The 126,456-nt window shown below is 42.4% G+C and overlaps 10 protein-coding genes and 7 long non-coding RNA genes across 21 annotated transcripts; 11 read left to right on the top strand and 6 right to left on the bottom strand.

Moving 5' to 3' along the window:
- Positions 1 to 17,201: 17,201 nt before the first annotated feature.
- Positions 17,202 to 18,561, bottom strand: LOC129589970 (uncharacterized). Its single transcript, XM_055484912.1, has 4 exons — positions 18,200 to 18,561; positions 17,808 to 18,014; positions 17,687 to 17,733; positions 17,202 to 17,456 (listed from the first exon to the last, which is right to left on the bottom strand). Exons 1-4 carry the CDS (start codon positions 18,321 to 18,323, stop codon positions 17,424 to 17,426), a joined length of 411 nt encoding a protein of 136 aa, XP_055340887.1. The 5' UTR covers positions 18,324 to 18,561; the 3' UTR covers positions 17,202 to 17,423.
- Positions 18,562 to 18,637: 76 nt separating this feature from the next.
- Positions 18,638 to 21,052, top strand: LOC129589969 (uncharacterized). The gene is made up of 4 exons (XM_055484911.1): positions 18,638 to 18,857; positions 18,945 to 18,973; positions 20,336 to 20,499; positions 20,600 to 21,052. Exons 2-4 carry the CDS (start codon positions 18,957 to 18,959, stop codon positions 20,833 to 20,835), a joined length of 417 nt encoding a protein of 138 aa, XP_055340886.1. The 5' UTR covers positions 18,638 to 18,857; positions 18,945 to 18,956; the 3' UTR covers positions 20,836 to 21,052.
- Positions 21,053 to 21,530: 478 nt separating this feature from the next.
- On the top strand, positions 21,531 to 25,036 carry LOC129589981 (serotriflin-like). The gene is made up of 4 exons (XM_055484925.1): positions 21,531 to 21,882; positions 22,578 to 22,826; positions 23,253 to 23,487; positions 24,429 to 25,036. Exons 1-4 carry the CDS (start codon positions 21,813 to 21,815, stop codon positions 24,802 to 24,804), a joined length of 930 nt encoding a protein of 309 aa, XP_055340900.1. The 5' UTR covers positions 21,531 to 21,812; the 3' UTR covers positions 24,805 to 25,036.
- A 1,463-nt stretch (positions 25,037 to 26,499) lies between these two features.
- On the top strand, positions 26,500 to 28,066 carry LOC129589983 (uncharacterized). Its single transcript, XR_008690677.1, has 2 exons — positions 26,500 to 26,686; positions 27,313 to 28,066. It is a non-coding gene; the product is annotated as an uncharacterized LOC129589983 (long non-coding RNA).
- Positions 28,067 to 35,726: 7,660 nt separating this feature from the next.
- On the top strand, positions 35,727 to 38,086 carry LOC129590001 (uncharacterized). 2 transcript variants are annotated; one of them, XR_008690679.1, is made up of 3 exons: positions 35,727 to 36,076; positions 36,155 to 37,351; positions 37,415 to 38,086. It is a non-coding gene; the product is annotated as an uncharacterized LOC129590001 (long non-coding RNA). The 2 variants fall into 2 exon arrangements; XR_008690680.1 differs by having other exon boundaries at positions 35,727 to 36,294; positions 36,392 to 37,351.
- Positions 38,087 to 40,674: 2,588 nt separating this feature from the next.
- Positions 40,675 to 44,972, bottom strand: LOC129589971 (uncharacterized). Its single transcript, XM_055484913.1, has 8 exons — positions 44,289 to 44,972; positions 43,940 to 44,027; positions 43,762 to 43,828; positions 43,584 to 43,699; positions 42,530 to 42,784; positions 42,280 to 42,340; positions 41,773 to 42,029; positions 40,675 to 41,143 (listed from the first exon to the last, which is right to left on the bottom strand). Exons 1-8 carry the CDS (start codon positions 44,576 to 44,578, stop codon positions 41,003 to 41,005), a joined length of 1,275 nt encoding a protein of 424 aa, XP_055340888.1. The 5' UTR covers positions 44,579 to 44,972; the 3' UTR covers positions 40,675 to 41,002.
- Positions 44,973 to 78,839: 33,867 nt separating this feature from the next.
- On the top strand, positions 78,840 to 81,340 carry LOC129589975 (uncharacterized). 3 transcript variants are annotated; one of them, XM_055484918.1, is made up of 3 exons: positions 78,842 to 79,094; positions 79,212 to 80,039; positions 80,123 to 81,340. In XM_055484918.1, the coding sequence occupies exons 1-3, from the start codon at positions 79,040 to 79,042 to the stop codon at positions 81,034 to 81,036; spliced, it is 1,797 nt and encodes a 598-aa protein (XP_055340893.1). In that variant the 5' UTR covers positions 78,842 to 79,039; the 3' UTR covers positions 81,037 to 81,340. The 3 variants fall into 3 exon arrangements, with proteins under 3 accessions (XP_055340896.1, XP_055340893.1, XP_055340895.1); XM_055484920.1 differs by having other exon boundaries at positions 78,844 to 79,094; positions 79,174 to 80,039; XM_055484921.1 differs by lacking the exon at positions 79,212 to 80,039 and having other exon boundaries at positions 78,840 to 79,094.
- Positions 81,336 to 82,402, bottom strand: LOC129589977 (uncharacterized). Its single transcript, XR_008690676.1, has 3 exons — positions 82,149 to 82,402; positions 81,854 to 81,940; positions 81,336 to 81,790 (listed from the first exon to the last, which is right to left on the bottom strand). It is a non-coding gene; the product is annotated as an uncharacterized LOC129589977 (long non-coding RNA).
- Positions 82,403 to 83,876: 1,474 nt separating this feature from the next.
- LOC129590048 (uncharacterized) lies at positions 83,877 to 84,897 on the top strand. The gene is made up of 3 exons (XR_008690685.1): positions 83,877 to 84,130; positions 84,339 to 84,425; positions 84,489 to 84,897. It is a non-coding gene; the product is annotated as an uncharacterized LOC129590048 (long non-coding RNA).
- Positions 84,898 to 86,854: 1,957 nt separating this feature from the next.
- On the bottom strand, positions 86,855 to 92,342 carry LOC129589966 (uncharacterized). Its single transcript, XM_055484909.1, has 6 exons — positions 91,625 to 92,342; positions 90,321 to 90,639; positions 89,915 to 89,968; positions 89,331 to 89,470; positions 88,315 to 88,607; positions 86,855 to 87,491 (listed from the first exon to the last, which is right to left on the bottom strand). Exons 1-6 carry the CDS (start codon positions 91,805 to 91,807, stop codon positions 87,329 to 87,331), a joined length of 1,152 nt encoding a protein of 383 aa, XP_055340884.1. The 5' UTR covers positions 91,808 to 92,342; the 3' UTR covers positions 86,855 to 87,328.
- A 372-nt stretch (positions 92,343 to 92,714) lies between these two features.
- LOC129590043 (uncharacterized) lies at positions 92,715 to 95,269 on the top strand. Its single transcript, XR_008690684.1, has 3 exons — positions 92,715 to 92,878; positions 93,966 to 94,531; positions 94,745 to 95,269. It is a non-coding gene; the product is annotated as an uncharacterized LOC129590043 (long non-coding RNA).
- Positions 95,270 to 95,371: 102 nt separating this feature from the next.
- On the top strand, positions 95,372 to 97,801 carry LOC129590005 (uncharacterized). Of its 2 annotated transcripts, none has more exons than XR_008690681.1 (4): positions 95,372 to 95,498; positions 95,637 to 96,342; positions 96,551 to 97,245; positions 97,322 to 97,801. It is a non-coding gene; the product is annotated as an uncharacterized LOC129590005 (long non-coding RNA). The 2 variants fall into 2 exon arrangements; XR_008690682.1 differs by having other exon boundaries at positions 95,637 to 96,350.
- Positions 97,802 to 103,647: 5,846 nt separating this feature from the next.
- On the bottom strand, positions 103,648 to 107,196 carry LOC129589978 (protein mab-21-like 2). Its single transcript, XM_055484922.1, has 3 exons — positions 106,755 to 107,196; positions 105,235 to 105,688; positions 103,648 to 104,497 (listed from the first exon to the last, which is right to left on the bottom strand). Exons 1-3 carry the CDS (start codon positions 106,890 to 106,892, stop codon positions 104,010 to 104,012), a joined length of 1,080 nt encoding a protein of 359 aa, XP_055340897.1. The 5' UTR covers positions 106,893 to 107,196; the 3' UTR covers positions 103,648 to 104,009.
- A 5,836-nt stretch (positions 107,197 to 113,032) lies between these two features.
- On the top strand, positions 113,033 to 113,976 carry LOC129589959 (uncharacterized). Its single transcript, XM_055484902.1, has 3 exons — positions 113,033 to 113,192; positions 113,268 to 113,841; positions 113,934 to 113,976. The coding sequence occupies exons 1-3, from the start codon at positions 113,033 to 113,035 to the stop codon at positions 113,974 to 113,976; spliced, it is 777 nt and encodes a 258-aa protein (XP_055340877.1).
- Positions 113,977 to 114,889: 913 nt separating this feature from the next.
- LOC129590055 (uncharacterized) lies at positions 114,890 to 116,295 on the top strand. Its single transcript, XR_008690687.1, has 3 exons — positions 114,890 to 115,141; positions 115,581 to 116,112; positions 116,236 to 116,295. It is a non-coding gene; the product is annotated as an uncharacterized LOC129590055 (long non-coding RNA).
- A 2,556-nt stretch (positions 116,296 to 118,851) lies between these two features.
- LOC129589958 (fibroblast growth factor receptor homolog 1-like) lies at positions 118,852 to 120,365 on the top strand. Its single transcript, XM_055484901.1, has 5 exons — positions 118,852 to 118,867; positions 118,998 to 119,218; positions 119,297 to 119,580; positions 119,818 to 120,047; positions 120,112 to 120,365. The coding sequence occupies exons 2-5, from the start codon at positions 119,152 to 119,154 to the stop codon at positions 120,236 to 120,238; spliced, it is 708 nt and encodes a 235-aa protein (XP_055340876.1). The 5' UTR covers positions 118,852 to 118,867; positions 118,998 to 119,151; the 3' UTR covers positions 120,239 to 120,365.
- A 1,853-nt stretch (positions 120,366 to 122,218) lies between these two features.
- Positions 122,219 to 123,064, bottom strand: LOC129589957 (uncharacterized). Its single transcript, XM_055484900.1, has one exon. It carries the CDS (start codon positions 123,062 to 123,064, stop codon positions 122,219 to 122,221), a length of 846 nt encoding a protein of 281 aa, XP_055340875.1.
- Positions 123,065 to 126,456: the final 3,392 nt, after the last annotated feature.

The raw sequence follows: 126,456 nt of genomic DNA, 5'->3' as shown, positions 1-126,456 counted from the left end.
TAATGCGCATTAGTACCAAAATGCCGCGTAACAGCTGATTCAAATGATAAGTACATTAATTTTCGGGATGAACAGGTCCGAACAGTCTGGCCTTACCGGAAATCATTGGTCTCTCCACGCAGACCTACGACACCGTGGCGGAGGAACTGGACGACGGTGCCGTAATGGTGGAGCGGCGACGGTGGGCGGTGTACGTCTGTACGAGAACATCTTGTACAACTACCGCTCCCATAAAACCCTGTCGTCCACGTTCATTGCCGCCGTGTGCGAACTGCCGGTACATTACGACTACGAGACGTATGCGGCGTTGTTGGGGGAATTCGGGACGCACATAATCGTCGGTGTCCAGGCCGGGGAGATCGCCGTGGAACGGACCATCGTCCGCCGGCAGAACATCTTTGAGTAAGGTATAATTTTTATTACTGTCGAACAAACCAATGCTGCGCTGCAGTTGTTTTTACTGTTGCAAAAAGTCAAGCATTTATTATTTTTTATCGAGGATAAATTTCACATTAAATACATTACAGTAATAATAATCATAACTAATAATTGACATTAATTTATTAATTAATTAATATATGGTTATCGACATTGTTTACTGATATTAATAATTAATTATTAGTATTTGGTGTAACTGTATAAATTATTATTGTCAATAATATTTTGACATCTTTTAATAGAAACGATAAGTTACGAAGTGGAACTAGTTTGCAACAGGTATTGCCACTTTCATTATTGCAGCGTAACAGAATATTATTAATAACGTAACTACATGTCCACTGAATTATCTGAAGCTGATTTTTTAAGTTTAATTAATACATTTTTTACGGTTTGGAAACGGAAGCTTGTTTTTGCTTACAATATTTTTGTGTGCCTGCATATGCTGTACGTGCGCTTATGACGTGGAATTGTAGATTACTGTAATAATATTTTGCCGTTAGTCGTATTAGTGAGTGCGAAGAGTAGAAGTATCGAATCATAGAACGATGTAAGTATTTTAAAAAATTGTGCTTTTACGTTTAACAGCAGACAAACCAAAATGTTATCGGCGAAACTTCTAAAGCGCTAAAATTTTTTTAGCAGAGTTGTGGAGTCATTTGATGATAAAATCGTACGAACTTGGAAAACGATCATCCACAAATGACATGTAGTCACAAGTGCGATGACAAGTAATGAAAATGTAGTGTATCGGCTAAAAATTAATACCCCAGACCATTCTAGGTAAAAGTAAATCAGGGGAAAGGTGGACCAATAATATCACGAAGTATTGGAAAGGTTTTTCGTACAATAAGTAATCTGAATTTTCTGTACAAAGCTTTTGGTTTTCTGAAAAAATATGTATTATGAAAACATTTCTTTATTTTTACTTATTACTACAGTGTATATGTCAGTTTATTTACACTGCAATTATATATTAAGAACTACTGCAATGGCGAAAGTTCATGAAACTTCCATTTCTTACCTAACACCGGTCTTGAGCACCCACTACACTACGAAATTTTGCCTAATACGCAATGGTACCAAATACCGTGTAAAAGATGATTAAAGTGATACTGCAACTATATAACTGCAATTTAAATGCCACGAAACAATTTTTCATAGATAAATCTTACTTGTTAATACAAAACTTTTCATCAGAGTTATTAGTAAGAAGATATTAGAAACCTTCTGAATTATATTGTCAAGTGCTTCCTGGTTGCGGTGGATGATGGATTCTATAATAACAAAAGCAGAGTAAGCAGAGTAAGTGTGGATTCTGTAATAACAAAAGCAGAGTAAGCAGAGTATTACGTAGCCGCTAGGCGCTAGCCTAATGGTACGGTTAACAGTGTTTATCCGCTTTATTGTTGGAAATTTGTTTTTTTTAATGATTTATAGCTTATATATAAAAAATTAATAGGTGTATAAATACGTAAATTAATTTTTAAAAATTCATGAATAACAGGTATATTAATAAGTATAACAATTTTTGGAATGAACAGGTCCGATCGATCGAACAGTCTGGCCCTACCGGACATCGGTCGCTCCCTCGGTTTCTCCACGCAGACCTACGACACCGTGGCCGAGGAGTTGGAAGACGGTGCCGTAATGGTGGAGCGGCGACGGTGGGCGGTGTACGAGAACATCTTGTACAACTACGTAACCGCTCCCATAAAACCCTGTCGTCGACGCTCATTGCCGCCTTGTGCGAGCTGCCGGTGCATTATGACTACGTATACGAGACATACGCGGCGCTGTTGGGCAAATTCGGGACGCACATCATCTTTGGTGTCTGCAGGCCGGGGAGATCGCCGTGTAACGGACCATCGTCCAGCGGCAGAACATCTTTGAGTAACTCATAATTTTTATTATTTGCGAATTTTTAATATTCATGTTGCGCTTCGGCTGCGGTTGTATCTACTGTTGCCAAAAAAATCAGACATTTGTTATTTTTATCGAGGATGAATTTAACAATAAATACATTAGTATAGTAATAATAAATAATTGACATTAATTAATTAACTAATTTATATTTAATTGTTGGCATTATTTACTAACATTAATAAATAATTATTAACATTAATTTTGGTGCAGTTAATATTGACGTATGGGAAGGAAGGATAAGCAAGGATAAGGAAGGGAAGGAATAAGGATAAGGGAAGGATGGGAAGGAAGGACAAGATATGAAGGGGAGCTAACTTGCAACAGATATTGCGGCTAAATTATTGCGATGTGCGTGGGTACTGCTGGAGCGTAACAAAATTTATAACGAAACTTCATACCAGATTCAATCGAATTATTTGGAGATTTTTTACTGTTAATTGATACAGCTTTATTTTTACGGTTTGCAAGCGCAAGCCTATTTTTGCCTACAATATTTTTTGTGCATTCGTATACTGTACGCGCTCTTATTACGTGGAACTGTAGATTAGTAAATTGTTTTTGTTTGTCGTATTAATAAGATGGCACAGCAGGAATTTTAAAAAATTGTATTTAAAAAAAATACCAGTATACTCGTACTGCTTTCATGTTTAACAGCAGACAGACTAAGATGTATTGGTGAAACTTTCTAAAGCGCAATCAAATTTACGATGAGGAGAAGTGAAAACGTAGTCTATCGGCTTAACATACCAGGAAACCATACCATTCTAAATCATACCAAAACTAAACCTATTACCCACGAAACTTTCCGAAAATTTTTTTCATATACTGTACTAAATAATCTAAATTTCCTGTATAAAGTTCTTGGTTTTTGAAAAAATATGTATTATAAAAACATTTCTTTATTTTTACTTATGCTGCAGTGTATATGTCAGTTTATTGTCAGTGCTAATTTGTCGTCAATTTATTGACATGCGGTGCCAACACCACAAACGTGTACGCCTTACAAACACAAAATAAGTTTTGTATACCCATGATTGCTTTCAGGGAATATGAAGGCGTCCGGAACAGAGACTGCCCCGCCTTCCCGACGGACCAATCCACCGTCTCGCCCTCTTTAATCGCCACCGTCCTCCTCCGTCTTCCGCCCAACGCCACTACCCACGTCAGCTGGCCGGCTCGATCGGTGACCTTTCCCCACCGGCCGAGCTTCGTCCTGCGGGAGCTCTCGGAAGTCTTCAGTCTAGACCACTTCAACGACTCGGAATTATGCATGATGCGACCATCTGCAGTCCCCGGAAATGGTTGTCAAACTGCGGCACAACGTCGAGATCACGTTGGTGGAGATGGCGGTGAAGATCAACACCACTAAGACGGCGGTGACGCGACCACGCTACCCCTCCCGGTTCCGGTGACCTATGGGATTAATTCGTACCGGGACGCGGGGAGACGGTAACGGTGCCGCTGCCGCGGAATGTGGAGGTCATGCCGGCGCATTTACATAATCAGCGGGGTGTGTAGTACTGTGTACCAATGAGACGTGCGGCTGGGCCGGATGGGCACTACGGGCTGCTGCGGGTGCGCGATCAGACGGGAGAGTGTCCGGCGGGGAATGCCATGGCCACCTGGCTTGCCGGTAACAAAAGTGCAGTAGAGCAATTTTCCGCTACTATTTTCTGTGGAATGCCTTGCAAGTGGCTTGATTTTTCATCTTGCAAACTCCTCGGAAAACTGGATTGTTTATAAAGCAAGGGGAATGTAGTGCATGGGCTTAAGAAAAATTGCTCTAAGCACTTCAACGTGCTTAAGGCTCAAACCTTAATGCGTACCCTAGAGGAATTAATTCGAAAACAACTCGACTTGTTCCGGATTTAGGTATTGTACCACAATGATGCCACAATGTTTCGCATTCACGTAGTCTCAATCTTTCCGCAAAACCTTATAATCAATAAAATACCGGTATATTGTGTGATCTTCCTCGGAAATATTCTTTACACTTGCGGAGACTATGATTTCGTACTTCATAAGTGTAAGCATTCACCACGGATCCCAGAGGGATTTCTCTGACCCTTAATATCGTACAAATCAGTACGTTTTGGTTTTCGCGTGCGTTTCACCAGCTTCTTGATAACGTTCGACATACTATACCGGTATTTGCTCTGCTTTAAGTCTTTATCTAACATGTAAATCATCGATCTAATCAGAACCGGTGAGCAAGCGATAATATTTAACGAATTTATAACAAAACAATAAACAGTTGTGCAAATTACTGCAGACGAAGGGCTGCCCGCGGTCGATACAGCGCTCTAAGTTCGACCAGCATTCAGCAACCGTGCGAGACCTCGGATTCAGCACTACTTCGTTAGGATGACAATGAAGGCTTTTGCTGGACAGTGCTTCGTTCTGATATTGTGCGCCTTACGTTTAGGCAACGCAAATGAATATGAGGAAGTGTGCAGTGGCATTAAACGCCGATGTGACGATTTGGAAGGTGCGTTAAATATCACCCATCACTGGCCTTACACTCCAAGCTTGCTGGATGAAATTCAGGACAATGACGTGCTATGCAGGTACAACATATGTCATATGATGCCTACGCAGGCTACGCTAAACCAAATTTTCTGGTGCACTGCAATCTGGTGCACTGTATCTACATCACGAGGAAAAGAGTTGTTTTCAGACTGAATCTGAAGATCGTACAGCAAAAGCGCTTGGTCATAATTCTTTCGATGTCTTTCCCGAAAGAATGGCTTCGCAGTTGGTGTAGTCAGGACGCTGTACTGGTCGACACGCGTGAGCATGACCAGTGTGGTGCTACTTTCAGTCACGCCAACACAACCTGGAACTGTATACGGCAACTGCGCTCCCGGTGCCCGCTGTATGCCAGTAAACACTTGGATGTGTACCCTGCTGTCCCTGCATACTACAGACAAGCTTGGAGAGAGTCCATGATCAAGCTCTGTGCCGTCACCAGTGCCGCACGAATCCGGAACGCCGAAACATATTGTAATAGGCAAATGCAGACCAACAGTTTCATCGTGCAACAAATACTAGGACCTTTGCTCTTTGACAGCATTGTCCGTACTGCCACAACGGAGTCGAAGGGCGTTGCCGCTGTTTGCCGGTAGGCGCAAAAGAACGGTGCTGGTTGGTGATAGCATAGCTGAAATTACTTCTGGATAGTATGTAGCAAAATCTCAAGGAGGTCAAAATTTATAGTACTTAATAACCTGAGCTTTAATCCACGACAACTAGTTTGGTCAGGTTTTGTAAGTTCCAAAATTTCATAATTTTCTTAGCTTTCTTAGGTTTTTTAGCCGTCAACCTCGTGACGGTCGACGCAGTATTAATCGACGAAATGTCGGTGAGCCCATATATATTCTTTCGCGCCTACCGGTAGAACGAGTGGCAACGCCTTGTGGCTCCGTTGTGGCAGTGGGGACGATGCTGTCAAAGCAACGGTCTTTGTACCTATTGCACTATGAAACTGCTGGTCTGAAATTTGATTGTTACAAGTTACAACACGTTTCGGCATTCTCGATTCGTCTGGCACTTGTGAAGGCGCAGAGCTCCATCATGGATCTTCCCAAGCCTGCCAGTAGTACGTATGGACAGCGGGTTATATCGTATAAGGATATACATACCCGTGTTTACTGGCAGACAAGTACAGGTACATCGGACATCGGGAGCGCTGTTGCCGTCTGTAGTGCAAGCGCTTTGATTATCCTGTCTGAATCATGTGGTTTTGGGAAGATTGTGCCGTACTGATTGCCCTTTTGGGGGCCGCTTAAGTTTTCACAAGTTTACCCCTTGAATCGGCTTCATTAATGGGAAAGATTATGGCAATAATCTGCATGTTAGTGGAGCTGGTGGCGGTGGGCGGAACGCAATGGTCTTTTCTGTCTGTTATTGTCTGGGCAATAGTATGCAATATGTAGCAATAGCATGCAATATGTATGGTAGCCGTTCGTAGTGTAAGCTTTCACACTTGCCACTGCGTCCGGCGATGATCGGGATTTAAAATGGTTTTTTAAAGATTTTGTTTAATAGTACTTTAACTTGACATTTTTACAGTAATACTACTTCCGCTCGGTGAGTTTGTATCACTACTGTCAGGCTCGACCGCTCACTGATCTTATCAGTTCTTTCTTCATTTTTTCTCTCTACCGGGAAGAGCACACGTTACACGGGACATAAGGAAACAAAAGCGCTGTTTTTCGTTCAGTGAAATTTACGCGGTTGAAATTGAAACTTGAAACTTCCTGTCAGTGCATAAGTCGAAATGGCAACCGCTTTTGAACCGACCCCATACCATTAGACCGTCACGGCATCACAAAGACCAACACCACGCTTTTCTAATTAGCAACACTCTTTAGCTCATGGATCAGCCGGGCACGGCGTGATTTGCAGTACCTTCTTCACACCGTCTTTCACCACATCCAGTGCATCCTTTCCACAGTGCGACATCACGTCCGCAGCCGCATCACCGCTCGTGCTCATTGTCGCCAGATACGCACGATTCACTCTAAAGTACGACCAAGGGTTAGACCTACCGTAAAACCCGATATTAACGCCCTGGGCCTTTATTTTTTCGAGAGCTTCGGGAGGGGGCGCTTAAAACCACAGGGGCGTTTATTACGGGGGGGCGTCTAATATTTTAAATGATATCTAAGTAATAACGCGCTCATGATATCTAAGTTTTAACGAGATTTATATTTGTTTATATCAAAGGAATAATTTAGAAACCAAGACATTTGCTAGAGAATCATGGTTTAACGGGTGTTTTTAAATGGATTTTACCTAACTTAAGAAGATGTACCATTAAGACTGTAACGACAACGCTCTAAAAAAGCGCGCCGCCGCAATTTATTAGGCGCCCCGGGGCGATAATTTCGGGGGGGCTTTTATTATTTCGAGAGCTTCGGGAGGGGGCGTTTAAAACCGCACGGGGCGTTAATTTCGGGGGGGCGTTAATATCGGGTTTTACGGTATGTAAGTATACCCGCACAAACATCTTACTGTGAAGACGACTCACAGACTTACTTCAGATGAATATAGATACTCATAATACAAATAATTGCTTTTACTTACCGGAAAACACATTTTATTCTACTTACTAATATAAGTTGATAGAGGAATATGCGACCAGATGAACCAGACTGGCAAACACTGGTACATATAACTATATAAGCCCATCTTCCTCCATTTCCCGTACCGGGGATAGCATACGTTACGTCTGACGTAAAGAAAATTGATGTACACCAGCCGGAAGTGTAACATCTGAGTGATTAAAACGATAATTTACTAACGTTCATAACTGGACATAAGTCAGGTTCAATCAGTTCAAATTTGAACAAATCTGTGCAAAAAAGACTCGAGTACTCTGTAGTTGGGACGCGTGCTATCGTAGTAAAATGGCTAAGACCGGCCATAATTAATTGTCATCGTTTACGTGTATTAATACTTATTGTTAACAATAACATGAGTAAGTCGTATCATTTAGTATGCAAGATTACCCGGTTCAGTGTAGATTCTTTTTTTTAAGCTAACAATAAGCAGAGTTCATATACTTACTGCAGATCCAAGAAACGAGATTCTGAGGCGTCAAACTGAGTTGAATACAGACACTCCAAAAATTTTTTTGGCTCCAACCTGTACATGCGTTAAGATAACTAAAGAGCAAGCTTGTCCTTTCATTCTACAGCGCATATATCTTCGAAATTACTACTTGGAGAGAAAATCGTAGTATTCTGGCTCATAGAATCCATTAGCTTTGTCTAAATGTAAGCCAGCATTTCTTTATAGATTTCTAAATTTAAGCCAAAGCAGTTGTATATTTTTACGGTTGCTAATAGTGCGGCTTACTATTTGTAAATAGTTTGCTAAAAATTTGTAAATAGCATTAGTTTATAAATTATGTTTGACAGCGGACGAGATCCAATACCTATCTTAACCATGTAACAACCGAAACATAGCTCACTGCAAATACGAGTAATTTCTCTGGTAAAAATTATGAGAATCGAAATGCGATATCTGACATGCGCTTCGTCATGCGTGGATACGGACGGAGCGACAGCGTAGTGGCGGGGATTATTTTGACTTTTTTAGCTCAGGGCAATCGCCAGATTAAACTACGGCAATCAGCTATAACGTAGTGTATGGGCTGTGACTGAAATGCGCCTCCACCTTAGATTAATAAAACGGAGTATCTAATCAGAATGCGATAATTGGAACAATAAATCTTTTTTGCAAATAAAAACGCAAAATTACACGTACAAACCAAACCAATACTGGGCTGTTGATGTTTTTTAATCGCCAGATATCTGGCTACTGCAGTTCGCGCTCTGATACGCGCTGTTTATTAATTAATTTTGCTGTTAAAATTAAGATTACTGTAGCAGTTTACATACAGTACGTTTGTATGATGCGTACATTTTGCTAGCTTGAGCAGAACAATGCAATATTCGTGAAATTTATCGCACTAGTATGATGACTAACTTAAAATCGAAATATGATCATGATGGGACTTACATTCTCCGTGACCGTGTGTGCCGGGTGAAGTAGCGGATCACGGTCTGCGAAAGCGGCGCGCACTCAGGTTACTTGACAAAATTTATTACAGCAACGAAAATATTACAGAACATATGGAGACTATCACGCATTTATGGAGACCGGCGTAATAACCTGCACAATTAATTTAATTAAAAGTAATTTTCAATATCCTGGACATCATCCTTCGATGGCACAGCGGCTTTTCTACATCCACAACCAGCCGCCAATCGTGAAAACCAGCTTAATTTTTGCCTGTGTATATTTTAGTGGAATGTCTTGTCAAGGGAGCTATGAACTCTTCTCGGAGATTGCAGTCAGCCGGTATTCCCTACCACGAAAATCGGCATCGCTCGTCAAGAGCAGCCCCGCCTTTGAGGTACATCCGGTTCCCGCATTTAGTGGGTATGTGCACATCCTGATTGCAGCGTGGAATGCATCGTTATCCAGATTTTCGCAAGTTTCAACATGACATAATTTATTTGTTTGGTATTGTTTCTTTTTTGCTTTTTCTGTTTTTTTTTATTTATTTTTAGTAGTGCATTGAAATCAGATTACGTACAATGATTTGTGTGTAATACTTAATAATAATTAACAATACGATTAATGTATTAACAGCAACACTTTCGTTAAAAACACTAATGCCATAATGTAAATCTGTCAAAATTTGCTTTTTTGCTATTGAGTTATGAGTTTTAAATTGTTTAATCAATGCTGACGCGCCACATATTTGTGCTTTTGCATATGCACTGTAATAAGACTGCCTGTAAAACAGTAATTTCACGTAAATATTCGTTAAGGCTGATTTTGTAGTGAAATGGCTGTTCGAACATACTTCATCTCCTGTTGTCGAACTAAATTTTAAATAACCATTGTATCAGTAAAACGGTTACACAATTCACTAATTTTTTTTCAACCATTTCCGCTGCGTTTTTTGATAAAGTGCGAACACGTTCCAGAATAAATTTCGGAAAGCAAACCCCTGGTTATACTCGTATTTACCAGCTGAAGCCTGAAAATAAATAAAACAAATTCGTTTGTTGGGTTAATGAAAACATTTACATTATGTTGCAGTGAAATTCCCTCAAATCTGGACAGCTGGAAGCGTTTATTGCCGTTCTACCAGGTGTCCTTATTGATCGGCGTCGGCTATAACATTTTCGACGCGCAACCCGGCACGGCGGCCCTGGATACCGGCGTCAACGCTGTCAGCGCTCGCATCCTGCACAAGACGCATTTAGCGCTGCATACCGGCAACAGCGGTTGTCCGGAAGAAGCGACATGCACACAGTTCCAGCCGTCGCAGCCACAGCCGACCAGTACCTTGGCGCCGGCCACCGTCCTCCTGTACAGCGCCGCCGATTACCGGCAACAGCTGGCGCGCAGTATCCGCATTGTCGGTAAGCAAGACGCCAGTGATCGCAATAATAAATTACGTACCGTGTGAGTCGTAACTGCGGGATATCGTAGTGCAGTGGGAAACTAGACTTTCCTCATTGTGTTTATTATGTACACCTATACGATTACCTTTAATTTCTGGAAACTATTCAAGTAAAAACTCGGCAAAACTTTTTTAAGAATGTTATTTTCCTTTTTCGGGAGAAAATTACAGTAATTTAAATAGGGCAATCCACACTTGAATAAACTAGAAAAAATATTGTAAGATCAGTTTGTTGGATGTGGCCTGCAAGGCAAGTTTTAGACCACCCAGAAATCCAAAATTAACCAATAAAGAAGTGAGGATAGTTTTTGGCAATGACATTTTTCGAATGAAATAACGATCTAACCGGTGTTATCCAGAAAATCCTAACACAGCACGAATAATCACTAAATTCTCGACAGGCACTAACTGTAAAGCTGTTGTACTCGTCTACATACATTAGCAATGTTTTCGTAAAAAATTTGTGTACAAGCGTATATATGTGATGCACGTAAAGCGATACTCATAGAACTAATTTACGTATATTGAACTTCACTGTCACAAACCGCATCTGCAAAAAAAAATTTCATAGTGATAATAAAAATATTATGGTAGCGTAAGTGTATGGATCGTATGGATCTCAACGAGCTCACTGCACTACGAAATTTTGCCCATTAAACATAGGATAACCGACTTAATCGCTCATGCGTTGATGCAATTTTATCATAATCGACATTAATCGTATGGAATACTTTTTTATTCAAACCGCAGTTATTTCTGCCAAGTTAACCTGTAGTCCTAATTACCCCTGCCCTACCCTAGTTCTTGCTGCGGTGCATTCTGTGGTCTTCTTAACCCGGTCGACACCATGCATGCCAATTGGCACAGTGGCGACCTTCACTTTCTGTAGCCGAAGAACATGCAATACTAGACGTCTGCACGATTTTATTGTAAACCAGAGATGTTGAGAAACATTTTAAAAAGTTAGACACCAAACAATCCAGTACTGGTAGAGACCATTGGGCACCTGAAGTTCACCAAAACCGAGCTGAAAGGGTTCGCTGAGGTCTCAGCTCCCGGCCTAGAGACACTTGCATCAGAAAATTATGCAAAAAAACACACGGCAAGTTTGCGTAGGACCTCGTCAGGAAATGAGCAAGTCATACATACATGGGTGGACACCGTCCGTCTACGGTCCTTAAAAAAATCTGTGCCAGATTTGACACGCATGGGTTTGATGCTATTGTATGCCGAAATTTTAAAATTCTGCATAAAATTTCTGCAGTAAGGTAAAGATTGGCACCAACAATCAAAAAATCACACTAAATCAGCTCGTTTTAACGATGATGACTTAGTGGTCATCGAAGTGACCACTGGTCACCCAAGGTAAAAAAATCGGAAAAATTACTTACTATTAAGTAGTATTGGTGTATCAATACTGATAATGATACTGTATTCGACAGAAAAATTGCTTATAAAAGCTGTTTTCTAGATTTTTCAGCGCACAGCGTACTTGTGTGTGCTTTGATATACAAAAATGTGCAGTAAAGATATAAAATCAAAATTTTCTTAGATGGTTTCTAATGTCGTATCGGATATGACGCGAGCATGACCGGCAGGCAGGCCTTTTAAACCGCTTATATGATGTCTGTTGCTCGCAGATATTGAATTATGACGCGTTTTATCTGTACTGCATAGTGAGCATACTTTGCAGAGTTTGAACAGGAAGTGTACAAAACAGGTAAACGCTAGCAGAAAACTCAAAAGCGTTCAACACCGCATATACGAAGACTACCGGTCAGTTCACGATTATTGTCAATTTCTGCAACCGGTTTTGCTGTCACAGTACAGATATTAGTGGATTGTGTGCAGATTGTTGTTCCGGGTTAATAATAATAATAATAAAACCTAATTGTAAATCTAGTCTGCCAAAACTGCTACTTGCAGTGGACACGTCCCTATACAGTACTGAGTGCTGCCCAGTTTGTAGCCTGGTTGCCAGTCGCAGGGTACGTTAATCAGTTCTTGCACGTTCGCGATAGCTTCCGACCGAGTTTATGGCAGTCGTAGTCGAAAATAGCGCATTGTACTGCAAGCATTTCTGTAACATTCAGACCGGCTGAAGCACCACAAAGTTTGTTGTAGTACGTGCTCCCTTCGACTTAACTTGTTCTACCGCTTGCATAATGTGCCAGATGCTGTTTTCCTAGATCCCTGGGTGTCAAATTGGTTTTTGGCAGTATGCTCGGCATTTTATGTCGTGTTCACGGTATCCCAGCTCAGATAGGTGGTTTAGGTCATTTTTTATTTGTGCTGACCACTGGTCATCTTGCTGACCATTCGTATCATTCAGTTGCATAACGCTTTTTGAGGTCTTTTATTTAAGTTACACCAAGTTTTGATGCGATTTTTCTGTAAATTGCTATTAACACTAAACTGTACTGTGCCTTTTGGCTCAGTTCCCATGCGTGCCATTTTGGCATCGTGGTGCTCTGCTTGACCTATGGTCACAAAAATGCCACAAAAAATTATTTTTCTTAATTGAATTATTTGATCGTGGAATACCAATTTTCCAATCAGTATTCCCACTCCTTCTTGTACCCGGCGTTGGTGGGTTAACCGACATAACATTATACTTTTATAGTAGCTGTGTGTCTACTGGGTAGTTTGATTAATTGTGTAACGTCGGTTCCGTGTAAACAAATTGTCGGGATGAACAGGTCCGAACAGTCTGGCCCTACCGGAAATCATCGGTCTCTCCACGCAGACCTACGACACCGTGGCGGAGGAGTTGGACGACGGTGCCGTCATGGTAGAGCGCCGACGGTGGGCGGTGTACGAGAACATCTTGTACAACTACCGCTCTCACAAAACTCTGTCGTCGACGTTCATTGCCGCCGTGTGCGAGCTGCCAGTGCATTATGATTACGAAACGTATGCGGCGCTGTTGGGCGAATTCGGGACGCACATCATCGTCGGTGTCCAGGCCGGGGAGATCGCCACGGAACGGACCATCGTCCGCCGGCAGAACATCTTTGAGTAACGCATAATTTTTATTATTCTCGAACAAACCATGCTGCGCGTACAGTGGTATTTACTGTTGCAAAAAATCAGGTATTTGTTATTTTTTCTCGAAGATAAACTTCACATTAAATACTTGCATTAATAATAATAACTGACAATTACATTAATTAATTAATTGACATTAATTAATTATTAATTAACTATTGACACTATTTACTGACATTAATTTATTAATTGTTGACGCTATAATTGACATTAATTAATTAGTGACATCAGTATGCTGATATCTTTTAATAGAAATCATAAGTTAACTTGCAATAGGTAGTGCCACTTAAATTATTGCACTGTACGTGAGTACTGCTGGAGTGTAACAGCATTAATAACGAAACTACATATCCATTGAATTACTTGAAGATTTTTTTACGGTGAATTAATGCATTTTTATTCTTTACGGTGTGCAAGCGCAAGCCTATTTCTGCCCACACTATTTTTGTGTGCTGCATATACTCTACAGTTCGTGCGCATTAATAAGTAAGTGTGAACAGCATGAATCTTAAATTACTGTTTTTAAAAAAACAGCAGTATTCTTCTAATTCGTTTAACAGCAGCACACTAAGACGTTGTTGGTGAAATTTTCTAAAGCGCAGTTAAATTCACTGAAAAAATGTTTTAGGAGAGCTGTAGAAGTACTTAATGATAAAATCGTTTCGAACGTTAACGGGGCAAACGATCACCACATTTACAGATATGTACAACTAATAACACGCATTACAAGTGCTACCGGGTATGAGATGAAGTGAAAACGTAGTGTATCGGCTAAATTTGAAAGTTAATCCATATTGTAAATCAGGCCAGAACTAAACCTAGAAGAGCCACGCAGTTTCCGAAATTTTTTTCGTATACTAAATAATCTAAATTTCTTGTACAGAGTTTCTGGTTTTTCGAAAAAAAACGTATTATAAAACCATTTTTGATTTTTGCTTATTACTACAGCGTATTTGTCAGTTTATTGTCATGCAATGCCAACACCACAAACTTGTACGCCTTACAAGACGCATATTAATTTTTTATGTTCGTGGTTGCTTTCAGGGAATACCAAGGCGTCCGGAACAGAGACTGCCCCGCCTTCCCGACGGACCAATCGGCCGTCTCGCCCTCTCTCATCGCCGCCGCCCTCCTCCGTCTCCCGCCCAACGCCACTACCCACGCCCTGGCCGGCTCGGTGACCTTTCCCCACCCGTTGAGTTTCGTCCTGCGGGAACTCTCGGAGGTGTTCAGTCTGGACCACTTCAACGACTCGGAGCTATTATGCGATCATCTGCAGTCGCCGGAAATGGTCATCAAACTACGGCGCAATGTCAAGATTGCGCTGGTGGAGATGGCGGTGAAGATCAACACCAGTAAGACGGCGGAGAAGCGACCGCGCGGCCCCCTCCCGGTGCCGGTGACCTGTGGGAGTAACTCCCCGGCACGAGGGGAGACGGTGACGGTGCCGTTGCCGCGGAACGTGGAGGTCATGCCGGCGCATCTGCATAATCAGCGGGTGTGCGCCAATGAGACGTGCGGTTGGCCGGAAGGGCACTACGGGCTGCTGCGGGTGCGGGATCAGACGGGCGGGTGTCCGGCGGGAAACGCCATGGCCACCTGGATTACCGGTAATAATAGTGAAATTATTTTCAATTCACAAACACATTTACAAATGTATTTACATTTACTTTACATTTACACAATTGAATACATACACTTACATACCGTAGATACATTTACATTTTACGCACATTTACATTTTACATACATTTACATTTACAAAATTATACATTTATATTTTACATACATTTACATTTACAAAATTATACATTTACATTTATTGTGTACGTTACAATTCACGTTACTCTAGGCAAGGAAAAGCTTTTCCGTTGATCATCCAAAATATTGATACTTATACAAATTCAATTGTTTGTTGTGAAGGAGCAAGAACGTAGTGCACGGGCTTCAAATCTTTTCCGTACAGAAACTCGCTAAATGGAAAGCCAAATAAAAATCATGGAAAACTAAATATCATAACGAGTTTGATCAAAAGCAATTTTTTCGAGCTAATAATTAGCGCCAGGAACAGTTGTTGACATCTGCTAATATTTTTAAATTATTATTTTACTGAATTAGATTAAATTGTAGAGAATTTTTTGGCTGTTGGTATGTATAAATAAATAAAATGTGTATAATAAAATTCTTTAGATTTTCTTAAAAACAATTTTCTCCCATAATAATGCTCTCAGCATTCGGTGACTCGGTCACTCCAGTGTTTAAATGTCGCAGGTAAACGCTACCATAAAGTGCAGACCGGCTTTATCGGCAGCGCCGAGACCTTCGTGGACGTGGGCTTCCTGAGCGCCTATAACGAGCTGTACCTGAATTTCTGCATGAAGAAGACCAACCAGTTTCCCACGGTCACGCCCGCCCCCAACGGGGCGCTGCAGTCGCCGCCGACGGTGCACTTTGAGCCCGGCGCCTACTGCCTCTTCCGGTCACGGCGCGGTCCCTGTCCGGACGGTTTCCACAGCGGTACTTATTTCCTCAACGACGTCAAGGTGCCGATTAATGCGGAAAACGGGGAACTACCGGAAGGCGAGAGTTACCAGTGTCATGATGAGCGGGAAGAGCCGCATTTCTGCGGGACGATCTATAAGTTCTGCTGCCGGAATGACGGTGATGCCGAGGTCAGCGATTTCTGGCTTTTACTGTGTCTTCCTTGAGGAAACTGTTGCCGGCCTAACAAAATTGTTTTTTAGTGTTATTCTTTGTTTTTTTTCTTCTTAGTTTCAATTATTTTGAGAAAACTGATGCCTGTCTAACAGAACTGTAATAAGTATTATTCTTTATTTTAGTTCTTTAATTTTAATCATTCCTGAGAAAACTGTTGCCCGTATGACAAAATGCACTTAACTATTATTTTTCTTTTTTTTTCTTTTTTTGAGAAAACTGTATCCCGTATAAAAAAACCGTGGGTAATCATCTTTTTTTATTTTCTTTCTTTGTTTTCCTAATTAATTTTCTTTATGTATTATGTTCGCTAATTTGTGTAATTTTACTTTTAATTTTTTATCGGCTGCTAATTTACGTGAGCACCTTTTCAGTTATTCAGTTATTTTTTGACAAAAAAAATGGACCGCTTGCAACAAGTAATTTTAAAATATGCAGTCATGGTTTTTTGGTATAACTTTTTCTTTGCCTAACTAATTACTGTCGATTTAATTTTAATTTTGCAAGATGTTTTTCACTTTCAGAAATTTATAACAGTTTTCGTATTAACCGTGCAGGCTACTTCCGGTTCTGTTACAGCGCAAATTCCCGTTCCACGTAATCATGACACGTGGAAATATATGACACGTGAGTTAATTAATGTAATGATATCATCGATCGAATCAGTGCGACATGTCTCGATCGAATGCTTACTGAGCGCTTTTATAATCTTTGTAATTCACCGGAATTAAAACTAAATAATTTTTAATTTTATAAAATAGATTTTCATGCCTGAAAAATAAAAAAAACATTTTTTGTGTTGTTTAGATTCCTATCCGCCTTCCAACGACAAGGCCATTTGTCCTGCTGGCCAAAACGATGGTCTGCCAGGAAGTGATCGGTATGCGGAGCCGGCATTTATGGCTGCCAGTATTTTCCGAAACCAACACGGTGCAGCAAGCCTACGGTGATCATCTGCCCTTTTTTACGCCGCACAACAGTATTCCGAATCTACTGTACTGGCATATTTGCCATTATGTGCGAAATTAAAATCAAATAAATAGTCTGCTGCCACTTTCCAAACCGGTATTTTCAATCAGACGCTGAACAAAATGCATAAAATTTAATTCCATTTATTTTGACGAATAAAAAAAGACACAATTTCACAACAACAGTTATCTTTGGTATGCGTTCGATATTAGGTACACAATGCTACACAAAAACAAGAAAAAAGACAAAACTAGTTTACACAAATACAGGTCAAGGAAACAAGAAAGTGATCCCAGGCTGAACAAACGAAGAAAAACTAACAAGACAACAAAATTACGGCTCACAATTCGAAGCGAATGTATCCTTCCAACATCTACAAATCCAAACACATTATCAATTTTCAATATCTTTTTTATTATGACATATTTTTATATCAATATTTTCTTTATAGATTATTTTATAGATTTATACATTATATTTTATTTCTAAATATTTACAGAGTATTTATAGATTTTATTTATAGATTTTTATTTCTTTTTTTCATTATTTTTATATTTTTTTAATTTTTTATTTGCTATCAAAGGTCACCATTACAGTACTTACCAAGAAACCAGTGAAGAATCCGCCGTACAGGGTCGTCAAACTTGGCACTATAACACCAAGCAAAAAATTTTTAAACTCCTGGAAATGGTGAGATTCGAAAAAATCAACCGGGATGACGTACCTTGCACGGACACGGCCAGGCTCTTCGAAGCGTTGGTGGTGGCGCCGGCAGCGGCGACGGTAGTGGCCCCCGCGTCAAAGGCAATTGGCAGATCACCGGCGTTTTGGGCGCTCTTCACATTATCCTTGGTCTTCTCGCTGTGTGTCTTGCCGGTCACCGGCTTGGCGGGCGGTGGGATGGCGGGTGCCGGGGGTTTGGCCGGGGCGCCTGTGAGATTTATCAGCGTTCTAGTTTAAGCTTAATTAAATTTTTTATTTTATAAAGAAATTCATAATAATAATATTTTAAATATTAATTTTAAATTACAATAGCATTTTTAATAATTTCCGGTTAAATTTTATAATTGGTTTTCGACAATTTATTGGCGCAGGTATTTCACGGAAAGCGCTTACCGTTGTCTGGGGTTTGAAAGGCATACACGGCGTCCATACGCGCGCCGAAAGGAGGGACGTACCAGCTGAGCGCCGGCACCGCGGCCACGCTGATGAACAGAAGAACGTACACGGTTGTATCCATCGTCAACGGAGAATAATAGATAATAATTTATAACTTAAGCAACAAATATTAAAAACTGTTTTTTATATGTTTCTCATCAAAGACCGGTAAAATACTGCTTCGAAAAACACTGCCTATACTGCGTAATTACACCTATTTTAAGGAGTTTTGAAGACCGCGAAAAATTTAACAGTGAGCTATGAATGTGATTAATTCCCACGCTTAAATTCCAAGAGAAACAGACTCCGCCGTGATGTGCCGCGTTGGCCAAGAATGGTTGCGATGCAACCATATGGGATGGGATGAACTTCCGAATATGTACCGTGCAATCGAAACGTCGTACATACAGTACACATCAGATTCTTGTCTTTAAACTATACTGTACATAACAGCACTTTAAACTCGTACAGTATTTTCTGTAGCTATACGCCGGTGGAAATACGCGCTGAGTACTGTACCTACTTCCAAGTTAGTACGTTGCACATACGATGCTGTACGCGACCCACGTACTCATCGCGCTGACAGCGGCTGCGCCGGTGATATGCCGGGATCTCGGTAAATGACGTCATGATCATCCACATTCAACACTGGAACTCTACGCAGTAACGAGAGTTGGGAAAACCTGATCTATGGTCTTTGTAGAGCATTACCCAGATGACGCTGCTGATGAGGTAAAACTACACCGCGAGCGGCGCGTGTATACTTGGTCACCGGGAGACCTTGCGACACGGCCTGGAGCCCGGCCAGGCAGCGCCAGCCGGGTCACGGACAACTGTGCAGCTGGCCCACCCACCTTACCACCGGATGAGTGGGCAAATCGGCCGGGCCCTCGCCCTCCCGGATACCCACAAAATTGGGATGTACGTCCCGAAGCTCCTCCCACCCCGCGCACCTCGCCGGAGTGGGTGACACTCAGTACCACGACACCCCCGTCGGTCGTGGCTAGCGGAAAGTTCACGGTTAATTGCGAATGCGTTAAGTGTCAGCTGGGCTGAAGAAACTCAGCGGTACTTCAAAGTATATGGCTAGATTATGATTATTGACGTACAGAGTATGGAGGGTTTAAAGATGTGATTGTATTCAAGATGCTGGCGGTAATTTCCTGGGAGGCTAATGCTGATTGTGATAAGTAGACAATTTATTGGCTTTGTGGAGTGGCGTCTTGGGCACGCTCCAGTGAAATTATGAATAAGACATTATCGCGAAGTGGCTAGCGACTTTGCAAAATCATTCCCGAAAATTATCATGGCTTATATTGGAGAGCGTGGTTTTTTGTTTCCGATGAATGATTGTAATGCATACAGTCACCATTTTCGCCAACAAACATAAAATTAGAAGTTCCATCTGTATTCTGTATGGTGGTAAAGGGGGGCATGCAAGGTGAACAGTTCTATGGTGGTATTGCTACTGATCACATTTTAAAGTACAAAAATCATTAATTTCTTTATGTAGTATATGCTACAGTGTAGTTAAAAAGACTACCGCGTCGGCAGTGTGCCCGTTAATTCCCGCAAAGGGACCGAGTTGCTGGCCACCTCGCGTTAATATGTTGGTAGTGCACGACCACATCAGGTCTACTTTGCGCGACGGTGAGTGTAGGACTATAACAAAATTTTTACCTTTCATTTTCCCTTCCGAAAAAAATCAATTCCCAGTTGCGGCGCAGTATTACTAGCACTTTTACAAACTTATTCGTTTTTACGTAGAATTTATAATTTTTAACAAGTTTTGCTTTGCGATTTCAGTAGACAGGTTTCAGTATAAGACGTAGAAAGTGCACTTGTTGCGCAGGGTCAGTTTTTTCAGATACGATTACTTCGAGCTATTCTTTCGGAAATACGTAGTAAATTCCTCCATGACGTATCGCATCAAACAAAAACGGTTGCGATGCAACAGACAACGTACCGTGAAATCAAGAATTAACGTCATACAGTATGTACGAGTTTATACGTACGTACGGTACAGTAAACAAAATAATTGTTTTTATTATTACTGTATATCTATATATACTTTTATGGCACGGACAAAAACAGCGCGATAACTCTACTTTGCCGTGGTTATCCATACGGCGAACAAGTACGGCACAGCGAGTACTTCTTTCAACCGACTACGTCACCAGTTGCGCACAGCATGTTGCACTCAACTCACGTACTGACAGTTTTGGCTGTGGTCGTGGCTGTGACATGTCAAGATTTCGGTAAGAAATGACGTCATCTACTTTCCCATTCGGATGTACTTACGCTTACGCAGAGTGACGAATGATGTAGATTGAGGAGCCTGAATAATTGCTTTTACAGAGTATTATCAAGGAGACGATATAGCGAACGAGCAGTCACTACACCGCGACAAGCGCGTCTACAATTATAATCCCTCGTTCACCGTCTCGCCGGAAGAGTTTGCAACACGACCGAAACGTCCTTCGCTGCCAGAAGAGTGGACGACAGCTAGTTCGACGACACCCCAACCGGTGATTGCCAACGGACGTTTCATGATCACGGCTAACTGCGAATGCGTCAAGTGCCAGTTGGGCTGAATTGCAACAAACCTTGTATTGCTACCGTAGATTACGGGAGTATGGAAGGAGTTAATAAATGTTTTTACGGTGTTGATGGAAATTTTTCGGGTGGCTCATACTGACACTGACACGATGTGGAATTTAGAATTTTATTCGTTTTATGGAGTGATATTTTAGGCTGCTGCAGTGATTTGATAGGAACAATAAACTGCTGGTTGTGCACAACCACACCAGATGTGCTTTGCGCGACTGAGACCGCAACATTACCGTTGATAAATAAAACGATTATGACTGTATTATTTTGTACTGTTTTTTCTTTAATAAATACTAAATATAGTAAAAATATTGTTAGTACTAATTGTTAACAAAATTCAGTCATGAAAACCGTAAAACGTCTGCTCGTAACTGTATGTAGTCGTAACAGACGATAAAATAGACTATTTTATTGTCAGACAGTCAGACACAGATACAAGTAAATACAGTCTGCAGATATTTTAGAAGGGTAGTGACGCCCTCGGAGAAAAATCCACGGAAAACTAATACTACAGCAAAATTTAAAAATCAGAAGAAAGAAGAGCCTTTTGTTATTATTTAAATAACTAATTCAGTAATCATTATTACTTATGTATTTAAATACTTGCCCACTGCAATGTATTGTACGATCGTGTCGCCGTCGATCATGATTTAAGTACTGTATCGTGCCTGAAATTGGAACTACTGTACTGTAGTTGTCGATAAGATTCAAAAATTTTGACCAACGCAAAATCATACCCGCGGGCCTGAATTTTAATACACACACTCGTACAAAATTATTCTATCCGGCGTTATGATTTAGCCCAATTTTGCGAGCATATGGATTCTGGAGCTGACTACTCTAACACTGCAAAACCTTCTGCCCACATAACACGTACGAGTACATAACAATATAACATCAATTCTGGTTCAAATTCGCGTTGGTTTGGTGGGCAACAAACCTATACCTCCTTGCTGCCAGTATGTGGGCAACCATATTAGCCTTGACAAGGACGTATCTGTGGGTCCTCGTGGTGACTGCTGACACACAGCGTAAGCGGTAAGAAGTATGTTTGTCATTGGTTTTCAAGACTGTTGCAGTTCTTCGACTAACACGATAGCTTTTGCTGGTGACCTTTAGAACCGCTGCCATGGTTTGTACGGAATAATCTAGTCAACTGGCAGACAAAATGATTTGAACGTCTGCGGCTTCTTTACGTTTAGTTACAGTTTTCCATTCACTTATTAAAGTTTGTATTTTCTATATTTTTTTATGGCCCACAAAAATATTTTCTATATTTTTTTATGGCCCACAAAAAAATAATGATTTACTCTCTGGTTCCCAAGAACAGCGTTGTACTGGCGTAACAATGATAATCTCATAGAAAATGCAAGACTAAATTAGGCTGACTAGAGTAGGTGGAAAAGTTGACAGTGGCTGAAAAAATAAAAAATAATATGATTAGCAAATAAGTAATGTTTTATCGCTCAAGATTAATTTTAAAATAATAGCACTTTAAACATTTATGCTTTTATTCAGCATTTTTTGCGTTAGGGCCTACCTTAGACGAACCATACAGAATAAGTAGAAGAAGCGATTATTCCTCATCGTGCTAAATGCAGTATAGGATCTTCATTTGAGAGAATCACCTTATAAAAATTGTGTCGTAATAGAATAGTATTATCAGAATCAGACGGCAAAATACCCTGCATGCACCAAAATTAGAAACTTTTGTTGTACATTATAGCCTGCCCTTTCCTCACCACTGCCGAACCCACACCGCCCCCGGGTAGCCCAAAAGTCAACACGAAAGATCCGGATGTCGTTAAAGAAATCCTCGAAGCCCATAATGTACTGCGCGCCAAGATCCCCTCGACGGCAATGTTCGAGTTGACTTGGGATGCCGACGCGGCCGCAGACGCGGCCACGTGGACGTCCAAATGCGTATTCCGCCACCCCTCGGAACCGGGCGACATGGACTTCCTCAAACCTAAAAGTAAATTTAAGTATTTTAATTTTCCGTTAATTTTACTGAATTATGTTTTGTACAATTGTAGGATCCCACGTCTTCCCAAAATATTACAGTGATAAATTCTTTTTTTTATTTATCGGCAATCTTCATACCCATAAAAGAATACGAAGGAATAAAGGGAATACCAGAAAGTAATTCCAGAAAGGCATCTTATTTACATTAATAGTTAAATAAAATTCTTGAATCAAGTTTTTGATGGTCATCTCATAGAAGGGCATCCCATAATTATAAAGGTCATCAATAATTGTTGTTAAAAATAATTTTACCCGATGACCGTTCTAATGCTTTTCATATTACCGGCCTCCTATGTCGATTATGGGTATATCGCTTCTACCTACCAATTAAAAAGTAATTATCAACTTTAAAGTCAGTGGACAAGTTTGTTCGCAGAGCCGGGTTGCGGTCAGAATTTATTTGCCAACAGCGGCGACAAGCCAGTCAACTGGACCACCGTCGTGGGGTCGTGGTACTCAGAGATCAAGAACTTCAAGCTGGGCGGCAAAAATGAATTCATGAAAGTCGGGCACTACACGCAAGTAGTATGGAACGACACGTACTCAGTGGGCTGCTACTACAGAATATGCGACAAAGTGGGACATTATTTCGCATGCAATTATTATCCTGCGTAAGTTGGCAAATCGTTTACTGCCCACGTATGGCAGATCTAAAACGCTAAAAGAACTCAATGCGTTGATCTTCCGTACTGCCAGCTGTGTGTAGTGGTATACAGTGGTACAGTGGTAGTGGTCTGTACACTACTATACAGGATTAATTCATAACAATACTGGATTTCTCTAGTTTTGGTATAGGCACTATAGGGAATTACTAATTAATTAACGCCCGGCCTTTCATTTTAATTTCCATCTTCAGTGTACTTGCGGGATTTGGCCCGGTACATGGTACCAAATCCGTGTACATGCAGGAAAACTTACTTCCGCGCACTCCGAAACACCTATTTGCTTTCTTTTATGACATTTCTGTAGCCCTATGATTTGTACGGTATACATAGGCGTAAAAACCGTTTGTGCGCGCAACATCCGGTTCGGGAGTTATGGTTGTAAAAAATTCCAAAAGGTTTAAATGTGTACCAAAAGTCTCGTTATCAGCCGGCCTCATTTAAAAGTTGCACATAAATGCACGTAAGTATGAAAATCGTTTTTTCACCGAATTAGAGTTGCACCGTTTTTTTAAAATTTTAAAATGAATGTCAAAAATTTTGAAATTCATTTTAAAATTTTAAAAAAGTGCTAGGACCGTGGTTCGGTGTAAAAGCGCTCTTCATGCTTCTGTGCGTCGTTTTCATGCGGAATTTATAGGAGGTCGGTTGATAACGAAACTTTTGGTACAACTGAAGGAATTTAAACTTTTTGGGGTTTTCTTACAGCCACAACTTCCGAACCGGATGTTGCGCGCACAAAACGGTTTTTTCTCCTATGCATACCGTACACGAATTTGGTGCCATGTACCGGGCTAAATCATTTAATAAAATGAACTAGGGAGTGCCGAGCTGTCCTGCAAATACAAATTTCGAATATTCTATAATCTGTTGCACTCGTCCTGTTATAGCGGGAATATAAATTTCAACATACCTTACGAACCCGGTCCGGCTTGCCTGAAATGTCCGAAGGAACGGGACTGTAACAGAGGACTCTGCACCAACCCGTGTAAAGTCACCGATGGATGGAACGACTGTCAATCGAAATACTTTCCTGACGGATGTCCAGACCTCGCTCAGTTGAACGAAGCGCAGAGACCAGCTTTCCCCAACTGTAATGCTACGTGTCAGTGTAAACCCAAAGGACTACTCATTGTGAACCCGTGGGATCGGAGCGCCGCCACTACTATCACCTGGAGGGACTCGCGTACGCCGATCTCGAAGTTCTGGTTTATGACCTTCGTTTTAGTTAGCCACCCGTGTTTTCGAGGCCTTTATTTACGGTAATCAATAACTGTTGTGATTAGTTGCTCTATGATAACTTTAATTTCATTGCACCTTTCAAACACGCTGCAGCGGACCGCTCTTTGCGCTCAAACTTTTAAAGGCATGTAAGGTCGCCATGAACCTACAGCATTTTGATGTTTGTTGGTATCATTGTAAGGTCGCCTATCTGTAGGTAGGTACGCCTATCAGTGTTTAAGAGAGTTTTGTCAAATTTGTGCGATTTGTCATTGTGATTTTGCATATTAGTACATTTCAATCAAACCATATTAAATTATGGTGAAGGCTCCTCATACCACCGTTTACCACCTTAGGCTCCTTTCGTACCACCTTTCGTACCGCCTTTGGCTCCTTATACCACCTCTTGCACACTACGTTTGACTCCGCAAACCACCATAATTTTTTTTAAACTTTTAATAAAATGATATAAAAATGGTGTTGACTGTGGGCCATTTGCTGCGGCATTCGCGTATGTCCTTTTCTACAAAAAAAGCCCGGCAGAGACATCGTATACCCGCAAAAGTATTCGAAAATGGATTTTAGAATAATTTGCGAAGAAAAACTGCTTCCACTAAAAAGACGCACCGGAGAACAAGCCCTGAGAATTACCAATCCGAGATTTGATTTCATATATCCGCTTTAGATGCGGGATTGTACGAAACACATCGTGTAGATACGGATGTACCTGCGCAATCTAGGTAATCATTCAGTTATTCCAGTTATAAAAAACTAAAAATGGATAGACACATGCAGAAGTTAAGTAGTAAATAAATGGTGGTATGCGGAGTCAAAAGTGGTGTCCAAAAGGTGGTACTAGGAGCCAAAGGTGGTACGAAAGGTGGTATTAGGAGCCAAAGGGGGTATAAAGGTGGTATGCGAAGCCTTCACCATAAATTATTGGATAATAACTGCCAGGACCTTCCGAATTTGCAAGATTATTTTGAATTCGTCTGCTAGAGTTAAATTGTCTGAAACATGATGGTATTACAGATTACACCAGCAACTGATCGTAGCTTCGAGTAGGGATGAGGGAAGTCTAAAGTATGTTTTTGGTATTGTTCGTTCTTGATATAAGTTCATATATACAAGGTAGCTTCGCGCATCCGCGCTCGGCACTAAGTACTGGATAGTATTGGCTTTGTTTCGGAAAGGTCATTATGAAAATATAAAGGCTGACGTTCGAAATTTCCGACGTCCTGACAATTTTAATTTTTCACGTTCTGACGTTCTGACGTTCCGACGTTCTGACGTTCTAACGTTCTGACGTTCTAACGTTCTGATGTTCTTACTTTATGACGTTTTGACCTTCTGACGTTATGACGTTCTGACGTTCTGACGTTTTTACTTTATGACGTTCTGACGTTCTAACGTTCTGACATTCTGACGTTATGAAGTTCTGACGTTCTGACGCTCTAACCTTCTGACGTTCTAACGTTCTGATGTTCTTACTTTATAACGTTCTGACGTTCTAACGTTCTGACGTTCCGATGTTCTTACTTTATGACGTTCTGACAGTGTTACGTTCTGACGTTCACACGTATTGAATTTCTGACGTTTTGACGCTCTGAAATACGTATGGACTTTTGCATGACGTAATAATATATAATTTTACCTAAAGAGCAGTCTTTATGCATCCGCTATAGTCTCCGTGGTTACAGACTTTATGTTTTAAAGCACGTTTTATTGCTGTGCAGTGAATACTTTTTTGAGTGCTCTTTACGTTTCCTATACTTAAGACCTGGTGAAACCATCTTCTGACCACTGGTTATTAAAAACAAACAAAAATTTATTGGCACACCTATGGAATTTTTTAAGACCAAGCTGGACTTAAACTGACCACGAGTTATCGAGGAGTTTAAAACGGCGCATAAATACGCTTTGGTCGGTAAGCTTGTATGAACATAAAGATACAATATTGTATTGTTATCGGTTTGTAACCAGTACGTGCGGACTCTGAACATGTGAACCCACGTGATGATTGTGACCAGGGCGTACATAAACATGGGTTACGGTATTACTGCGGGAATGTCGCTATAGAATTCCGAAGCATGCTCCAAATTGTAATCACATTATCGCCGCTACAGTAAGCGATTACCGTGTGATTCGTGTCCATTTTCTTTATTAACCTCTAGAATTTCTGACTTAATTATAATGACTATCATTCTCACATACTTTTACGACATAATCTTGCATTGCCACCAGCAAAAGATCATGCTCTTCAGTCCTCAGTTATAACTGCAAAATGTGGTAGCGCATGGCCATGGTTGATGTACTTACCTAAATTACCATGGTCATGTATATGTACCCTCATGTAATTACACTTGCATCATGGTTTTTGGTATACAGCGTAGTCCTTGAAGATTATTAACTTAGGCATTATAATAAGCTTAGCAACGTATCTGCGCTTGCGAGAAATTTGAGAAAACCCACGTAGTACAGTTTCGGCTGAACTACTACCGGGTAAGCTGCTACTACTAGTTGGTTTACACAATGCTAGATGCTGTTTTTCAGTTTTACAGACTACTCGCACTGCTTTCCACTTTGGCCACACGCCACGCTCGGTCCTCGGATCCTCCATACGTTAGCTCAGCGCGATAAAGTCAAGTTGTCAATAATTACTATATTCAGTTCTTGCCACGGAAGGACCAACGGTCTCAGCGAAACGAAAATGATATCCACTCACGGCCTTACTGCCATAACCATCATGCTTGTGAGCCTGGTGTGGCCAGCCCCTGTGCTATCACTGACGTGTGCCTCCTGCAGTGCATCGAAGGGCGACACTGGCGACTGCAAAACTACAGTTACTTGTCCGTCTACAGCCAAGCCCGACTTTACATCCTGTGGCATGAACTATGACGCAACCTCAAAAAAGTTCGCGTTTTCCGGGTGCGCGAAATCGACTTTTGATGGCAGCGGATGCCTGTCGTCATCCTGCGCTTGTAAGACCGATTCGTGTAACGCAAAGGACACCCTTCCTGCGGATTTTCCCAAAGCGTCAGGGCAAGTTAACGTGGTGTACGGAGCCGGGACCGCCGCGGGCGAGGAAATTCGCGCACAGCACTATTTAACTGGATTGGGTATCATGCTGTCCGTGATCCTCCTGCACCGTCATTCATATTAGCGTGCGCCGAAATTTGCGCTTCTTCGTGACTTTTCTGCCACATTCGCACAAAACAAGCAACTGTGTTATCGTAAACTTTTAAATCTTTGTAAAAAAACAGCTCATACTGTGCTTTATGGCCTATGATAAAGTATCTTAATTTTAGGCATTCAGTGCAAACATTAATTACATTTTAAACAAACATGCGTAAACAGTGAGTACTGTACAATTGTTCGAAATAATTTCTCGAGGGATATCCACGGCGGCGGCCGAGCCACACCCCGATCAGCAGCGCAATATGCTGTTTTACCCCGGCAGTGCCTGGCTCATCAACACCATAGTCCACATGTGCAGCACCAGTCGTCACAACGTTAATCGCGCGAAGTCGACTGTCACGAATGCGACCTCGACGGTGATTAACAGTCACTCAGTAACTTGAATCGACCAACACTCCGTCGATATGCCGTAAAATAAGAAAAAACCCAAAAAATGGTAAAATAACAACGCCAAGAAATCTGAAATCTCAGAAACCTATACAAACCGACGCGTGTACCTCTGTCGACCATGCGGTAGGTTCGACAAATGACGGTCTAGCAACAGACTGGTCCGACTTGACGACGGGTCGCTATCGTGTACTTTCGTTTTGATGACGATCGACGAAATGACTTACCCTCGTACTATGTAACTTTAATACAGATAGCATTTAGTCGTACAAAACCGAAGGGCAGATCTTTTTCCATCTGTTGGGAACTTGGGATTATACCTCGGCGGGCGCTCTTTGCACAAATACGTACATGCAAAAAGTACATAGTACAATAGGTTGAATAAACATACACTTGTTTGAATGAACATTAATTTTAATAGGCTTTTGCTGTACAGCGGGATAATCTTAGCAACGTTAAGAGTCTTCGTTAAATCTCGCAATGTTCTGAAGTCTACTTTGTCTGCGACAAATCCGAGAAGTTACTTACGTCTTACAGTAAGGAAATGTGCGCATTATATAATGTTATTGTACTTTAACTCTGCCAAAAAACGGCTTATTAGAAGTGCATAACTTGTGACTAGGCTTTCGCTGTACTACTTAATTATATTCTAAATAAAATTCAGTTTCACTGCAATTTTAGTCTGTCTAACTTTACTCAGATTCTCAACACGGGTTAGCGCACAGAATCGTTAATCACCACTGTACAGCTCCTCCCGAGGAAGTCTCTGCGCAATGAAAACGATATCCAACCACGGCCTCACTGCCACAACAATCCTGTTTGAGTCTGCTGCTGCCAGCTCCTGTGCTATCACTGACGTGTGCCTCCTGCAGTGCATCGAAGGGCGAGACCGGCGCCTGTGAAGCCACTGTTACCTGCCCGTCTGCAGCCAAGCCCGACTTTACATCATGCGGCATGAGCTATGACGCAACCTCAAAAACGTTCGCGTTTTCCGGGTGCGCGAAATCGACTTTTGATGGTAGCGGATGTCTGTCGTCATCCTGCGCTTGTAAGACCGATTCGTGTAACGCAAAGGACACCCTTCCTGCGGACTTTCCCAAAGCGTCCGGACAAGTTAATGTGGTATATGGAGACGGAGCTCCTCCCACCACAACGCTCTCTGCGTCCTCCACACCAGCCGCACGCGCTGGTGCGGATGAAATTCACGCGGGCCACTATAAAATTTTAGTTCTATTCGGTTTCACGGTATCTTTGACCTTCCTGCACCGGTATTTACCATAATAATATTCGTTCAAGTTAAATGTAGCAACCTGGCCAGACAACAAGGATTTGCGGAATTCGTTGCCAAAAAAACTGTTTGCTGCATAAGTACGTACTAGCAGTGGTTTTGATTAAATTTTACGGAACTAATCCACGAAGACTTAGCAACGCACTGTACTTATATCTGCGCCTGCGAGAAATCTGAGAAATTTAGATATCCAAACCTGCGTACTTGTACTTCAGTGCAGTCGAATAGTTTAATACAAACTGCACGATTTATGAACTGCTTTTCACTGTACTACTATTTTCTAGCTGACAAAATGCGCAACGCTTAGTTCCGATGCCAAACTGAAAGTCAATCGTTACCGGCCTTTGCCAAGCATGGGTTTTTCATCGCTTTCCCAGCCATCTGCCAACGCTGTAAAGTTTCTGGCAAGGAAAGGCAACAGTTCTCGGTAAAATGAGAATAGAAGTTAGCGATTATATCGCTAACTTAGGTTAACGCAGTTGAGAGAAACGCTAGCCCTCTAGAAAGTTCCCGAAATATCCGCAACGTCATTACCAAAGCAACTGATTGGCTGACCTCTTGTCGGACGCCATTTTGCCTTTGTTCATCGGGGGCTGTGCACATATCGCTCTTTATAGCAGAGTTGCATTCGAATGTCATTTTTGTTGCGTCTGAATTTGTATTTTCTTTTCTTGTTGCTGAAGACTCTGTGCGATAAATTTCTTTTCTGTTTTCCACCTGCAATATTTGCGAGTGACCTTTGGTGTGTTTTCTTTACCCACCATCCCACCCTTTAGCAACTGGTATATTGATTAAAGGCACAACCCATCTCACTGCTCTCTCCCGCCACGGTACGCACGGAACCGCACCGGAAGGAAACGCAGCAAGCATTCGCATTCTCATATACACCCTGGCCACGAATCAGGGTTCCTGGAGCGAGCGCGCACCAGGCGCATTCTGCATACCCTAAATCCGCATTCTTTACCAGCAAGCATTCCTTCCGGTGGTCGAGCATGTTCTGCAGCTACCTTGAGACCTTGCAGTTGAGCATTGGGTTGGCCAATGTCCCAACTCCTCGTTAGCGTTTCTCGAGACATTAGCGTTAATAATATCCCGTCACTGTCGGAATGTCTTAACCATCCTCTTTATAAATCTGTTACGTTCAGCTCCGGTGTTATCACTAACGTGTGCCTCCTGTCGTGCATCGAAGGGTGAAACTGCCACCTGCAAGACTACAGTTACCTGTCCGCCTGCAGACAAACCCGACTTTACATCCTGTGGCATGACTTATGACAGCAGCTCATACAACTTCGTATTTTCCGGCTGCGCCAGAGCGACCTTCAGTGGCATCAGCGGATGTTTGTCTTCAAGCTGCGCTTGTAGGACCGATTCGTGTAATGCGCAGGATACACTTCCTGGACCTCCGACGTTTCCCTCAGTTAATGGCCAAATTGATGTCGTCAATCTAGCCACGTCTGCCTCGAATAACGCTACTGGCGCGACCTTCGCGCCTGCCGTGAATAATGCCTCTGCCGCAACGAACCTATCCGTTGTATCTGATACACTCCTCGCAACCGACACACCCACTACACCGATCGCGCGTTCCGCAGCAGAGGAGAAGGATGCACGACACCATTGTTTTACTGGATTTGGCATTATGGTATCTGTGTCCTTCCTGCATCGGAGTGCATACTACACAGCACTGCCTGAGTAAAAAATTTGCACTAATTTTGCGTTATTTACAGAGAAAGCTCTGCTGTTAATATGCTTTTACTGTTTTACGCCATCGGTGATTGTGTACGAACATACTGACTTCCGGTGCTAAAATACCGAAATATATCGAGCTATGTATGTGTATTTCAAAGCTATGTATCTGTACAAATAATCGGGGCTAAAAATCTACACTTATTATTGAGAACACTACAAATATTTACGCACAGCGGTTTGCGGACACTTGTAAATTGTAATAGCATCAATCGAGCGTTTTTAAGTATCATCCAATCGCACTGCGTTTCGGTCATGCAGTGCCCACAAAAAGCGAGTGCCCTTTGCTACAGTAGTAAAAAAACATTCCTGCGGTACAGTGTAGTATCACAAAATAAATATGATTCGTAATGTGCATTAAGTAGTTACTCGTATTTATAGCCTTTGCCATTTAAGGTTATTATAAAATTTAAAATGGTTAACAATTATTCGTACGTGGTGCGACCGTGCGAGTACTACAAAGGTAGTACCTTTACCGCTTACCTATTATTTTGCCAGAAAAGGCATGCATTCCTCAGTGAATTTGCTAAAAATAACTGTGAGTCTGTAACTGACTTTTGCACAAATAGTTACTAGTGTAAGTAATCAGAATTCTATGCTTGTCTCAGTTGTGTTCCCGAATCGTAATAACCGTATACTTACGCATGGAGTGTGGATTTTAAAATACTTACTTATATGCATTTGCTTACCTGGCTGTACAAAATTTGATCGGTGCTTAGCAACTTATCAGTGTCTGCAAGAGATTTTGAAATTACTATTCTACCTACTTTTATTACGTAATATAGTGAGCATTTCCTTGTCAGAAGTGCATCGCTTGCGAATAAATTTTCGTTGAACTATGTACTACGCTTTGACTGACTATTTGGGCTACTCCCAGATCGATACCAAATTGTACATCTGTCGATTCCGGCTTTTGTGATACGCGGGTCCCGGCAAAAGTTACCACAAGCAGCCTGTAATTAACCTTGTACAACGTCTGGCTAGAAAAGACCAAAGATCTCAGTGAGATGAAAACGAAATCCACCCACGGTCGTATCGCCATAACTATACTGCTTGTGAGTTTGTTACGGCCTTCTCCGGTGCAGTCACTCACTTGTACCGCCTGCCATACAAAAAATGGCGAAACTGCCAGCTGCCCCGCCAGAATTACCTGCCCGCCTGCTGGCAAGTCGGACTACACATCCTGTGGCATGGCTTATGACAGCGGCTCAAAAAGCTTCCGGTTTTCTGGTTGCGCCAAAACTACCTTCGATGGTAGCGGATGCATATCTCCAAACTGCGCTTGTCAGACCGATTCGTGTAACGCCGAAGACACTTACCCTGCTTTTCCCGCTGTCGATGGCCGTATGTCTGTGGAATATATAACCCCATCCTCCGCTCAAAACGGCGGCAAGGACGCCGCGGACGGCGCGGCGGAGGGGATTCACGCACAACGTTGTTATATGACTGGATTCAGTCTCATGGTGTCTGTGACCTTTCTGTACCGGCACCTTAATTTTCTTAAGTAAGAGTTTGGAGCTGTTTTCTCAGCTTTTCAAGTTTCGTTCACAGTAAACAAATGCCCTGTTATGCTTTCTTAAGGCCTTCCGAGTTCGGACATTAGAGGCTGCTTTTAAGTTTTTAATATTTTGATGTTAGCCTGTTACAACTATTTGTATTTAATCAGCAGAGCGTATCGATTGTATGCATCAGTATAATAATATACCGATTACACACATTATCCTGTTATTGTACAAAAAACAGCCCAGGTTCGGCTTCGCGTCCGCGTTTCTTGTGGTCCAGGCTCGCGTTTTAGATTACTACTCTGTGCAGTAATTTCCAGTACAATCATCACATATTTCTTAATTGTGTTGTTTTGACATTCTCGAAGACCCGTAGACTTATCGTGCTGACGGTATTTAATTTTTTCAGAAATACGTATAGTGGTTATCGGAGTTTTTATTTTAATGAAACGGCTTAAGGGCACAATGCAAGCAAAATAACAAAAGTTCCAGAGAAGCGATAGTGCTGCACTGTATTACAGACTGCAGTATCTGTATATGTGTGGCAGAATGCAGTGCTATGAACGGCACTCATTTAATTTTTGTGCGGCCACGCCTCACTAACCATGGCAGATGAAATATTTTTTTAAACTTACTAAAATAGTATACTATCGTTTTACAAAAGATGGATTTCTTGAATTTACACACGGAAAATGTGCCTGGTTAGTTTTGCTTATTCGCGCTAACCTAGACGGCTTGGACGAAGGTTATTTACTAGTGAATTTAATGCGTAATATCTGGCCATGGCTTGTTTTCTCCAAAGGACAGGGGGAGGCCGGTTGAAACAAAGATTTTTTCTTTGACACTGCATGTCATATTATGACGTGCAGCATTACGCAACAACTTACAAGTACCACTTTGTGTAATAAGGGGTCGTAATAATCAACTCCTGTTAAGGAAGATAAGGTCGTGCGTGACACGAAGCATTCTGATACGAGCTAGCGCAATTAAGTACTAGTACTCGTCAAACTTATAAGAAACACCTTTTACATACAGCCGAAGTTGAGTAGACACCTACTCAACTTAGCTTAGCAACATAGATTCTGTGCCTGTGATAAATCTGAGAAATCAAGTACAGTAAGTACGCAATGCTATACATGTCATAAGCTAATGCAGCCAAAGAATTTTTTTATGAAAACTCTACATTCGAATAGAGTTTCGCTGTACTACTACGCTTCGGCCGTCAATCTGCGTATTTCTCACTTCCGCTGCCAAGACTGGAATCCATTCAGGTGGTTGGCATATTTGCGTCATACTTGCTTAGTCAGCACAGCAAAGTCCTTGACAAAAGTTCTCAGCGAGATGAAACCAATTTCCAGTCACGGTCTTATCGCCATAGCCATCCTGCTTGTGAGCCTGCTACGGCCTGCTCCGGTCCTATCATTGACCTGTGCCTCCTGCAGTTCAACAAACGCGGGTGAAACTGGCACTTGCAATACTACAGTTTCCTGTCCGCCTGCAAATATGCCCGAATTAACATCGCATACGTATTGTGGCATGAAATACGATATGAGCACAAAAGTTTTCCTGTATGGCGGTTGCACCAAGGTGGACACCGATGTTACCGGATGTACGGCAGCTGCATCCTGTGTTTGCAAAGCAGATTTATGCAACAAAGTGGACAAGTATCCTGCTCCTCCGACGTTTCCCGCGCTTACTGGTACTCTAACTGTTAATGTCGTATATTTTGGAGTCGCGGGCACCGGTGCCACCACATCCGCCGCGTCCGGTTCCAACCAGCCCGCTACGTCCGCCGAGCCCGACACGCCCGGTGCCGCCGATGCTGCCGCCGCTGGTGCTGCTTCCACCGTGGCCGCCGCACGCGCCGCAGTGCAGGGAATTCATGCACGGGACTATTATGCAACTGGGTTCGGGATTTTGCTGTCTGTCATCTTCCTGCACCAGCTTTAAAATTACGTTGTATTTCAAGCGAAAATTTACGCTGATATCACATACCTTCGTTTCGTATTCCCAGAACAACTGCCAGTACTAAATAACTATGCTCCTAAATCAGCGATCGCAGTTTAAGAAAGTAACGGATTTCATTGCGTTTTTGGGTCGACAATATTTTTATGATAGTGCGTACAGCATTTTGTAAACACTATGTAAATCAATAATATCTACTATATATGTAATAATTGGTACTTCTGGTTTAATTGAAATGAAAAGTGAAATATTAGATGCACGTCTTCAATCGTAAATAGTAGTAGCGTATGAATGTAATTCTGTAAGAACGGAAAGTGTCCGGAAACGTAACAGTTTGGGGATATGCTATCGTTTTACGGTGAGTTTTACGATGGCCGTTTCACGCAGAACTCCGCATTATCGACATTCGACAAGAGAACCGACAATGTGCGACGACGAGCAGTCTCTGTGCCCAGTGCTGTTCATCCATTTGGGTACATATAGTATTACTACGCAGTATGTACACGAAAGGCTTTGTGGTGCGCATGATGACCTTTCATATCGTCCAATTGGGTTGCCGTCTTTGTCTAGTTTGTCAACATGCTTCTCTGTCTTGCTTGATCGACTGGTAATACGAGTATCTTTCTTTAAATAAAAAAAAATAAACACTCACCCACAGCACTGTTTCACAATCATTGCGATTTATCAGTATCATTAGTATCATTACGATTTACGGTATTGTCACGACGTGGAGCGTCGTGCTCTTTAATAATTAATCAACTAAATACACAAACACCACATAATTATATAACAGGACATTGCAATGGCACCCGTTGCCATGCATCACAGGTATAGTAATGAATCACTCGACTGCTTAAATAAACGACCCAAAGGTTTTGCAAAAACCGTGGGGGTGCCGGAAATAGTTTCCCTATACGTCCAGCCCGGTCCAGGAGCTGAAACCATTAATGCGTCGCTGCTTTTTGTAGTTTAAATCGGGCAGTATGTTTTCTAGTGAAAACGGCTGCAGCATTCGTCAGTTTTTCTCTCCTTATGTAGACCAGCTCAGGCCCTTACCATCCATAATTTGTTGTTGTTGTTGTTGAGAATTTTTAATATATTCATAATGATTGCAACATAAATTGATTGGTTAGCAACATCCATATTGATTGCCTAAAAATGCTTTAAGTTATTTACTTTAGTACTTAGATATTTTGGGAAGACATCTGGAATGTCATCTGCACACTTGCAAAATGTTAGTTTTTTCGAACCAACTTTCACCGTGCAGGCAAGAGCATACTTCAAGAATTTTTTGAAAAATATGCTCTTCCAGGATTGCAGAAATTCAGGGAGAGGACCTGCAGATCTGAAATAAAAGTCTACGGGACTTACGATCCGGAGACAAACAATACAATAATGCATTTATTGTACATGTCCATTTCCCTCAGTTACAAAGTGACTGCGCATATACGAGTACGATGATCTCTCGCATCTCTCCACTTCTTGCATTGGTGTTTTCGTCTGCTGCCTTCTCATTGCGCTGCGCTACAAACTGTAATTTTGGTGACAGCATAAAGTGCAGCACGAAAATATGCAGCGGCGAGAAATCTCTGTGCGGAGTGACATTTGATATACGGGGCATAATCTACTCCATCTTCGATTGCGGATCACTGATGGTGGCCCTAGTACCTCCGGTGTGTATAATACCGAGCAATCAAGTCAGAAATATTTATTCATGTGTGTGCAATACCGACAATTGCAACCAGATCAGCCGAATACCAGATGAATGGTCCCTGTACAATTTGTCAAAGGGTCGCCCAGAACGAGTTCCGCGTTCCACTACTGCAAGCAGTTCGACCGAGAGCGAGGATGGCATCAGCACCGAGGAGAATGCAAGCAAGGCGGAAAAGGTCAAATTTAGCAATATAATTATCGGTGCAGCTGGTGTGTTTATGCTACGCTTGTGGAGGATTTTATGAGCGACTTGCCATTGCTTCATTACCTGCGTAGAACGCACACGCAAGTGCCAAAATTCCCGTGTTGCCTTATTCTGATGGCTCGTTAAGGTCGAGAGACAATGTCACGGTATGTATTGGCTTTTCTCATTACCGCCCGGGAATGGCGTTCGCCACAGAGATTATGGCGATCTGGTGACCATTTCGACCCAAAGAATTGGTGGCCGCAGCCTGCCCTCGTCGCCCGGGCATCAGCACTTATGGAGATCGATTACTTCATCGTTTATTGACACTGTCAATAAATGGCAAGCCACAGAGGATAAAAGCAGGAAACGGTGCGGGGCGTCTAAAGAATTTAGCAAAAGAGTTTCCCAGGGGGTTTCCTAAAGAGTTTCCCAGGGGCATCTAAAGCATTTAGCAAATAGGCTGCGTTTCCGGGTGGATTTGCGCTGTTAGACGTCTAATCTAAATTCGTTGGCCTTCTTCTCTGGAGGTCAAACACCGTGTAACGTTTTTCTCCTGGCTGTACTGATCGATTCGCATTATGGACTGGCGCGAACCCTACGCTGAGTACAGTAAGTAAATGACCATTGCGGCACGGTGATATACGATAAACCCGTAATCCTTTTCTCTCAAAGGCCCTGGGAATGGGAATCTACAAGTCCAGAGTGCGGACGTCTGACTTATTTTTGCTGAAATTTCCGACGTGTTTTAACTGCACGGTGGAGGAAACACTTCCTGCTGTGATCTGGCAGATCCGGATAAAACAAAATTAGGATCAAGCGATTCGAGAAATGTCGGATAAGTTGCATTCAGTTCGGGAAATACTGGGTCGAAGGAAAGAACTCAAAGAACTCAGTTTCATACAGTAGGTACCGTATAATGCTTATGTATTGCATATGCTGCATATGTATTGCGCATTTGCTATTGTCTTTATTAACCTTAGATTAAATGGAAGTGTTTCATAAAATAAGTAAGTACGAGGTACATTCATCCAGACACTGTTATTTATTCACTGCTGGATCAGTCTCGTTTTACTGGCTAATTTCTCAACGAAGGAAAGAACTCAGTTTCATACAGTAGGTACCGTATAATGCTTATGTATTGCATATGCTGCATATGTATTGCGCATTTGCTATTGTCTTTATTAACCTTAGACTAAATGGAAGTGTTTCATAAAATAAGTAAGTACGAGGTACATTCATCCAGACACTGTTATTTATTCACTGCTGGATCAGTCTCGTTTTACTGGCTAATTTGTTGTCTCGTGTCGCTCTGTTCCGGACCCGGCATAAATATAAATAAATCGCTTCGAGAAACAAAAAAGACAAGACTGTTGTTAAAAATAGCTGGCTGACAATAAATAATTTTTAATTTAGTATTCCTCCGGTATTGCCCAGTCTGATCTTACACATGTACATGGTACTGTAATTCTAATCCCTGTTTTCTAGTACCTACTATCACACAATCGTTAAAAATCAGTGTGTTTCCTCATAATTCAGTTGCTAAAACATGTACAAGAAATACTCTTGGGATAGCATAACAACACGTATTTTCACACAGACAAATACCGCTTTCACTAAATAACCATAAAGCAGCATTCTTTTAGGATACAAAACTCACAGTTAAGCACTCAAATAATTATAACAACGGTGTAATAATGTGGAACACGACCAGATTTGTTTTCGCGCCATCATACTGTAAACTGCGAGTCGCGACATTCAGTTTCCAAAGATCGCGAAGCCATTGAAAATACTGCGCCAGGTTTCTCAAATTCTCTTCCATGCTAGTAAAGGTCACGATCAAATCACCTCACAATATTGAGAAATCCACCGTTCTTGCTATGTATCCCGGTCCTCCGTTGTTATTACGGCTGTTAGTCAGCGGTGACCTTTTCCTCCTTTATCAACAACAGCACGAAAAGCAGGATTTATTTTCATTCTTGTAACGTCGCTTATCCCGGCTCTCCACCAACATCGACTGCCGTTTCTTCTTTTTCTTGCCCTTCGGCTGCCCGCTGTCTTTAAAGTTCGTCACCATCGGTTGCCCGACTTTATCTACCTCCGCGGGAATATCCTGGTCCGTGATTTTCCCGGATGCCGCCTCCTCCGAGGGACTCTCCTCCGGCGGGTCCTCCGGTTCCTCCGGATCCTCCGCCGGGGGCGGGGCGGATTTGGCGCTGGAGCGTTTGCGTTTACTGCTGGGCGGCATGGCGGCCACCGGGCCCACCGCCAGGGGCACGGTGCCCGGGGGGTACATCATCATGGGCTGATAGACGACCTGCTGGGGCGGCCGGTTGAGGCTGGCCATTAGGGAGGCGCCGATCAGGGCGTTCTGGAAGTTGTGGTAGTCCTCGTGATTGTGGTGGTGGTGGTGGCCGAAATCGTTGTGGAAGTCATTGTGATGGTGGAAATCATGGTGGTGGAAATCATGATGGTGGAAATCGTTGAAGTGGTCGCTGGATCCGATATTCAAATGGAACGACATGGTTTGCCGACGTTGATTTAAGTTGGTCGTTACTTAAGATTTCAGAGGATGAGTGATGGTTGAACAACGTCAGAAACAAAATTAGCATAATTGGTAGTCAGTAGCATGCGGATTAGTCAGTACCAACCACATCATAATTTTCGCGATCAGTTAATATGCTGACGAATAAAGACCAACCATGATTTGTAGTAACAGACTAATATCGTAGTAACGTTTCCGTTTGGTTTGACGAAATCCATACGAATATAGATAGCTACGAGTAATTTGAGCCGTTATAATCACAGTCTTCTGTCGTAGTTGGTGCAAACATTGTCACCCACATCACCGCATGGATGTACGGTTTTTTACACGATTAGCATGCGACTGATATCTCCTTTGTGTCACATCTATGATGCAAAGTTCGGCAAGATTATGTAATTATTTTCTGAAATCAATTCTCCGTGCTCAAAATTAGTTTCATTTTTTGCAGTGTATACACCGTTAGGCCCTAACATGACATATTATTAATTTTTGTCTTTGGTAAATTGTGTTGATAAATGATTACTAGGGTAATCTTGTAAATCTTTTAAAAAACTACATTTATTATTTATTATGATTATTGATTTTTATATATCATTAAACGGTTGCCACTTTTCCATCATCCTGTGCTTCCTGTGGTTGCTTGGATGCCGGGACATATCGAGCTTCGTAAGCATTACTACAGTACGTACAAGTTTAAGAGTTTTATGAGTTTTAAAGGTTTTTAGGACTTGGACCACTTTGTACCTACAGTGAGTAATGCTTACGAAGCTCGAGATGTAACATACTCGAGTTTATGTACAGTACTTATATATACCTATTTTTATTATCATATTTCATATTTATTGTATATTTTATTATCTGCCATCATAATTATTTGAATTGAAGTACTCAGATTAAGTAGTAAAACGCTATTAAATTCTATATTTGTATTTACATTATAATCAGCGGGTGCATAATATTTCCAGAGCACAAAATTTCGACGGGAAAGTCATGTACAAAAATAATGTGGCAGAATAATTAATATAATATGCTATAAAACGTAGCGTACGTTTCCCAAGCAGTTTAAACCGAACCCAACTTTTTGAGTTGACTAAGACGGTTGCACGATAGAGATACAAAGCCCTCTCTTTCATTCACTACGAAAATCCGCTAGATCATTCCACAGGCAGAAACACGGTTTTCAAAAATCTGTCTGATTGCTACGCAGAAAACGCCGTCTTCCATGAAAACCAGCTTCAGTAAATTGTACAGCAATAATCCCTACAATCAATCCACCAACAATTTCGCTGGGAAATTTAAATCGGAAGACTTACACATTGAGTTTACTATAATCGATAATTTTTATTAATTTTTTATCTCGACGATTAATTGTATATATGAAGTCTTTAAATCCACAGCATATTTTTATTTATTTCATTTTCATCAGGTACCGCACATGTTTTTGTAATTAAGCAAACGCACGACACGAAACCGTAGCCGAAAATTTCAGTATTGATTATTGAGAAGTACCGACACTATTCCCATGTAACTGTTAAAAAAAACACCTCGAGTATCACAAACAATGATCCTCGACAAGCCGCAAACCGTGAAAGCGCATCAGGGCACCGAAATGCAAAAACAAAAGAAAAACTCAAACCTTCAACACAGGCGCTCTCACGAAAAACATAAAATATACATCTTGCTGCGTGTAAAGCGTTAAAACTCTTCAGGAAGCACTTTTAAGCCAGCACCATGCGCGTTTTCATCGCCGAGCTCAGTTCCGTCACCGGACAGGGCGGCGGCGTCGTCGGCGAGGGAGCTCGCTGTGGGATTTCGGTCTTGGCACGGCGCATGCGGCGACGTTCCTTCTTGGACAACGGCTACAAGAAACAAAACACAACAAATTAATTAAAAAGTAATTAAAAAAATAATCCAAAAAAAAAAATCAATAATTAAAAAAATAATCAATAATTAAAAAAAAATAATTAATAATCAATAATAATAATCAATAATTAATAATCAATAATTAAAAAATAATAATCAATAATTAAAAAAATAATCCAAAAATAATCCAAAAAAACCTTCCTCTGAACACCGATTTTCGTTCTTAAAAAAGGTGCATTTTTTGCCCAAAAAAAACTGACTATTGTTCAGCACAACTGCAATCACTTAAAAAAATTCAAACTGCAGAAAGTACCAAACATCACCAATAATTCAAAAATTATTAATAAATAAATGAGAAAAAAATTATGAAATTTACACATCGTCACATCGATATATCGAAAATAATAAGAAAATCCATCTCTTGTGCATTATCATTTCCTCGGCAATTTATTCATTACAAAATTTAAAAATCTAAAAATGCGTATTATCGTCCTAACAAAGTAGTGACAAATTAAGTAGCGAATAATCGCAGATATGCTTCTAATGGTAACTGAAAGGAAATTCTAAATGTTAAATTTCTTCCGAATGGCTTCTTTCAAAAATTCGATCTGATCCGACCATTTACCTTTGCATTATCGGATTTCGGAGACTTTTTGCTAACCGCGGACACCGGCACCGCTTTATCGACCAAGGATTCATCCTCATGAATAGGAGATTCATCCAGTATGATGGTAGTTTGATCTTCAAAGCCCTTATCATTTTCATTAGCATCGTGCTGCGTAAATTCGGGACTGGCGTTGACAGTCGTTGGCACAAGAACGACATCCGCATCGTCGTCGGTGCGACTAGAAATCGACGGTTCTCGGGATCCTTCCAGGGAACCTACAGAGAACGTCATTTGAAAATTAAATTATCGTAAATAGATTTCTGAAATTGTTCTGGTATTAATGAATTCAGTTCTTCAGTGTTGGATTCGTAACAATAAAGTCATTAACTAACAACAAATTCTTGAGGTTCATCACAGTCTCAGTTTACGTTTACTAATTATTAAAACTATTGTCAAATACTCATGAGGAAGCTTGACCTGCTAATTAATTATTTACTTGAAATTCACGTGAAAGCAATTACTTACCGAGACCAGAATCCCGTTCGTGCTTCAGCAGATCAGCATTTTGCCCCGATCCATCGTCATCCTGCGGAATAACAACGATAAGCTGGTGATTTCCAAATAAATAAACAAACTAATAATAAATAAAAAATAATAAATAATAGTAAAAGTAATAATAAACAAAGTAATCTGCGAATAATAAATCAAGTGAAAACAAAATATACGAAAAAATCATGGAAACTCTGGAAAAGTAAAAATAAGCAAAATAAAATACCTCGGCGTTTTTATCGTCGTCGAATTCCTGAGATGCATCCTGGATACCCTGATCTTCAGGCACTGATGCGGAAATATTAGGTCGTGTATCAGCACTGCACTGAATAGTTCCATGTTCGCTTACTAGATACACATTGGCGCCGGCGGCGGGGCTGGCGTCGTTGATCAGACGGATGCTGTCGTAGTGGTTGCCGCCCGTGTACAGCAGATGCACCTGCTTCAGCTTGGCCGGATCGACGTTGTGGTTGGGCGGTAACTATCCCGAAAACACACCAAAATTAAAAAAGACAAATCAGACAACAAATCAGGCAACCTGATACATCGAACCAAAATAAGTACATAACTGGGATATCATCGTTACAAGCAATTAAAACAATCGGCATTAAAAATTTAATTAAGTTTAAATTCAAACAATTTTAACTAAATTTAATGGCAAACAAAATCGGAAAATGTTTCAACATGTACAGTAGAAACAGTACAAAGTATTATAAGACGCTGTGTTTTAATACCGTCAAGGTGAACTAGGCAGAGATGGGAGTCATTTATAGCCATCACACTACGATACTGCACAACTTCTACCAAGTATGAATGACGAGACATCCATGAAAACCTTCATTCGTATTTCTGTACTGGCTAGTAACACGTAAGTAATAGCAATCCTAATCATATCGATGTCGCAAATAAATAACTCATTCGATATAAAAAATTGACAATATTTCCCATTTAAAACTAACACCAGGAAAACGGAGGCAACAGAAATCCATTAACAAAATTATGCTACTGAAATTCGAAACGAAAAAAACATCCCACAACTATCAACGCGAACACAGCACAACCAAAGAAAATTCTGGGAAAAAATTCAATAGGCAATTAAGGTAAATCAAAAGAAGAAGAAATTACTGCAAAAATATGAAAATAATTATTAAACAATAAAATCACAATTAAAAAATATGAAGAGTAATAATATCAAAATTCCACTTATGAACATTTTGCTGTCCAAAATATTCCAACACAACGCGGACAAATAAATACACAAACTAATCTAAAATAATTACCTGTAGTGTGATTTTTTCATCGGGCTGATGGACGAACACCAGACGATTGTAGGCCCGCGCGAACGCAACCAAACACTCCTGTCCGCCAAACGTCCCGTTCTTTGATAATTTTTTCACTGCGAAAACAGCCAGAATTTACGAAAATAGATTAACAATATTCCACAAAATCGTGGCTCACGTCGGATGTCAAAATTCTTCTCTTCTTCCAGCTCGTGAAAGGTGTCGTACTGCTCCTTGTGCTTGGTCTGAAAACACCCGCAAATCAGATTAAAAAATAAAATCCAAAACAATAAAATCAAAGAAAATACGAAATTAAATTTTAATTTTAATCTGCACGCTGATTAGACGGTATTTACAATGTGCTCCACGATGTTCGTGCGATAATGGCGATGGTTGTTCTCGTTTCCCTCCAACTGATCACCAAACGCACGGAACATACAGTTCCTAAAAATTCAGCAGTCCAAGGTTAAAATTAAAAGTCAGATCGACTGCAGACGTAAGCAGAATCAAAACTCCACCGACGTATACTACACATTCCCTGTATCGATTATGCACTACTAACACAGCGTACTGGCAAAATGTCTCAAACAACCGTATTTAAAAAGCGAAGTCCCCTTTCATCGCGAAAAAATAGTTTTTGGACTTGGAAACCCTTATTAATTGTCTCAAATGGTTCAAAATAAAAGATTTATCAATATTTCGTACCCGTCGCCAGTCATCCGCCGGATCTGCAGGCCAATAATCCGGAAATGCTCATCCAAATCAACCCCGCTGTTGGCATTGCGTCGTTTGCAGGCGCGATCCAGCCGAGCACGACGGCTCTCTTCTTTCTTGTTAACAGGCGTGATATTCTGCGAATCCGACTGGCTCGTACGCGGGGATGAAGTTCCTAATGTGCCTGGCGCAGTGTGGCGTTTAGCAGGGGGAGCGGGTTTGGTCGTGGTGCGCGCAGTAGGTCGCGGCGTGTGACGCTGTCCTGCTTTCTTCTTCGGCATGCTTAACTGGGAGACGAATCAGACGATTACAGTGGGAGAGATCACAAAGCGAGAATTATCATGTCCTTCAGATTTTCAAGCAAGCCACATGCATATCACGATCTACGGCAAAAAAACTACTGGAGAGCAGGAAAATCACCGAAACTTGAATTCAAATAAAGGAACGAAAAAAACCAGGAAAAAGTAAAAACCGGAAAAAAAGAACATCTGAAAATAGAATATTCGGTTTTCCCTGAAGAGTCAGATTCTGGACATAAAATCTTCCCAATCGGGGAACAGAACTTCAAAAATTACTTTTATGAATTTTATTTTACGTGAGCCTTAAAAATTTAAAGAGAATGCATCCCGAAAATCATAAGTTTAAACTTTAAAGTTCAAACTGGGACGTCTCCGATAATTTTCACGATAAGGAAAATCGGTCAACTTTTACTTGTTTAGCTAGTAGTGCACGTGGTCTTATCGTCTTACGTAAGCACGCCACCGGGCGCTTGCATTGGTGACAAGCCCGAAATGAACCGAAATGAATTACGGGGTGAATGGTTTCTGCAGGCCTTTCAGATGTCTAGACGGTACACACCGCCAGTCTGGGCGGTAAGCGCTGTCATTCGTATTCATCTCACTCACTGTCATCAGCCGCGTGTCTGCAGTCCGCTTACGGCAGTCAGACGCGGCTTGCAGGCTACCGCAACACCATTAATTTTCATTTTTAAGCGCTGCGCTGCCACTTGCCAGAGCATTTTTATTAACAAAATTCCCGGAAAAGATTTGAACCAGGTGGGCCGTAAAATTACTAAAAAAGCCGGAGCCCGGACGGGTACTGGAACACACCTATCTTTCTAATCGGCATCGCGGATGGACGTTTTTGGTGTCACAATAATGTCGAAGAAAAGTTGATACAGTACTCGTACTTCGTTTTGAACTTTTAACTCATACTGGGCAAACAAGCGCTGCTTTGTTCGTATCGGCACCTTATGTAGTATTTAATTCATTTCGGCCGCCGTATTTTATTACCTTAAATCTAAAAAATCTAAAAAGTAAAAATTCAAGAAACCTCAGAAATCATATTTAAACGCAGTCTGCTAACCGGTAAGTAGAGTCTTTGGTAGAGAATACAGCCGCAAGAAGAAAAATACAGGTATAACGCCGGCCGCCGGATGCGGTTTACATGTAGTATCCGGTGTTGGCCGACTTGAATGCCGCTCACTGTTCCCTGACTTCGTTGTACGAGTAGGTTTCCAAATTTTCGTAACGTCCGACCGATTTTCAAAATATAATTTTCATGACAAAAACAAAAAGAAAATACAGCCCTGAACGTTATATACTGGTACTGTACCAGTAACGTTCAGGGCAGTAGTCCAGTGGCACGCACCACTTCTGTCCGGCGCACACGATCAGTTATATGTACATTCGTTATAACAAGTATATCCGGCGCAATGATTCCTGAAAATCAAGCTGTATCAAGCTTTTGCTGAATTGACAATCCCCGAAAATGGAAGTGGTATCGTTTTCATCGTTTTCGTTGGCAATAAGTCGGCATCATCGCTGTACGTGCATAACAGTGTACTCCGTTTCACTAATATTTAAAATTTTGCTGCAATTTTCAGAAAAATGTTAATAGCACTAAATTAGAATAATGTTTACTTTCAGACTTTGGATTACAACCTCATAATGTCGGGAGACTACAGTTACAGGCTGTTGCAGACAACATAGCGAAACATATTACTACTGTGTGAGAGAGAATAGATTTCTTCATGTCCAGTTAAAAAGGAACACCATGAAGCAAGCAGCAAAGTTGCATACATGCTAAAAATTAATACGAAACAAAACCGTGATAAAGGTTGTAATCTTTGCAGCAACATGCATATGGTAATTAACAAAATAAACAGCAGCCACAACGGCGGGCAAAATCAGTCTAACAAATCACTCTCGGTCTATAGTATGATTAGTATCTGCTTCCTGAAATCTTTTATGCAAGGCTTGTCTGATACCGAATTTTGGTTTCCCTACTCCCATTCACGCAGACACAGAAGAGGGCAAATCTAACAAGAGTTAACAATACAGGAACGCAAGACAGGTACTTATCCAGCGCTCTTGACAAAACGTTGCATATTAGGGTCATGAAAGTAGAACAGAACAGGAGCAGCAGCCATACCTACCTCCCGTCTGCACGAGTACTCTCTCAAAATCGTCAGCTGAAACGGTGTAATACCATTACAATAAAATGGATGTTGACTGATTGTAGAGTTTTATTGGGCAAAGGCCATGATGACTGATTGAATAGGTAACTTGATTGAATAGGCCATGTTGACTGATTGAATAGGTAACTCACTAACTCCGTAACTGTACAACTGTTCAATGTAATAAATGCATATCGAATCATCGATCGTGAGGAAGAGAAATTAATAGCACTGACGCTGCATTTTGACGTTTGAGCAAGTGGAATGGTGCATCATAGTTCTATACGATCTGCATTCTACGAGTATGGAGTAGAAGTACTTCACTCAACTCTCGACATAATTAAATTTTTGTTTTGCTGCGGATAGGATCGCATCAGGTTGATACAACACTCGCATCGAAGTTGCCAACTACGAGTAGTACAGTAAAACTTTATTATTCTGTAATCATAATGTCATAACTACATTTTAAAAAAGTTTTTAAGCTGTAATCGATGACCAGCATTAAAGGACTCAATTTAATGGCTTGATAAATAGGGAAAACCGTTTATTAGTACACAATAATAATAATAAACATAGGTGGTTTAGATGGTTAATTCTTGGCATTGTTACTCGATGCACTTTTTTCGTAATAAGCACGATTTTTCGCTTTCTGAAGGGTGTTATACGTAGTTGGGCAATTGTCAAGAAAAATAATTCACTTAAGGGAAGTTGGCCGGTACATGGCACAAATTCGTGTACATACACGAAAACTTTCACTTTCGCGCACTACCAAACACATTTTTGTTTCGGTTTATGACATTCTGTAGCCAGAAGATTTGTATACACTGGTGTGAAAACCGTTTGTGCGCGCAACATCCGGTTCGGGAGTTATGGCTGTTAGAAAATTCCAAAAAGTTTAAACGCATTCAGGTGTACCAAAAGTCTCATTATGGACCGTTCTCCCTCAAATTTTGCACATAAATGCGCATGTCCATGAAGATCGTTTTTACACCGATCCCCTGTTCTAGCATGTTTTTCAAATTTTAAAATGAATTTCAAAATGTTAAAATTCATTTTAAAATTTGAAAAAAATCATGGAAGTTTTCGTGCATGTACACGAATTTGGTACCATGTACCGGCCCACCTCCCATACATTACACGTGTACTGCAGTCTATTACCCTGTTTACTTGAACAACAGCGTGATTTAACTAAGATTTAATTACGTACTAATGTCCAGCTCTTGACGCTATGAAATTCCCCGAGCTTCTTTTTTATTGCATTGTTGTTTGCGCTGCCATTTTTTCGGCGTTGTCCTAAAAGGTAATTATTTTTTTCAGTTAAAAATTAGAATCAACAATCTCATCCACAATGTCAATATGGAATGAAATGTCCTGCAACAGCGTGGATGTTGCGGGCGAAGACGGCCTACTTCGTTACGGACGAGTAATGGGCTTGGCGGACAATGGGCCATCGATCTCCTCTGTCCCAACCGACGGCGCGAACTCACCCCCTTTGACCGCGTATATTTGTCCGATAATACCGAACCTTACACAGTTCGTGACGCTGACCTCTCTACTTCCGATGCATGGCGGATGATCCCCGTAGAAGTACTGCTACCGGAGAGCGCTGGAGGTCCGTGGATGTGGGTGCCGGCTGAACTGGCCATGCCGCCACGCCAAATAGATCATGTTCTATGTGGCATTGCACTTATCCATTGGTGGAACCAGGAGCAGTACCGCGATATGGTCCCAGTTCATCGTGTTCGCAGGAGACTTCCAGGAGTCGGCAGTAACTGGTGGGTCGCCGCTGGGCGCGCCGTGCCACCGCAGTTTTTGCCTTCTGAAAGGGGGCGTGACAGTTGTAATGTCGAGAACATAACCAGTCGACCTGAGACAGTGAAAAGAGACACGTTTCTGATGTCCAGTGTGGAGCTGCCGGAAAAGTACCGCTCTTTATGTGCTAATTATGCTGAAGAACTTCTTAAACAGCTGAACCAGGAACACATGCAACAGCATCCTTATGACATTGGGCCATTTTATTATACCGACATTGCGGATGGGCGGCTGAGGTATATTCAACGACGATCGTTACACGACAAAAATTCAGCAGTGCCGCTTGTAAAAAGGGAATCTGATTTCCTGGTAAGAAAACATGAGCATCTTCGAATTTCGATACATCTTGATTTCGCTTGCCGTAGAGACGTGCTTTTGCAGGTTTCTTTACATCAGTTACTTAAGGCTATGGCTATGTTGACTTAATTCGTTTAGAAAGTGCAACATTTATAGTTATTCAAAAACTTAAACAGTTTCTCAATCTACCTACTTACATAGTTAAATCCAAGAAAAATTCAGTACTAACAAACCCAGACATAAACCGAACGAGTCACTTTAAAATCGGTTTTAAAGTTGCCACCCCAAAAAACTAACTAGTCCGAACACACTCTGGGGAGATTTGGGGAAGTCTAGTCACAAAGTGTACAATAAAAACCCCCAGCACCTTGCGAGAGCTTTTTTGAAAAAACAAAATTTTAAAGTTGTAAAGAGCGATAAACACTTTTCTAGTTGCTTCTTTCAGCAACAACTTCGGTAAAACTTAATTTTTTCAAAATCGCTCTCGCAATTAAACTTTTGAGATGTTTACCCACCGACTGTGTGATTTTTGTAATAAAAAATGTGCTCCGTAAATGACTAGTTACGTTTCAAAGCTTATCGACCGCTTTTTAAACGGGTGCCTTTGAAAGTTCATGCAAGTTTACATCAGTCATGTACATGCTGACTGTTACAGCCCACCACATGTATCAAACCAAGGAGACTATCCAGACAGGCGATTGTCCGCTTCCTACCACACTTATGTGTGACCAAAATCTATTGTCTTTCGGTGTTTGCTTTCATTCCACTGACCAGTGCTCGATTTATGGCTGTCAGTAAAACAAAAGATGTAGATCACAAATCTTTGCTCCCCATTGCTTTCATTGAATATGCGCAAACTCGTATATGCGTACGGTAATGGTGAGCCGAGCCAGTCACTGCTTCCACCGTTACTCCGCTTACTTAGTTAACTTAAAAATTCATATTTCATAACCCCGCAATCCTGTCATTTCGGTCTTTCTGCCATCTAACAGAGCGGTCTTCGATCTATATAGCGGTTTCTTTTTGCAAAACGGCATTTTAGAATTCAAGCCATCATAGCCATCCCCTTAATGGGATCATTCGGACATCCTTTGACACTCAGCTGCAGTTCCTGCCGCGGAGTGCATCGCCTGTAGACTTGCAGTCAACGGACAAATCCACTGCGCTGCCAGTGGAATTGTGGCTGGAAGTTTTTGCCCACCTCGATAGTATAACACAGATAACGCTCGCCTCGTGTGCCCTTTATGGGACTACATATTGCTCAAGCCGGTGTTGAAGACCGATCTAGTAATGGGGAGCGATGACAGCGATAAATGGACGAGCCGGGACCAGCTGGTTCGCTGCATCCTGCTAGCGATTTTCCACTGTTTGTGCGCATCAACACGCCACATCGTTATAGTCGACCGACTACGGCTGTTGAATGGGCAGGATCTGCTTATAATGGGCAGTGTAATCGAGTATGTCGGAAAGCACAACCCCGATATTAAACTATCAGCGATCCATCTTGTGGGTCTTGACTTCAGCCTGAAGCTGGCTCGCTGCAACAATCCCCGACTGCTGGATCATGAATGCTCTAAGCGTTTAACTGAGCCTTTGAATGAGGAAACACAAGCCGGGTTAAGGCGTTTTCGACACTGTTTTGTGGGTGCCACGCGCCTGCAGGACTTCGTCGCAGCGTACCGCGGTCTTCCGTGCGCTGCCATGCGACTGGTCAACTGTACGGTGTATCTTGATTCTGGTGTTCTCCTCAAACACATTCTGGACAGGCGTGGCGATATTCACCCTGCCGTAACCTGCCAAGCGGACGTTGTCGGGTATATTAGCATGGCGCGGTTGCCGTTGGGTGATGATTTGGAATGTGCGCTCTGGAGTGCTATGCCTATGGATGCCAGTGCCGGATAAGGCGGACCTGCAAAGCGTGACCATATGGTTGAAAGCGGCGGCTACGAAGAGCAAACAGAGAAATGCGGCTTGCTGGGTGGGACTAGCTGAATGATATTCTTAATATCTCTAAAACAGACTAGAGTAGGATTTGCTAAAATAACCAGGGCACTGCTGCCAGAAGTGTCCTGATTATTTATCCTGGTTATCCAGTACGTAGTACCGGCAGTCCGCTCGTACTACGTACCGGTTTTCGAGTGTGGCTCAGGTATTGCGAAATTAATCCACGGCCACGAGGTCCTGCAGAAAAGTCAGTTTTTTCGAAAGAAAATCAATGGCAGTCTTTAAAGGAAATGGCCCGGTACATGTCAAAAATGGGGTACCAACATTGAAACTTTCGCTTTCGCGCACTTTATAATACTTTATGTCATTCTAAAGCTAAATGATTTGTATACATTATTCTGAAAACCGTTTGCACGCGCAACATCCGGTTGCCGAGATATGGCTTACTAAAATGGGTGAAAAGTTTATTGCATTGTTGTGTACTAAAAGTCTGGTTATTACCCGATATTCTTGAAACTTTGCTGCAAAAGCCACATGGTCATAAAGTCGAAAGTGAACCAATTTCAGGTTCACAGCATTTTCGCATAATTTTAGAATGAATTTTAAAATTTTTGAAGTTCATTTTGGAAGGAAGAAAATGCGATGAACCTGAAACTAGTTCACTTTCTTCTTTAGGGCCATCATCCATGTGTCTTTTAGCAAAGTTTCAAAAAGAACGGGTAATAACCAGGCTTTTGTTACACAACAATCAACAACGCATTTAAACTTTTCGCCCATTTTAGTACGCCATATCTCGGCAACCGGATGTTGCGCGCGCAAACGGTTTTCAGAACAATGTATACAAATTATTGAGCTTTAGAATGACATAAAGTATTATAAAAGTGATTCGAAATGCGCGAAAGCGAAACTTTTCATATATAGTTGCTGTCAAATATGCTACGTATTGGGACTCTGATGCGAATTGTATCTAGGTCAAAACTCTCGAGTGCGCAGCAACTCACGCACTGATTTGTGAGTCAGACAGATTCACTGATAACGCCGCGCGCATTGGTCAGATGGCGAATCAGTTGCTGAATTAGAAAACCGAGCTGTTGAGCTCGGTTTTATAATTCGCGCTCACATTCATGACCGCTTGTCAACTCTTTAAAATTATTCTGCGCTGCTAATAAACATTCGTAGTGATCCAGGCTGCATTAAACTGTATGTAATTACGCTGTACTTACTGTAGTTCGTCAATAAGTTTTAAGATAATGAGGTTTAATTAATTAACCTAATAACTAGTAACTGAGCGAAAATATGAACTACCTACAGTAGAGTCATTGACGCCTAATTAGCACATTTACAGCTAATTAATTAGCGAATCTGCCCCTAATTAGTAATTTCGCACCTCGTTTTTTAGCACCTAATTAGCAAATTTATTACACATAAAGAAAAAATTAATTACATGTTATTAAGCTATGTGAGATTATTTTTCTTAACAAGGTTGCGCTTGTTGTGTTGCGTTGTCCATGGTAGTGAATGGCACTGAATGCAGATTTATTGCAGAATTCACGGTGCTGTCAGATTTGGTGTTTATTTCTACGAGTGTATCCGTTATCAGTGGTGGGAACATGTTTCACTTTTTTTCTCTTAGTCATAGCGGAAAAAATGAGTAACCGATACGTGCGCAGCAGTCGTGCCGCAGATACAAGCAGGCTGCTGATATTTGACAGTCCTATATGTATGTATCCCAGTTTTGTATGTATGTATCCCAGTTTTGACGCTATGTACCGGGCCATTTTCCTTAAAGCCTTTGAAGTGTCGCACTTGTTTCACACGCCATAAGTGCTGAAAGCTTTTCTTAAAACATGAAATGCGAAATATTCGTAAAGTTTAACAGCGGAGAGAGTGATCGAAACAACATTTCCACGGAGTTAATACTGAGCAGTCCGAAGAAAAGCTCATGCGCATTTTTGAGATGCTTCCGTGCAGCGGAAATTCTGTTTACATCAAATCGTGATGTGTACTAGATGCCAATCATGCAACCGTCAGTGCAAATAACCAATTAGCTTTATTTGCAGATTCTATCTTCGGCACAGACATCCGACCCCCGCCCATCGTTAGGTTATCACGTGACGTGTGGAGGAGGAGTACGTACGAGGGATTCCACCGTACATCCACTGACTGTCCGCCTTCACCTGCAAGTACAAACACTGGATATCAGCATTGATCAGTTCTGTGATTCGTTATATCTATGGCTTAGCGGTGTATCTGATGTTTTACTTCTGAAGTCTATTTAAGTCTGAGATTTCACTAATATCGATAGAGATTGGATTTCAGTCTTGGATTTCTGATCTGACGACTACTTGCTTTTAACTTTCCTTGTGTTGTGCATATGATTGTGTGTTAGCGAAGTAAAGCATCTTCTGTGATTATCGACGTTCGTAATTTATATCGGATTATAGCGTGGTAAACACGGTATGCTCGTGCTTCGTCCGACCCGCATATGTAACGACCGGAAGTTAGAAGTATCATCTCAGCACAATCGCTTAGGGACTCCTGATCTTCATGTTCCTGAACCTACCAGATTCCGTGTATTTCCTGCGATCCGCTGTAACAGTTGAGACAAGAGTTGCGATACCCACTGAGCAAGGCAGGGATAGTGGCCACGACGATCCCGTTCGGAGAGTCGTTAGTTAATCGCGTACTTCTTAGTTCCATTAACGACAACATAACACGACATGGCGCCCACCGATGGTTTTTAATTTCCAGATGTTACAGCGAAATTAAGGAAGGAATCTGATGGTAATTAATTGATAGAATTGTGGTGGTCCGAAGAAAGGTGTCGAACCGAAAGGTACACCGAAGGAGGTCAGTGTTCCAGAACTGGCCTAGGGTTTTAAATTGGGTGAGCTTCCTCCCCGGGCTGAGCTTCCTCGCCCAATTGGCTGAGCTTCCTCGCCATTAATTAATCGATAAATTTGGACCGTAAATTCAGCAGTATAAACTGGTTGAAACCTCAAAGGTCAGCCAGAGAAAAGTGGTGGAAATAAAGATTGAAAGTGGGTAATTTCCGGGTTGTCTGCGCAAAGCGATGACCGGAGAAAATAAAACGTAAAGTGTAGCGTCAGTGCGCCTGGCCTACATTTAGATAGTAGCTGTAGATCGCATCAGAGCTAAAGCTATTGTCTACGGCAAGCCTAGATTAAATCTTCAGCAGGTGAATACAAAGGCAGCGGAATCGCTGGCCAAATCAATAGCTAGCCATACCAGGCAGCTAAAATTGTAAACAAACCAGGCAATCGGAGATTGACCTGCGGCGTGGAAAATAAAGTGAAATTGGAAATAAAAGTAAATTCGTGTTGAGATCGCAAAGATCGTCAACAGTAATTAATTATAGGGAAGGCAGCAAATTGCCGTAATGGATTATTATCTCAAACCGCAAAGGTGAGATAATGAACCTGAGTTAACAGTAAGCACAATCGCTGCTGTTGTAAGGCACAATTGCCATCGTAATTATAGGGAATTTTCGTAGTAAGGCACAATCGCCATTATAGGGAATTTGGATTAAAACCGCAAAAGGTTGTAATCCAGTGGGCACAATCGCCTAAAAGTAATTAATTATAGGGAAAACGGGACTTGAACCGCAAAGGTTTGAGTCGGGAAGAAAACTGCACAATGGCAGATACAGAGAAGAATAATTCGAGGGCGATCATAAAGATTGACCCGAAAATTCTTGCCTTGTATCAGAAAGGACCGTACGATGCATCGCGCCAGAAACGATTTAAATTTAATGTGGACCTTATTCCACTAGAGTTGATGTATCGAGAATTGGGCATTGAGGTACCGGATGTACCATATTGCGGATTACCTTGGGTTCAGTATCAGGAGGATCCAACGCTGCCGCAATACCAGCGGAAAATGCCCAATTACCTAAAAAATTGGTTGTCAACGGACAGGTGTATCCCTGTGCCGTACATAAAGGAATATGTGACTGATGAGCAGTTCAAAGCTGCCGCGGAGCGCGCATTGGAAAAAGCTATAGAATTCAAAAAGGAACTGGAATCGCGGAAGTTACTGACTGAGTTGGAGAAAAAAAACGCCTCAAGCCTCAGAACCGTCAACCAGATCCGTACAGGAGAAGGTTGTGAATACGGTGTCAAAACTGAAGGAGAGATCGGCGCCAAAAGAGGTGCTAGCTCGTCCTCAGGAAGAAAATCAACCAGCAACGGAAGTGAGCCTTATTGATTTTGACGATGCCACGATAGGCACAGAAGAGGACGACCACTCGTCTAACTATGAAACACCGGCCAATAAGCATGACGAAACACTGCACTTACCCAAGATGAAAATTGTGCGCACGGGTCAAACAACATTTCATGCGTCCCAGGCCGGACTGGAGAACTTTCTGTCGGATAAAGATTTTGAATTCACGGATGAGGAGTTCATGGAGCAGGCAGCCAATGTAGATGATAAGTTGGCAATAGCCAAAACAAAACAGGAAGTACAGGAAGTTGTGCGCGATTCAATTCCATTCCTTATCCGGGGAATACGAAGAATCGTGGCACAGTCCAAATTGAAACTGGACTCCATCGGCGAATCACAAAAGCTGGATCAACTCCTACAGGAAGAGAGAAAAGAGAAATTAAAATTCCAGTCTGAATTTAATGAGATGCGCAAGAAATGTGAAGCAGCTCATAAAGAGCGGGATACCGCATTGTATAAGAATCGTGCATTATCCGATAGTTTACAAAATTATCGTGATAAATCGGACACGGATAAAAGGGAATATGATAAATTACTGGAAGAGTTCCAACAGCTAAAAGATGGTAACCGTGAGTTAGAAAATGCAGCGGAAGAACTTCGTCGGGAAAATGAAAACCTCCAGGCATCCAGAAGTTCGAAGGCGAACCAGCAGGCGGAAGCCGCGCTGCAAAAACAAAACCAGAAATTGACTGAACAGAATCAAAGGTTGCGTACTGAGTTACAGCAACAAAGGGATGCCTATGCTGAGTTACAAAAGAAAAACGGACAGGACGTGAATGAGAATGAATCTCTAAGGAGACAATTAAAGGAAGAACAAAAGCGCATTAACCCAAATGTGGACTATGTGGCGGAATTACAACAAGAGTTAGCCACAGTTAAATCACAGAATGAAATGTACTTGTCCTCTTCGCGAGCGGCAACGTCGGCGGTAACCAAAGATAGGGAAGAAACGTTGTTGGCAACAATTGAACAGTACAAAATTGAGATTGCAGCAGAAAAAGCGGAGAAGGAGAAACTGCAAAAGGAGCGCAGATTAACGAAAGACTGTACAAAATGCAGTAATGCAGAAAAGAAAATGAGGGAAGCACAAGCGGCAGCTTTCGTAAGGCAAACGGAAGTAGATAGATTACGGGCTGAAACTGACCAATGTCGAATCATAATTAATGGTTTGCAACAAAAGTTACAGCATACCGGTGCGGCGTGCGCAGAGATGCAGGATGAACTGCAACATTACCGGAATCAACATGCAGCTCGAGAAGTACATTTCGAATCGGAGGCGCCGTTGAGCGCTGGCGATATTAACTCTCCGTCTAGGAAGGATCTTTACGATCACCAGATTTTTGAACCGTCGGATTCAAATTTGTTGTTGTCTCAACGTGAGCCCGGTACAGTGCCGCCACTAAAGCCGGCTATCCGAACAGAGAAAGTGGTCGAAACACCTAAAGCAAGGACAGCCTCCACAAATATGTTGCTTGGGGAAAGAGAAAGGGAAAGTTTCATCAAGCTGAAAAGAATACCGTCCCAGAGGAAAGAAGTGTTACAACGGTACACAGTCGAAACAGATCGTAGAAGGAAGAAAAGTGTACGGCACACGGAAACTGAGGAAGAAATGTCCGACACGGACGAGCAGAGTGAGGAAGATGATTACCGTGAGCCGCCGAGTGCGACTGGTTCAGTCTCTTCCCGCTCATCCCAGCGAGTGACCCGTCAAGACCCGCGCACGCAAAGACAACAGGATACGGAAGGCAAAATTGTGGATATCCTAGCACAATTGGCAAAAAGAGGATCTGAAAAAACAGAATCCAGTATGAAATTGCCGAATTTTGACGATTCACGTCCGGAAAGGATACAGCAATGGGTAATTGCGGTAGACCAGTGTCGTACGACGAATGGATGGAATGACCGACAAACCTGCCAAGCAATTTCCGGTGCATTGAAAGGCGCCTCATATATTTGGTTTGCCGAATTGTATAAAGATAATCCGACGAGGACATGGAACAGATTCTTTAAGCAGGCGTTAATCAAGCATTTTAATGGTGCATCGTCGAAGGCGGAAATGAGACGAGCAATGAATAATAGACATTGCCTAAAGGAAGAATCAGTCCGGTAATACATGGATAGTTTCATGATGTGGTTCAAGGAGCTACGAATTGAGGAAGAGGAACAGGTGGAAGTTCTGTTGGAAGGCCTGAAAAAACACAGACCGGGCTGGTATGCAACTTTATACCGCAACAGGCCGGAAACTTACGAAGAGTTTGAAACGCAGGTGCAGGATTGCGAGAAATTACAGAAAATTCTGGATGAGGAGAAAAAAGGCGGTGAATCACGACAACGCGTATCTATACAAGAGCCAAGAAGTGCTGGCAGCATCAATGATGCAGAAAATCGTACCAATCTGGGTGGATTTCAGTCTCGCGGAAGCTATTTCCAGTCGCGTGGAGGCCGCGGAAATTATTTCAGTAATAGAGGCGGATATTCAAGACCGTATTTTGGCTCAGGGAATTACCAGAATGTACAAGCGGAAGGTCAGCCGTCACAGCCACCGCCGGCGCAGGCAACTTCCGTTCCAAACATATCACAGCCGCAAGTTCAGTACATTCCGTATCCTGTTTACCAGCAGCCTCAGGCGCAGGAAACGCAACCGGTACAGTTTGCACAGACATTTCCGCCGCCTCCGACACCAATGATTCAGCCGCAGATGCAAGCGCCTGTTGTCACGATGCAGCCAGTGCAGCAGCCACTTCCGCCGTTACAGAATTTCCAGCAGTTTAGGCCAAATGGTCCTGTAAATGATAACAATCAGGACAGGAATCAAGGACAATTCAGGCCCAATAATTATGGAAATAACTTCCGCAGGAATAATTTCCAGCGCGGAGGGTATAACAATAATTATCGGCAGCAACAGCCGAATAATAATCAAAATTACCGTCAGAATTCTCAGCAACCGGAACAGCAGGAACAGCCGTTCGATGAGAGGAACATTTGTAAAGAAGCATGGCGAAATAACCAAGGGAATGAAATTTGTTACCGATGTCATGGAATGCACTCTGTGCATCGTGTCCGAATCCTCTGGCAGTGCCGCGACTATATCGTCCTACACCAGAAATTTCAAATAGATGTAATAATCCCCAAATGAATGTTATGGAATTGGAAGTAGTAGGAACTTCAGCAGTGAATGGTACTCCGGTGAGTTGTAACACGTTGGAAGTTGTGGATCCGAATCAGTATCCGGTAACGGATGCGGTGTGCCTGAAGCCGACTCTGGACGCCCAGGCATGGTATTCAGTAATTGATGTGAATTACCACAAAGTTAAGACAATGATAGATACTGGCTCCAGTATCTCGGTGATGTCGCATCAAATGGCGAAAGACTTGGATTTGTACATCCATCAGTGTCCAGATCATATCCAAGGTAGAGTGGTCCACACAGCCTACCAAGGAAGACAGTTAATCGAGCCTATGTGCGCAATTATAACCATCCACGAATTTGGGATGGCGTTCGAACATGCAGTCTTAGTCAGTTCGACATTCGAACGGGACCACATTGTATTGGGTCTAGATTTCTTAGCGACAAAACCTTTTATTCTGGATATGAACACCATGACGTGGAGATTGTCGCGTCGACGCCCGAATTCTCCAACATGGTTTCCAAGGACAATGCATTCAATGGCTGATATAGTCTGAGCTCATCACTTTGATCCAATGATCCCACCTGGAGTGAAACCGTCACCGTCAATACCGGCGTTGATGCTAACAGAAAGAATCGACATTGCGAAGGAAGCACAATTTGTACCGTATGAATCTGCTCACCTGATTTTGACGAAAGCGCCAGCAGAAATATGCATGATGCATATTCAGCGAGCGAAAGAGGAATGGCCGCGGCCTCTTAAACCGGCAATCCAAATAAGCACGAAGTCACCAGATGCGAGTCAGATGCTACCAGGATCGAATCAGAGAGACCGGGCATTTCTGGAAGAAGCTGTAAAGGAATCGGTCAAGGGCTATACAAAACTAAAAAAGGAAAAATCGGAAGAGCGTGAGATGCAACACGACATAGCTGACCCACCGATAAACCCAGTTCCCCGTCAAGTTTGTGGGGGAGGCGTAATGCTTCAGCATAATGTTCAGAAGCCAGAAATAGGCGACAGAGTTGCAAAGCCGCCATCGGCAGTACAAATTCCTGTTAAAAATTCTATAATTAAACCAAGTCGATGTTTTGCAATTAATGCTAGTCAAGTTTGTGGGGGTGGCGGTAAACCAATTAAATCACTTACCACGTTGGCAGCGTTGCTTCATATTTTGCCGGATGAACAGTACACGTTTGCAGGTTTTCCTAAAAAGTCAAATAAAACAGCTGAATGCGTTGTGTTTGGAATTAAAGTGCTAAACGTTGTACCGATTGATTTCAACCATCAGCATGTTGACGAAACACATGAGCGGGAATATCCCTCTAAATTAGCTAGAAATCCAGAGTTGATGCGTTGGATGATGCCGCCGACTCGGCCGCAGGACAGAGACAGATTTCCAACAGAAAAACAATACAGAGATGTTGAGTTCTGGAAAATCGAGCAGCAAAATTGTATGGATAGCCGAATGTGGTTACGCTACCTAAACAGGCCCGAATATGCGAATACGAATTATCTTAAGTACGAATTAAACAGAATGACTACTTTCGAAGGATTAATTTGTCGAATCCCTGATCATGACGGACAGTGCCCACGCATCTACGTCCCATTCCAGTGGCGCGAAAAGTTAATTGCTAAGTTCCATGAGAATTTAATACACAAACAGGTGTATGGTCCGAGAGAAAAACTCTACCCGTACCTTGTGAAAATGTTTTACTGGCCGGATATCATTATCCAGATAGAGGAGTATGAAAAGGAATGTGAAGAATGCCGTCACTCCTTGAATTATAGGCAGCATTACAATTTGACGCACCGAAAGGAACTCTTAGCGACTCCTGATAAGAAAACGGTTAAATTTTCACCGGAAAATCCAGCTCCTGCAGGGGATTTCGAGAATGGTACATTTGTTCCAGCAGAAGATATGCCGTTGTCAGATATGGGCCCAGTCCCCGTTTCCTACGAAGACAGAATGGCGGAGAAGCAAAAGCTGACGCGCGAACAGGCATTAAGCAAATTACCGTTCGGTTTGGACGTGTCCAATATTCGGTTGTCACCCAAAATGGCACCAACTGACTCAGCAGTTTACGTCGGAGCTCCACAGGATCCGACGGTGGCATATCATGGTCAGCAGAGAAGAGAACAGTCACCGAATTGGCAAAATTCGGAGTTAGTGGCGACACAAGCCGCCACGGCTGATGTAGATGTAGGCGAACAACACCGTATCTGGAACGAGATTCAACAGAACAAACCGGTTAATGTCAGATCAGAAGACAATGTTAGTGAGGAAGACGTGGAACAATTAGGAATCGACCAATATGAATATAAACGGAAACGAAAATCGGGCGCGAGTCGCCGTTTAAAACAACAGCTAATTCAACTAGCGTTGGAGCGTGAAAAATTAAATGAACTCACCCAGCAATGTATCCAGCAATTAGACGAAAATCAGCGGGTAGTAATGGCACAGGAAATCCAAAGCTGTTTAGCACCAGCGATAAAGTCACAAGATGCGCGAGACTCTGGGGATATTCCGGCATATGTGTACACAAAGGACGGTATTCACACGGCAACACGGGAGTCAGAAACTCAGATTGATCCGGATGTTGATAAAATAGTTGATAATACCGAGGATGACATATACCGAGTGGAACCGGAACCGGTGCCCATCGAATTTTTCATAATGGAATTATTCCCTATGTCTCCAGTAATTATTCAGCCGCGTTCACAGGGAATTATCCGAGTCAGAACGGATATGCCGCCAGAAAAACTGCAAAAGTTTTAGGAGAAAAATTTGCAGAAGTTACCGTACTTGTATGAAGGCAAAATACCGGCTAATAATAAGAACGTTCTTTTATTTGATGGCGTTGTGTCACTTAACGAAAAAGGAAACACACGCATTTGTGTGATGAATGCCTCAGACAAACACATGGTTTTAAACCGGGAAACGAACCTTGGCAGTATCGTGGCGGTTGATGAAGTATACCAAGTCGATACGCCGGCATATTGGGAGAATTATCACGACGAATTCTGTAAAATTCCGCGCGATGAAAATGGTACGCCGATAGCGGAAAGAATGTGCGAATGCTTGGCAATGCAGGCACAGGAAGCACAATCGAATACGGCAATCGACCCTGAAACGGAAGAAACGTTCGCAAAAATCAAAATAGGCGAAATATGTCCGGACAAGGAAGCATTAAAACGGATATTTTACGAAGCGAAATCAGTTCTACCTACTCAGGCTCGTCCAGTCGGATGTTGCACTATATATGAACACTCCGTGGATACAGGAAACAGTGCTCCGGTACGTACTCCACCTTATCGTACGTCGTTTGAGGACAGGAAATGGCTTCAAGCCAAGACGGCGGAAATGGTTAGAGACGGAATCATAGAACCTACGAACTCAGCATGGGGAAGTCCTATATGCATAGTTAAAAAGAAAGATAAATCGAGGCGACTTACCGTAGATTTTCGGAAGCTGAACGAACGGCTGTTGGGAAGTTCTTATCCTCTACCACGGGTTGATGATATCCTAAATGCATTGGACAAAGCAACTGTGTTCTCAAAAATAGATCTCAAATCGGGATTTTGGCAGATAAAAATCAAGCCAGAGGACAGAGCGAAAACAACTATGGTGGAAGAAGAATTTACCTTCCAATACAGAGTACTTCCATTTGGGATGAAGGACGCGCCGTCTGCGTTCCAACGTGCAATGGATTTAACTCTGGCAAATATGAAATGGCGCAACGTGTTGGTGTTTATAGATGACATAATTGTCTTTTCCAAAAACCTGGCAGATCATATGCGGGATTTACGGGAATTATTCCTTCGGCTTCAGGAGTGTGGCTGGACTATAAGTCCTGAAAAAACAGAGCTATTTGTCAGTTCAATTACATTTTTGGGCCATACAGTAGATCAACACGGCATAAGCACAGATCCTGAAAAGATTAAGGCGGTCCAGGAGTTCGGCCCTATAAAAGACAAAAAAGACATTCTCAGATTCCTAGGAATGGTGGGATATTACCGTCAGTTCATCAAGAACTTTCAAGAGATAGCAGATCCGTTACAACGCTTGATTCCCAAAAAGGTTAACTTTGAATGGGGACCAGAACAAGCAGACGCTGTGCAGGAACTTAAAGACGCACTTACCTCGGCACCAGTGTTGGCTCGGTACGACCCGGAGGCAAAGTCTAGAGTTGTCGTCGATGCAAGCACAATTGCAGTTGGGGCAGTCTTTATGCGGTGCCCGAAAGGAAAGGAACAGGAAGGATCGGCAAACTGGAGACCTGTTGCATTCCTCAGCAGAAAATTAACAAAGACGCAGAGGGACATTTACTTTCCAACCGAGTTGGAGGCGTACGCATTAATTTGCGCATTGAAGAAATGGCGCCATTACCTCTCGGACTACGAATTTGAAGTCCAGACGGACCACCAAGCGCTCGTAATCCTCCACAATATGAAAGATACGGCGGGTCGTCTTGGAAGATGGGCGTTATATGTGCAACAGTTTAACACTAAGCCGGTGCACATACCTGGTAAAGAGAATGTGATCGCCGATGCGTTGAGTCGTAATCCCGGAGATCAAGCAGAGCCAGAGTCGGATGACTCGGATATTGATTTTGATTACCGGCAAACGAATCCTATGATTGGTGACGCGGCGATGGTCCAATATTGTCAGGAAGTACGAGATCGTGAGTACCCGGAATTGTACATGAATATGATGGAGATGGCCAAGGAGCTGAAAGTGATCGACGACAAAGATGAAGAGGCATTTGACGCGAATAAAATGCAGAAATTAGTCGAAGATGAAAAGGCAGCCTTCTGGGCGGAAGAGCAGTCGAAGGACGCTCGTATCCTGCGTTAAAAATTACTGCTAGAACACAAAGATGAAAAGAAATCAGAGCATGAGAAAACACACCTACCGAAGTTTACTGTACGGCAGGGTGTAGTTTATTATAAATTCGAATTGAACAGGAAGATCTTTTATTGCATGTACGTACCGATACATCGGAGGTTAGAATTCTTGCGGGAGAATCACGATTCTCCGCTGGCAGCACACTTGGGCGTTTAGGCAACATATAAAAAATGTATAAGTATTTTTACTGGCCGAAAATGCTTGATTCTGTCAGGGCTTACTGTGCGTCGTGTCCGGCTTGTTTGGCACAGAACAACCCAGCGACGGCACCGGCGGGATCCCTTCAGACAAATCCTACTGTACCTCCGAGAATGGTCTGGGCAATTGATGTAGCTCCGGCGCTTCCTCCAACGGAATCTGGAAAAAAGCATATAATTATTGCAGTAGACTATGGAAGTAAATATGTACTAGCTGAGGCAGTTGAAAGAAACGACGCTGCGACCTTAGCTTTGTTCTTTTATCAACGGATTATGACTGTCTTTGGCATGCCGGCGCACATCACGTCAGACAGAGGCAGTAATTTTATGTCCGAGATTTTCCGTGAGCTTTTAGCTCTGTCGGGCGTCGCATACGCGCCGACAGCGTCGGGTCATCAGCAGGGAAATGGTCTGGTGGAGAAACGAGTTGGCGAGATTAAGCGCGCATTAGCGAAGTACACTAACGATAAACAAAGTGACTGGGATACCTTTCTCCCAGCCCTGACGGCTGCGTTTAACGCTAAAATAGTTGAACGAACGCAACACTCACCGTTTTTCCTAATGTACGGACAGGAAATGCGCCTCCCAGTTGCTAATTTTATTCCAATGAATGAGGATTATGTCGTTCCAGCCGACGTATTTGTACAACAAATGCAAAGGAGTTTGCGCGAAGCTCTGGAGATAGCGAATGTTGAGGAATTTAAGAATAAAATTAAGGATAAAGTTAGGTATGACACGAACACGCGAGATACGACTTACCGAATTGGGGACCATGTGTTGGTGTATGTACTGCACAGGAAGTTAGGCAAAAATCCGAGTCTTATGCCGCGTTGGACGGCAGGATGGGAGATTGTAAGGCCTAGCGGTCCGGTTCATTACGTGGTTAAATCTAACAAAAAAGGGAATGTCAAAATGGACACGGTTCATGTTTCTCGTTTAAAACCTTACTGTTTCCGGGACATCGATACAATACTTGCTGATGAGAGACCGCCGAAGGTGCTCTCTTGCTTGGAAAAGGAGTGCCCAGAGGAATTAGAAGAGGCGCCCGCGCCGCCTCCGGTATTACCGACACCAGATATGGCAACCTCCAAGCTGGACAAGGAGTATTCGGATTATCTGGAAAGACAACAAATGGCAGAAATAGTTCGTACACGTTCGGGACGAATTAGTAAACCAGTAACGAAATTTGTGGTTGAACATAGTAAAAGAAAACGAGATCATAATGGTGAAAAAATAATACCGGATGCAAAGGCAGAAGAAAATGTGCCCGTTCTGAATGTATCCCAGTTGGCGGAACAGCTGTTAGCAGATCGAAGTTCACCGAAACGAATCAAAGCGGAAGTGAAAACAGAAAACAGTGTAGTTTCACAGAAACTAGTGGAAATTACGAGCCAGGCAGTGGCAGTGAATGCAGAAAAGAGGTCGGATGTGAAAATTAAAGAAGAAATTTTCTGCGGAATTTTTGAAGTCGCTACCACTAATAGGACTACCGCAGAAACGCATATTAAACCCGCGAATAGATTTGTACCTGATTGGGTGAAGCCGGCGGAAACGTTCTGGCCAGTCGGTGCCATTACTGACGATCTTCTGGAGCGCCCAGAGTTCTGGCGTTATCGGCAGTCTGAATGTCCAGACATTCAGATGTGGAAGGCATTGGCAGATGGAGTCATTACGGATGAGACCGATTGCGTGAAGGAACATCTCCCTAAAATTAAAAATAGTAATGGATATATCTGTTATGAGGATTCCTCGCCGGATAAAGTTAAACGAATTTTGGTACCGTATCAATGGCGTACTATACTGGCAGAATCAGTGCACAGGCGTCTAAAACATAAATACTTCAGTAATACGCGGATTATGGATTATATCCTGTATGAGTTGAGATTATACTGGCCGGAAATAGAAGAAGACCTGGAACAACACGAAGTTGAATGCGTATCATGTTGGACACGTTAGAAGGAGAGGAAACACGGATTTAAATGTACAAAATTTTATGATTTTAATTTGCGGTGAAGTTTTACGATTTTATATTCTAATTAACTAATACAACATGTACTAACAAGTACTAATTTAACACAAGCGTATGAGCAAGAAACGAGTGGAGCTGATTGGCCGGAAAATAAAGCCGGGATTCAAAAACTCAATGCACACGGATGCATAGTGATCATAGTGATAGCAGTGTAATATGAATCCTTAATAATTTGAGAGTTTAAATCACGATTAGCAAAACGAGAAATTTATACTTACTGCGCTAATTCTGAGAATGAATCGTGACCATCAATTGCCGGAAATGGATGAGCAGCTGTGGGACGCTATGCCCGATGAAGAAATTCAGTCCCAAGCTGACACAGAAGAATATATCGATATGTCTGTGGCATCGCGCAGCATGTCACCTGATAGTGGACAGGAAACTGAGGAAGAAGACTGTGACTTACCTCCGTCGTGGTTGAATTACGCCAGGGGAGTAGATGAGCGCGCAAAGCCATACGCGATCGAAGATTTCGGGTTGGAGAGTGAACACATTCTGGTTCATCCTGGAACCCGGCTGTACATTGGACGAAAATGTCTGCAAGCGGGAAGCATTATGCCAGTTGGACGTTTTAACAGTTACCTGGCCACACTGAATTATGATCATCCTGCGGAACAGCGTATCTGGCGATTCCTATGTACGGATCCAGCGGATACAGTGCAGATTGGTCATTTGGTGTACGAGCTGCGCAGGAATCATGGCCTGGATATTGTTTCGGACCCTATTGCTGTGATTACCGCTGCGAAACGGAAGTCGCGATTTGTTGTGGTTTTTGCGTTTAGTTATAATTTTGTCCCTTTCTAAGATTTCTCATTATCTTTCGTCATTATGGCCTTTCCTCAGTCGGCCCATATGTTTTTTGCCAACGAAGTTTATGGGAAGCTAAAGACTCCCCTTGTAGAATGGAATGTCCACGAACGGCAGTACTCTCTTGCGATTCAGTTCTGGCGTGAGAGTGATAGCGGAATCCCTTTTCAAAAAGCGATGGACAGAGTCCGCGACCAGGATCTGGGCAGCGAAGAAGAGGAAAAGTCACTGGTCGAGCAGGACTATTTATTGAATATGCTCGAGCCTGACACGGACCATTTCTGCAGCTTTGCCTACAGAATGTTGGAGGCGCGTGCGCACATTTTGCAGCAGCAACGAGATATCCGTGCACAGGGTAGGAAGATGACAGAAGATGAACGGAAGGAAATCAAGTTAGCCATTCAAACCTACAATACGATGCAGCGAGGAGCTGACATCGCAGCCGATGATCGGGCCAAAGTATTGCTCAACCAGAGATTGCGACAACAGCAGGCCGCGTTGGAGGCCCTGTTACAGAAAAAGACAGAAAAAGGAGGAGTGCAGGAAGCAGAAGAAATGAGTGGTGAGTCTGATCTTGCTGATCATGAGACATATTTTAGCAGCAATGGCCACCAATCGGAAGTACTTGATCAGCATTTGGATGAAGCCGCGCTGACCGAGCAAGACAGCAGAGCGTACCAGTCTTGGGAAGCCCAGCAATTAGCCGTCAAGGAGGCATTATTCAAGTGCCCTAGAAAACCTAAAGAGACTGGGAAAAAGGAACAGAATCCACCGATTTCCGTACCGCACTTGGAAACCGTCAGAGTGAAGAAGCTGCGCGTGCGACCTGTCAGCAAATATACTGACACCGATCAGATTGAGCGGGAAATTAAAGAAATTCTAAAGCAGCCCAAGGAAAAGCAGGATCGTCGGCAGCTGGAGTGGTTGTTGAAGCAGCATGTCCGGCTGCAGTTTGAGAAGTTGTGACTGTATATGTTCATGTTATTGCTTATAAACCTTCCCTTAAATGTTGGCATTTTAGGACGTGTACATCCATCTTGAATATATAGCCCTACGGATTTTGTTTTGTCCACGTTTTTGCAATTTACCATTATAAACGGATCTTCTGTTCAACGGTAGTTAAGCCTTGTTAGATATGTGAATAAATAAACACGGCCGATGGAATACAGACAGCTGATCCGGATAAAGAAATAAGAGCTATAGGAAATCTAAATTATCGGTTTTAGACGGAAAATAAGCCGTAAAATCGCAAAAAGATATAGGGGATAAGCAGCGGTATAGAGCGGGCAAATTGCGGTCTTCAGCCCCCTGCCCCAGTCGACCGAATAAATGTAAAGGCCCAATTTTCATTCCTGAAATCATGAAGTATGACAATGAATATACGAAACCACTTACGGAGATGAAAACTCAACAACTCCAAGAATTAAGGGACTTCCGAGCACAATATCCATGAGTACGGAATAACACAGTATAGCATCTACCGGAAGTCCGTATAAGAATGTTATGGCAGATTTTTGACATCTCGGAGATATATGAATAGATTCTACACCTTCACTCTTGCTATTTGGTACACCTCCGACACAAAGACAATTAAATAGGAGGATAGGAGAGAACCTCCAAGGGTAACCGGAAGTTAGCGCAGTAGCGAAACGAACTTAGCTGTAAGGGGCGGAAGTTGACAGATACTACCCCTGCATGAAATATGCTCATCATACAATATCTAGCGTTGTTCTCGCTCACCAGACACTAAAATAAATTAAAACATCATATTTTTGATACTTATTTATCGAAACGAAGGAAAGATTAGCGAAAGATGAAAAGAACAGTAGATTAAGAGTGTGGCTTTGCCGAGCTGAACCACACTGCGGGGGCACTGTACTGCCATGTTGACATTCTTGGCTGAGCACGTGCGCGCATTTTTAGTTTTCCGGTAAAAACGTTTCCGTTTAGTATTACAAATTACAGTTTTTAAGTTCCTCGGTTGAACATCTTTATTTTTGAATATCCTTTGAGTTTGTTTTGGTCACACTGAAATAATTATGCCTCGTGAGTCAGTGAGAGACGAGAAGGTGCCGGAGACGATTAAACCGCTGGCGATGAAGAAAACACTTCGCGAACCAGAGTTGGGTAGGATTCGTGAGGCTCCTGAACTTTACGCGGAGCCAGTGTGGAAGGAACCGTATGAGCCTGTGGCTCCAGTTCCAGCGCAGGAATCGGATGTGGGAGACCTGCTCCAGTTTTCTGATGATGAAGAAGTTGGCGGGCAGGAAGAGCAAGCCCCACCGGAAACGCAACAGGCAAGTGCCAGTGAACCGACACCCAGAAGTGTGGCCGTGCCGAACGAGTTTTCCGTCCGTATTTTTGGAGCAGTTCCGAACCGTGTCGTGATTCTCCAACAGCATTTGGAGGAAGAAGAGGAGTTCCGTAAGCCGGACGAGGAACCTAACGTGGATAAGCCCTTCCAACCAGAACGTCAGAGGTGGGCAGCTGAGCAATTGCGCCTGCGATTGTCTGAACAGCGTGGCGGAAAATATTACACCACCGCCAAGCCAAAACCAAAGAACCTTCCTCTTCCGGACTGGCATGTCAAGTATACAAGCCACATGACCCCAGAGCAGATTCAGAATTTGTCCTACGACAAGTTTATGCGCAGGTTCGTGCGCCAACAGAAGGAGCATTATGACAAGATTCTGTGTGGCCGAGGCCCGTATTGTGAATACGCGTATCCGCGGGGATTTGGTTTTGATTAAGTCGTGTTGTACATTCCTCGGATTTCCTTTAGCTCATCCTTTTCGCTACTTGATGACTTACGGAACCTTTATTTTTCTGATTTTCTATGCTCATTATTTTAGTTTAGTTATTAGAGGGAGTGCATTTGACTGCACTTGCATTTGATTGCCCCCGTGTGTGCAGATTTTATGAGAAATTTTATTAGAGCTTTATCAACAGTTGCTCGGTTTTACTTTCGTTGATCTGTTTAATAAAAACAATAATTCACGGTCTCGAAACACAACAGTAATTTATGCCAGACTGGACGTTGCGATAAACATATAAATTGTAACACCTAATAAACCATAACACGACATGGCAAACCACTGTTTTACATCTACGAATAAAAGGGTTTAAACCAGAATAAAAATCAACGAAATGTCCGTAGTAGTGTAGTGGTCGTCTTTGTCGGACAACGTTTCCAGATACCAGGTTCAATACTCTTAATAAGAAAATTTTGCAAATCACTCATTTATTTTTGGTGATTTTTACGTTTCAAAAAAATTTGGTCGGCACAATTCTGGCGATGGTTAAATGAATTTTTAAAGAGAATTGATGTAGTGGTCTAGTGGTTCACAGCTTCTTAACAGCAGTCTTAGGTCACTAGTTCAATACCCAGTGTCGGCAGATATTTTGTAAATAAGTTTAATCTTTTATCCTTTTTATGGCGTTATCATGCAGAATGACAGTTCCAGAGATCATTGTAAAACTTTAAAATTAGTAACGGCGTAGTGGCCCTGCGATATGTCACCCATCTTCGATAGCCGAGTCAGCGAGTTCAAGTGTCTACATGGCTGACAATTTTGCAAATTACTTGCTTAATAATTATTTGAAAAATATATTTTTCAACTCCTTGGACACGAATTTAATTTCTAAAACCGAGCGAATAAACGTAATCGTAAGGTGAAGAGACTTTCGCAAGTGAATGACGGGTTATACAATTCTGGCGCTAGCAGTTACAGTATTAATTACTAAAGCCGTAGTGGCCGAGTTGCTTACGGATCCTTCCTCGTTGTTGCCAGAATCTAGAATCAAATCCCATCAAGGGCGAATATTTTGTAAATAAAGTGCCGTAAATTAAAGTAGAAAATATCTTTTTATTTACATTTTGGTTTATCTCGAATTTTAATGGAGATGAGAAAATCCGGATACGGCGAATTGAATTTTGTGAGAATGATTGCCTGAAAAATTGTACAAAAAGGGGAATCGTAACACACTTGCAATACAAGGCATTTTTAATTAAAACAAGTATGAGGGTTCATTATGGAAATTACTGCCAATGAGAACATCATTAGTACTATCCAGCAAATTTGCATGAGATTGGTGCACGAAGAAAAACTAGAGTGCAGAAAATTCCTCAAACTTATTTAAATTAACGGGAGGATTTCGTAGTCTTGTTTGGTTTTCCTGCGGCAGGATGGTCGCTGACATGACGCTTTAGACTGGCAACACTAGCGTCTGCTTCCTTCAGATTCTTGCGCAGTGAATTAGCGATGGCATTGAAAGTCTGGCCGGCAGAAACAACCTCCGTGCAAATGATATCCGCAGAAGTTGGCATCACAGTGTGAGCACGAGCAGGGCGACGAGGTGGAAGGAATCCTCTCTCAGTCCCAGCATAACGAAAGTTGGTAGATATGGGAATTGCTGCATCGGATGAGCTGGTTGACGCTCCTGAATCATTCACAGTTTCGGTAGCAGCCACAGGAACACGCAGGCTTCCCACTTCAGATCCGGCAGTTACAATAGCGGAACACATATCGCTCACGGTGAGATCGCCGAAACCATAGCATAAGTATGGACAATCAGCCTCGTGCGGCTTCATGCAGATAGCTACAAAGAGCAGAAAATGCGGCAATACCGAACCGAGCAATATATCATGATACAGAAGCTTACTGAGAGTGCGTCCGAACTCTGTGGAGAGTTCTCCAGCTCGCACAGACTTCATCCGTGCCTCGACGCAGGGGTGAATGAACAGCGTTCCATTCCCAGTACGTATGCGTCCCAAACGAAGCAGTCCCAGCAGTACCTTACGGAATTCAGCCGGAAAATGCGGGATCTTCACAGCGTAGGTATTACGCAACCACACGAGTAATTCCTGGCGAGTAACCCCGTATCCAGCTTCAAGTAGTATACCGCAGATGGCGGCGCGGAGCTTATACGTTTGATCGATAATTAGAACTGGACGGCGGCTTCGAAGACGTTCGGCTTCTCCTAGGATGAATCGTCCATCCACATGTAGTTGTTTGAGTAAGAACCCGGCAGAAATACTTTCCTCCAAGTACAGCTTTACACGGGCGGAAGTGAAATCGTCATGCAGAGTGCCCAGGAAATCCTGCATGTCCGTAATGTCCACTAGTTCGTTCTTAACGAAAGCATCCAATAGACGAACTTGTACACAAGCCTTCATCGCCTCTTGACGACGAGCCTTTAAAGTCTCCATGGGTTCCAGTGGTTTCTGGAGCATTGTAGCAACATCCTTGCGGAGACGTCGAGTTCCGCGCATGTCGCCGGGACGAGGAGCACTCAGACAGTACATGGCGCCTGCAGAGTATAAACATCAAATTAACGAAGACGATGACAGTAACAAATACCTACTTAATGCAGAGAAAGGAGAAAAGCAGAAAATTTCTACACAATAAGATCAGAACGGGAAAGAGGGATAAAATTTTACGATAAGTCGGAAAATTCGTAAAAGTCTAAGTTTTAACACGTAGTAAACACCGGGAGTCAACCGCACACGGGCAGTAGCTTGTGTGAGATACCGAATGTATCCCAGCTACTGTGTGCCCACGGAGAACCCCCGCGCAATTTTGTTTTGGAAAATCCGGAATCGGTGTCTCCGGTCTTCCTTTTGTAAAAATATTATTAATTAGACCCTAAAAAACACTTTCATCCATAAAAACTACCGTGAAGAACAATGGTTCTTGAGACATGAGTGAATTTCTGTAATACTTATCCACCGGAAGTCGACTGCCTGTCGACAGGCAAACCGCCATGTTATGGCACTGCCGTATCCAATCGCATTGCACAGTGCGTAACATGCCGCATTTAAAATTAAAACTTCTGAGTTTTTGAAGTTCTTTTCACACTTTTGCCATTTGATCGTGGAGAACCTCATCTTCGTTTTGTTCTTGTCATTTTATGGGTTCTCTGCATAAAAGCTTGTTGGGAACCATGTCGCAGCGATTTTCACCGGAAATTGCGGAGCCAGAGGTTGTAGTACCTTGGCGACCCACACCGCCTACACGACAGATGCGCGAACGTGGTATCCTGGAACGACCAAATGCCATTCTGCATCCAGTCAGATACCAGCCTGGATCTGCGGCAGATCGTGCGGAGCACAGAGTCACGAGAGCTCAGGCTCAGGCAGCGGATTTTGCGCAGGAATCCAGCGCATCGGACAGTACAGCCAGTGAAGAACAGCCAGCCCAGGTACAGCGACTTGATCGTGCCGATGTTGTTCGTGGAAATCGGCGCCGTGGTGCATTTGCGAGCACACCGGAGCAGACGCGCTGGCGAGGACAGCCTTCCTCGTCCTCCAGCAATATCAGCACGCCTCCTGGCAGCAGTAATCCTCGGATTCGACTGGTCGGATCTCCGGATTTGTCTGAGGGAGACAGCGGTACCAGCGGACATGCTGCAGGTAGACGCATTTCACGCTTTTATTTTCTCTTTTTATCTTTAATTGTTTTATGGTTGATAGTGAATCGTTGTGTACATGTTTTATTTTAAGATTCGAACTAAAACATCTATTAATTTATAATACGACATGGCACACGATGGTCATTTAAAGGAAGGAAATTTTAAATAATTTTTACTATGTCGCAGGAAACGGTGTCGCACGCGTTTCACGCCCCGGGTTTGCTCGACGCACTGGTGTACCGGAAAGACCCATTCAGCGCAGTAAACAGCGACAATGGAATGCGGTAGGCCTCGGACGAGAAGACACGGAGACGGAACCTTCGTAGGTCGACTCAATGGCGCTGCAGTTTCCCGATCTGGCAGTGGCTGATGACGACGATGATATGGCCGTCGCCCAGGCTGTTGATCCAAGTGTCGATGTTGCCGGTGAGCATCGCCTTTGGTTATCGAAATTTTTATTTTATGATGGCAAGTTAATCCACCGATACGATTTGTGTAAATGGACTCAGAAACTGCCTAAAGATGTTGCTTATGAACTAAGACGCCAGTTTATTTATTTACATCCCAGTTTTTGTATTTTATTTGAAGCGCTGAAACAGCAGCAGGCGGAGGTTAAAGCCGCGGCTGAGAACGCTGGACATGATGGCGAAGACTCCGGCGACGATGCTGACGCCGAGGATTATGAAGAAGCAGATGGTGATGACGAGGATCCCAGTGACAGCAGTGGTTCCTTGGACACAGAAACGGATAGCGCTTCCTCCACAGACCAGTCTGCCAGTTCTGAAACCAGCGAAGAAACTAAAGCGGAATGGGAGCGCCTTCAGCGTATTAAAGCAGAACGTCGCGTTCGCTTTAATGATGTGGTCGGCTCGATTAAGCGTAAATTTGATGAAATGGATGATGAGGCCGGAAGTAGTGTGGAACAACCGAAGGCTGTCAGTTTGTTCCAGCCTTTGCCCACGATCGCTGGCCTGATGGGAAAGAAAGACGCTGAAAAGGAGGACGAGACTGATTTGGACAGCGAAAATGAGCGTGAAATGCGCATTTTTGAAGAATCGCTGATCACGTACTCAGACAACGAGGATGTGCCGATGGTCGATCTGGAGCATCCGCCCATTTTGCCCAAAAAGTCAGCTGCGGAAATCGCAATGGACGCGGCGGATGTGAGTGAATTGGTGGATTTTGCTGGCTCAGGAAATGATGAGCACGCTGCCGATGACGCCGATGTTGAGCAGCACGGCGACGATGAACAGCCAGAGGAAGAGGAACAGTCTCAGCTGCACACCGATGACGGCGAACAAGTGGACAATGTTCCTGCAGTTCCGGCAGTAGGGCAGATGCAGCTCATCATCGAACAGGAGGAAGAAGAGCCACACTCAGCTGAGTTGCAGTTCGGTCAGCTGACACCAGTCCGTAGCTCCATTCTGGATAACCGTGGTATTTTCCCTCTGAACCCGTTTCTGCCGCCGATTTTTCTGAAGTCATTGTGAGTCCAGGTCGTTTAGTTCATGTGAGCTATATTGTTGTTATTTTCATAAGTACACTTCTATTATTTTTATTCTACCGGATGATTGAAATTTTATGGAATTTACGTGCATTATCCTACTTATAATTGTCAGCTCTTTTGTTAACCTTTACTTGACCGTGCAATCTGTGCCTTCACTTGCCAATTTTATCCGGATAGTTCAGTGTAGTCTTTTGTTATGGCGGTGCGCCTGGTAAAATTTAATACTTTAATCTGATGATTTGATCACGTATAGCGGAGCCGATGCAGTGACGTAATCTCTCTGAGTCTAATAAAAGAGCTTTAACCTGTGGTTGTGATTGGTCGGTTTGAATGTGATTCGAAAGTGGGAAATTTCCCGATACGCCGGCACACTTTAAGCGTACCGCAGGCGCAGGTATTTAAACAGGTGAAAGCCGTATAGATCCTACAGTGCAGTCGTTAATTTTAAAGTTCGCACTTTTTCGTTACGCCGCACAGGCTGTATAGTAGTTCCTTGTTGATTCGTGTTGGAACTTTTTGCTCTCATTTTGTCGCTGTGAAAGGTCACTTATTCCCGTAATGATTCGTTATGCCACCGATAGATCCGAATAGAGCTTTCGAAAAGCTCGTTGACGCCGTATTTCAGTCCTCGCAGTCGGTGCAACAACAGCAACAGTATGGCTGGAGAGGAAGATGCCGTGGTGGCCGTGCGCGTGGCGGATTTTGCCCGTATCGCCCTGTGCACCATCGAAGTCACGGAAGCAACAACGTCCGTCGTGGGCCATCTGATTGGGTCCGTGGAGGCAGACCCTTGGGGGAACAGGGTCCTGCTCCGAATGCTGCTGGACCAGATGATCCGCCTCAACGAATGGAGAATTCCGGCATCCCTATGGAGGTCGACGTCGCGAACCCTCCGCAGGCGCCTACACCAGCTGAAGATCCGAGTCGCGGAGTTGTGGGCCAGATTGTCGCCGCTCCTCCTCTTGCTGATCAGCATCTATCAGGCTCGTCTGTCCTGATCGCCGGAAGCGTGCCAGCCAATGTAGCAGCATCGCCGCAGCAGCCTGTGCAAGCAGTGTCAGCAGTGAACTCACTTCCGGGATTGCCACCTGGAGTTGATGCTTTTGTAGTACCGGTGAATACGAGTCGTGACCGTTCAGCTTCGCGAGACCGAATCGGGAAACCCACGCATGATTTTGTGCCCAACTTCGTTGCTGATCAAGAGTTACTCCAGCAGAAGCTTCGGGAGTCAGAAATGGAAAAGCGCAAGAAGATGGCAGAAGAAGTTAGTCGCCGTCTGGATGCCGTTTCAGCCTCGTCGAGTGTTGGACAGACAGGACTGTTTTCTTTGGCACCAAGCAGCAGCAAGTAACGCGGTAAATTTTTGGCTTATTTTGTTGTTTTACTGGCAATTATCGAAGTGTTCTGATCTTGTTTGTTCTGTGATATGACCTTGATATTTTTGCTGCCGATGTTTTGTTGTTGTTTCGAATTTTAATGGTGCGTGCCGTGTCATTTTTGTGGCCACTGAACTGTTTCTCTTTCGTGTTCTGAGTTTGTTGTTAATGGAAATGGGACAAATCCGGTTAGACCGTCGTCCCCAAGTGGAGTATGAACCGTACGCAGCCCTCAGGGACCCTAAAATAATGAAATGTAAAATCCAAAAAAATAATAAAAAATTAAAAAGGTCGCGCGCGTTCTTGTTCCCTGTAACTAGTGATCAAATATTGGATTAAGTACAGAACACTCGGTAAATCACGTTGAATAAAGAAGTTTAAACAAGTATAACGCGGTAGTACAACCGTGGCACAAATACACGGAAATTAGTCATGTTAAGACAAAGAGTGTATCATAACCTTGTGATTCTAGAATTCGATTCCCTGCCCAGTGTAGTTGCAAACGCTAATTCGAAGTGGTCATGTAATTGCCGTTCAGTCAGCGTTTAGTTCAACGTTTTCATCACGCTAATCTTCGGAAGTGTTGCACATTATGGCGAAAAAATCTCAACGCAACAACACGTTTTTCCAGCGTTACGCTTCGGGTCGAGAAGAGGAAATGGCATCTCGCTCAGCTCCAGCGGAATCTACCAGTAAGATTCCTGTTGTGATTGGATATGCGCAGCACCATGGCTCTTCGATCGCCACTGAATTTGGATCACCACGTAGCTACCGTACTGGATCGATTTCGTCATTGTTTTCTATGCCTGACGAAGAACGAGAGATGAAGGAAGCACCTAATCAGCAAATGGTTCGTGCTGCTCAGCTGATTAACATGGCACTGGATATGATCGATACTGTTCCTTTGGACCAGCGAACAGTCGGAAAGGACGTGATTTGTGATAGTATGACCATTCAGCGCTGGGAAAAGGTTGCCCCGCTGCTGTATCGAAACACTCCGGACCAGTTGAATGGAGCCGCTTCGCGGATCGCCGAACCGCATTCTGTGCCTATGGCACCGATTCACACGGGAGGATTTGGCTTTTATGGGTTCCCATTGTCACCGCTGAAGAAAAACTCGTCGGAAGTGCGTTCTAGCAGCTCAGATAATAAACCGCGTAAATTGTGTATCCAAGAGAACAAGGAGCCCAATACCGTTTGAGTAGTCGGCGTGTCTTTCGTACCGTTGCTGTTGTTGCGATTTTATTTTTAGTTTAGCAGCTAACACTTCTATTATTTTATGCTATTTTTGCCCTACATGGACGATTAGTGTTTTAATGGGGAATGATGCAATTAATAAGCGGAAATTATTAATTCGAGTTGAAATTCAGAATTAAAATAAACGGTGTTGAATTTCCGGTTCACACACCATCGGAGTGGCAGTTTGGTACATTCTACATATACTCGAGGCAATATTATTCGTGCAGTTTAAAAACTTTATTAAGGCCGTGAAAATCCATCACGTGAACGGCACAATAGTACGCAGTCGATTTTAGCTCCTTGGATCCTGGATCTCCTCCTCGCCAATCCCATGGACTTCCGGATGCCAACGACGCTAGGATCCACATACTAACAACTCATACGGATCAGGCGTACAGTCACTGGGCATCGGATGGACATGCGTGGATTGTGGCGAAGGATGGGAGATGGATCAGGGATGGAGCGCTCACAATCGCACGGGATGTTGCGGATGGACTTGTTTTTATTGGCAGGAGCCAAGAAACGTTTGTGGGGGTGACGTGTGGAGGAGGAGTACGTACGAGGGATTCCACCGTACATCCACTGACTGTCCGCCTTCACCTGCAAGTACAAACACTGGATATCAGCATTGATCAGTTCTGTGATTCGTTATATCTATGGCTTAGCGGTGTATCTGATGTTTTACTTCTGAAGTCTATTTAAGTCTGAGATTTCACTAATATCGATAGAGATTGGATTTCAGTCTTGGATTTCTGATCTGACGACTACTTGCTTTTAACTTTCCTTGTGTTGTACATATGATTGTGTGTTAGCGAAGTAAAGCATCTTCTGTGATTATCGACGTTCGTAATTTATATCGGATTATAGCGTGGTAAACACGGTATGCTCGTGCTTCGTCCGACCCGCATATGTAACGACCGGAAGTTAGAAGTATCATCTCAGCACAATCGCTTAGGGACTCCTGATCTTCATGTTCCTGAACCTACCAGATTCCGTGTATTTCCTGCGATCCGCTGTAACAGTTGAGACAAGAGTTGCGATACCCACTGAGCAAGGCAGGGATAGTGGCCACGACGATCCCGTTCGGAGAGTCGTTAGTTAATCGCGTACTTCTTAGTTCCATTAACGACCACATAACACGACACACGGGAAAAAGTGGTGTGTCGATGGCTTGGAGATCTGGAGGTGGCAAAACTGTCCCATCTTGCACAGCATTTTCTCATTGACCTGGCCAAAAATCTCAGAATCTGATGTTTCCACGATGCGGTGGTTTAAATTCAAACATTTTAATGTTTCCTACATTGAAATAAGGAAAACTATGGACTTCGGCGTTTTTCACATTGCGGATATTTTCACAATATGGATTCGCGTACCTGACACCCGAGACACGGTATTCTCGGCCTAACTGAGCCTATTTGATCAGTGAACAACCGAGTGTTGCCGCAAGCTCAGTTTGAGTGCAATATCATTTTTGTTCAAGATTCTGTACAGGTTTTGCTGTTGCCGGAAGTGTTTTATCGTGGATGTCGTGTTGTATAGTTCTGCTGCATTGTCTGAGTGTTTGAAAATTATATAAAACCCTCATTATCACTTGTATCCCTGCCGATAAAGGATGTAAATACTCGTACATTGAATTACGCATCTGGATACAGCACATTTTTCGCACTGCGGGAATCTAGTAGGTTGTTAGCTATTATTAGGTAGGGTGACTATCGCATTTTAAAATTCCTCGAAATCTTTACGTACAGAATTATTGTGTCGGCACAGTGGCTGGTTCGGTAATGTTCTTGCAGTATGTTGATTATGGGTAATAAATCAGCCGGTTATCGACGCACAGTTCCCCACTCTGCACTTTATGCGCGGGAATTCGTGGTAGCAGACAAACTGTAAAATTCTCTTTACGACAGCAAGACGCGGCACAACGTTTTCAATCATAAAATTAAAGCCGGTTTAGAAAAGGATGTCAGGTAAAGAAGATTTTGCTTCGCCGAAATATCAGCTTGTCATATCAAGTCTACAATTAACATTTCCGGAAAAGCAACCGCCACAATGCTGCCGGGGCGGGTAATAATGGATGTGAAATGGTTTTTCTCAATCCAGGTAGCAATAACATTACCATTTTACTGCGAATATGATTTACGAACCATTAAAATTATATACTAAAATACTGCTTTATCACTGTGTCTGTACAGACTGTACTTGTAGCATGATATAAACATTCTTGGTTACAGTAAGAGCCGTCATCAAATTGGACTACTCAACGCTTTTTCTATGCTCTGTGCTATATGCCACTACACACTAAATGATTGGCATTCGCTGCATATTTAATGTTACAATTTTTACCATAAATGAATAACATAACTGATACTGCATATTATTATTAATCATGGATATTCCGTGTTTAATGTTTGCTGCTCTGCTTTCCGTCAGTGTTTTAGCAGGTAAGTTCAGGCAAACAGCAAATAAGGGCTATGTCGATGTCACTCTCGACTCTCGATACGCGCTATTTCTCTTTTTTAGTTTCTGGTTTATGTTAATTTACTGCACACTGCACACAGATGATTTCAACTGGAGTGCGGTTCTTCCACCGGTACCTTTTCCGATATTCTCTGCTGAGCCAATGGCACACGATCAGTGCCGTCTACAATACACGGACAACTGCTGGTCGCGTGAGAATACGCTCAGCTGGTGCATCAGCAGCCCCGTACTTAACATCAACTGCAACAGCAGCGCCACCTCACATGAGATTCAGCAAATGGCTGAGAACTTTGCACAGCCCCCCTTGCGACCGGTATTGGTCGATCTAGATGATGGCGAGCAAGTTACTAGTGAGAACATGGCTGCCGTTCGAGACCAAGTCGTTCTCTTAAGCTTGTCTAACTGCGTATCCGCTCGCACTACCGGCAAACTGTCCTCACTGCGTTTCCCTAACCTGTTAGAATTTTCTCTAGGTAGCTGTTATAATTTAAAAATTCGGCGATCAGATTTTTGGCAGTCGATGAAATTACGTTTCATAGAATTTTTTAACGGAACAATTCAGTCATTGGAGAAAGATACCTTCGCTGATCTTCCCGCCCTTCGAGTTCTGTCACTGGAAGCGGGACTGGCTTCGATATCCACATTTAGTGCCGAAATTCGAACATATTTGAAGGAACTACATTGTAGCACGGCGTTTGAATGGTTTCGCCGTTGGTGGGACAACAAACACCTATTGAAAAGTGCCAACTACAGTGAAGTGTACCAAATGTACCCGTCAGCTTGGGGAAACCATGCTCTTAATAAAAGCGAAATGTATCTGCCTATTGACTGCGCAGCTAAACCCTTTCCTACTGGTACATCCTCCATCGATTTCAGCCAGGAGCGTTTCTCAGTTAACGATGACCTTTGTAAGCCATACCGAGATGCTTCTTAATAGCTGCGGCGCATAAAGCGGTCTTAGATGCTAATAAGAAGGTGCTTTAACTTTCAGACCATGAAAAATGGCGGCCCGGTGACACTGCAGATGCGGACGACCGGTATCCGGAATTTTCCATCAAACCACTTTCCGCGGAAGAGTGTGTCATACAGAAACTTAGCCAGTGCTATCCATCCACGTGTGAAGACGAACAATATAGAAAAAATTACATAACTTATCAAATTTCCTTCAAAACCGACACCGATTGCCGAACAAACCTCTCACGTTCAGATCGCATCCAGCGCGTAGTGAATGCCCTTATTCGATTACCAATTCGTCCGGTCACGCTCGAGGTAGATGGCCGTGTTCCGGTGCTTTTCGCAGAGATGGCTCCATTACGCAAGCGCATTATTCAGTACCATTTACTCGAGGATGCAGAACGAGGCACCGCGAAGTTGCGCGATTTATATTTAACCAACCTCATCGAGTTTATGGCCACCAACTGTTCCGATCTTGATATCCGGAAAATTGATTTTGAAAGGTCGAAGAAGCTGAGGCAGATCATGTTCCATAATACAACGATCCAGACATTGGAGGAAGGCTCCTTTACCGACCTGCCGTCACTTACTTTCCTTTCATTGGAATTCGCTCTGAAAACTCTCCGAACTTTTGAGGAGCATTTGGCTGAAGGTGACTGGTGGCTGCGGCCGGTGGCATTCGCGCAGCGAATGCGTGATTTTCTTTTTCACCTGCACTGCAGCTGCGAGTTTGCCTGGTTTCGAAGATGGTGGAATAGCAACAATACCGTGAGATTTTCGCCAGCCGTGGGACACGGAAAAACGGCGATTTTGACGGCTGTTCCTCACTCCCAGTATACCTTTTATCCGGCTGACCAGATCCCCATAGACTGTGCACAACCGATTCCCTTGGGATCAGAATACGTGAATGTCAACCAAACCGAATTTTCTGCTCATGAGCCAGTATGCTGAAGCTCTGTTTAAATACCTGCATACTGTTTGTGTGGTGTTTACTCTGTGAAAATTAATAACTACAGCAAATAATGTTTAGCTTGCATTAATTGTGAGCTTTGAATAAATATTACTGTTTAATGGCGGTGAGTACGGCAGTCTTATTAATTCCGCATGTATCTGTTAACGCTTCAAAGTTATCAAATTCTACAAAACAGCTTACAGTGCTGGCAAATGTAATTTGTTGTGTGGACAGAATCTGTATTTCGTGCAATCGACCTCACATTTGGTTTTTACGGAATCTCATAACACAATAATTATCAACGACGGTTTATGCAAAAATTTCGGTTTCCGCATGAGGTCACGTATTTAAACACTTGCGATTAAGAACGTAAACTAAGGTTCAGCATAAAGACAAAAAATTATAGACCTGTAATGAGAGCTATGAGTTACGGATACAGTTAGTTTCGTTGTTTTTGCGTTAGGTGTATCGCACACGTAATTTGATGAATACAATCTTGTATGGAAGCTATGAACCAGAGTACGAGTAAAATTGAAGACCATAGAATTGTTCGATATCGATTCGCTGACGAGCCAACTAAGTTTTACAGAACTTGTTTTTGTTGGGATTTTCCGGACGCGGCTTGTACGCGTAGCCCCAACCGGTCCAGAAGCATTCGGATCCTTCCCATGCCCAGTTGCAACATTTGGGGGGTGCCGGTTTTGGTTTCGGGGGCCAAGCATCAGCTGCACCAGTCATCGCTTGCACAAGCAACTGTAATACGCGAATCGTAAAACGGTTTTAACAATTATATTTATTTGCTTGTTCATTACATACCAAACCCAGCAAAATTCCAGCCATGGAGACCTTTCCCATCGGTGAATGCATATTCGCAGTACGGAAATCTGCGTCGGAACACTTACTCTAGCGTAGAAAATATCAAGTTTGTGTAAAAGAAAGATCTTAAAAAGGTTTTGTCTTCGTCATAAAGAACAAATTACTTAAAATTCAAAATAAATGTTGTATTACTAAAACATTTAGTACATTTAACTGCTTCACAAGGTATATTATAAGTTATTCTGGCCTTTAGCAGTACTCGTACAGAACGACAACAATATCGCCTCTTACTTACCCGAACAATACAGGCAGAAACAGCACAACGGTAACCAACAGTGCGTATTTGGAAGACGCAGTTAAAACGATGGATAACTTCTGTTTACAGTATTTTAATCGAGTTAAACACTGCGAAGGTACAGAAAGCATGTAATGGACAGACAAAGCCAGCCCGATTTCTTTTATACAGATTTCGGCAGCTGTTTCTGTGCGCTTTGAGCTCGCACATTCAAGGAGGTGGCCTTGATTTCCAGTAGTCGGATCCCTCGATCACCTGGAAATTTATTCGTCAAGTGGCAGAGGTTCCGACATGAGCTGCTTGATGCTGTTTTTGCACTTGAACAAAGCAAAGATATTCTGACTTGTTGCTGACTGCCGCAGAATCGCTGATGCTAAAATCGCCATTACGTAGAACCATTCTTTGCAAACACTTGAAAAGTATAAGCAACTGCAGATCGTAGAATATTGCAGGCGAATGCAGCTTTTCCCTTAAACTAGTTGTGCATGAGCGCAAATTTTGCAGAACCGGAAGCCTAGCTGCCACGAAAAAGTTTTTCCAGGTAAACAGTAAACAGGCTTATGCAGGATTAACCATCTTAATATACTGCAATAAAACTAAAGGGAAAAGTTGGATGCGTTTTTAGGCACCCCGTTCCCACCAGCATATATTATGGGCATTATAGACACACCTTTTCGCACCCTGTTCAATGTGTTCATAGGCACCTTTTTTAATTTAAGTCAGCAAGTATCAGCAAAAACAATAAATTGCTGCGGCTTCGCCTCCGCTAATTCATATGGTCCACTACCGGTTTAAAAGATAAATTTCTTTTAACTCAGTACTCTAGTTACTGTATTAACTGCAATAGCAGTTATTGTAAAATTTATTAAAGTAGGACTTGAAATCGGGCTGTTGATGTCTCCATACTAACTAGTAGTTGGCAACTACCACCATTGTCCAGTGCGCGAAATCGCTAAGTGACCGAGGTGCTACCGTTTCCCACTGCATGTGTTGTATCAGTTGATAATTTTTAAGTAGGAGAGTCACTTAGCGATTTCGCGCACTGGACAATGGTGGTAGTTGCCAGCTACTAGTTGGTATGGAGACATCAACAGCCCGATTTCAAGTCCTACTTTAATAAATTTTACAATAACTGCTATTGCAGTTAATACAGTAACTAGAGTACTGAGTTAAAAGAAATTTATCTTTTAAACCGGTAGTGGACCATATGAATTAGCGGAGGCGAAGCCGCAGCAATTTATTGTTTTTGCTGATACTTGCTGACTTAAATTAAAAAAGGTGCCTATGAACACATTGAACAGGGTGCGAAAAGGTGTGTCTATAATGCCCATAATATATGCTGGTGGGAACGGGGTGCCTAAAAACGCATCCAACTTTTCCCTTTAGTTTTATTGCAGTATATTAAGATGGTTAATCCTGCATAAGCCTGTTTACTGTTTACCTGGAAAAACTTTTTCGTGGCAGCTAGGCTTCCGGTTCTGCAAAATTTGCGCTCATGCACAACTAGTTTAAGGGAAAAGCTGCATTCGCCTGCAATATTCTACGATCTGCAGTTGCTTATACTTTTCAAGTGTTTGCAAAGAATGGTTCTACGTAATGGCGATTTTAGCATCAGCGATTCTGCGGCAGTCAGCAACAAGTCAGAATATCTTTGCTTTGTTCAAGTGCAAAAACAGCATCAAGCAGCTCATGTCGGAACCTCTGCCACTTGACGAATAAATTTCCAGGTGATCGAGGGATCCGACTACTGGAAATCAAGGCCACCTCCTTGAATGTGCGAGCTCAAAGCGCACAGAAACAGCTGCCGAAATCTGTATAAAAGAAATCGGGCTGGCTTTGTCTGTCCATTACATGCTTTCTGTACCTTCGCAGTGTTTAACTCGATTAAAATACTGTAAACAGAAGTTATCCATCGTTTTAACTGCGTCTTCCAAATACGCACTGTTGGTTACCGTTGTGCTGTTTCTGCCTGTATTGTTCGGGTAAGTAAGAGGCGATATTGTTGTCGTTCTGTACGAGTACTGCTAAAGGCCAGAATAACTTATAATATACCTTGTGAAGCAGTTAAATGTACTAAATGTTTTAGTAATACAACATTTATTTTGAATTTTAAGTAATTTGTTCTTTATGACGAAGACAAAACCTTTTTAAGATCTTTCTTTTACACAAACTTGATATTTTCTACGCTAGAGTAAGTGTTCCGACGCAGATTTCCGTACTGCGAATATGCATTCACCGATGGGAAAGGTCTCCATGGCTGGAATTTTGCTGGGTTTGGTATGTAATGAACAAGCAAATAAATATAATTGTTAAAACCGTTTTACGATTCGCGTATTACAGTTGCTTGTGCAAGCGATGACTGGTGCAGCTGATGCTTGGCCCCCGAAACCAAAACCGGCACCCCCCAAATGTTGCAACTGGGCATGGGAAGGATCCGAATGCTTCTGGACCGGTTGGGGCTACGCGTACAAGCCGCGTCCGGAAAATCCCAACAAAAACAAGTTCTGTAAAACTTAGTTGGCTCGTCAGCGAATCGATATCGAACAATTTGATTTAACGGTCTTCTACATAATTTGTTATAATCCACACCTTATGCATTTTAACTATGCAGTTTCGATATCTGGATTTTTTTGAATATGATCACGCTCCGTAATAGTTGATTTTCAACTGTAGAAATTTTCAGAACCTACTCGCTTTTTATGATTACGGTCTTGGACTGAACTATAAATTAGCTGTTGCACTCTAAATGGCAAATGTTCAAAAAGCTGCAGTAACCACGATTTGTGAAACTTGTTACACTGCTCTTACAGAGTCGTGTGGGCAGCGAGCGTTCCAAAAGCCGCCGAAAAGCGTTACACTGTAAAGAAACTTACTTTCCCATATTTTTCATTAGGCTGAAATATTCGACGCTTAAACTAAGTCGGATCTGCGTAAGTCGCATGCAGCCGCTTACAACTAAATCTGAACGTAGGGTTTACATGCTTGCTACCTGCTAATAAAAAAATGGCAGAGCGTCACATTGCGCACCGCAAGCGCATCGTTAATGTAAACTTGTACGAAGATTCGAAACGAGCCACTGCAAAGCTGCGTGACCTACTGTATATTTGGCGAACTTTATTGAGGTTATGGTTTCGGGATACTCCGCTCTCGAAATCCGGAAAACGGATTTTGAAAGGTCGCAGAAGCTGAGGCAGATTGTGTTCTGGAATACGACGATTTAGACACGGGAGGACGGCACCTTTAACGATCTGCCGTCGCTAATTTTTGTCTCATTGCAATTTTCTGTGAAAACGTTGCATACTCGCGGAACAGCAGGCTGGCGGTGACTGGTGGCTGCGGTCGCTTGGGTTCACGCAGCGGATGCGCAATTATCTGTTTCACCTGCACTGCAGTTGCGAATTGGCTCTGTTTTCGACGATGGTGGGATAACCACAATAATATCGCTAAATTTTCGCCAGCAATAACGAACAGCGGAGCGTATGTCATGGTTGCCCCTAGCTTTGGATACAACTTATTACCTGAGTGACCAAGTCCCCATCGATTGTGCACAGCCGATTCCATTGGGAGTAGAGGACATGAATGTTAACCAAACTGAGTTCTCTATTAACGAACCGATATGTAATATATCTGGCTTACGATTTGTAGCGCTATAAACGTTACATATGACGTCTGCGTATTACGTACACGGTCTGCAGTTTTGAACATTTGCCCAAGTTCTTTATTCGTGCATTAGGCTTCCGTAAACTTTACGTAGATTATTTACGGTCAGATCAAAACGGTGATATTGCATTATTCTACTAGGCGTGACTCGGTCCGTGCTGTACCTCACCGGATTCTTACATTCACGCTCCGAATTTAGCTTACTACACGGGCCCAAACCGCGTATTAACACAGACTGCATTCATAAAATTCATTTAAGGGAAGCGCCCGGTAGATGGTACCAGATTCGTGTACTTGCAAGGAAACTTTCACTTTTTCGCACTCCCAAACACTTTTTTGCTTTGTTTTATGACATTCTGTAGCCAGATGATTTGTGTACAACAGCAAAAAAATCACGGAAGCTTAAGCGAATACAGAGGCGTGAAAACTATTTGTGCGCGCAACATCCGGTTCGGAAGTTATGGCTGTTTCTGTTAGAACACTCCAAAATTTTTAAATGCATTCAGGTGTACTAAAAGTCTTATTATGAACCGCTTTTCTGTAAACTTTGTAGTCTGTACATAAATGCACGTATGCGGTACTCGTATGAATGAAGATCGTTTTTAGTAGACCAAGCTAGAGCTGCATCATTTTTTAAAATGTTAAAATTCTTTTTAAAATTTGAAAAATACTGTAATATGTAGTCGTTCGGTGCAAAAACGATCTTCATGTTCACGTGCGCTTATACGCGAAACTTAAAGCAGATCTGCAAATATTGAGACTTTTATTGCACCTCAATACATTTAAACTTTATCGAATTTTCGTGTAGCCAAAACTTCCGAACCGGATGTTGCGCGAACAAATGATTTCACGCCTACGTATACCCATCATCTGGCTACAAAATGTCATAAAACAAAGCAAAAACGTGTATCGGAGTGCACGAAAGTGAAGGTTTTTCTGCATTTAAACGAGTTAGGTACGTACAATCTACTACCATGTACAATACCGGGTCGCTTCCCTTGATATCTGGGTTGGTTTTTCGGTGACAAACCGTGCGGTATTAGAAGTGCACTTTGTACCAAAACATGTACTAGTTTTACTGTACGGTTTTGCATTCTTTCGGATAGTATTTTTCATAATCGTAACATAAAATTCCGCGACACAAATCGTTTCCAATGATCTGAATAGTCAAAAGCATGCCAATAAAAAAACACCGGCCAGCATAAGCCGCAAATAAAAAAGCCCCCAAAATTAATAACATTTTCGCGCCCTTCAAGAAAGCCAAAAAAAGCAGCTGCCCATATGTGATTCTTAGCCAGCAAGAACCCGCGAAAGTAACAAAAAATACTGAGCCGTAATGTCCAGATTACGAACCCAATGAGGTCAGCGTGAATGAAAGGAACACCCTTGTACGGCACAGGGTGCAAGCGGTGCGTGCAAGCGCGGTCGCACAAACGTTTGACAGGGTATTTAACGGATCAACATAATTCCCTGGATCCGACATTTGGAAATGGAATCACCCCACGTATGCAGCCGGGTGTTTAGCCGTTGCGCAGTTTACGGCGCGGTATAAAGCCGGCATCCTGACGGACACCGTCAGCTGGCGTTGACGACATGACTGACGGGTTCGTCCATGCTGGGCTTAGCGCATGGCTGACGGCGGCCGCGGATTTGCTCTGCCGGTAGCCACTGTTCGGTAAACATCTGGCAAAGAGAAAAAGACATGGTCTGCAGAAACTGGAAACTACGGATATGTTTCTGGATTCTTTGCTGCATATATGGATATGTAAAGCAAACACATAAGAAATTTTTTTAAAAATATTGTTGTATCAACTTTTTTTGCTTATGATGTCGGTACCGGTATACAAAAGCAGTAATGGAAAGATAAATTATTATAATGTTTTTTGTGTATACTTTACGGAAAACATTAATAATTGGACCAATTAATTTTTAATATAAATTATGTGCCTGGATATACATTATCTAGTACAATTAAGGCCATTTGCTAAAGTTAAACGTCAGATCCACCCAGAAAACTGATAAAACAATAAAAATTCTTAAGTTATTAAGAAAAATTATTTTCATTTTTATTCAAAGAAGCGAAGATTTAACAAAAATGTAGCGAACGGTACGAGCATTTCTTGAAGATTCACAAAACTGATTCAGCCAGATTATTTGTGCTAAAAATATTCACATGTACGAGTAAGAATTGTGCACAGATATACTGAGAATCCCCGATTAATGAATCGCGCAGCACAACTGCTTGTAACTTTCGTACAAATATGTATAAACGTGGTTAGTAAGTTTTTTTCAAGTTATTATTTATTTTGAAACAAATTTACAAATTTAACGTGGAAGTACATATCTATAAATATTAAAAGCATATAAAAAGCCTTTTAAAAATGAAAACGATAATAAGGGATTTTGAAATAAAGCTACAACTCTGCGGTATGGCTGTTCCAGTATTTCTAAACGTCAGAACAACAATCTGTCCCTTTCAGTACCAAAACGGAAATATCAGACTTACGAGCAGAAGAAACCGGATTCAAAGAAGAAACCGACGGGACAGGTACCGCTAGAGTTGGGACATTTGCATTCGCAGCGCTCCGCGTCCCAGATGCGGTTGGGACCGCAGTTAGCGGCCTTTTCCGGATTGCGACAGGTACAACGACAGCTGGCGGCCTCGTACACCTGATTGACATGACAGTCGCTGGCGTTCTGCCGGCATACGCACGCGCACTCCGTGTGCTCCTCCAGCGACACTACCACGTTGCTGTCCACCACGCGCAAACGTCCGTTTATGTAGGCCAAATGCGAAGCCTGTATTATTATTGCAAATTACAGTCATTTCCACAAAATTATCTAGTCAGCTGAATTAATAGATCAAATTTGGAATTACTATAATTATTTATTTTTAGTATATCGATTAAATTTTTTCGGAACCTTTTTCCGATTCACACAAATTCTAACGTTTAAGTTTCTGATAAATATAATTTTTTTAAAATTACATAATGATTCAAGATAATGTTTTTCGAAAATTCCTTTTTCGTTTATTCCTAATTCTGGGCCACAGGAAACATTTTATTTCTGGAAACGTACCTTCCGATTTTCTCAACTTTAACGCCTAAATTTCTGGCACTATTGCTATTTTTCTAAATATTGCGATAATGTTTCTGAATACTTTAATCATCTCAGAATATTTTTCCTATTTCTCAAACTAACGTATAAATTTCTGATAATAACAATCTGTTTTAAATAATATAATGATGTTCCTGAATAACATATTTGTTTCTGAATATTTTTCCCATTCCCACAACTCAAACATAAAAATTTTTGATGCGGATAGGAAGCAAGGCTGCTTTTTATTGTAAGTTTCTTTCAGCAAATAATATTACGTAAATATGTAACTTAATAAACCACGGTTTTCTGAATTGAAAACATGAGATCAAGAGTAAATATCTGTTATGATCCAAAGCCAGGAAATAAACAAACATGTACATTGATGACGACAAAATTAAACCTTCTGATATTTGCGGCACCAACCTTCCGTTTAATGTTTTGCCGGGCCGTTGGTTTACACACCAGTCCTGAGTCACCGCAACATCCGCCGCATTGTTTAACCGTGGTACACTGTGGATAAATCACCAGGGAATGGTTGTTTGGTTTCGGCAATGGCACCACCGCTGTCAACACGTCAACAAATATAATAAATTAGACACAGCCGCTATATATGTGTATCCAGTACGTATGTATATAGCACTGCATATATATGTGGTTGATGAAGTTGACCTTTAGCCGATGATGACACCGGCGAATCTACGGCGCATTAATCAGTCTGATCGATATTACAGCGTTTATATCCGCACTCAAGGCAGTCCGATGTGCGCATCACACAACACATGACCGGTAACAAAAATGAATTCTGTTCTGATATCACAGGACAAAGTGCGCATCAAAAACCATCAGCAGGAATCTTCAAATCTAATTTTAATTTTTATGCACTTAAAAAAATCTTACCTCGTTTTCATATTTTAGTTTTAGTTAAAAAATTTTATTTTTAATTAAAAAATTTTCGAAAAAAAACTTATTCTGTATTGAGCTAATATCAAAAGTTCATCTTCGCTTACCATCGTTAGGAACACAACGCGCATTATCCGCCATTTGAACGATTTCCACTGCCGCTGTAAACAAACGCAATAAAGCATGTACACCCACCGATAACGGAATTGTTTTACTATTTTATTTATACTTGTTTATTTTTTTTGTTATTTTAAACATTTAGATTCCAGTTTTGCTTGGTCACGAATAATTTTTCGTTGTCATTTACCAATTTAGAAATTAAATTTTTAATTTAAAATTTTTGCAGTAAATAATAGTTTTAACGAATAAGAAATTTCAACAATTAAAAAACTTCAGCAATTAAATTTTTAAACTTCAGTTTATAGCAACGCAAACCTTGGCCATAATTAAAAATATCTAGTCCATTTCACCAGTTCTTAAATATGGGTATATTGATATCCATTAATCACGTACGTGCGTTGACCGTCAAAATACGACTGAACCGGAAGTTGGTTGCTGGTGGCTCCTGGTCGCCGCTGGCCGCCATGAGATAATGCGGTGAATGATTATCGAGATTAACGAATTTCTCATCAGGAATCAGTTCAGCCGTAAACGACTCCCGCATCCGGGTGGCCGGCGGAAGGGCTGCTGGTACCCCCATCCGTTCTGCCGCCTGGATTACCACCAGGCCGTTGCCCGGAGGCGGCGGCATGGTCTCTTCATCGGGACTGTATTTCTTCACAAAATCCTCGTTGGTCATTTGTGACAGCTCCCATAATGCGCTGCTGGGGATCTGTTAAAAATCAGAGAAATACATAATAAAAATTCGAAAATATAATCACGTAATAGTTTGCATATACGGCGCAAATTATTTGAGATTTATTTTTCCGTGGTTACATGTTAAAGTTAATGAATTTAACTGCAGTGATATACATATATCACTGCAGTTAAACTTTAATTTACTATTTTTTTATTTTTTATACATTTTTCGTTAAATTTTAATTTACTTTATTCAAAAATATTGATAATAATTTAATTACAAGTATTTTTCAACAGGCTGCAACTAGCGCAGAAATCGAAGAAGAGTAAACAAAATAACATGGTTATTGCCGGAAGTTTGTATTACAGACATGGTCAAACAGAATGACCACTTTGTCACGTTTGACGACGTTTAACGTCATGATAATTATCGGTACATATAAAAAACTGGTTTTTCTTCGGCCACAGCTGATAAGGGATTGTCACGTTTACAGCTGTTTTTGAAAATTAAGTTCAAAGAAACGTCTTTGTACCAAAACACTAGAGTGAATGACCGATACAGATTAGGAAAAAATCACGCTTAAGACCGGCTTTCGCCGATAGACAAAATACAGAAAAAAGTTTAGTTTTATTGGGAGACTGAGTTAACTGACAGAAACACCAACTTTGGAAACTTACCAAATTATTCGAGCAATACAACGGAATAAAATAAATAAAGAATAAACAAACGAAATAGTATATCGGTCATTTATTAACTAACAATTATCATTGGTTAATAAATTGCAAATTAAATATCACTAAAAAACTGGCTGTATTAACAAAAAAGGTAAATCGATTTTTAATTTTGTTCGACGAAAACCCGGCATCAGATAGTTATTACATCATAAATCGTTACCGAATTTTATGTATGCCACTCCTTTGCGCTGAAGTGCGCTCAACCCGCATCACTTGAAGTTTACCGCAGAATATCAATTTTTAAATGTAGCACCCGCGCCGGCGTAATAAAAACCCGTGTTTACCTTGGGTGAGTCAGAGACAGGCGCTGCACAGCACGCACTACCGGTGGCCGCTGATTCATCCTGCATGGGCATATCCCGCAAGATAATATCGGCGTTGATGGCGCGGATACCCGCGCTACCGTTCGATAGCACACATAAATAGGACAGTATGACCAGCGGCAGGAACATTTTATTGGCTATCATTATTCTTCCCAGGGATTAGAATTATGCACGCTCCAATGGAACAATATTTCCTCTGCGGACCACTTCCGGTTTCCAATCGAGCGGACGTGCGAAAAAAATAATCGACGAGGAAAAACTCCACTATACCATATTGCGATTTATTTTTAATCCGCGGATGTAGCGATAGTTTAATCGTGATTAAGAATAAAAAGAAACGTTAAAAATTCGCGACTGTAATTAAAAATTGTCGCAGTGAGAGCGCGCTGCATAAGTACATAAAAAAAATCCGGCGTGAATAAACTCAGAACAAATCGGAAATAATTTTAAAAATAAAATTATGTCGATGATATTAGTGAGTTAAAATATCATATAAATTGAGTGGAGAGAGAGAAAAGACCGGAACAGAAAAACGGCACGAAGAAATATCGAAATGCAACAACAGACGCCCAAGCCGCATCTGTTTTAATCATAAACGGCCGGATTGACAGCCGGCAAATCGGCGCGCCGCAGGGCGGAGTTTGTCGGCCACGAAGGGAATTACACTGTTCCTGTTCAAACGCGTTTAATCACGTATAATCCACTTTGATTGTCAGTTCTTGGGATCTACTGTATTAAAGTGTATTTGCCTCGAAATACTGCAACAATGGAATGTGTTGAACAAGCAGTTGTTTGAAATGCGATAACCCGGGGAATTTATCAGGTAATAAAACACTGGCCACAATGCATTCTTACACAATGACACATACATGGTATACGGAAACGATAAAATTGCTCCTTTAGTATATTTGCAGTGACCAGTTACATATGGTGCCGAAAAGGCTGCCGCCGGGTTTCCGATAAGATAGCCCCCTATTGCGCCATGTCGATGCAGATAAATCGCTCAAAAGCCTAAATTTAATAAAAATGCAAAACAACCACGCCTGCAATACTGTGTTAATGTATAATAAGGTTTTTCTCTTCTGTAGCTCTTCTTGTGCGAACCATCGTGGCTATTTTATTAGCCTGTGATCCAACGCGCAAGAAAAACTTTGCACGATGCATTTAGTGCGTAAAGCACGTAAAGTTCTCATCTGAAATGGCCCTTTATTACAGGTGATGTGATTGCCTAATTCGTAACTGCAGATAGAATCACAGGAGCTTCGTACCGATAAATGCCGTATATAAAAGGTATAGCTAATATAGTGAGGTACAGGTTTTTCCCAAAATTTTTATCTCTCCAGTCTTTTCAGATTTCCAGTTTTTTTTTGCTATAGTAGTTTTTCTGCTTAGCTGCTGCTGCTTCTTTCCTGCGGTGAGCTAGCGATTTTTCCCAAAATATTTATGTTTGCAGTCATTAAAGGTTTTCGTCATTATGCACGACAGCTGTAAAAACCAAGACGTCTGGGACAAAAAAAGTGGTTGGGTTTTATGTTAGAATTATTATTAAATAACAGTACACACGTAAGTATTGACTATATGCTTTTCACAATCAGGCGTAATTGTTCACTGTTCAATACTTTGCAGCAGCTGAAACCATTGCACTACGATACTTCTACTCGAACCACTCGGCCGTCGTAAATCTCGTCACGTTTGGCTAATACGTACAAACTTTGGCAGCTATTATTATTATACGAAATGACTGCGCGCGAGAGTTTTCCCCGCCTCAACTAAACTACGAACAAAAAGTTTCAATCAGTGTATTTATCACTTCACGGCAACTCTTAATTACGAGAAAGTCACCTTTTAGTAAAGGAAATCTGATGGTATATCGGCATTGCACATTTTCTGATAATTCGAATTTCACAATTTCAACCGTTATGGTGTCAGAACTTAAAGTGGGAAATATACATGTATAACAGATATGAATGATGCGATTTTTATTTCACAGAACACGAATACAATTAAAAATCGAAAACAGTTCTTGTCACTCAAAAAAAAAGTTCATTTAACGCTGCCGCTCCTTCCATGGTTCCGAATACGGAAGCGGCGTTGCCCGGTTGGCATATATATGCCATAATAAATAAATAATAACATACTGTATATACCTCGTATATACGGCATATATATGGTGCGTATATGGCATGTGAGCCCGAGTTTGCCCCTTATTGTATTTTGATGGCTACTGCCTGTTAAAAGTTTCGTATATTCATCACTGAGATTGATGACCAAAGAAAACTACGAAAAAATTATGCGTTCACAGGCATTAGTCGTCGAACCGAATGGCCATTCGCTTTTACGACTGCTTTATCCGCATGTTCCGTTTCTGACTCATCGCTTCCAGAGCCACCTTCGTCGGTTCCCAGGCAATTCCTATCGGTTCCAGAATCACCATCACGTGGATCATTTCATAAATCCCCGTCCATTTCACAAAAACAACCACTCACGCCACCGGAAGGTGATGCTGCAGCGACTGCATTCACGCTGGCTGCCGGTAATACAGTCAATCGCCATCATTTTGTCTCCTCCCCTATTCGGTGTAGTGCCGATGTTTATCTCCCAACCGACGGGAACAGCAAGACAGTCGGCTGTATTAGAAGATGGCCTCCTTTGCGGTCACATGCTTCAACAGCGCTCCACCACCTACCTGTCCGCTCTGTCGCTTGTCCAAAATTCGCGTCGGTTCCTCGCGCACTGATCCGCTCGCGGTGGATATCCGCAGTTACGTATCCAGCTGGCCTCACACAATACATCCACTCTTGAGACGATACGCGTGCTGCGTTTGTTCCACGGGATTACGTATGCACGACAACATTATCATCTGAAAAGGTCACACTTTGAAAACTATGTAGGCAGATCCAGGATGACAACTTACACTGAAATAACCGCTGATTTTCCAACAGAAGCTTCTCATTTTGCTTGGTGTCACTATTATTTAGGAGTTAATGTTAATAACACGGTTTAAAATTGTCTCTCTAGCACTCTAACTGCTTTGTAAATCAGTTTCAAATGTGATCAAATTGCAATTGGATGTTTTTGCAGACGCACTGATCTAATACACCACAGACCATGGTAGTTTATTTGGCAAAGCTGAGTGTTCAATGCAAAGTCAGAAGTGGAGTGCTCCAACCACCATTGTCCAGTGTGATCTGGATTTCTTCCAGACCTGGTAGTGGCACAATGAGTCAATCGAAATTAGTCGCCTAAGCTAGTCACGGACGACAAGAAACGCGGAGCGAAAACTTTCTGTAGTGAACGAAGCTTTTTTGTTGTGAACCAGTAAACCGCATTTAATTCCCTTTCTTTTTTCCCTTTTTACTGGGGTAGATTTCCGCTGCCATATGCAGCCCATACCTTTTAAACAGCTCTCCTGCTACGGTGTGTAAAAATTAATGTGTAATGTTCATGACTTCATGTTGTCATTCACACTTCTACCGACGTGCGGCTGCGAGGCGCTAGGACCATACGTACGTATGTACAGTATTGTACATACAACTACCACATCGCGCGCTGATTGGGTACCACGCATTATTATCTTCTAATCGTCTGCATTCGAACTTCCCGCCAGCGCCCAGTACTTGTGTTAGTATTCTATGCTATTTTATGTACAATACACGGCTAACGCCAATTTTATGTAAGTACTCGGCTAACATTAAATCGCTCAGTCAACCGTTAGTAGCAGCCGCTTCGACTTTCCAGTGCCGCCAGAGATGTAATGTTAGTACTAATCATCATTTCTTGGAAATCCAAAGCGCGTACTCGGGTCCATGCAGTGCTTGCTATTGTGGTGAACACCGTAAGTACAGCATGCGATGTCGGTGTGCATCGTTGCTTCCATCAGCACTGCTATCGCTATCACGTCGCAACCGCTGGTTTTTCACTGCTCTTCTTCAACTAATCAAAAATAAGTTTTATCTTTTATACATACTTTTAGTTGACGGAACTCTATGGTGCACACTGTGGTTGGACTTTTCTTTTCCTTTGGTCGCCATACATCTTCAAAATTTCAGCCCTGCCAAGCGGAATGGGCCGTAACAATAGCTGGACGTTCTGGGCGACGACGGGATGATGCGGTACGGGCGGGTAGTGGACGTGTCCGGCGACGGTCTCTTCATCGATCTGCTCTGTCCCAACCGGCGACGTGAATACGTTCCGTACCACAGTGTCTTCCGGCTGAATAAGATCAGCAAGTGCGACCTGCCTCGAGATCGCAACAGTTCCCGTTCGGTTCTTTCCGTGGAAGTCCTGCCACCTGAGACGCCGTTGGGTCGTGGATTTGGTTGCCGGGTGAATCAGACAGTTTCTTATGTGAAAATTCGCCCCACCAGCACATTGGGGCGGTAGCGCACTGGCGACGAAAGGACAACGGAGAGCCGTGCACAGAGTTCCTTCCCATCGAACGCATCCGCTGGCCAGTTCGTCCAGGAACCTTCGTAAAGCGAACTGAACAGCTGGACGATAAATTTAGCTCGATGTCCGCAAAAGAAGCCGAGGCGCTCATAAAGAGAATAAATCGCCGGATACTCTCTTTCTTGTGTTCTGGCAACAGCGACAACCCATTCTATCATGTTGACGTAGTGAACCTCGTAGATGGGCAGTTGGGGTACATGTCTCAAGTGGGAGCGGCAGAGAGTTATCGAGTAAGAATGTAAGAAAGTTATTTAATACTTACGAGGGTAATCACGAAAGTAGTTTAGTAAGGGTTATCGGATAACTTTTTTGTCAGAATGAATCTGGTAACGGTTGTCGTACGGTTTTCAGACGGACAAGCAGTTGCAACGCATTATCATGCTCGCACATATAGTCCCCGAACGTCACCTTTTGCTGACAGTGTAGTAATTGTTGCAGCTTCTCGTCGTTCAGTTTCTGAATCTGCTCGCCATTCGGTACCGGCAGCGCTGCTTCCATTGCGTCCCAAAATGCACAGGAAAATTAACACTTTGGCATCCGCGTTTAACGGACTTCGACACAGACGTAAGCGTGGTTCAAAGGAAAACGGCAGTTGCTCATGACGATGGTATCACACGGAAGACCGCCACACTGCCATAATTATAAAATTCTGCAACGGTAGCGTATAGGACTGTTCTTCGGAGGGCCTTCGACAATTTCATCTGCGGTCGGGTAAGCTCAGTAACGACAGCATCATTAACGCGGTTATCAAACTCTAGGCAAATTTTCCACTGCCGGAAGAGCAGACTCTTTAGTCGAATCCCGTTTGCTGGTCCGCCACGAAGCGGACCATGTCGCACACTGCCATTATGTCGTGCCCCTCCATCCACCCGTTTCCCACGTCCATCACAGTGTGTTGTGTGCCAGGGCGCAAGCAATTTGTACACCGCCGCCCAGCATAAGAATGCCCGGTATCCATGCTTTATGTCGTCCCACAACGCGTCTCCGACGAGGATACAGCCACGCAGAGCCGGTGTATCCATCATCGCGTTCCACACTGCGCATACCGCGAGCAGTTTCGTCTGCGTCACCGTGTCCAAGTGCACGAACACTTCTAGCCACAATTCCACCGGCAGTGCCATCTCTTCACCGATGTAAGGTTAAGAAATAAGAACTGACCTTGGTCTTTTTTACTACAAAAACAACACTGATCGTGGATTGATATTGCAGATACTGAATGCGACGCAGTCGATTGATCCGCGTCCGTCGGCGCATTATCGCGGGAAGGAGTGGTGCATGGACGGTCTTCAGGATTTGCAGCTGGAGAAACTGTCGCGCATTTCCATTTGTTTTCTCGTTGCACTGCAAAGTCCGAAGGAATTTTGTTTTGTTCAACCATCTGACCACTGATACACCGGAGACTTGGCATGGAACGCTTATCCTTGCTGCGTGTCATGGCGCTTAATCCGGACAATTATCATGGCCATCATTAGCATTGGCGTCACAACTTGTGTGCATGACTTAAACCGCATTATCAACGCTAACCAACCGCTGGATCTGTACCTGGCCCGCTTGTTTTGTTTATTGACACTTGTGTCACAAGTTGTAAGACCATATTACAATTCTACATGTCCACAGTATTTCAACATTTTCAGAAATGTGGAACTGAAGCACAGTATATATATGGTATAACAGTATCATGACACTAGGGTTTTTAATGTACTCGTATCAGTTTTCAACGGGAACATCGACCACGTATCAACGCACTGCCACAAACTGAAACCATTACGCTTTGCTATTCTTCCGCAAACTTCGAAACATTCTTCAGACTTTCTCTGTATGCACCTATGTAGTCGATTCCAAGGCAAACCACGTTGGCCAGTTCGCTTTTGATTTTGGTTGACTGTCATCGGAGACGCAGTATCCAAGGAATCACTTACGGGAAATGACCCGATACATGGTAATAAATTCGGGTACATGTACGAAAACTTCACTTTGCACTCCCAAATAGTTTTTTTACAGTGTCTATGACATTGTATTGCCCCTATAGCGGAGCGATTATTGGCATACGTTGGTACATGAAAACCGTTTGCACGGGCAAAAATATAAGGTTGCTGCACAAATCACTTCGTGAAATAACGTCATTTTCTCATTAATCTGGGAATGTGGGAAAGTGAAAGCTTTCGGCATGTACCGGAATTTCGAACCATGTACTGGGACACTTCGCTTAAATCATTAGGGAAGGACACTGTCGTCCGTTCTGTCGAGGACAACTAGTCGAAGGACATTTCGCCGCAGAAAGAACGAGCAGAAATGACAAGTGAATCACCGCAGCCGAGAACCGTGACCATATATCGACCGGAAGGAGTGCCACGCATTCGTATCTTTACGGAAACATGCCCTGTTGGCTGCAAAAACATTTCGAATACTTCAAAAGTAGCGAAAGAATACCCGATGCAAGTATTGCATCGGAGACATTGCGCCAAAATACGCATCCAAGTGTAAACTTGAAAAGTCTGTAACGTTGCCGCGACTTTAGGCATTACATGAAATCAGTTTATGCCGCGAGTATTCAGTTTTCATTTTAATTCCTTTATTGCACTTGTTTTTCTAATTATTGCTTTCTTTCATGTAATTTAAAAACAGGAGCTGCCAACCACTTGTGTTCTACACAAAAAAAATGCGGAGCGGAATTAACTGTTGAACGACCAAAAATGGAAGGTGTCACAATTAATTACAGCAGATATTGTGTAATTAAGTTTTATTACTCTGGATCTTAGCGATGGTTTTAGCCCGTACACTACGTTAGTGATGTTGTCATCCAAAGTGCTTATTTAACGGTATTTGTCACAGAGCGATTGCATGGTTCAAATTAAATGAGCCATTTGTCATACGTAATGCATCAGCGACGTAATAATGTTTGGATATCCCGATTTTAGATCTACAGTATATTACCACGAACAAAAGCAAGTGGATACACTAATGCAAGTACCCAGAAAGAACGAACAATAACCTATGCTATAATCGGAAAGTTCCTGCGCCAAGACCCGGCCAAACAGTGTCAGTTTCTTAAAAATATATTAGCGCGATCGAACGAATCAATCTGTTCGCTAAATTGGGTCTGCCATATTATAAATCCAAAGTTTGTCCTTACTCCAAACTAATATGGACTTAAGTATAAAAATTAGTACTGCGGTACTGCGACTTGTGCTACATCAAAAATACTGAGTCTGAAATTAAAATAACCTTTGCAAAACAAGCCCAACATAGAAAATTGGCCATACAATAAAATAAGGTTTCATAAATTTGGTCATAAACCAATCAGAGTTTCGTGCTCTGAAAAACTTATTCCTATCATTACTCCCCAGTGAACAGAGGAGCGAAAAATTACAGAGCCGACTATGGAGAGGAAGGACGAAGCCGCGGACAGTTTTGCAAATTGCGTCACTTCGCTGTGTCAGATCACTATTGCAATTGCGTTTTAGTCCTTGCACTACGTTTGCATTTGCTATCACCAGGCAGTTATATACTCTGTAGCCGGCCACTGGTGCTACGTTTCGTTCAAGGTTGAAGAACTTGAAGCGCATCTGATTATACCCTATCAGATGCAACAGTCGTTAATCAGCGCTTTGACGTACAGGAAATTATTACTGCATCTAAGATTAAGTCACGTCCTTACATAGTTTTATCTGTGTATCTAAATTTGGTGACAAACAAATTTTATTGTGGTCAGAAATTGCAAATTCTGGTTCACAGGCATAGGTACAAAGAAGTAGGAAGCTTTCAGTGCCTCAGGAATGTCAAGCGCCCAGTCATTTACCTATCCAAAAGTAACTTTCTGCATGCGGTTGGTCTGCGAAATGGATGTTGTGCGGAAGCCCACCGATAACAAAATTTTGCAATCTCTTCCTTGCATTAGTTGCATACAAAGAATCAGTACGTTCAAGAGCGATCTAAGCACAGCGAAGCGCAAAAACCACGAGTTGAAAAATGTAAATCTTTCATTTTGTAAGTAAATTACGGAATAATGTGAGCGGCATGTAAATGAGCGTTAGCTTTGATTAATTTTGAAATTATTTAACATATTACAACAGCAAATTATTAAACGGAAAACCTGAGAAAAACGCACAGGTCATTAATATTACAAAACTTTGCAGAAATTGAGCCATTCTGCACAAAGAGTTTATGGCAGTCTTATGATGGAATGGAATGTTACATCGGTGTTTCCGTTTGCGCCATTAAGTGGGGTCCCAGTTGAGCGCAACGGCCACAGTGATGCTGTATCCGTCTCGTCCGATCCACTGGTCAGTGCGCCGACACTGATCGAAGACAGCGATGACACTTGGCCGTCTGTGTAAGATCAATCTTATGGCAGACCACGGCTGATGAGTGCAGAATCTGCGATCTTGCCACGACTGACCCAGTCTCGCGCGCCGCTTTAAGATGATGCCGGTTGCGGAATAACCCGTCCATTTGCGTTCCCGTCGCTGCATGTCAAACGGTGTTCTCTCGCGTGTCGGAATGAGAATGAACGATCCGGTGTGCTTGAATAAACTGCTATCGAGATTAAGAAAAGGAATTTCCATATTAATAACCAACTAATTCTCTTCGCAACGGCTTGTGCCGGAATTAGCGGCGAACACCAGCAAAACCAGCATTTGCTTCGAATATGATACGAATGTAGTACAGTTTGGATCATTTCTGCGATAGTACGACAAAAAATTAAATAAATAAATTAATCGATATTATTAATTTAATTATAAACGTGTATACTCGTACAAATATAAATCTGTGTTCACCAGCGATCCAGCATCGAAAGTAAAAGCTGCGATAAAGCATAAGGAGCTGTGGATCAATATAAATTTTTAACCTGTTTTTCTGTACTATTCTTCATCGGTTCAGTTAAAGGCCAAAGAACCAGAAAAGATGTTGAAAAAGAATATACATGCAGTTCGAGTAAAAGCGTAGCATATGGGCAACGTGCTTAAGTACATAACAATCCAAGTGCTTACTAGCGGTATCTGTATTTCGTAGTGCCAAGTAAAATAAAGCGATTTGAGTATAAAATATATGTATTCCGTGCTTTTTACTGTATTGCATATTTTTCAATTTAGGATTAGCTAACTATTTTGCCCGCGCTTTGTCATAATAAAAAAGTGAACTTTGCAACAAAATATAAGTAACATATAAATATCCTAAGTTTTCAGAATCTGCACCGCCGCTCTACGTCACGGCACGAATTCTTAAAGCAATTAACTAAATTCTTCGGTTCATAAAACCATTTTATAGTGTTCAGTATGATACTTTTATGTACTCGTTGGTTATAGCGATGCATATGGGTTTTCAAAAATTCAGATAACCAATGGTGAATAAGTATTCCTTCTGTCAACAGTAAGGATTATATCAAAGATTCTGCTGGTAATAGTAACCAAATTTCCCGAATAATCGATGTTTATACTGGCAACTTGCTGTACACGGTTTCCCTGATGTATACGCGTACGCCAGCATAATGGGCAATTAGGATAATGGGTGCAATTTTGGGATTATGTCGCAGTATGCCGGCTGCTGCCTCCCGTCGCGTATAAACCGGCAGTGCAATATGATCTCTTTTGAAAGGTTAATTCTTCTATAGGAGATTATCAGGTTTTAATTGGCCCGGCTTTTCGCTGGACCTGTTTATTATCTGACCACTTGACGAATTATGCCGGTAATGCGCAGGGCTGGACTGTGCCCGATTATCGTTATGCAGTTTGCAGGATTTGTGCGAAGAACGCAGCCGGCAACCTGTTTATTGCAAACCACGTGAGAAAGGTCATTGAAACTCATTATGGGCTTAAGGTTCAGCTTGTCTTACCTGAGTGACTTTTTAGTCACTTTTTATTAATAAAATGTTTTCATATTTTTATCTGTAAAATTATGTTTAATCTAACTGTACGGAATTTTCGTATAAAAATTTTTTATTTGTATTTCTGAATTATTATATTTCCTGAAACTTTACGGCAACACGCGTTTGTAAATTCGCTCTTAATCGACGAAATTATATAAATATTTTAAAATTTAATTTTGCGTTTGCTATCATATTTTTAAGCTGGATTATATATAGTCTGTCAGTTTTAATATCTTACATATAAATTTTATAAATTTAGTGCTTTATATAGTTGCAAATTTCATAAATATTGAACACAGGAAAATAGGAAATGTAATTGTACGAAACGTGTGACGACCGATTTCTGGCTGTGTATGTGTACGTAACTTGATTACGATTTACGCGTCAGACTTTAATTTACAGCTTTCGAATGATCGATGGCCGCATCTTGTCTGGATACGGCGATGTTTGACACTGAATGACAATTAGAAATAATGGACATGTAAGTCAATTAGAGCGCTCCATTGAAATCCCCTGAACACCAAAATGGACCATTTTGCTGCGATGCTTAATCGGGTTATATGCTGTACCGCATTTCTGACACTTCGGTTACGCTTTCTTGCATATTACATTTCAGAGCGATAACTCGCATTAGAACAGCCCGGAAAAAATTTTTGTGCTATATATACTGCTTCCAAATTTTAAATTCCGAAAAAGAGAAAGTAATATTATATACGTAACGTTTATTCTGCAAAAAAGTAATAAATGCTTCTTAGTAAAAACAAGGTTAGTAAAAAATTTTCATGAACGCTTTAAATAGCTATCAGGTGAAATTCTTGTAAAATTTGTGTACAAATTTTAACATTAGATCGATGCACTAATAAATTAAAACTAAATAAACATTAAATAACCAATAAATCAAAAATTTAACTTCAAATAATAAACACGGTATATGTATGAACAGCATATATCCAAGCGGCTTGGAAGCGATTTCGGTGGTCATTTAGCGAAAATTGCTTGACCCATTTTCGCGTCTTGTATTACGCCGTTAAATGGTAAGTAGTCGTGTGTATACATTATGCAGGCGACATGGAATGTCGGAGACTCGGAGCCGGCACTAAGCCGTGTTGATGGTTGGTAGCACGCTATTTTCCGATTAGCCCAATGCGCGGAAGTTGCAGCGCTCGGTCTGGCAAATCCGCAATAACATGACAGATTGATAGACTGGGAATTGTACATTATTGCGTCTGTATGCATAACGTCAAGTATTAATGCATTTTGAGCCGCACTGTTTCATATAAATAGCTTCAGCATTCCGGAAGCAGCATAAACTTGTGGAACGTCACATTTATTACAATTAACGTGTTCCCGGTGGTCGTTAATGCTTTCTGTAAAATGAAAAATTATAGTTATTTTCAAAACTTTTCAACAGCGTTACCGTACTATTAGTAACTGAATATTTTTTGAAATTTATTGAATATTTTTTTCTGAATATAATAATAACACCGCAGTTTTTACCGGCAAAAATCACTTTCGCTGGCCAAAATTCCGGGTCTTAGGTTTAAGTTTAACCTTTATTATTATCGTTGTTTTGTCAATATTGTAAACAATTCGAAGCCGTTTTTTAAAGATCTGGTCAAACCGGTAAATGATTTCCCGTCGATAAGCATCAGCTAGGCAATCGTGACAATTTTACGGCGCGTATGCGCGCATTTAATTATTCTCTTCCTTCCGGGCTTTGCAGATATGTCTGTACGACGGCGCACACACATCCATCGCCATTTTTCTGTCTAAACCGTCAGTTTAAACCGATACAGAATTGAAAACACCAATTAAATCACACATCACAATATACTGCACACGGGGCATCAACAGAAAGCAGACGAAAAAAATACAACATTACTTACAATGAATCAACAACAAAACTTAAACGAAAGGTCAACTAATTTTACCAGGTGTAGCAAAAATAATTAAATCCAAATAAGTTTTTTAAAAAATTCATTTTATTTTGTTATGTTGATTTTCATTTTTCTTCTTAAAAATTATGAAAGGTCATCCCATATTTATAAACTGTGCATTGGTAATGAGCTCGCGCGTCAACCGCCACGTTTGCTTCGCCGCTTGCTCCAGCGACGCCACCGGCTTCCCGCGGAACAGATCCAAATTGGGGAGAAAATAATGCGGACATTTCCGGCACTGTAGACACGAGATTAACTGCAGGAGAATCCCGTTGATCCGGTCGAACAGGCAGATGTCCACCCATTCGATTTCTCGTGGGTGTTTTTCGCATTCATACAGGAGCAGCGTTTTCATATGGTAGTTGGACACCGGGTTGCCGGGCAGTTCCAGATGCCGGTCACGCAGGGTTTTGAGGATACTCAGGCATTTCTTCCGGCAGCCGTTCTGGAGCAGGCGCTCCTCAGCGTCGGTGAAGTTCATGACGAAGGCATCGCCCTCCATGGCGGTCTGCTTGGTGATTAAACCGGAGCATTCACGAGAGTATAAATTGAAGCCTTCAGTCTTCACTTCCGCTACAATACCTATAAACACGGCGGGCACAGTTAAATATAGCTGAAGCTATAGTTCGGCCTTGTTTATTGCTTTATGCGAATCGTTGAATCAATTATCAGCAAAAATATTAGTAATTACCGTATCTCGTTAGCATTTACATACTTACTATGAAGCTAAGTAAAGTAAGTAAATATCTGTGTATCTGTACCTCAAAGTTGCTGCATTATCTGACTTGGACCAGTTAAAACGTTAGTTTTGTGAAGTAGCTGAATTTCATTTGTCTCTATTTGATGGAATTTTTAAAATATTATACGAACCCGAAAGGTTTTGTAGATGATCACTTGTTTTAAGAAAATCGCGAAAAAACATGCATCTTTACATGAAATACATTAGTCATACATTTTTTCTTATCGAATATCGATGGTAGTAGTATTGTAGTCATACAAAAAATATTGTAGTCATACATTTTTTCTTATCGAATATCGATGGTGTACTTATTACAGTGGAAACATTTTCATGAAGACGGCAGGACCAAGCCGACTGCACTTCACAAGCCATTGCACTACGTAATCAGTGTTCCACTTAATACACTGTCCGGCTGATTTTACAAAGTACGGCCACTTCGAAATTTTAGTCATAACACGCTAACTTGCTCACGACCAAGAACTGACAATAAAACGTAATAATCAACGTAATCAACGTAATAATCAACGAACTGATAATAAAACGAAAGTATGTAAAATTTCCTCTTTGTATAAACACTCACCGGGATGCGGCCAGGGAATATGGGGGATGGGCCAGTGGGCGGCACTCCGCGGCCATATCCCGATACACTTGAACGCCGGGGTAATCTGCACGGTGTAGCGTTCACGGATCTTCAGCTTGACCTCGTTGCTGTCCGTCACCAGTTTAACCTGCTCCCGGTAGCGGCTCTTCTCGGCCGCCTGTCCCACCAGCCCCTGGAAACGCGAGCGGATTTTCCGGGCGGAGAGGTAGCCGCTGGCGGTGATGAATTCCACCCACAGGGACATGGAGCGTTTCCGGCCGTCGCTTAATTTCAGCACGGCACAGCCCGGGATACTGCCGTCGTCGACGAAGTTGAACACGCCCATCTGGTTGAGGAACAGCACCACTTCGAACTCGGTGGCCGAGATGACCTCCAGGCCTTCGTAGCGGCCGTTGACTTCCGTCAGGGTGGAGATGAAGCGCGGTTCTTGCACCTGTCAACACATACAGTAAATACAGTAAAACTGACAAATTAAATTAGAAATCCTGCAATTGTGCGATTACAGTACTACGTACGAAAACGTATAACGAAAACGTATAACGAAAACACACTACTTCTATAGTAAAATGTTTCATTTGAAATTTAGTGTTTACCTCACGAACGCCGCTTCTGATTAAAATTTGTACTTTGTTTACTGTAACTGCTACAGCAGGGAAAAGTTTCCATCGGGAAAATGCAGATGCAGTAACTAATTAAGCCTTTAAGAGTGTATGAATGTGGTATTAATCTGTATAAACATTTAGCGATAAGTCACAATAAAAATAACAGCTGGTTTGATGGAAAATGGCAAGTTCAATAAAAATATTAAAGCGCTAATTGTGGACCATGTTTTACAGTTTTCTTTCTACATTCTCCCTTGTCCGGTAGAAGTACACCAATAAATATTTATTTTGATACTAATTATTTTACAAATAGTTTTCAAGGTCTGCATCGCAAAATACCGATCCAATACCGACTGTCCCACGAACTGTATTTGCCCATTTTTTGTCTAAAAATTTTAACACACAAATCCGTATTAAAAAAATTATTCGCAGTCGCGGAAACAACCATTCATTATGAAACCGTTTTTTTTTAATTTTTGGTAATATGGTTACACTCGTCCTTAGCTTCCAAAGGAAAATGTTGGGCATATAGGCAACTCAGATGACTAAATTCATCCCGAAAATAAACATGTTCTTATTCCACAAAATTAAGATTAAAAACATTAACAATTAATTTTGTAAACCGTTGAATCAATGAAAGTGTGGACGTAATGCGAAAGCGTCACTGATGCAGACGGAGTGAGCTCTTAGTCACTACACTACGACTATCGACTGCGGGGAACGATTAATGAAAGGTACGACAAGAAATTCGAAGAAAACGTTCAAACATTACCAGCAGCAAAATTCGCTGCTTAAAAATCATGATTCAATATGATTATTCGATAAATTATTCGAATTTCTAATGAGAAAGAGGAATAGTGAAGAAAGCGTTAATTTCCTAAATTAAATTCGACTGACCTCAACTTCTTTAAGAATGTCTTGGACGATCTGCACAATCTCCATGATGGAGCGGCTGATGGTGAGTTTGCGGGCCTGTACGCGATCCGCATAAAATTTGTTCAGCTGATGCAGACATTTTGTCTGCTGAGCCAGCATCGTAATCCTCAAACAACGCACAATTTTATTCCCATATAAAAACGGTAAATGTAAATCCGTTAATGTAATCCAGAATTTTTCCAAAGATTACCAACACCATGGACAAAAATAAAATACGGCAATATTAAACGCCATTTTGACGTTAAAATTATTCAACAAAATATTATAATATGGTTAGGAAGAGAAAAAAAACGTGGGTAAAAGATCTACAAGGATCGAACGGGAGCAACGTTTTCGGTTGTAACCAGAATTCTGTGCAGTGGTGAAAAATCTATGATGCAAAGCCAGCGCAAAAGAAACAGTTGCGTAGCCATTAGCGGAAGATGGACGACTGGTAAGGCAGCGCAAGACAGTCGACGCAAGCCGATTTCGGGTGTGGCCGCTGTCTTGATGCCCACGCCAATCATGGCCGGCTGCTTTCGCTGGTTGGTCAACGTGCATGTAGGTTTGTACTGTACGCAGCTCGATGCCAGTCAACTGTCTAAACGATCGATACGATACAAGTTTGTGTGGTTGCGTGCAAATGTACAACGTAGGCTTACGTAGCACAGAATCTTGCATTTGACTGGTGCAATCAGTCTTTGCGTTACTACGTTTCCGAAATCACCATAATATTTTATATAATAATCATAATTTTTATACGAAAACTAACACTAAGCGTTACTTTGACTGTCCGTTTACTTATTTAATTTCGAATGATAAATTACAGAAAATATTTACTAAACTTATCATATCTGCAACTTGCAATTAAGTAACCAGCTTTTTGATAAATCTTTTTTTATCATATTTCACTGGAAAATTAATGCGTCGTTATTTTTTTATAGAACTCGGTGATCAGTTTTTTTAGTCACCGTGTTTTTTAGCTCTGGAGAAACCAGTTTTTATTTAGTTGCCTTAAGCTCCGGTTAAAGTAATGATGATTTATTGAAAATCTTTTAAAGTTGCTTGCAAGAAAAATGAGTTACCCAAATCATAATTAATTGCCATTATCTCCGGTTAAGGTAATGATGATTTATCGGGAATGATGGCGATTAGCATCATCATGATCATGGTCAGCCTGCGAGGCTTCACTGTAATAACGCAACCTGATCCGTTGTACGTGTACGGCTGGGTAACTTTCCCTGTAACCGGACGTACATATAAGACAAAGAATTATGACAGTTGCTCTGTGAGAAATGCCTCGAGTTGGGGGTCTTATTATACCGGGCCACTTACGGCCGGATCGTCGCGTATATTAGTTGATAAATCTTTTTCCAGTCGTGATTACTCGACAACTCTGCATCATCATCGTCCGTACGTAGCCACAGGCTGTGTGTGTGCGACGTGGCTGCTTGTCATCGAGGCGGTCTGCGTTATGTCTGCTTCTCGCCGGTACATCAAGGAAAGATGTGAAGCTTTATACGGTAGAATTAACGACGGAGATTGTGGCATTTGTGGCTGCGCCAGACCGATTAACCAATTTAGCCAATTTATTTAACTCTCACCGGGAATGAATTTCTGAGCCGTCTCTTACCACTTTTCTTAAATTTTCTGCAGTTTTATTGTGTTAAGATTAACGTCGTCTTAAAACAGGCGTTATCTAACCAGGTCAAAATTATTCCACATAAATAATTAAAATTATCTAAGCAAGCGCATATAAAAAACGTTAATGAATAATACTTATCATACTACTCTACTCACAAATGATTTTTAATTATTTTTAAATTATTATTGATTTTTAAATTAACCGCATCGTATTCTGTATCGAGACGTAACAGTTTTTCTAAGCCTGGATTAACTTCCAAAGCAGAAACCTGATTTCATTTTCCACGGTATTACAAATACATATATTATTGCAAAGAGGAAGTTGCATTATCGACCCGGCACAATTGTGTCGAATGCCGCGTCAGTGCACTGGCACACACGCAGACAGCCGCCCGCCACACGAACACCCCTCGTCAGCTGCTCGTAATTCATTTTGCAAAATTTTTGATAGAAGCGGAATGTACAGCTGGGCGAGTGAATTAAAGGAGCATTGAGATGTTATTAGAGCAAATCAGAGTAGACAACTGCTGGATAATAGATGGTAATGCTCCCCTTTGCTGACTTTCAGCGCCGCTCATGCGAGTCGCTCATTACATTGGCTACTACATAAATGCGCATTGCACATGAAAATATCATGTTGTGCTTACATGTAAATGCGCAATGTCCGTTTGTGAATAACTGAATTAATGCAGTGACTTTTGTGAGCCGTAATGTAATAAACCCAGTCAGAGCGGCACCGACCAAAACATTAAATGTACTCGTACAGTACTCTGTAGCTTAATGGTAACAGAAAAAGGCAAGTATCTCCAAATCTCTAAACAAGGCAAATAACTTCGTGCAGCACTTAATAATGTTGAAAAATAAAACTACAGCAAATAGTGATATACATGCGGGATTTTAAGATTAAACGATCAAGGAAAATTTTGTGCAAATTTATGTAAATTCACAAGCAACGAAGCAGACTATCAGAAATCTTTCATACAGGACGAATAGCAAGTTGCCGATTAACAGCACTATTACTTAAATCAAAACAGGAACTGCCTATTCCAAGAATAAAAAAAGTTGTGTGTATGTTGTCGTATGTTGTATAGTTGTATGCTGTATGTGCATGTTGAATTATCAACAATATTCTTGTTTAAAATTTTGAATCAGGTATGTAGATGACTTCTGATTATACAGTATTAGGCAGTTTGCGGTCACAGTAGGTAGTTAATATTATTCTAACGTTGACTGATGTTTGATTATTACGCATTTCGTTTGGGATGCGTTCCACCAGATGACCTTTTTCGGCAGTAAATTGCTCGGCTCCAGTGGAGCATGCCAGTATAAGTGCAAAGAAGTGTTTATGCTAATTGTTCATGTGTGCGTATGTCAGCGGGAAAATAAATGCAGCTCTGTAATTATCTACTTCCGCGTCGTTAATTGACCGAGTATGACTGGCACATGCATGCTGACATTTTGTCAGGAAAAACGAGACTCTTGTTTGGAGAAAATTGATTTTCATTGTATTGCGCAGTCTATTCCGCACATTATAATTATTATGTCTCACAATTGCAAGTTCCAATGAAGTTACATTTAAAAATACCGGTTATCACGTGATGATGGTTGTATGACGCAGTCGTCTGAACATAAACGCGCAGTTCTGCGCTCTGTTAAACGGTCCTCTATACACCACAAATTTCCATAATGTTACAGAGTCAGCCCTCAGTCGGCTGTCCGTGGGGATCTCAGCGAAGAGGGCGGTTCCGTGAGGCATTCGCAAAAATGGCGATGGAGCGGAATCGAACCGCTGGCTACCGAGTGAGATCCACGTAGTACAGCCACTGTGCCATCGCCGCTGTTGGCGAAGATCAAGATATTAATTTTGTGCTTGAGCTTGAGTCAATCAGGTAGGCGGCGGTATGGGCGGCTGTCGTGGGCACAGAGTAGTCTACTCTAATAATAATACATTTCTGTGCAAATTCATACTCTGCTCGTTGGTACAATTTTGCTGTCCGAAATAAACCGTAAATTGTTTAATAATTTCGAATCAACGGAACATTAAATTAACAACGCTAAAACCGTCGTTAATTTTGCCATTAATCGTATGGCCGTGCAAAACGCAACCTACTTAATATTCTTGAACATTCGATAACGGTATGACATCACACCCCAATGCCTAATTATTAACAGAAAAGCCATCGGCAGTGCCCATTTACATTTACTGTTCAATCCATCGTATGCATAGAAAATGTATACTAACCAAAAATAAAACCCAAAACCAAAAATATGTGTAGTACTGTATATACATACTCGTATGTATAATAAAACAATAAGCTTGGACGGTTTTATTTTTAACACGCAATCGCCCCATATAGCTACATGTGACATACGCGTACTTGTATATCCTTTTTGCATCTCACTGGTCAGTGTATTAATCAGCGAAGAAGCGATAAATTATTAAAACCAAAAACCAGTTTTATTCTTATGATATCAAATTACGCTTTGTGATACTGAAAAGTAGTGGTTGGCACTGTTATTGTTGATAAGTTTAGGCCTCGTCCCGAATTCAAAGCGAATCTCGTTGCGATACAGCAACTCCACCTCGCGAGGTGGCTTCGCATACCGTATCTGTAGGCGTGGCCACTGCATACAGCCACCTCGTGCGGTTGAGCAACCGCACCACAGCGAGATTCGTTTTGAATTCGGGACAAGGCCTTATAGTTGCTTCTCCAGTAGATTATTTCAAATCGGCAAGTGAGCAATTTTCTCAGCAGGAGGATTGTTTTGCAGCATCGTTAAGCCGATGATGAGCTGACAAGAAAATTGCAGAAATCTGCTAATTTACAGTACTTTGTTGCGTGCACAGGTCTGTACTATACCACTAACTGCGTATAGCGTGCATATGTGCAGTATAATAACTGATCAAAAGGTAAACCTGGGAACTGAACTTTTTTTATCGTCTCTTCAGAGCGTTCTAATTACACTAATATAATATAGTACCGCGAATATTCACTAGCATAATAAATTAATTAGTCCAGAGTAGTTATGCAAGCTTCGTAGCCCAAGTGTGTAATAATTTTGAAAGCGATTAAGCCTTCTTTTAAAATTTTGAATTTTATTGTAAACTATTTTTAAATAATGTTTAAACTTAAATTATTTTAAATAACTGAATTTCAGTTTAGAATCATCCGCTTATTTACCAATACGTGCTATGTACCGCTTATATAATTATTTGGTTTGAAATACATAACAGACTGTATACTCCGCGCAATACTAAAATTGACAATTATACGAGTACAGACACAGAACTAACCATAATTAATTTGTGAAATGTGTATGTACTAAAATTTAAAGTTCAGCACAGACACATTTTGTATCTTTGGTCAGCCCGATTTATGAATATGCCACGAGGCTGCCCTTTCCCACGGCAGTACCCGTTAGTGTTCAACCATTTCCGGTAGAAATGTGCATTACTGGATGCTGCAGTACAAGCTGCTCTGAAATTCACTGCAGCGTTACCACGTTGCAATATTTGCGGCTGGCATGAAAACTTGTCCAATCGACGTGTGCAAATAAACATTTCAAACCGGTCAATAAACCTGGATTACCCTCCAAAGAAGCTGTGACAGTAGCCTAAATAGACCATTCTAATGATAAGAATTAGGCAATAATAGACCGTTAAACCAATGCCAAACCGGCATGGAAATGTTATCAGTAGAAGTACCTGAGAGAGAAAGTAGCCTGTTTCCGGTCAGCAATACTAATTAGGGTGTGTAAATAGCATCGCGGCGCCGCTATGCCGATAATTCCTGGTGTCAGTTAGCTAGGATAAATATAAATAGCCAGGTTAGGAAATTATTATTGATATTCCATAATTCAATAACAATTTCCTAACATGTTATGCTAAAAAGTTGTAAATTTTTTTTGAAACAATGTTGTTGCTGATAGCTGTATTAGTCGTAAATGTACCCGTATACTCTCTAATAAATGGAGAAGAGACCGTGTTCGTACCGGAATTCACTTGCAGTTTTGATACGGGACTGTGTCCAGGATGGACAACGGCCAGCAGCCATTCCAACATATCATGGATTCTTAGTCAAAATGAAAATGACGCCTCTAATGCATCATTTTGTAACGATGTTGGTAAGTCAGCGATCAGTAAAATTAGAGCGCCATACGCACATAATAAAAGGAGAGGTTAACACTTAAGTATAAACCTTATACAGTCTTTCAGTCAAACGTGTGTGACTTAAACTTCTCCGATCTGTAAAAGTAGTTTCAGTAATTTACATTACTCATTAGCGTTCAAGTGTCTAACGTTTTTCCGCACCTGTACTAAAAGTACTCGCATTTCCACATTTGACATACGATACTTATGTAAGAAGAGCTTCATTTGAAACCGTTTGCTGATTGTAGTACAAGGGAATTACGTGCATACGCCAAATGGAACCCGACGAGACGGCGACGAAATCTGGACTGACCTTATCAGCTCTAGTTTAATGGTTGCACCGAATGATATGCCACTCCGGTTTCTGGTCCGCTTCTGGTATTCGGTGCCGAAATCATACGGCACTATAGCCCTGTCGTTCAGGCTACCTTCACCACAAAATAACAGCAGTGACACTGTGTTCTGGATGCTACGGGATACGCTGCATAAGGAATATCCCAATAGTCAGTGGTTTCAAGCGGTAGTTCCTGTTAGCACCGATAATAGTGGATCTCTAGTGTTTCGCGTCATCTTCGGCCGATCAGTTACGGTGTTCGCCCTAGACGCTGTAGTCACCACAAAAAGCGGTCAGTCATTGCTTCAGAAAATTATTTATAGCTTTTCACGCTAATCCTAAGCGAACGTCTGATTTTTGTTTGCAGACAACATCTTTCCAAGCCATTTGCCCTGGGCAACGAAATCGATCACCTGCGATTTCCGCGTTGATCTCTGCGGCTGGACGAATTATCTTGACGGAGATTTCAGCGTTGTCACAACCGATAACATATCCTACGCCGCACTGCGGCATCGTGGCACTCTTCTTCATCCTGGCTACAAGAACCGCAGTGTCAAGCTCGGCAGTATACCGATCCGCTCACCGCTGCCGCTAAACACGACCCTGAGTTTTCGGTACTGGTTCAGCAATACCGGGATAGAGTTTCTTCGGGTTTTGGTAGCGGAACGATACACAGCGGTCATTGTATGGGAAATGGCTGCAGAATCACATAATGTGGGACGTTGGCTAGCGGTCGATCTGCCATTATGTCTACACGACGATGTTTCCGTACATTTCCTGGGAGCCATCGATAAGCAGGGCTCAGAGATCCGATTGGCTGATATTGTGTACCACGGAGAACTCAGCGGGAGTGCCGCTCGCGCGCATGCCTGTACCGGGATCGGGTGTACATTTGACCAGTCTATGTGTGGTTGGAGTAACCAGTACAGTGTGTCGTCCAGGTTGGTAGAAAATGTATTGCGTACTTCGGTTTTTCGCAAAAACAGCGCGTTTTCAGTATAATTTAAACACTAATGACCCACTTTAATTGCAGCAGCAGTGGTGCAGCCTACAGATACAATATAGGGCGCGCATAACATGATTAATCGCCGATTACTCTTGTAATTAACGTCCCCGCTTTGGTGGGTTATGTGAGCGCTTCCAGAAGTACTTCTAGTCTGCTGCTCGCAGCCTCGATAGCGTGATGTGGCGTTAGTTATAGGAAGTGGTTCTGGTAGTGGTTGGGAACCTATGGTAGTAGCAACGGTATTGAGCTTTTTTGCGAAACCAGTGCGAAGAGAGAGTACCAAGTAGTTGCTACCTGCTGAAAAGGTTATCTGCTAGTTACGAATCCGAAGTCTCAAAAGTTTATCGAATACATAGAACCTGACTGCAGGGACTTCATTTACTGAACCGTTATTATTCTTTTTTGCGCTTTATATGGGAAAGGAAATTCTTTGACAACAACGGTATTTCCGAGCCGGAAAGTCTGTTTGCCCTGGAAGCCACGGGCGGAACGACAACTGATGTATCCGTCGCCCGCCTCGTCAGTTCGTGCATCGACATCGTAGCACCTACTGATTTTTTTCGTTACGACCCGATCTTTTACGGTAACTTGCTGGTCGTCAAGTTATTCCATAATTCTTCCGAGAACTACATCGGAATGCTACGGAATAACACGAGATTAAGGCTGGGTCGCCGCGAAGCCGTGCGCATAGTTGTCGAGCATAGTTTTCCCAGGCGATCTGTCAATCCGGCGCGAATCCCGGTACTAACGATACACAATGAAACCGGGAATATTCAGCCATCCAATGCCTGCCAAGAATACCCTATGGAACCCCTACGCCCCCGGTATCCACAGCAGATGACGGTGACCTGCAGTTTTGACCGTAATTTATGTGGTTGGACCAACGCAGGGCCAAAGGAGTTTCTCGTATTTCCGGGTTATGGGACATACAAACCGCGTGTGGGGCTGGGCGCCGCCATGGCTCTTCTGTTGAAAGACGAGCCTGTCCGGACATTTGGACCGTTGCGATCGGTTGTGGTCCATGGCAAAGCCCGGACATATTTGACCTTCTACTATTTTTTTGATAAAATCGTTCACTGGAGCGTTCTGGAGTTAAAAACCGGGAACCGATCATCGCTGTTATGGTATTATTTTGTTTCCGACGAAGACTTGTATGCTAAAAATACGTGGCATGCCCATCGGCTCAGCTATTGCGTGGATGGGAACTATACGTTAGAATTCACCGCTAATTTCAAGTAAGTCTTCAACAAACTACAAGCTTTGCGAATAAAATTCCGTAAATAATACGGGTGAGACAAAAAACAGAGTAAACAGAACTAAGGATAATAACCAACTGCCGCTGGGCCGTCATACAACTGACCAACTGATCCACAATTTAACGGGAATAACAGCAGTACATATAGCCAAACATGAAATCGGTTTTTCCACGGGAGATGTGAAAATATAGGTTACTGAGCCAAGAACATGCGTACGATTTTTATATGAGCTTGGTTTTGGTTCGTTAAAAAAGAACACAACCGTATTCTAGAAAGTACCGTCTCGTGTTTTGTATTTTTGCAAAGCGGTCAGTGCGGTAAATTGCGGAAAATGACTATTGCCGTAATTTGCAGTTATCTTATCCGCGTGCTGGTACATATTTATAACAAACTTAAGTGACTGATCTTTTTTTGCCAGCATGCACGTACCTGACACCACCGGATTTTGGATTGACGATCTGGTCCTGGAAGCTGAAACAACGCACTCCGGTGTGTCGTCTGAAAGTTGCAACAGTGACGCTGCTCCGCATGCACCTATGACGCCGTCGCTTACCTGCGACGGAACCTACATGTTTACCAGCACTGCGACTCTCACGTTCTGCAGCTGACAGATTAGCAGCCATCCTGACGTGACCCTGAAGAACGAGCTACTCACTCGCAATTTCGGCAACGTCCAGTATGCCTACAATACGAGGGCGCTGTCATATTATGCCCATTCTCACAACACCAACATAACACTCCAGCTAAAAAGTCCGGTGGTGGAGACACGTAGTGGTGGTCACTTGCATCTCTGGTATTATCGCCGGCGACCCATCCTGATCCGCGTGACGGCACAAGACACTGACGCAAGCACTGCTCCTGTTCAACTGTTCTCCCGCCAACATCGAGATCTAAAAAGGAGGGAGTGGTGCCGCGCAGTGTTTCCTTTGCGTATCACCGGCTACGCGCAAGTACGTAGTAACGTTAGTTAAGAATGGCTACTGAGAGCACTAGAATTGTTACCAGACAAATAGCGGGTATATCGTGATCAGCTCAGTCAGCATTTGGTAAAATAAAGTACTTTTTTCTTTTAGATCACCGTTACCGTTACTTTTCTCGCGTTAAGCCAGGACCCTAACCAGACTGATCCAGGGGCCACGTTTGCCATGCATCGCATCTGGTTCACTGATGAAAAAGGTTAGTAGCGCCGTAACATGCACACGACATGCAGCATAGTTCAGGAGAAACCGACCCAATTGGGAAACAGCGCGAAGTGTTCTTGCTTGGATAAACTATTTTAATGAGTTACGGTTGAGATTGTTTAACCATACAGGACGCAGCTTGTAATTGTTGTCTCATTTTAATACAACAAATCAAGATCAGGGGTAGGCAAAAAGACGCGTGCAAAAGTAATCGGCGCACAAAACACAGTCGGTTTCAAGCGGAGCGGTGCCGGTAGATCTGGAATCTACAATCGCTCGTTTCATTGATTCTAGACACGTCTTCATAACTTCGCGAAGGGTGTGTGTCAGCTAATCATCTGGGCTAGAAATAACCCAGAAGGGCCAGATCTAAGAATATAGGTTGGCCAAGCTTTTGAAAATGAGTGATTATGGGTCGTTCTCTGTACAATTAGTCTTGTGAGCCCTGTGTTAACGCCGCATATTGTAGGTTTCGAAATGGGATCTCAGTCCGATAACCTTCCGGAATACGGTACGCAGGTTACTTATTCAGTACCATTGCGTAGTCATGCCATCGGTAATCAAAACCGTTGTTGTTTACTATAGACACATTTGTAGTCTTGAGTAACCATGTAGAACAATGACATACCCGTTTGCATCTGTTATTAATGCACTGTGGAACAGGAAAAATTATTTGCTCAATAAAAGTCCTACTAAAAAAATGATATACAAGTATACGTACGACAAAATACTTATACATTTGATCAAAACATAGTCGGTTCTGATACAGCTGGATGCGATCACGCAAGCTATCGGAAAGTCTCATGCGCGTTTGAATCTTCTGACAACTGCAGTTGGTTACCCGGTTCACCTGGCAATTGGGTAACGGCGAACCAATCATCTTCATCTATGCCCTTTGCCATTTCCAGCGGTGACCTGTACGGACACGACCACATGATGATCCTTAAGGGAACTCCACAATCCAGGAATATTCTGGAGACTGACTACATCGGACCGCTACGGACCGTTCTGCAATTTTCCCTCTACATCTTCGGTCGCGGTATAGAGTCTTTGCGACTGTGGGCACAAACCCGAGAAAACCACTTTTTACTGTGGGATTCAATGAGTAGCAACAACACTCATCATTCGTTAAGGCGGTGGCAAAATGTTTCAGTGGATATTTGCCTGAAATTTCCTTTTAAGGTATGCGCGTGCCACATACGTTAGCAGATGTAACGATACAAATATATTCTTTTCAGTTGGTTTTCGAAGCTTCGACTGGCGATGAGCCTTACGTCTGTGCCATAGACGACATTGTCCTGGTTGATGAGTGTTCAGTGCTGCAGAATAATGTCGCTTGTCCGGACCTTCTGCTTTATACATCAATGGATCAAGACAACCACGCAACAACTACACCGATTCCGAGCATGGCTCTCTGTATGACCTTTGCACCGTCCATAGCACGGTGTGCCAGAAAACGGTAGAATCTGTAATAAAAACCATCTTTGCTTTTAGCCCCACCTGAGTCTGGTGACTTAAACTGCAGCTTTAGTCAGCAGAACTTCTGCAACTGGACCACGTCGGCGAACGACCAGACAGCATGGGCTATCCTGTCAGTGTCGGATGAGTTTGTTGCTGTCGTTAACTGCACCGAAATACCAAAAAGAACCGTGACAGCTTATTTGCTGAGTCCAAATACATCCTGTGCCGAATCGAATGCATGTTTCTTTAAGGTACAAGAAAACGGTCTCCCTACAGCATTGTGGGAAATATTTTACGACATCGTATTATTTCTTTTTAGTTCACCTCACGAAGAGTGCTTACATAAATGCATGTTTTCATCCCTTTAGTTTCGATACAGAGGCTCTGAAGGAAAAGTGGTGCAACTGCAGCTTTATATTGTCACTCTCACCGATACGCTACCCTTCAAAATTTGGGATAGCCAAGCCGGAGAAATTCCAGAGTGGCTCTCCGCAAAGGTCAATCTCACCACAACCAATGTTCCGTTTTGGTTAACCTTTGCGGTTACGTTTTACGAGGATAATTCATCTACCGAACTGGACGATTTTCAGTTTGCTCGTGACGACGGTGAGCTGCATAATTGTTGCGTAATAAAAGTGTTAGTGATTAAAATTCACATTAATTGACGGTTGACGGTTGACCTCTGCTTTGCAGCACCGACACTTCCGCCAACCGCTGCAACAGGTGCGTCAATAACAGTATGCAACAACTATCAAGGAGGTGTACTTAAGAAGCTGTGGACAAGATAAGTTTGTAATACAACAAATAACTTCAGGATCCTGGCTACCTTTATATGGTAACCTCATCGGCATAATCAGTTTGGCTGTTGTTATTATCGGGATAATATTCTACCGCCGCTGGTATTCAAAGGTAATCCCTTAAAATCAATTTCGTAGATTTAAAAAGGCCTTCTACCACACAGCTGTTTCATTGCAGATTACGTATTACAGTCGGCTGGCTTTCTGCGATGTACCTGATTCATTGTTGCGAGAATTCGAATTGCCCAGCAATGCAGTGACTTTAAGTAAGATCGGCAAACATAATAGCGAAGGGCTCAAGACTTCAAGGGCGCATTAAAACATTTTCATCCATTGTCCGGACTCTTAAACAAAATCATGTAATAAGAAACTAAAACACTGTCTGGTCTTAGTAAGTCAGGATCTTCGGACGAGCCATTTCTGTCGTATCGGAGTGGCGCGTATTAGTGCTGCTCGAGACCAAAGCCTGTCTGAAAGCGCAGCAACTGTTGCGGTCAAGTTTCTTGATGATAAACATACGCCGGAAGAGGAACGGTGTTTCATAGCCGAAATGGCCACATTTATGCGAGTGGGCCGACATCCAAATATTGTCAATCTCATTGCGGTTGTCTTGAAGGGTATGTGTTATTAACAGCTTAGCACCGTGATCGCGTTAATCCATCTAAGGGCGCAATTACTATCCAATTGTGTCACAGGTCGTCCCATGATTGTTATGGAATACTGTCCTCATGGATCGCTGTACCAGTATTTACAAAATTTAAAGGCCGATAACGCAGAGACCGAAATCACAGCGGATGTCGATTTCCTGCTGTCGAAACTCCAGCAGATCGCGATAGGCATGGCCTTCTTAACCACCCGGGGGATTCTGCACCGTGACCTAGCCGCTCGTAATGTCCTGCTGGACGACAACCTAACCGCGAAAATCAGTGATTTTGGCTTAGCAAGAGCTCGCAGCGAGTACATTCTGCAACGTCCTAATGTAAAAGAAATTAGAATTTTAGACGTTTATTAGGTTTTATGTTACTTATTCTATAATGATTTGACGCAGCTGTTTAGGCATTATTAACCCTTTTTAACTCTTATGCAGACACTTTTACACGTATGAAACTGCGTTTATTTAGTGTAGTTTTACTAAAGATAGTTGGAAGCTACTTCAAGCTATTCTAGTTTTCTGGTATTAACTCGGCTAAACCTGACGGTACTTTTTCTGGTGCAGATCAAACTACCCTTGGGATGGATGGCACCGGAGACGCTGATTCCCGGAGATGGGCGCTACAGCGAAAAGAGCGATGTGTGGTCCTTCGGAGTGATAACATGGGAATGCTTCACCTATGGTCAAACGCCGTATTCGCAGTCGTTTCCGCTAGGCCTGGATGTTGATGGCCTTTCGCAGTTTCTCTTGAGTGGACAACGATTGATTCTCCCGGAAACATGCCCGGACTGGATGTAATACTGAGAAAAAGTCGGTTGCCTTGCCATATTAATTTTATCATGGTGACAATTTTTGCAGGCGAGCATTGGTCGCTGATTGTTGGAGCTGGGAGGTCAGTGGTCGGTTGTCGTTTAAAGAAATTGTGAGCTTGATGGGTAAATATTCCAAAGTTGCCAATCCCGAGGAGGAAATCGAAACCTTGTAGACCGTTATTTGTCAGATGTGTCAGCTATCGGCATGGTGTTACGGGCGCTGCCGTACTGGCACCGTACCAAAAAGAATTTAAACTCCTATTCAAGCGAGAACTTGAAATTTTCTCTCTTCTTGGACTATCCGTGGGCGTGTACTTATTATTTTAGTTGCTTTGCTTTGTGATTGACTGGAATAAGGGCTTGAATAACAATAGATCGCAAAAAGATGTTGTGCTTCTTGTGATGTGTGACATTGGAACTACCGCCTTAAAACCTTACTGCGAGACATGGCGGGTTTTTTAGAATTGGTGATTTCTGATTTGTACGGGTTTCTTTGCAAGATGCAGTGCACGAAATTAAACTTGGTTGGTAATCGTATAGCAGAATTAAGGTGTGAAATAAAACTATAAAAGCCATCAGAAAAACGTAATGTAGGGGCAGTAACACTACACTGCCTAACAATCATATTAGACGTCTAGAGTAGATGCCAAACCATTCAACAAAAGGTGATATCTTACCATTAGTAAAAACGCGACGGTAGCATGTTTTTCATGCAGTAGCTTTACTACAAAATCACCAAAAAGTACTACAGAATTTCCAAAAGCAGGGAAAATACAGTAGAAATGCAAGTTTTCCTTCAGGAACAGCGTGCGAGAAAGGGTTAGTACAGCGACGCCACGCGGAAATATATTTAGTTATGACAGTTATCCTGACGCACAGTTTACCAAGCAGAAAAGCCGGTAATAGTGATGTATTCTCGAACGCTGTCATAATATTAGTGTTGACTATCAGTCACCGACTCACCGGTTTGTGTTGCAACGAAAACGTTCCACGCGGCTCTCTGATGTAGATATAGAAGTGACCCGAATAGATTAAAGGAGCAGTGTCTTTCCTGCCGCGCTACGCTTTACCTTACAAATACTATGTTCACATACGATACAAGAAAGTTATTAATTTGTAAATGCGTAGTAACCGCCGTAGTTATCACACTTTTGCATGGAAAACCAACTGAAATGCTGCACTCCCTAGATTTAGTGAAACTAATCTGCTTTCTTTTTGGTAAGGGAGAGAAAATGTGAAAATTTTTCTACAGGATTATGCCAACAACGTCGATAAAAATTTTTTCAATGTGAGTAAACAAAAATCTGTTGCAGCCGTGGATCATCTCAACATCCTCGGAATGGTCAGCCAAATCTCTTGCGATTTCGATACTGATTTATGTGGATGGACAAACACCGGTCCCGCTCCTTGGATTCTAACCAGTCCCAGTGAGGCGCTCGCTGTGCACAACCAAACCTTTGTCAGTACATCCCAAATCCAGGAAGAACACGTTCTGTCCAGTGTCCCTGTACAAATACCGATGCCGCAGAATACATCGCTGGCTTTCTGGTATTCCCTGCGGACCGGTTATGATTCGGTCTTTCTTCACTTAATCGATCCAAGTGGGACGGAGTCCCCAGTGATCGTATGGGAACGGCTGCGTCCGTTGGGAACGCATGACGTTACGTGGGCGTACGTGGAGATTCCAGTTTTTGTGGAGTATGGTTGGTATTTCCGCTTTGTCACCAAGATCAACCAGCGAGGTGGTTTGGTAGCACTGGACGATATCGTGTACTTCGGCGAAGATCGTGATGTTGAAGCTAGACCGGTGGCACAACGGCCACGCCTCTCCTGTCGCTTTCAGAATGGCTTATGCGAGTGGTCCAATCAGAAATCAGCTTTTTCCCAGTAATAATAATTATTTTATTCATTTTATTATGTCAACTTACATAATTTAGTAGGTGCAAAAGCCGTCTGTCTGGTTGTCACGTCTTGGCACAGATGTTTATTGTGCCACTCTGGCCGGATAGATACTGAATAAGGAAATACTCGTAGTACCACATAAAATGCGTCCGCTACAGGTCAACACAGCCATGCGGGTTGCTACGTGCTAATATGGCGCGTAGCCACTACACTACACCTTCACCCTTAAAATGAAGTGAAAAAGCAGAACATTATGGCAAAATGTCGAAATAGTCTTCTTCGACATTGTAGACGGTATCGACCTTTTCCTTCTTCTTCTTGTCCTTCTGCTGGCATGCCCTCTCTATGTGGCCTTTCATGCCGCAAGCATTGCACCTGGTGTTTTTATACCAGCATTCTTCGGGCGTATGCCGCCAGGATCCACATCTTTTACACTTCCGCCGGGACGGCATCTCTTCGTCACTTCCACTTTCTTCTTCATTCTCTTCTTGTCTCTTCTCTCTCCTGCTCTTATCCTCTTTCTTCACTGTTGTTTCTCGCTTCTTAATACGGTTCACCACATTCTCTTCCACGTTAGTTTTTCTCGCCTCTTTCACGCTTGTTTCATATTTGATAGCAATTTGGAGGGCGGCGTCGAACGTCTTCAGCTCTTGCAGCATTAGGTAGCGTCTCGTTGCGTCGCTTTTGACGCCTGCCACGAGCACAGCACTTAAATTCTTCTCCAGCACTGTTGCCGGGAAGTCGCATAGGATCGTTTTGTCACGTAAACGTGTCGCGAAGTCCACCAGGCTTTCTTTTTCGTCCTGCCGAAGACTGAAGAACAGCGCCCACTCGGTTATTTGGTTTGTGTACGGGGCGTAGGCCGTTTCCAGCTTCGTGACCAGTTCACCCAGTGTGAAGTCGGACGGCATCTTGGGTTTGCACATCGAAACTAAAAGCTGCAGGGCCTTCGTGTCCAGACTGTTTATTAGCAAGGCACGGTGCTTGTCCGTATGAAGGTCGGTCAGCACAGTATAATTATCATACAAAAACTTCCACGCCTTCCAGTCCATGGTTTCCGGATTGAACTTGGTCAATTGATCGGTTGTGGTCGTCATTTTCGATCTCTTATTATATAGCGCTCGCTTTCCTCTTCTCCTTTCCCGCTTAAGAGTTCAGAGAATACTACACTTCACGCCAATTGTCACGTCTTGGCACAGATGTTTATTGTGCCACTCTGGCCGGATAGATACTGAATAAGGAAATACTCGTAGTACCACATAAAATGCGTCCGCTACAGGTCAACACAGCCATGCGGGTTGCTACGTGCTAATATGGCGCGTAGCCACTACACTACACTGGTTTTTAGAGACTTTGGCATGGCAAAAGTTTCTGTAGATTTTTTTCAACGTGCTGTTATCGAAGAGCCTGATTGCTTGTAAGTTGTAAGTAATTAAGGCAACTGAATGACAAGCAGATACGGAAGTTCCGTTCGATGCATCGTTCCTGCAAATTTTATAGCGATCTTTGCTTCTCATTATTCTAACTTCAAAAATTTTTAAAATTTATTTTTCTACAGATTCGTGCGTCGAAATTCCGGTGATAATCCATTTCCGGTGGCAGAGAATCCTATGGATATGCACCTCATCGCAGCGCGCCTGCTTAGTCCCTGTGTGACTATTCTACATCCCACAAAATTTTCAATAGATTTTCTTCAAAATCGTCCCACTAAACCGGAACTCAGTGAGCTTAAAGTTCTACTCATAACCCAAGACCGGCAATTAGTTGTTCGGCCGAATACCAAAGAAGACAATCTTCCCGCTACGATCAACGGCCGTATCGTTGTTCAAGTCATCTTACAGAGCAGCCAGTTCATAGAGTTGCGGGAGGTCTACGTGGCAAACGAAGCCGAAGTGATGTACGCCGGTACCGACTGCGTCGCTATTCCTGATGAACCGATGACAGCGGAGTACCCGTTAAGTAAGACAATCACCTGCAGCTTTGACCGGAATTTCTGTGCCTGGCAGCTCTCGCCCAACGACACCCTGGGGCATGCAGCCATTGCCCGGGAGGTGACGGTTAATTACCGCGACGAAAACGCGCGGGTGCCGCTCATTGGAGAGGGCGCACTAGTCATACAAACACTTCCGGTGGACGATGATAGTACGTTTCGGTGGCACGCTGGACCATTCTTTACATCGGTGATCACACAGCGGCGACCCACGCAGCTGTTCTTTTATTACCGGGGTAATGTGCATGTTGATCGGGCTGCCATGCACGCTGAGTATGCGGAGGGTGACAGCGTCATTTTATGGAGTTTTAAGATGCGACCGCAGATGCCCTTGGCGCAACAGCGAAGCCGGTGGTTCCCTGCGCGTATTGCCTTGTGCCTGCCAGGTCGATTTCGGCTAGCGTTTTACGCACAATTTCTATCGTAAGCGTCCTACCAATATTAGACTGCTTAATTTTTTCCTAAGATTTATGAACAGCCAAAATTTTAACATAGCTCAAAAGGATTAGTCAATCAGCTCGAGCCTAAGATTTAAGGAGGGGCATGAAAAAACAGAAGTGAACTTTACTGATAGAGAAAGCAATAATTAACTTCTATGCGTACCTTAAACGTGTGAATATGGTTAACTTGTATCAAGTTGCGCAGGTATCCTAGAATGGCTTTATGGATCGACGAATTCATTGTTGAAAATGAGGCGGAAAGTATGACTACCAGCAATGAGAACGTTCCTATTTTGGACTGTCAAACAGGTCATGAATTTCCGAGCTTGACGGTTACGTGCGACTCAAGATTGGCACAAAGCGGAACGGGTAACTTCTGTGGATGGCAGTGCCTATCCGCTCCAGAATCCACTGCAGATGTCCGCTGCGGCACAGCCGAAGTCCAGAGTGAAGGTGGCTATGCACCGCTTACAGCACTGAAAATTCATGTTCTTGAAAACAGTTTCGAAACGAACCAGGAAGGAGCGCTGGAAAGCCCGTCTTTTACGGTGGTCAACGGGTCGGAGGTCCACATTTCCTTCATTGTTGTGGGCAATCCGCTTAATTTTAGCGCTGTTGTTAGTGATGTCGAGAGTGGCACACAGACGACCGAAGAATGGGTTCATATAAAAGCCTTAACATTTAACGGTCAAGACGTGATCGAATGGTCTGGTTTGGATATTCCATTACCCTCACATTTTATTGGCCGAACCGTAAAGGTACACATTGTACAGTTAACAGTCGTTCTGAGTTTGTCATTGGCACAGGATACGACCAAGCCGAGCGAAGGACTTTGAAGTTTCCGGCCAATAAGGGACCAATGTCCTATAATGAACTTAGCCCAAGCCAAATGTATCTTCGTTTATTACATAGATGCGGCTGCTTGTGGAATTCCGGTCCACATCCCGTCCAGCCTACTTCGCCATTAACAGCATCTGGTACACTGCCGAAACGGGTCAGTCGTTTCTGCTGTCGTCTTTGATTTAGCGGAAGCAGTGTTGATTGTATTTTTATAGGATATCGTATACCGAAACAAACTGACGCTCCTCCCTTGGCTGGTAGGTTTTGCTCTAGCTGCTTTCCACCCGCTCCGGAATTGGAGTGACTTGTAGAAATAATGTCCCCGCCTTCACTAACTTATCACTTGTAGAGCAGTGTGAAAGTTCCCTGTACAAGAACATCAGCTGCGATTTTTCGAACGGAAAATGCGATTGGAATACTGGGTATCCAACGAGTGACACTATCGTTGCAAAAAGATTACCGGAATGGCAACTTATCTCTGAATATCTTGTTCTGACGCATTCTGATCCAGAACTCGACAGAAGCGTAGCCGAACTGCACACGAGTTACCACAGTCCAATCGAAAGCCGTTTAAGCTTCTCGTACAGAATCACTGGTTCCGCCTTTCTTAGCGTACTGGTCCGCACGAACGGTTATGCTTTTCGACTGTGGACAGCCTCTGACGATTTGACTTCTGAAAGAAGGGAAGACTGGAAAAAGGCGCAACTGGATCTATGTATCAAATTTCCATATCAGGTGAATCTTCTCAGAATACCGATGCGCTCAGTTTTGGCAAAAATGTTAAAATTGCAGCTGATTTTGCACGCTGCGTCAATGGAGCCCGGTGCATCGGTTACGTTGGATGATATCGCCGTAGATGACGAATGCCACGTGCAGCAGCGCAACATTCACTGTCCAGTTTTACGTCTGGTTGAACCACCAATCAGCACACAATCGTCCCAAACAAAACTAAGTAAAACATAAATCATTTATCAGTACATAATGCCTTTATAAACAACACTGCTGCTTAAAAAAGGAATGGGGTGGTACGGAAATCTCAATTGCACATCGAGAGACGCTGTTTTGTGCGCTTGGCAAAACAACGATGACACACAAATACAGTGGACGATGGGTCAAAAGCGGCGACCGGATGAAAATCCTCACGCTGTCACGTTAGTATGGGACAGCTGGTCCATCAGTCTGCCATCATTCAGCTATCTCATCAGCCCTCTGCTTAGCT

Source organism: Paramacrobiotus metropolitanus, unplaced genomic scaffold (assembly GCF_019649055.1).
Source record: "Paramacrobiotus metropolitanus isolate TYO unplaced genomic scaffold, Prichtersi_v1.0 Parri_scaffold0000038, whole genome shotgun sequence".
Taxonomy (NCBI): domain Eukaryota; kingdom Metazoa; phylum Tardigrada; class Eutardigrada; order Parachela; family Macrobiotidae; genus Paramacrobiotus; species Paramacrobiotus metropolitanus.
Note: the sequence above shows the minus strand (reverse complement) of the source record. Positions and strands in the feature narration are given on the sequence as shown.

What these genes read in the sequence shown, in the direction of transcription:
- LOC129589966 (XM_055484909.1), bottom strand. Translation starts at nt 91,807, where the DNA reads ATGATAGCCAATAAAATGTTCCTGCCGCTGGTCATACTGTCCTATTTA. An exon ending in CTGTCTCTGACTCACCCAAG is followed by an intron (nt 90,640 to 91,624) that starts GTAAACACGGGT and finishes GATTTTTAACAG; the next exon opens with ATCCCCAGCAGCGCATTATG. An exon ending in GCGTTGTGTTCCTAACGATG is followed by an intron (nt 89,471 to 89,914) that starts GTAAGCGAAGAT and finishes ACGTGTTGACAG; the next exon opens with CGGTGGTGCCATTGCCGAAA.
- LOC129589981 (XM_055484925.1), top strand. Translation starts at nt 21,813, where the DNA reads ATGTGGGCAACCATATTAGCCTTGACAAGGACGTATCTGTGGGTCCTC. An exon ending in GGACTTCCTCAAACCTAAAA is followed by an intron (nt 22,827 to 23,252) that starts GTAAATTTAAGT and finishes GTTTGTTCGCAG; the next exon opens with AGCCGGGTTGCGGTCAGAAT. An exon ending in GCATGCAATTATTATCCTGC is followed by an intron (nt 23,488 to 24,428) that starts GTAAGTTGGCAA and finishes GTCCTGTTATAG; the next exon opens with CGGGAATATAAATTTCAACA.
- LOC129589975 (XM_055484918.1), top strand. Translation starts at nt 79,040, where the DNA reads ATGGATATTCCGTGTTTAATGTTTGCTGCTCTGCTTTCCGTCAGTGTT. An exon ending in TTCCGTCAGTGTTTTAGCAG is followed by an intron (nt 79,095 to 79,211) that starts GTAAGTTCAGGC and finishes CACTGCACACAG; the next exon opens with ATGATTTCAACTGGAGTGCG. An exon ending in CTCAGTTAACGATGACCTTT is followed by an intron (nt 80,040 to 80,122) that starts GTAAGCCATACC and finishes TTTAACTTTCAG; the next exon opens with ACCATGAAAAATGGCGGCCC.
- LOC129589978 (XM_055484922.1), bottom strand. Translation starts at nt 106,892, where the DNA reads ATGCTGGCTCAGCAGACAAAATGTCTGCATCAGCTGAACAAATTTTAT. An exon ending in ACATTCTTAAAGAAGTTGAG is followed by an intron (nt 105,689 to 106,754) that starts GTCAGTCGAATT and finishes ATGTGTTGACAG; the next exon opens with GTGCAAGAACCGCGCTTCAT. An exon ending in TATTCCCTGGCCGCATCCCG is followed by an intron (nt 104,498 to 105,234) that starts GTGAGTGTTTAT and finishes CCGTGTTTATAG; the next exon opens with GTATTGTAGCGGAAGTGAAG.
- LOC129589959 (XM_055484902.1), top strand. Translation starts at nt 113,033, where the DNA reads ATGCTACGGGATACGCTGCATAAGGAATATCCCAATAGTCAGTGGTTT. An exon ending in TGTAGTCACCACAAAAAGCG is followed by an intron (nt 113,193 to 113,267) that starts GTCAGTCATTGC and finishes TTTTGTTTGCAG; the next exon opens with ACAACATCTTTCCAAGCCAT. An exon ending in CAGTACAGTGTGTCGTCCAG is followed by an intron (nt 113,842 to 113,933) that starts GTTGGTAGAAAA and finishes CTTTAATTGCAG; the next exon opens with CAGCAGTGGTGCAGCCTACA.
- LOC129589971 (XM_055484913.1), bottom strand. Translation starts at nt 44,578, where the DNA reads ATGCCGAAGAAGAAAGCAGGACAGCGTCACACGCCGCGACCTACTGCG. An exon ending in CGGCGGATGACTGGCGACGG is followed by an intron (nt 44,028 to 44,288) that starts GTACGAAATATT and finishes CTGAATTTTTAG; the next exon opens with GAACTGTATGTTCCGTGCGT. An exon ending in ACGACGATAAAAACGCCGAG is followed by an intron (nt 42,341 to 42,529) that starts GTATTTTATTTT and finishes GTTATTCCGCAG; the next exon opens with GATGACGATGGATCGGGGCA.
- LOC129589957 (XM_055484900.1), bottom strand. Translation starts at nt 123,064, where the DNA reads ATGACGACCACAACCGATCAATTGACCAAGTTCAATCCGGAAACCATG.
- LOC129589969 (XM_055484911.1), top strand. An exon ending in TGTGACATGTCAAGATTTCG is followed by an intron (nt 20,500 to 20,599) that starts GTAAGAAATGAC and finishes TTGCTTTTACAG; the next exon opens with AGTATTATCAAGGAGACGAT.
- LOC129589970 (XM_055484912.1), bottom strand. Translation starts at nt 18,323, where the DNA reads ATGGATACAACCGTGTACGTTCTTCTGTTCATCAGCGTGGCCGCGGTG. An exon ending in CCTGGCCGTGTCCGTGCAAG is followed by an intron (nt 17,734 to 17,807) that starts GTACGTCATCCC and finishes TTGGTGTTATAG; the next exon opens with TGCCAAGTTTGACGACCCTG. An exon ending in GATTCTTCACTGGTTTCTTG is followed by an intron (nt 17,457 to 17,686) that starts GTAAGTACTGTA and finishes TTGGATTTGTAG; the next exon opens with ATGTTGGAAGGATACATTCG.
- LOC129589958 (XM_055484901.1), top strand. Translation starts at nt 119,152, where the DNA reads ATGGCCACATTTATGCGAGTGGGCCGACATCCAAATATTGTCAATCTC. An exon ending in CATTGCGGTTGTCTTGAAGG is followed by an intron (nt 119,219 to 119,296) that starts GTATGTGTTATT and finishes ATTGTGTCACAG; the next exon opens with GTCGTCCCATGATTGTTATG. An exon ending in ACATTCTGCAACGTCCTAAT is followed by an intron (nt 119,581 to 119,817) that starts GTAAAAGAAATT and finishes TTTCTGGTGCAG; the next exon opens with ATCAAACTACCCTTGGGATG.